Here is a 138,561-nt window from a genome sequence, read left to right as displayed (position 1 = left end):
GAAGGGGGAGAAAGCACAGACTCTCCTGCCTGGACCAGAGAGTGCCCGGGGGCAGGTGAGCAAGCTGACCGTGGCCCTCCAAGTGGGCACAGGGATAGGCTGCCAGCGGGTGAGCCGCAGCCTGAGGGTACACGGACACAGCCCACTGGGCAGGGTGAGAGGGGCGTGGCCAGCTGACCCACAGCCACCTGCCTGGGCTGGAGGGGAGGGAGCAGGCGCTGAGCTCCTGCAGGGTGCCTGCCCACTCTCAGGCGCACCCTGTTGGCTCCCCAGGCTGGCACCCTGTGCTGCCCTGTCCCATTGAGGAGCATAGAGAGCACTGGGCAGGGTCAGCAGGCACCGCCTGAACTGAGCAACCTTGGACCAGGCCTGACCCTCTCTGGGCCTCAGTTTCTCTTATGTAATGGGGGTGACAAGCATGCTCCCCCCGACCTGAGCTGCTTCGTGGGCAGCAAGCACCACCCCTAGCTGCCTGTGCACCCCAAGAGGACCTCACACTCAGCCCAGAGGCCCCACTGTGCTCTCGCTAAGATCTCGGTGCCCACACATCCCCCGTGAGGCCGTCGCCCGCGCAGAGGTCGCCGGCGGCTGCCTGCCCTCTCTCCCTCGGGCCAAGCTGAGGAGGCTGCGTCACTTGCAGAACCAGAGGCTCCCGCTGCCTTTCTGCACTGACTCACTCATCTGTCAGCCTCTCATCCGTGCATTCTTCACTTATTCACGCGCTTGCTCGCTCGCTCACCAGCAAATACTCACGTGCGCTAGGGCCACGAGGCACCGTGGAAGGGCAGTAACAGTGGGTGAGGCCCCCCGCAGGAGCCCCGTTCTAGGGGGAAGCAGAGGACCCGCACCCCCAGGGCGACAGTGGAAGGCCGCGGGAAAGCGGGGTGGGGGGAGGGTTGCTTGAAGTCTCATCAGGAAGGTGAGCAACGTTGGGAAGGGCGGGAGGGATGGGGCCTGCACGCATCTGGGACCAGAGTCTTGGGTGGAGGGAACAGCCAGTCGAAGGCTCTGAAGCCTGAACTAGGCCCCAGAGAGGGGGCACAACCTGCCCAGGGTCCCCCAGAGCAGGCCATGACCTGACTCTGCTCTTCATCTGACCTCTGCTGGCTCTGATTTTGCTCGCACAGATGGGGAAACTGAGGTTCAGACGCACGAAATGACCAACCAGCCTGAGGTCAGCCACTTGACCCAGCACAGGGAGGTTGGACTGAACCCAGGCGGGCCTGTGACCCTGATGTGAACTCCAGGGTGCACCCCCATCCTGCAGGGAGATGGAAGCTGCAATTTCAGGGGGCCCTTGGGGAGTAGCACCTGGCATTTACCTGGACCATGTAGAGCCAGCCCACATCCATGTGGCTGTGGGGCACCACGAAGATGTGGATAGGGCCCTTGGTCCAGACCTGCAGTGGCCACAGCAGCACCAGCTGCACCAGTAGAGGCAGCAAAGAGAGTGATCCCATCTCGGTGGCTGGCAGGCAAGCACTGGACTTGGGAGCAGCTGGCAGGGCAGAGGGAGCACCACCCCTGGCTGGAGGGGGCAGGGAGGGACAGACAGTACAGGCCCAAGGCCAAGCTGCCTCCTGGGCGTGGAATGTGGGGGACGCCTGCTTGCTGCCTTTCACGGCTCCGCCCCATCTCCAGGTTGCTGGCCATGCCTGTCCCTAACAGTCTGTAGGCAGAATTCCAAATGCTGCCTCCCTCAGGAAGTCTGAGTGATTTCCTTGCAGATGGGGTGCCCCTCCTGATCCCCATGCCCATGCCCCTTGCTGTGCCTCTGACAGTGTCCCTCTTGGCATGCCCATCTCACCCCACCTCTGGGAACTGGGCTCCCAGATTCTCAGGCTGCCCTGCAAAACTCAACACTCAGCTTGGGAATGTCACCACCGGGAAGCCTTCCCTGATAACCTGCCACATGGAACCCCCCCACCCCGCCCTTGTCATGGGGTGCTCATCTTCATTTTAAGGAGGGAAACTGACTTTCAGAAAGTCAATTTGATCTGCAAAGACAATTTGTTGTGTGCAGATCACGCAACTGGTGTAGGAACAAGACTGATGGAAATTTCCTGAATTGGTGAGGGTCCCGATGGTGATATTGGTGAAGTTTCCTCTCAGCCTCAGGTGGAGCGTCTGGAAAGTGGGCTGGACTCAGGGTGCTGTGAGCAGAGACTGCAGGGGGTTCGTACCATACTCAGTGCCCTGGAGCATGCTCTGATCACTCTGGCACAGCTTGCTGGGCAGTGCTGCCTGGACCACCTCTGTAACCCCTTGGGCCCTCCTCCTCCACCCCAAAGGGCTGGGCCTCTGAGCTGGCCGTGCTGTCTCCTTCCCTGAGGACCCCGGACATTAGTATTTCTGTGGCTGTGTCTCGTCTCTGTCCATCTCCCTCTGTCTTTACTTTGGGACCCAAGACTGACCCTCATCTGAGGCAGGTGTGGAAAGTGACCTCCGAGGCCTGCGTTCCTGGCTTTCCGGGGCGCAGAGTCAGACCACATTACCCAGCAGCCTTTGCTCACTATGTGTTGGTGTGGCCGAGGGTCAGCCTGTTTGATGTGGGGGTTGCTCAGGCTGGCCCTTGAAAATGGAGCCTCCCTGTCTGGCCACCCACTGCCCAGGTGGAGGGCTCTCTGAGGAGCCCAGGGGCAGAACCACCTGGAGGCCCCAGGGTCTGTGGGGCGGGATGAGTTCGGCCCACGGCCTCGAGGAGAGAAGACTTCCTGGGCCGACTGCCTGGTTTCCCTAGTACAGGGGACATTTCCCTAGTGCAGTGTCACATTGCGTGGACACTCCTCCTGGGGAGACACAGGTCTGTCCCGAGATCACTGGGCGAGCTGGTGTCTGGGTGTAACCCCAAGAACCAGGCCCACCTCCAGTAAAAGTGTGTCCTGGGCCATTGGGGTCACGACTTCTGGGTGCTCAGACCTCACCCCCCAGTCTCTCCAGCTGCGCCCACTTCCTGTCCCCTCCCCCCTTCTCCCCAGCCCCGAAGCCTGGCAGGCTCCTCCCAAGCAGGACCCTGAGGGGGGTCAAGCAGGACACAGACTTCCTCATGGTCCTGGCGGCTGGAAGTGCCCAGGGTGGGGGCGGGAGCTGGCTGCTCCTGTGACAGCCTCCGAGGCTTGCTCCCCGCCCGGGATGGCCTTTCTCCGCCGGGGTCGGTGGGGGGGGGGGGCCTTCCCCAGGGTAGTCCAGGCAGGCAGCACTGGATGCTGTCTCCAGGAGCCAGTTCGGCCCACTTAGGTTCTGGTTCTGATGCTCTGGTTATCGGCAGCAGATGGTCGAGAGAACTGCCAAATGTGCCCCCGGACGCCCCCAGACACCTGCAGCTGCATCAGAGCTGTGAGGCCGCGTAGGTGCCAGGAAAACAGAGCCGGCAGCCTGTCCCCAGGCCTCGTGGGCACCCAGGTGGGGTGTTTTTGCAGGTCACCGCTGCACATGAAAGTGCCTGCTGGCCCTGGGCGACCTGGACAGTCACGCCCGGCCAGCCAGTGGCCACACCACCTCCCACAGGCAGCCCTGACCGCAGCCCTGGCTCATGGGGGTCTGCACAGCCCCAGCTTCCACGTGGTGGCTGTGAGCCCACCCACTGGCACTGAGGCTGCTGCTCAGGGGTTCCCTACATGGTTTCCAGGTGCCAGGACGGGGCCAAACAATCACAGAAACTGCTCCTGCTCGGCTGCAGCAGCACCTCCATAAACTCCAGACCAGGTCCTTGCTCGCCACCCAGAAAGGCCGGCTCTGACCCGCCCTGTACCCCACTCTTCAGGCACTCGGCGGTCTGAACTTGCCCTGTGCAGAGCTGAGAAGACACAAGCAGGGGCCCCAGCAGCATGCACAGCCCCGTGGGGATGGGCTGGGAAGCAGGATCTGGACAGTCCAGGCTGTGGACTGGCCAGTCGTCTCAGCTGCTCGCCCAGCGCCGAGGCCCTGGGCCCACAGGGGGCCTGACTGCCAGGTGCTTCTTCCGTGAAAGTGGCCATGAGGCCGCCGATGGGAAGATGCGAGGATGAAGGGGGACGGGGGACGAACACTGCCCTCCCTGACTCTGCCTGGTGTCCAGTAAAAGCTGCCTGAGCTGGGCTGAAGGGAAGAGCAAATCTCCCAGCCGGGGGTTCATTCAGTAAATGAAATCAGATTTCTGTTAATATCATCGTCTTACAAAATTGAAAAGATGAATTGTACGGTCTTCTCACCCGCTATTTACATGCACCGGGAAAGAATAACTCAATTATACCAGCTTTTGTACTTTCTGGCAAGAAAAAAAAAGTCCAAGGGAGCTAAGTTGTCTTCTCCTTACAGAAAATTAATTCAGGGCTCACTGCACGGCTCTGCCTTTGTGTTCTTCAGCTTGCTAGATCTGAGAGGCCCGATTTACACACCCCATCTGTATCTGAACATTTTTAGAATGCTTCAAAATTAGTGTTGACTTATTTTATTTTTGCCTGAGATTTGCAAAATATTGGCGTAAGTTATTTTGAACTGTAGGTGAGTCACTTGGGCAGACTAGGCGGTGTCTGCAGGCGCGCCGGGTCGCCCTGCGACCCCCTGGCCGGCTGTTCTGTGTGCAGTCGTCCGAGTCTGCATTGCTGACGGAGTAAGGTGGCCTCCTCGCACAGCCTGCATGTCCTGTGAACTGGCCCGGCCTCGCCACCCACAGGCCCCCGCTGTCCCTGTCACACCTTAGTCCTCCGGTGCTCAGGGAGCCCCACACACAGATGGCCGCCGGCCTGGCCTCAGGCCCCCATCCTGCCACATTATCGCCCTGCCTGTCGTCTCCTGGGAAGGCCTTTTGCTTACTCGTCCCCCCACCCTTCACCCAGGGAGGGCCCCTCCACACCCCGCGCCCCTCCTCGTGCCCACCGGCAGCTCCGGGAAGGCAGACGCTCACCTCCAAGCCCGCTCTTTGGACAGACCCATCTTATCCCAAAACCTGGTCATCACAGTGACTTGGAAAACAAAGCTTCAAAGCTGAGATTCTAGGGATTTCCTTTATCTTTGGTGGCAGGGCGCCCCACCATGCGAGCTGAGACACTCAGCTCTGCGCGTGTCTCCTGCCAAGTGGGGACATTCTCCGCCCTTGTTACGTTTTTCCGTCTCCGTCTTTCTCGTCGCCTGTCTGGGCAGCAGTTACACCCAGGCTCGTCCCGGCTCTGAGGGCCGGCGGTCTCTCTCCCTCTGTCCTTCAGATGGAGCAACGCCCATCGCTCGCTCTTCAAGTTCACCAAGCCTTTGCTCCGGCATTTGTGGTGCTTCTTCACATATCTAGTGACTTTTTCCAGAGACCTGATTTCCCCGTTTGGATGTTCTACTTTATCTGTTCTGTAGTTTCTATTCTTGTTCTAGATTATCTAATTCAGCTTATTGTGAGCCTGTTTTCCTTTATATCCTTGAGCATAGTTGTAGCAGCTGCTTTAAAATTATTTTCGCAAATCCTAACACGTGGGGACTGTCGCTGGCTCTATTTTTCTCTTGAATTGTGTTTTGCCTCATAGCAAGTACTTTTGATTTGAATCCTGGCATCTGTGAGCGACATACTGCAGACTCGACAGCGTCACCCCGAGAGCTTTGCCTCTGGTTTATAGACACTTCGCTTCTGAACTCGAGCTGTGACGGCCCAGCCTCCCAGAGGCAGCAGCTCAAGTCTCAGCGCGGTCCTTGCAGCGCTTTCTGTCTGTGAAGTCAGAGGTTTTGTGCCTGCGGCTCACCCAGACTTGGCCTCACCCCGTCTTGTCTGGCTTTCCCTTTCAGCGCCGTTTTCCACAGACGCCTCCAGGAAGGCAGGTGTCTGTCTGCCTTTGTCTGTCCTGAGGGCGCAGAGGGAGCCGGCCTCAGGCTGAACCCGCAGAGGTGAACCGCCCTCACTGTCAGGCCACCCCCAGCTGTCTGCTCCTGACCTCCTAGCCTCCGGGGGCTGCTGCTGGACTCGGCCCTGGTTTGCCGGAGTCACCCGTGGAGGGTGCTCTGGCAGGCTTGAGGAGGCAGAGTGCTCACCGAGGAGGCGCTTGCTGAGCTGTACCCCACTGCACGATGCACGCAGGGGGCCCGCTGCACGGGTGCTCGTGGCCGTGGCTGCTGTGACAGGGCGATGTGCACGCTCATGGGTACGTCTCTGTGTGACCCTGCTTTTTCTTTTCTCTCATTAAATCCCCAGGAGCGGAAGGGCTGATGCGGGCCGGTGCGGGCCTGACCTGACAGGAAGCCCCGTTCTATGTCCCCAGGGCTTCCCATGCACCCAGCACCAGGTGGGTGGGGAACAACCCCCCAAACAATAACAGACCCATTAGCGCGTCAGAGAATATGTGAGAAGGTGGAAATGTGGAAAAAATTAACACAGAAAGGTGGGGGGGGGGCCGCTGGGAGAATGGGTGTCCCGTAAGTGGGATATCAAGACTCAGATGGGGGAGGCGTGAACACGGCCAGGGAAGAGTGTGGCGGGCGGAGGGAACAGCTGCTGCGAGGTCCGGCCCTGACGGCTTCATCTACGTCCACAGCCGGCCAGTCGCGTCTCTTGGCGCGCGCGATCGGAGAAGAACACCCAGGGCACGGGAGGAGGGAGAGCAGGGGTTGCGCTTACATGTGTCAGAAAATAGCATCCCAAATCACTGAATAATTTATAGTGAATTGTTGCAGCTAAAAAAAGGCCTTGGATCTCGATGGCGTCCTCCGCAGCGCTGCAAAGGGAGCGCACGCTCTCACTAGCTACATCGCAGGTCCCTGAGCCTGGACAGCAGGAGCCGCTACTTGGCTTCCTTCCCCCGCCCTGCCCGTAGGTCCCAGGTCCCGCTGCCTCCACTGCTGGGGGCTCCATCAGGCCAACTCTGCCCTGGATTTCGGGGGGGGCGGGTGGGAGGGATGGAGAGGTTGGGGATGGGGATGTTTAGGTGGTTTACTCACCCCAAATATCAGCCACATTAGGGGATAGAGTAGGGACACATTTCCACAGTGGCCCCATTAAAATCCATTAAGAGGCCCCTCCCAGGGCGACAGGAGGGCAGAAGAGTCACCCCAAGAAGGCCTGGGGAGACACCTTTCCCTGCTGGTGGCTGTCGGAGCCTCCTGGTGTCCAAGCAGCACAGGTGGGGGCCGTGCTGGTCAGCTCTTCCCCCTGGGAGCTCTCGAGAAGGGTGTTGCCTCCCACGCTCCCCTGTGCACGCGGCTGTCCCTGTTCAAGGCCCTCGGCACACCCGGTGACTCATTCCCACCTTGATGCTTTTTAAATCCTTGGCAACTTAAGATTCTGTATTTATATTTTTAAATTATGAAATATTTAATACATACAAAAATATATCAAAATGTGTGTGTTGAGCCCAGCAGGAAATAAAGCGTCTGGGCCCCAAGTTCTCCAGCGCCCTCTCCGGGGCAAGCACCTCCCTGGGTGTCTGTTACCACCTGTTCTTCCCGGCTTCGCCCCCCCGTTTCCAGGCTCTCACTCTGGCTTAGGCGACCTTGCACACCCGGGGCTTTGGCTTCTGCAGGGCCCGAGGGGTTGCGTGTCCAGGGTGGGTGCGTGGAAGCTTCTCCACCCCGACAAGCAATTCCCAGCCACCAGCAGGTGCCCACGATGGACTCAATCCTGATGCAATTCACCTGGAAACACGTCAGGCTCTGCAGGTCGAGGGCTCAGTCTCCAGAACCACCTTCTCCTTCAGACAGTAGCAGCAGCCCGGCCAGGCGCTTGCTGCCTCAGGGCCTCCGGCCAGCCCTGCAGACTAGGCTGCCTCATCCCCTTCAAGCCTCAGGGCCTCCGGCCAGCCCTGCAGACTAGGCTGCCTCATCCCCTTCTCAGACTTTAGCGGGCTCAGCAGCCCAGGTTGTCAGCTGTGCTTCTCACAGCCCTGCCTCAGGGCCCATAATGTGCTAAGATGGGAGGCCCGCCTGCTCACTAAATTTTACCACAAAGGGCGCAGCCCAGGAACAGCCAGGAGGGTGCCAGGAGCCCTTACGAGGTGAGGGCACTGAGACCCCTGCCCCAGGGTACCAGCCCCTCCTGAATCATCCTGACGCCAGCTGGGAGGTCTCTTGTAGGGTAAAGAAAATGTCAGGCTTTTCTGCCCTTCCGCCATCAGGATAGATGATGGATCCTTGTCCTGAATGCATGCCTGATGGCGGGCACCTGGAATAGGGTGTGGGCATAGGTAGATGGGATTCAGCTGAGTTAAGACTGCTTTTAAGGGCGGCGTCACGGGGGGACGCCAGCAGCCCCAGCCAGCAGCAGCAGTAGCAGCAGCAGCAGCAGCAGAATCTGAAGGAGAAGCCGAAGCAGAAGCAGAGAATGCCAGAGAGCCCAGATAGAGTGAAGACTTGCTGGGGGCTGGGAGGTCTGCCAGCCTCCCAGCCCCCCAGCCAGCACCCCTGCCTGCCATATGCCTGGTGAACCCCAAATAAAAAACCTGCAAAACTACTGAGGACTCTGACTCCTCCTTTACCCGGTCTGCATGGGATCAGAGAACCTGCACTGTGCCCAGGTCCTGCCCTTACATCTCTGAAGGCCGCTCTTGGGCTTGGTGGAGGCCCCACCGCATAGGCAGGACTGAGGACTCACTGGCCACTGAACTCAAGCCCTCCCCCTCCCAAGGAACCAGGGGTCCCTGTTGGTTTCTCTGGCAACCAGGCCCCTCCCCAGGTGTTTGAAGAAACGGCTTTCATTAACATATCAAAAGGCACCTTGAGGACACCCTGGAGGCTCAGGAAATTTCCTGGGCTTTGGGGGAGCTCTGAGGTAGGAACTATGGATGAGGCCAAGTACGCATGAGTCACATTAATGTTTTGGTCCTCTGGTGACCAGACACCTGCCTTGTAGCTCACAGGAGGGGGTGTGGGTGTGTTGGGAGGAGGTGTAGGGGGCCGTCTCCCACCCCTCAGTTTTCCCTTTCACTCCTGCAAGAAATCCTATCCTTCCCCAAGTCATAAGGATAGTCTCCTTAAAATCTTTAAAACATTTTTTTAAAAAATATTTATTTATTTATTTATACAAGCACTGGATACAGTCAGAAGTGCAGGAGGGTGAGAGAATCCACCAGAGCCAGAGCGGGGAGCAGAGCAGGCAGAAGGACCGAAGGACACTGCTGAGGGGAGCAGCGGGCGTGGCAGGAGAGATCTGCGCGCCATGTGGGACCCTCGCAGGCGGCCGGGAATCGAACTGGTGCTGCAGAGGCTGCGGGCAGCTTTGCAGCCCAGTGCCCAACAGCTGCGCCACCAGGGGAGGCCCAAAATCTTTAAAAGATTTTTAAGCTTCAATCTTTACATTTAAATATATTGCTTAGAACATTTTTTGGGCGGGGTGTGAAGGTGTGAAGTAGGGATTGGATTTTATCTCCAAAGGAGAACGAGTCCTCTGGCTGGGCGCCCGTGTCACCTGAGGCGCCGTCCTGCCTGCACACTCTCCGCTGCCCGTGCTGCCGGCACACTCTCCACTGCCTGTATCCTGCACCAGGATTGTGCGCCTGAGTGGACTTCATGAGGGTCGAGCTACCTGCCGGGCAAGTTGCCCTTCTCCTTCCTTCAAATCCATCTCTCTTCCAAGATAAGCAGCAGCTGCGTGTTTCTGTCCTTGCTTTCACGGCTGTGCTCAGCGCCTGTGCCCTGGTGCATCCCGTTTCTCTGGGTGCTCCTTTCTCGCTCTCCCCCGGGCGTGGACGCAGATCAAGTCCACACCACCGCCTTAGAGCTTTCTTGAGGACACCAGGAGCGAGGCGGCTGGGGTCTTGCTCCATCCTCCTCATCCGTGGCACGGTGTGGGGCTGCGGGCCCTGCACCCACTGTTCCTGGCGTGTTTCACCTCCACGGCCCTGCACCTGCTGTGGAGGCCCAGGCGTGCCCAGGAATTTCTATCAGAGCAAAGTGAAACTCCCCCTCCATGTGCTGCTTCTCCTGGTATTCCTGGCCGCCTTCCTTAGTTGCGCGCTGTAACGGCAGAGGACACAGGGCAGGTTTTCTACGTGTAGGGTAAGCTGAAAGTGTCAGGCTTTTCTACCCTCCCGCCATCAGGATGGATGATGGATCCCTGCGGCCCTGAGTGCATGCCTGATGGCGGCACCTGGAGTAGGGTGTGGGCCTAGGGAGATGGGATTCACCTGGGCTGAGACGGGGCTTTTAAGGGCGGCGTCACGGGGTCGCCAGCAGACGCTGAGAAAGCAGAAGCCAAGAAAGAAGCAGGAGAGCAGAGAAGCAGAGAGAACGCGAGAGATCACCGGAGAGCCCAGAAAGAGTGAAGACTTGCTGGGGGATGGGAGGCCTGCCAGCCTCCTGGCCCCCCAGAACCCCTGTCTGCTGTGTACCTGGTAAATCCCAATAAAGGCCTGCGAAAAACCCACCGAGGGCTCCAGGACACGCTCCTCCTTTACCCCATCCGCGTGGGATCATAGAAAACCTGCTCCATGGCCATTCCTGACCCTACAGTATGATTCCAGCAGATGGGGTAAAGGAAGAGAGAGTCCTGGAGCTCCCAGTGGGTTTTGCAGGCTTTTATTGGGATTTTAGTGGGTACACAGCAGGCAGGGGTGCCGGGAGGCTGGCAGGCCTCCAAGCCCCCAGCAAGTCTTCACTTCTCTGGTGGCCTCATTCTCTGCTCCTCTCGTGGTTCTGCCTCTCCTGTGGTTCTGCTGGTGTCCCCGTGATGCTGTCCTTATAAGCCCAGTCTCTCAGCACAGGTGTCCCCACTTACACATGCCCACACCCCACTCCAGGTGCCCGCCATCAGGCATGCACGCAGGACCGCAGGGATCCATCATCAATCCTAATGGTGGGAGGGCAGAAAAGCCAGATACGTTTTATTTATCCTACACATACTTAGTAGTGGGGGGTTTTCTGAGTGAAAATGAAAGGTCGAATGTGGGTCTGCTAGAAATAAAGAGCTGCTTAGGCCGCCATTTTGGCTCTGCAGTTCAGCCTTATCAGTACAAAGTCCATTAGGTCCAACCAGTCAATTAACCACTGACCCTGCAGAGGTGCCTGTTAAGTTAAACAAGAGAGGGTCTCCCTGGTGGCGCAAGGGGTTAAGCACCACACTATGAAGCAATCTACAGCCTCTGCAGCAGGGAACTACCTACAGGGTAGGTAGACTCTCCTGTTTCCCCGCTGCTCCCCTCAGCAGTGGACTTCAGTGGATCTGCCTGTTCTGCTCCCCGCTCTGTCTCCGGTGAATCCTCTCACCCCCTTCACCTCTGGCCTGCACTCCAGCTCTTGTGTGCATAAATAAATAAATCTTTAAGGGCCTCCCCTGGTGGCGCAGCGGTTGAGCACTGGGCTGCGAAGCTGCCCGCAGCCTCTGCAGTGCCGGTTCGATCCCCAGCTTCTGGTGAGAGTCCCACATGGCGCCAGACCTCTCCTGCGTGTCTGCTGCTCCCCTCAGCAGTGTATTTCGTCGGTCTGTCTGTTCTGTTCCCCACTCCGGCTCTGGTGAATCCTCTCACCCTCCCGCACTTCTGACTGTACCCAGTGCTTGTATAAATAATTCTTTAAAAAAAAAAAATAAAAGTTAGGCCTCCCCGGTGGTTCAGCGGTTGAGCGCTGGGTTGCGAAGCTGCCCGCAGCCTCTGCGGCGCCAGTTCGATCCCCGGCTGCTCCCCGGCCACCAGAGGAGGGTCCCGCATGGCGCGCAGACCTCTCCTGCCGCCCGCTGCTCCCCTCAGCAGTGTCCTTCGGTCCTTCTGCCTGCTCTGCTCCCCGCTCCGGCTCTGGTGGATTCTCTCACCCTCCCGCGCTTCTGACTGTACCCAGTGCTTGTATAAACAAAACAAACAAACAAACAAATAAATAAATAAATAAAAACATGCCTCTATTAAAAAAATAAATAAATAAAAGTTAAGCAAGAGCAAGACGCTTAATCTCCTGTGACAATGAGCCTGCATCACCCGGCATGACCAGGGACGCCGGGGTAGCCGATGACTGAGCTGTAACTTTGCGTCCAGAGAGACGCCAGCAGATGCCTTGTTAGCCAGATGGGACCAGAAGCCAAAGTCAGAAAGTCTGATTTGGGTCTCCAAACTTTGGGCAGTTAACCTAAACGTACATTCCTTCTTCCTAACTTTGTTCTCTTTGTCCTCCTGCCCCGAGCAGTTGACTCTGTATAACCACTCCCTCAATAAAAAGGCGAGGCTGTACCTTCCTGGCAGCATCCTGCTGGAAGGGTTTGCTCCACGACTCCTGTTTCTTTGTCAGTGTGGTGTTGCCTGATGCAACAAGTGCTGTGCACTGATAAGGCCGAACTGCAGAGCCAAAGTGGCAGCTTAAGCAGTTCTTTAATTCTAGCAGACCCACCGTTGAATGCTCTTTGAGCAAGACCTTGCTGGGGCCTCTCAAAGACTAGCTCCCAGAGCCCCAGTCCCAGCTGCTGGGCTGCCTGCACGGCGCGCTGCCCTGGCTCAGACGCCTCATGCAGATCTTTTCTCTGTAAAGCGAGAATTTCCCTTTTTTTTTTTTTAAAAAAAGATTTATTTATTTATGCAAGAGCTGGGGTACAGGCCAGATGTACAGGAGGGTGAGAGGATTCACCAGAGACAGAGTGGGGAGCAGAAGAGGCAGACTGACTGAAATCCACTGCTGAGGGGAGCAGCGGGTGAGACGGGAGAGGTCTGCTGCGCCATTGGGATTCTCGCGGCCGGCCGGGATCGAACCTGTGAAGCCCTGGACAGCTTCACAGGGCTGCGCTCAACCACCTGCGCCACCAGGGAGGCCCGAGAATTTCCTTTCCACATGCAGTAAGTTGAATTTTGCCTCCCAAAACAAAATGTCCAAGTCTTTACCCCCAGAATTGGTGTTCTGTGATCTATCTGGAAGTTGGGTCTTCGTGAAAGTAATGGAAGGGTCTCGAGTTGTCCTCACCCTGGCTTTAGGCCGCGTCCTATATCTGACGGTGGCTGGGGAGGGGGCGAGGTCAGAGGCCTGCAGAGGAGCGGGAGGGTGGGGCGGTTGCTGGGATGGCGTGAGATGGGCTGAGGCACGCGTGCGCAGGAGCCGGGAGAGGGTCCTGGATCAGATCCTGGACAGAGCCAGCCCTGCTCACCCTCAGTGTTAGCCTTCAAGGTTGGCTTTGGGCCTCTGGGGCAGGACTGCAAGAGAACAAGTGACCGTTGTTTTAAGCCACAGCGTTTGTGATAATTTCTTAGGACAGTCACAGGAAACTAAGACACCAGGCAAAGCCCACCCAGCAGGGGGGAGCTGGAATGTGGCCTGTGACCCACCCCACTCCCTCCCCCGACAGCAGTCCTGTGTGACGCCTCCACCCTTGCTTGGTGCTGATGGCTCACCCAGAGCCCCCACCAGTAGAATGCAAGCTCTTTGAGGGAGGACCCCGTTCTCAGTCCTCCTGCTTTTGGAGCTTGGCACAGGACCCGGCACTAAGGAAGTTCTGTTTGTTGAATGACTTCATGATTGAATGATTGAATGAGGACCATCTCCAATGTGAGGGCAACCGGGGGAGGAACTTCACACCCAGAATACCATGTCCATGGGCTATTTGGGGACCAGCGGTAGGAACAAGGTACCTGGTGTATCCAGGCACGGCAGGGCTCACCCAGGCCCGCTGGCTGCAGGGCTGGACTGGCCAGGCCCTGTCTTCATTCCTGGATGCTGGCCAGAGTGTCAGGAAAGCTGAAAAGATGCTGAAAAATGAGGCCATAGGTAGTGTCCACGCCCAGGTCTCTGTGAAGCCAGGTGGTGGAGAGACGGGCACGGTCAAGGCTGGGGGCCGAGGCTCATGTCTGCACTCCCAGAGGCCAAGCGTCTGACAGTCGGTGGTGAGGTCGTGGTAACATTCCAGCATGTTCTGTTGATTTATGGCTGTTGCTAGGTAACGGAGTACACTGAGGTGGGTGTGCTTTTAAAGCGAAGCTCCCGACCACAGCGTCCACAGAAAGAGAAAGCCATTCATGGGGTGGGGGGTGGCTGGGGGCTACTGGCGGCCCAGAGGACCAGGAGCTGTTAGAAGCAATTAGACCTACGTCAAGGGCGTCCGCCCCTCTGCGCTTACGGTCCTTCATGGGGGTGCAGGTGCAGGCGCAGGCCGGAGAGCCGGCTGCCACCGGGCTTCTCCTTCAGAAAGACACCGGCACGAATTCATCTTTTATTTCCCAGTAAATTGATTCAGCGCGCATCGGGCCCTGACAGCACTACCTGCACGCGAGAGGTGCGGACGTGTCATCTGATGGGCAGGGTGGACGGTCTTCATTGTGAGCCACAAATGGCTCCAGCCTCCGAGCAGCCGTTCATCTGCCATGCCAGCCGTGAGCCCTGCTGGATTCAAGAGAGAGCGAGAGGGAAGTCAGGGCTGGGGAGGCAGACACAAAATAACAGTCCTGCCTGACAAGGACTAAGCAAAAAGCAAAGCTGAAGTAAAGTCCAGGAGCAGGGGTGTGTGTGTGTGTGTGTGTGTGTGTGTGTGTGAGGGCTGTTGCAGTCGCAAGAAGGGGTATCATGGTCAGTCCCATCGAAAATGTAACACTTGAGCAAAGTCTCCAATAACAGGAGAGACGGAGCCTGCAGCTCCCAGGGAGGAGTCCAGGTGCAGGGCTGGTCCAGCGGGCAAAGGCCCTGAGGCAGGAGCACGCATGCGCACATGCATGGAGGAAGGGAAGGGCGCGGCTGAGACACCTGCAGGGGAGTCTGGCGAGACCTCCAGCCCTGTAGTGGCCAAGCCTCAGGGGTCTGCTGGCTCCTGACCCATGGGGTCCTTACCTTCTGCCTCCTCGCCCGTTCTTTATCTGCTGGCTCCTTCCTGCTGGCTGGTAACAGGCGGGTGGAACACGTGGGGCAGAGGGTGGGCTCAGGCCCGGGAGGGCAGGCAGCTCCTGTCAGGCCCTGGCACACTTTGGGCTTCACTTGTGATCCTCACTTCCCACCCAGGCTATAGAGCAGAAGACGTAATGGCCACCTCACAGGAACGACCACGGTTATCAGAGGAGCCGCCTGGCCCTGCGCTGGCCTGGGACACGCGCTGACCGGTGAACTCTCCTCCCACTGAGCATGAGCGTCCACTGAACAAGTGTGCTAGGTTTTGCAGCTGTGATGGTTTGGGGGTTGCACACCATGGAGCAAGGCCCGTGCCCATGGCCCTCAGCTGGTGAGCTGTGCTCCCTCTGGGACCTGTGGTTCGTGAACCTGTACCGGCATGGCCAGCACACCTCTGGGGACCTCTCCTCGAGGGGGTAGGGTGGGGCCCATCATGCTCACAGCCAGGGCAGACATTATTAGCCAGTCACTGATGGACTCGGCTTCAGGCTTCTGCTCGGGCCGGCATCCGAGGCCGAGGCCCATGTTCACAGCTGAATGAGGAGATACACCCTCATCTCGAGCATTCCCAGGTGGCTCCCTGGAGTCTGTCTGGCCTCCTGGCTGGGAGCTCCTGCATGCAGGGGTGGGATCTCATGGCTGTCTGGGTCCCCAGCCCCTGGAAGGGTGCTCAGAAAATGTGAGGGGATGCAGTGGAGGGAGGAATCATGGGAGGAGATGCATGTGGCCTAGAGCCTTCTGGAAGAACTGGATGTGAATCAAGCTTGCTTGTGTCATGTTTTAGGAGGATGAAAGGAGCCCTGTGAGGCGGGACCCAGGATCTCTGGGGAGTCACACTGGCACAGCCCTGGCTCCAACACTGCCCAGGCCCAGACATCGCTCAGCTCTTTGAGGCTGCTTCCCACCTGTGGCACAGGGGCGCTCATGCCCGCGGGAGGGAGTGTGACAAGTTAGCACCTGCCGTCCATGAGACCTGGGGTACCTGGCTGGTGGCAGGGCCCCACCAGGGGTTCCTGAGATCCCTTCTTGCATCTGCTCTTCCTCTCCGGAAGTCCCCCTGCCTTTTCCTCCCACGAACTCCTCCTTATTCTTCAAAACCCAGCTCAAATATCCCATTTTCCTGAAGCCTTTGCTGGCCCTGCTTGTTGGGCACGCCCGTGGCCCTGAGGCCCGGCAGCGCTTAGAGCTCCTGTTCCGTCTGGACTGCGGCCGTTCAGGGCCAGACCACTTGGTGGAGCTACCTTGGCTTGGCCACTCGGTGGAGCTCCTGAAAGAGGGAAGGGGAAAGTGATGCCTGCGGTAAGGAGGGTGTGGTGGGAGGGGGAGGTTTGTGAGAGAGAGACAGAATGAGAGGCAGAGAGAGACAGAGACACAAGGACACACACAGAGACAGACAGACAGAGACACCCAGGCAGGCCCTGTGCTCCTCCCAGGCACACTGGAAATGGGCACCATCTTGCCTCCCGAGCCTCAGGGGTGCCCCGGGTGCTCATGACCCCCAGTGCTCCCCCATGCCTGCCCCAGAGACCTGGGCGAGCAGGAAGGGGGCTGGCCCCTCGCCCGCATCCACTCCCGAATTCACCCAACAAAAAGCACAGAGGCACCCGCTGCTTGCTGGGGTCACTGGGGGCAGCTCTGCAGGACACTCCCCTCACGGTGCCCACATTCAAGAGGGAAGCACGAGCCAAGTCTGACGGTGGATACAGGAGACGTGAGAGAAAATAAGGCAGAGCAGGGGGTATGCACAGGGGGGCTGAGGCCGAAATTCTACATGGGGTGGGAGTGGTGCTGGGGGACAGGGAGGGCTGCCGGGCGGGGGCCTGCCAGGCTCATGTGCTCTAGCACAGGCTGCCTAAAAGCTCTTTGAGCCTCAGTTTCCCCACCTGTGAAGTGGAGATGCTGATAGTCCCGGTCCACTTGGCTTTAGAGGTGGAGAGACACAGGGCACACACAGGAGGGGAGGGAGTGACCCCAACCTTAGCCTCTTCCCATGGCTAATGTCCCTCTCGGACTGCGATGCTCTGTGCCCTGATGTGCTGTCTCCCTGGAGTGCTGAGCTGAGGGGTCCTTCTGTTCGGGGACCAGCACCAGAGATGGCTCCTCATCTACTGGTCCCTCAGGACTGTGGTTTCTTTGAGGCCCGAAGGTCAAGGTTTATGTTATTTATTGCTTTCTGCTCCAGTGTCTACTGCAGGCCTGATGTTTAATGGGTGGTCAATGATTTTTCATTAAATTAGCAAATGATAATAGATCGTGAATAGATGCTGTCTGTGCTTCTAGGTATAGGAGTGACTAGAAGGGCTGGAGCAATCAAGGAAGGCTCCATGGAAGAAATGTCCTGAGAGGAGGGCTTGGAGCTGCCCGTGGAGAGAGGAGCATGTCTCCCTGGCGCAGGCTGGCTGGCTTCCCTTCGCTCCAGCCCTCCTTTACAGAGGAAGCGCACCTGTCCCAGGCAGGCCCGGGGCTCTGCTCCCACGTCCTGGGGGCCTGCCTCTGGGAGGCTGGAGTCCTCGACCCCTGAAGTCACCAGGCCCTGGTGGAAGTGGGGACGAGCTTCAGCCTTAGGACCTCTGGGGCTGGACGAGCCCCTTCCAGGCTAGGCAGGCGGTGGGAGAGATGGCGGAGCGAGGTGTCCCCGGCCGGCAGCGCTGTGAATTATTGATCACCAGAGAGTAATGTGCAGGCAAGGTCATTTCCCTCCCAGGCCAAACTGCTCGATCTCGCTTAATTGCCTGTTTTCCAAATTTCCCTAGGGCCAGCCCAGGGGAGGGATTAGTCCTGTGCCCATTTATTTTGCTTGAATCCAGTCTATGGGGTAAAGGGGATGTCATTTCTTTTCAATATTAAGTTTGAAAACCATGGATGGGATTAATTCAGGTGCTAAAGGCGGGGGTCCTTTTTGCCTGGCATTGCAAAGAGGGGCTGCTCTGTGCACCTCCTTGTCCCCCTCCCCAAGTCTTGACTTGCTTGTTTGAGTGGCGGCTGCAAAATCTGAGACAGGAGGGGTCGCTCCCGGAGCACCTGCGGCGGCCAGGCCCCTGGGGAGCACGGCCTTAGTGCTCAGACTCTCGAGAGAAATAAGCGTGACGCATCCGTGGGGAACCAGAGGGAGAAACAGGGTCTCAAAGAAAATTGTCAAAAGCTGGTTCAAGCTATTTCTAGCCCTGACTAGTGGGTCTAAAGGGGCGGGGTGGGGGCCAGAGTTGTCTAGTGATGGCGAGGGCTGTGCTGGGTCCTCTCCCTGCTGAGGCCACGTGAAGTGAGGACTCACACCTCCATCTGTGCCGCTGGGACTCCAGCCAAGAGGGAACGACGGGGCCAGACCGACCTCCCCGCCCGGGACACAACCCATGACACAGGCTTCCCAGAGACGCCCGGGAGGACATGCAGGGCCCCGGGAGGAGGGACGTGGGCGAGTGCGGGCATCACTCCTGCCTCCACCTTCAGTGTTTTCTGGCCACGTGGCAGAGGGGTGGTCCAAGCGGAGGCTGGCGAACCCCCAAGTGGCGGACACTGAGCTGAGAGCCTGGAGCAGCCAAGGCAGCTGGAGCCCCTGGGGCAGAGGAGAGGGCTGCAGAGAGGGGGTGCGGGGACACGGAGAGGTGCAGCTGGAGGACGCCCCTGAGTGCTGACCAGGACGGGGAGGAGGTCGCCAGCCCTGGGGAGAGCCTCCCGGGGCCAGAGCCAGGACCAGTGTGTCTGCAGACTTGTGACTCAGGCACCGGGTAGCCCCTCAGGAAGGGCTCGCAGCTGGAGAATTGCTGCAAACACGCTTAGCAAAGCCAGACTGGAAAGGCTGGAAATGTTTCTGAGGAGCCGATCACACCCCAGAACAAAGCTCACGGTTATCCACAGGGATGCAAACGTTGGACACCAGCAAGGTGAAAGCCACGATGTTGGGCTTCCGGTAAAAATTGATGAGCCTTGCGGGGAAATAGAGAAGCAGGAAAGTGCACCCCACAATGGGGGGGAGTCTGTCTACTGAAACAGGTCCAGAATTGACACAAGATGTTGGGTTAACGGCTAAGGAGGTCAGTGAGCTAGTATAACTGTAGCTGTACCCCATATTCAAAACCTTAGAGGAAGGACTGAACACACAGTGGACACGGGAGACACAGTAGACAAGTCACTGTGATGGACAAAATCCTCAACGTCTAAGATGAAAACACCCTGCATGGAATGCACGGGAGAGTTGTCGTGGCAGGACAGATTGGCTAAAGGGAAGGCGGCAACAGAAGCCACGGCACAATGACCAGAGCAAGCAGACCAAAGACAGCTTAGAAGAGGGACAGGGCCTCCGCAGCTGTGAGATGTCATAAACGTCCTAAAATAAGGGTGACTGGAGTGTCTGGGGGTGAGGAGGAGACTTGAAAACCATCCCAAGAAGTAATGGCTTAAAGCTTCCCAGAGCTGATGAAGCCTGTGCACCCGAAGTTACAAGGAGCGCCAAGAAACCCAGCACAATACAAGTAGGGAGACCCACACGAAGACACGCTATAATTCAATCATTCAAAATCCACAAGAAAGAGTAAATCTTGGACCTCCCTGGTGGCGCAGCGGTTGAGCGCTGGGTTGCGAGTCTGCCCACAGCCTCTGCAGCGCCAGTTCGATCCCCGGCCACTGGCGAGGGTCCCACATGGAGCACAGACCTCTCCTGCCGCCCGCTGCTCCCCTCAGCAGTGGACTTCGGTCCTTCTGCCTGCTCTGCTCCCCGCTCTGGCTCTGGTGAATTCTCTCACCCTCCCGCGCTTCTGACTGTACCCAGTGCTTGTATAAATAAATAAATAAATCTAAAAAAAAAAAGAGTAAATCTTTACAAAGGAGTCAGAGCCGGTGGAGCGGAAGCACGCAAGGAATGTCACATAGAGCAAGAGGGACGCAGACAGGACGGCAGCGATTTCTTGGGGAAGGTAACGCGTGAGAAGGTGACAGAGCAACACCCTTAATAATGGAAAAAAAAAACAAAAAAACCCAAATCAACTGTCAGCCCGGAACACATATCCAGAAAACGCATATCCGGAACACGTATTTTTGTTCAAGAACAAAAATAGAATACGGTTTTCTCAGACATATAAAGCACGAGTACCCGTCTCGAGAGGCAAGAACCCTAAGGAGGTCCTCCCACAGGGCAACGACCCTGGCTGGGGCCCGGGCTAAGGACCCTGGCTACGGACACGGTGACTGCACAGGTGAATGCGGGGCATCCCCACCTGCTATTTTAGTCTCTCTAAACTCTAATTGGCTCTCACAGCAAAAATAGTGACCATGGAGTTTAAGGTTTATGACATTATGAAAGTAACATATATGAAAGTTCCAAAAGAGCTAAGAGGGTGGCGTGGAGGCACCGCAGTGTACGCCAGTCAAAGCGGCTTGGGCTGCGTGGGGAGGGTGTGATATCACTCGAATGGGGACTGTGATAAGTTGGAGGTATGTACAATAAACCTTCAAGCATCTACTAAAATAGTGAAACAGAGTTCCAGCCAATAGGCCACAAAGCAGATAAAATGGAATCATTACAAACTGCTCTATTAATCCCAAGGAAGGCAGGAGAAGAGGGCAAAGAGAAGATGGAACAAAAGGAAGACAAATGTTCAGATGGTCCACAGACACATCTACAGTCACGCTGGGTGGCAAACTCTAAAGTCCCAAGTAAGAGGGAGAGAATTGAATTTAAAAGTAAGACCCAAATAGATGTGACTCACTTTAAATAAAAAGACAAAAATATTTTACGTGTAAAACAATAAAAAACACCAATCAAAAGAAAGCTGCCGTCACTGTATCAGCCTTTATGCAAACTTCACAGTAAAAAAAAAAAAATGTTTCCGGGTTAAAGAAAGTCATTTCCTCATGATAAAGAGGGTGGAGCAGTATGAATGTTTCTGCAAGTCATGACTGATCTTCAGAACATATGGACCAAGGTCTGGTGGAGCTACACAGAGAAATAAATGCTTCTGCAATTATAGTAGGAGATTTCAACAACCTTCTTTTGATAATTGGTTAAAACAAGAAGAAAAATGTGTAAGGAAATAGAAGATACGAGTGAGACTCTAACTGGACCTCACTTACAGAACACTCTACCCAACAAGACCAAAGACACTGTCTTCTCAAGTACCCGCCACAAAACGTTTACCAAAATAGACCAATGTGACCATCTGGGCCTCAACACAAGTCTCAATAAACATAAAGGATTCAAGTCACAAAAAGTATGTTCTCTGCATGGGGGATTAAATTAGAAATCCAGACAAAAAACACTCTGGAAACTGGCATAAGCTGAATGAAAATGAACACATCAGGTTTATCATAGTCTGTGAGACGAAACCAAAACCACACGCAGGGGAAACTTTGTAGCACTGAGCAGCTATATTAGGAGAAAAGAAAGACCTCGAATCAATGATCTGAGGTTTCACTTTAAGAAGTTAGAAAAGGAAGAGCAAATAAAACCCAAAGCAAGCAGAAGGAAGGAGATAATAAGGTTCAGAAGAGAAACTAACAAAATCTAGAACAAAAATAATAAAGAAAAATTTATCAAGCCCAAAGTTGATTTTTTGAGGCTTTTAACCAATAAAATCAATGACCCTCTTGCCAGACCGAACAGGACAAGAGAGGAGACAAATGACCAACACCAGGATGATAGGGAGACATCACTACAGAGTCTACAGCTACTAAGAGAATAGCTGGGGGGTGCGATGGACAACTTTTTGTTAATAAATTCAACAACTTAGAAGGAATATATAAATTCCTTGGAAGGCACAAGCTAGCAAAATTTTCTGAAGAAGAAAAAAACACCCCAGGAATCATGTAACTATTAACAAAATGGAATTTATCATTGGAGACCATTCTACAAAAAAAGCTCCAGACTCTGATGGCTTCACCAATGACGTCTACTAAACATTTGAGGAACAAATAGTGTCAGAATATACCAGCTCTTTCATGAAATTGAATATGAGGGAATAGTACCCAAATTATTCTTTTTTTTAAAGATTTATTTATTTATACAAGAACTGGGGTACAGGCCAGATGTGTGGGAGGGTGAGAGGATTCACCAGAGACAGAGCAGGGAACAGAACAGGCAGACTGAATGAAATACACTGCTGAGGGGAGCAGCGGGTGAGACAGGAGAGGTCTGCCGTGCCATGTGGGACCCTCGCCGGCCGGGATTGAACTGGCACTCAGAGGCTGCGGACAGCTTCACAGTGCGGCACTCAACCGCCTGCGCCACCAGGGGAGGCCCCCCAAATTATTCTTCAAGGCGATATTACCTTGATATCAACACCAGATAAAGACATTATGAGAAAAGAAGACTGCAGTTCAACACCAATATCCTGCATGAACAGCAATGCAAAAATTCTTAACAAATCTCATCCGACAGCATGTAACTATGTCATGACCAAGTGTTTTTACCTAATGACGATAAGGAAGCTAAAGACGGTTTAACATTTGAAAACTGATCAATGTAATTCACCATATTAACAATCTTTTAATAGCACCATATTAACAACAAACACACAAAAGGTATTTGAAAAAACCCAATCTCTATTCCTGATAATCTCTCAACAAACTGGGGATACAAGTAAACCTCCCCAATTTGATAAAGAGTGACCATGAAAGGGCCTCCCCGGTGGCGCAGCGGTTGAGCGCTGGGTTGCGAAGCTGCCCGCGGCCTCTGCGGTGCTGGTTCTATACCCGGCTGCTCCCCGGCCACCAGAGGAGGGTCCCACATGGTGTGCAGACCTCTCCTGCCGCCCGCTGCTCCCCTCAGCAGTGTCCTTCGGTCCTTCTGCCTGCTCTGCTCCCCGCTCTGGCTCTGGCTCATTCTCTCACCCTCCCGCGCTTCTGACTGTACCCAGTGCTTGTATAGATAGATAAATCTTTAAAAAAAAAAAAAGAAAGAAAGAAAGAATAAAATAAAATATTAAAAAAAAAAGAGTGACCATGAAAAACCTCCATGGTAGAAAACGGAATGTTTTCTCCTCAGATTAGCGACATGGCAAGGATGACCACTGTCAACGGTGACAGTGTCCTTCAGCCTTTAGTGGAGGTGGTAGACAGTGCAATAAAGCAAGAAAGAGAAAGATACTGAGCTCAGAGAGGAAGAAGTGAAACTATCTGCAGGCACGATGACATGGTTGTCTATGTAGATATCCCACTGGATCTACAAGACTGTTTCCAGAATTAATAAAACAACTTTAGCTCACAGGCAGGAGCTCAGATCAAACTGAACTGAAAATAGATCAAGTACCTTTCACAACACAGATGCAGAGGGGTAAGCTGGACAGTGGTGTAAACAGTCCACACTGAAAGTTATAAAACAATGATAAGAGACATTTGAGATGGAAATAGGTAGAGAAATATACGGTGTTTGTGGTCGAAACACCCCATGTCTTTAAGATGTCAGTTTTCTCCAACTTGATCTGCAGATTCCACACAATCCTGAAATCTCAACAGGTATATTTTCTGACAAACTGACTCCAGAATTCATATGGAAATTGGAAAAACCAAAGATAGACAAAACAACTTTGTTTTTTTTTTAATTTTTTTTTATAGAGGCATGTTTATTTATTTATTTGTTTGTTTGTTTGTTTTGTTTATACATGCACTGGGCACAGTCAGAAGCGCGGGAGGGCGAGAGAATTCACCAGAGCCAGAGCGGGGAGCAGAGCAGGCAGAAGGACCGAAGCACACTGCTGAGGGGAGCAGCGGGCGGCAGGAGAGGTCCGCGCGCCATGTGGGACCCTCCTCCGGTGGCCGGGGAGCAGCCGGGGATCGAACCGGCGCCGCAGAGGCTGCGGGCAGCCTCGCAACCCAGCGCTCAACTGCTGCGCCACCGGGGAGGCCCGACAAAACAACTTTGAAAGAAAAGAACATGTTTGAAGAACTGACACCTGGTTTCAGGAATGTATTCTAAAACTTCAGTGACGGATACAGGTGGTGTGGGCATCAGGACAGGGGAACAGGGCGCTGGAATGGAGTAGGGTCCAGAGATAGCGCCACACGCATATGTTGATGAGTTTCCCAACATCAATACGAGTGACTTCTGGAAAAGAGCATCATAGAAAAGTTAGGAGAAAAAACTAATGAGAGAATGGAACATGGAGACAGAGGGTAGGTGATAAAGCCACATAAAGTTTCTGGAAATCAGCAAGAAAAAAGTCAAGAAATCCCGTGAAAAGATGGGCAGAGAGAGCAGGTAGGCATTTCACAGAAGAGGATACTCCCGTGGATGACAGAAAGATTCCCAGCCCCACTGCCAGGACATGCAGATCGCACAATCATCACACGTCGCACACCCGTCAACCTGACATGCACCTACGTCAACTCCAAGTGTCACTGAGAATGTGACGTGCGTTGTAGGCGTGTAAATTGTTTCTTGATTTGGCAACATGTAGGAAGTGAAATCAGTACCCGGGTCGTGCCTGCCTCCAGGCGTCCATCCCGGGTCATCCAGACGTCAGGGAGAGGGTGAGAAGGTGTCGCCGCAGTGATGTTTGAAGTCCCGAAGGGTTGGAAGCCACTTAAATATCCTTAAGGTGGGTGGAAGACAGAATAAATTAATTGTAGCATCTCCGGCACGCTAGTCAGTTTTTAACAATCTACTGTCTAGGGGGAAAAAGCCTTCATGTGCGGCAGTTGCCACTTTTCTGGACTATTCGTGCTCCCGCTGAGTCCAGCTCGCAGGTGGCTCCCTGAGCGCCCCGTGGGAAGCCAGCTCTGGAGGGAAGGTGCTCGGGCAGGCCCCAGCACACCATGCATGGTTTTCTTCCAAATTCAAACTGATGAAGAAAGTGGACTGAGCTGAAACATGCTTAGAAAAAAGTAATCTGCGAGGTAGCACAATCCTTTTGATAGCATCTGATACGGCAGGAAAGGATACGGCGCGTGCGTCGGTGCTCGCCTTCGGAAGGAGAAAGGACGAATGAAGGATGCACAGGAGCTCCAACCTCTTCCGGCGTCTTATTTCTTAAATAAAAAGAGGCAAATATGTCAGCACCTTAATCTTGGTTCCTGTACAATCAGCAGTCAAAGGGTGGGTGAGGGTTGTAATAATGCACTTTATAGATTAAAGTCAATATAAGACAGTCAGGATTCCATAAAGACAGGACTCTACCTTGGAAGGCTCTCGAATGCCACATTCCCGAAGGTCTTAGGTGATTATGTTTGGATTCAGGACAACAGCAGTTTCGATTTTTCTTTACCTCCACCTTTCCCATCCTGAGTGTTCCCTTGCAGAGGCGGAAGCCGCTGGACTCGAGCGTGCGCGCTCACACTTCCAGCTCCGTGGCGGGTCTCAGCACCCCCGGGAATGCTTAGGTGCTTTCCTTCCAGAGGAACCTGGATGGGGGTGGGGCTGGGGTTGCCGAGCATCTCCGGAGCAGGAATCCTCCGGGCACTGCTTCGGGCAGCCGCTCCAGGGAAGACAGGTGGCTCGCAGTGGTGGAAAGGACCAGAACCCATCTCCAAGTTGAGCCCAGGGCCTGGGGGCGCAGTGGGGAAGGTGGCAGAGAAGTAGTTATGCTCAAACCGACTAGTAGGGGCTGAACATACAAGCTGTGGAGTCACACAGGCCCGGCAATCTCAGCTCTGCCACGTAGTAGCTGGGCGACTTGGGAAGAGAGACTTGGTGGCTGATTTTCCGTTTACGAAACCAGTACTGGCGCAGGCTGCGTTCTCGTGGGCCGCTCCCTGGGGAGGAGCGCACTCGTGTGCTCCACTGGGGCCGTGTGGCCATTGGCCGATGTGTCACCTCTCTGCCCTGCTGAACGACGAGTGCGTATGTGACTCAAGTGGCTGCAAGGGCGAGCTCGTGGCCCCCATCTCTCTCCCTTGGCTCTGCCATGAGCCCACTTACATCCAGCTGATGGGGGGCTCCATCAGCCTGGTTCCGGGGGGAAAGGTGATGGAGGCCGAGCGCTGCAGTGAACTCACGGAGCACAATCCATCAGTGGGGGGCAGATTCTATAAGCTGCTGCTTTTTGGAGGGCCCCCTACCTCTGCAATATGACCTTGTCCATTTCCGCTGAGAGAACTGAGGCCAGAGCAAGATAACCGAGGGCTGTGCAGAGCCACCAGCCGCCAGGAGGGATGTAGCAGTCAGGATGGGTGAGATTCTGCTGCAGTGACAAACAACCCAGGTCCTGAGACCCATGTTTATTTCTAGCTCGCGGGACACTTCCCTTCCGGTGTAGGTCCCAGGGTCTTTCGGGACTCTGGCTGACAGAGACTTCATCTTGACAGGTGCTTTCCCAAGAACTCCAGTCAGGACAAAAAGACTCTGGCCGACTACACTCAGACTCAAAGTTTCCTTCCCCAAGAGACACCTGTTTTTTCCCTGACATTTTTCTGCCCCAAGACAGTCTTGTGACCACACCTAGTTCTACCAGCGATGGGAAGTCGCTGTCTACCCCATGCAGCAACGCCCTGATGAGAACACACACGGAGGGACTTCACACACGCACGAGACTGGGCTTTGCTCACAAACACCTCCAAGCTGAAAACAAGCCCATCAGCTGGAGGCTAGGCTGCAGGGCCTGCCCTAGACCACTACGCAGCAGTGAAAAATGAGCTACAGCCACGTTGACACAACATGACTCTCAGGAACACAGTGTTGAACAGATGAACCCAGTCACCAGGGATGTGCAGATGAGGCCCAGCAAGAGGGGTGAGAGGTAATTGCACACCTGGGCCATGAGGTGGGCACTGAGAAAAGCTGAGACTGAGGGAATTGGGGGACTTGTTCTGGGTCACTCAGCAAGCAGGGCTGGCACTGGTAGAGCCCCCAGGCCTCCCGGGCTCCGCCCTTTCCGTTCCATCCTGCAGGGTGTGTGTGTTTGGGGTGGGGGGCACTTTCACCTCCTCATTCTGGGCATTTCTAGGCAATGAAAACGCAGCTCTAGCTGCAAACCCCTCCCGGCTCCCCAGCAAGAAGCCTCAGGCAGAAGCCTCTGCCCCAGTGCTTCCCAGGCCCTCATCTGCCCTGCTCCAACCCCCTCTGGCCTCTCCTGGCCCCACTGCAGTTTGGGGAGCTGCCTGGAGTCCCAGAGAAGCCCACTGAGAGGATGGAAAGGCAACACAGCAGCAGCATGATCTCTGCCGCTGGCAGGGCCTGTGCTCCACGGAGGAGCTGGCCGCATGGCACAAGGGGTCAGCGTGGAGGAGGAGGCCACTGGACTAAAGAGAGGACAGATTTTTGGAGGGCTGCTCTGTGCCAGGCGCTGTGTTGATCCCGGGGTATGCTGGCCATTACAGTGGGGTGGAGTGGGGGTTCCTGTGTCAGAAGCCTGGGTTTGGTGGGAGGGAGAGAGCGTGGAAGGACTGCCCTTCCCAATGCTTTTGGAGAGGACCCAGTGAGAAGCTCACCTCCCGGGTCAGAGGTGAGCCCAAGGAGAGGTCCCTGAGCTCTGCCTGGAGGAGGCCGTCCACCCCAGCCGGGTCACCCAGAGTCTGCCTTGCAGCGTGCCGACTCCCGGGCCTCCCTCCAGCTTCTTCCTCTCTCCTCCAGGCGCATCGCCTGCGGCTGTCCCCAGCGCCTCCCTGTCCTGCAGGTCGCTGCCCTCCCCGCGTCTCGTCCCCCCCTCCCGCCCCCCGGGGCCGTCCCCGCCATGCCTGGACACCGGGCGGCCAGCGCCCCCCCGCCCCCCCGCCAGCCCCTCCTTGGCCCCGCGCGCGCCCAGGTGCAGAGGCCGAGCCGGCCGCGTCCGCCCGAGGCGGCTCCAGGGCAGGGCCCGGCGGCCGGCGCGGCGCGGCGGGCGGCGCGGGCCTCGGGGGCGGGGGCGGCGCGAGGGAGGGGCCTGCGCCGGCGGCCGCCCAGCCCGCGCCGCCCCGCTCGGCCCCGGCTCGGTCGCGCAGCGCCGCGCGCGTCCCCTCCCGCCGCCGCCGCCGGGCGCCCCGGCCCAGCCCGCCGCCGCCGCCGGGCGCACGGACGCAGCGCGCACGGCCGGCCGGGATGCGCGCCCCGAGCCCCGCGCGCCCCCACCCGCGGCCGCCGCCCGCCCGCCGCGCGCTCGCCTGACCGCGGCGCCCGCCCGCCGCCCGCCCGCGCCCCCCCGGCCCCGCGCCGCGATGCCCGCCCCCCGCGGCCCCGGCGGCCCGCGCCCCTGCTAGGCTGCGGCGGCATGGCCCGCGCGCCCGGCGCCTCCCCTGCGGATTGCATCGGCGAGCGGCGGCGGGGCATGCCCAGGGCGCCGGGCGCGGCCTTCAATGGGCGAGGACACGGACGCGCGGAACATTAACCACGGCTTCCTGCGGGACCACGGCTATGTGACCGAAGGTAACGTGCGCCCGGGCGAGGCCCCCGCCGGCCGGCCGCGGCGTGGGGATGCCGTCGCACCGAGTGCCCGCTGAAGGTGCGCACCGCGCGCTGTGTCGTGACCCCGTCCCGCGCCCCCCGCGCCCCCGTCCCCGCGCCCCCCGTCCCCGCGCCCCAAGCCCCCGCGCCCCCGCGCCCCGCGCCCCCGCGCCCCGCGCCCCCGCGCCCCGGCCAGGAGGGGGAGCCGGGCACCGGCCCGAGCGGGCAGCGCCCTCCCCCGCGCCCTCCCGCGGGAGCCCGGCCCCGGCCTGGGGCGCCCCATCCCGGCCCGGCCCGCCCTTAGAGAGGCCCCCCAAGGCCCGCCAGGAGCCCCGGGGACGGCCGTGGCTCGGAAGCCGGCGTGTCAGCCCTGCCGAGCCCGCAGAATTTTCTAGGCTGCCGACTCCCCGGAGATGCAGAGGCACCCGGGGAAACGTTCATTCCCGTTCCTGGGGACCCCCAGCCGGCCCCCGGGCGCCGGGGCAGGGCGGGCGGGGCCGGGCCGGGCCGGGCTCTCGTCCGGCGAGGTCGGGCCGGGCTGCGGCCCCCGCGCCACAACGTGCCCCCAAGTGGGACGCGCGCCTGGAAAGGCTCCTGCTGACGCCCCTAAGTTGGCTTGGCCCCCCCACCCCCACCCCACCCCACCCCACCCCACCCCGGGCCGGGGGTCGGCGCCCCCCGCGGCGGCCGCGCTGGGGGCAGGGTGGGTCCGGGCAGCCCCGGGAGGGGGCGCGCGGCGGCGGCCGGGCCGGGCGCGCTGGTGCGGGCGCAGGAGCCGGGGGCGCCCCGCGTTCGGCCCGGCCTGCGCCCCGCGGGGACGGCGCGGCGCGGCTCGGCTGCTCCGCCGGGAAAGGGGCCGCGGGCGGCTGCAGCCCCGGGCCGGGCGCGGCGGGCTGGGGGCGCGGAGCGGGGCGCGGAGCGGGCGGCGGGGCGCGGGGGCGGCGCCCCGCTCCGGGAGGAGAACCGCTGAGTCATGCTTCGCCCCGGCTGCGGGGGGCGCGGGGGGCGCCGGGGTGGGGGGGGGCGCGGGCGGTGGGGGACCGGGCAGGGCCGGCGCGGCCGGGCTGAGCCCCGGGTCCGGCTCTGCCCAGGCGCAGGGAGCGGTCCTGGTCCTGGGGGCGCCTTGGGGAGCTGGAGGGCACCTGCGCGGGCGGGTTCTCCTGCCGGCGGCCGCGCGGCCCAGGGCGGGGCGGGAGGACCGGGCCGGCCGGGCAGGTGCGGGGCCGCTGGCGCGCGGGCTCTCGGCGGCCACTCGGGTCCGGCTCCCCGGAGGAGGCCTCGGCCCCGCTCTCCGCACCAGGACGAGCGGCGCGCACAGCTCGTGTGATGCCGAGTGCCAAGGCCGTGCCCGGGTGTGCGCACTGGGGACAGCGAGGCCTCCTGCATGGTCTCCCCGGCCCCGTTTCTATCAGAGATTCCCCAGCTCTGAGTAGGGGCGGCGGGCGCGAGTGCCTGGTGGGGAGAGGAAGACGCGGCCCTGTGGGCTTTTCTTCCTGCATCAGCAAACACGGACTGAGCACCTGCTAGTGCCGGTCACTGCTGGCCGGGTGCTGCCCAAAGATCCTGCCCTTGGGGAACCTTGTGTTTCAGAAGGGAGCCCTGTGACGTTGAGGGGACTCTCTTCTCATCGAGTCTTAATGTCCCCATCTGTGAAATGGGGGTGAGTCATTCTGCTCTGCCCAGAGTCTTCGAGTTTCTGTACCTGTCAGGTGACAAGGTGGGCGAAGGAGCCCCCTGGAGACTGTAAATCAGTAACTGGTGGCCAGTATCTGCGCCCCCCTCACCCCCATTTTACAGGGGAGGAAACCAAGGTTTGGACTTTGTCCATGTCCCAGACAGAGCCCCAGTGAGTGTCGGGCCTGGGGTGCAGGTGCTGGGGGTGCAGGAGGGACAGGATCAGAGGTTCCGGTCCTCAGGGCAGGCAGGGGCTGGTTGGTGACGGAAACAATAGCAAAATGTGCAATTTCGTTGTTGTTACATTCCATAATAATTACTAGAATTAGAACAATGTGAGAATTCTGGCCTTTGCACAAAAATAGGGGGGGAAAGGCATCTTACCTGGGCTTTTGTGCTGAGGGCACAGGACAGGTCACAGATTTGGGGGGCCTATAGACGTGTGTCCCAGTCTGCCTTCTGGCTCCTCAAGTGCTGTGCAACCTACGGTGGCTTGCGAAGCCGTTCTGAGCGTCGCTGTCTCCCCTTGCAAAGGGAGCAGTAAGGAGGACTTAGCCGGTTGTTAGTGTGATCAGTGATGCTGATCCGGGGAGCGCCGGTGCCGGGCCTGGTCTGCTTGGAGGCGTTCGCCAACCCTTCTGCGTTTAGAGTCTTGTTCCAGGAAGACGCTCATGAGCAAACAGCAGATGCTTAGAGTTTGCAAGAAACCGCATCCATTAAACTCTGTCCCGTGCGCGCCTCTCTTGCCCCTGGGAGGGGTGGACCTGCTTCCTCGCGCCATCTCCTTGCTGGCCTCGCGTGCCCGTGACTTCAGGGTCATCTCTGTGCCCCTGGGAATGAGCCTGGTTTGGTGGTTGAGGAAACGAAGCGGGCCTCCGAGGCGCAAGGTGCCCTGCTCAGGAATCAGGAGGGTCAGGAGGGGCCAGGCTGCCTGAATCAGCCCCGGGCAGCCTCCACGGATGGGACCGGCTCATGTTTTGATCTGGTGTGTCCTGGGCGAGGTCCGGTGTAACCTGCGCTGCGGAGGGAGGGCTGCTGCGGATGGGAGGCCTAGGCTTGGGTTAAATCTGCCCCCTGGGTAGTGTGACCGGTCTCCCCTCCATCAGGTCGACCTCACCCCATGCAGAACGTGACGCTTCCCAGCGATTTATCTCTGGCCACGGCTGGTCAGCGCTGCCCCATGGTCATCCCAGCCCCTGCCATGGCTGTGCCAGGAGGGACACGGGAATCCATTCCGGAGGTTCAGTGGAAAGTAGCACGGGCCCTCTGTGTCTTTTGATGTGACAGACACCCCACTGCTGGCAGCCCCCTCGGGACCACGAAGCAGTGGGGGGGGGGCTGTTGATGGGGAGCGGGTGGCACCCGGCGCTGGGCATTGGCCACGTGTGACCTTCCTTACTCTGGCTTCTGGGTCCTGGGGCTGGTGCCTTCCCTCCTTCCGTGCACGCGCTGCCCTCTCTGCTTCCTGCAGTCAGCCCGCCCCACGCGCTGCGGGTCATCCGGAAACCCGGGCGCCGGCTGCCCTCCGGGCGCGGCAACCAAGGGCGGTTGATTCGAGGCTCCCTGTTTCAGGAATCCTTTTGATCTTTCATTTCACTGAAGTCAACACTACTGGGCCTGGTTCCCCTCCTCGGCCCTACTGAGGAGGCGTTTCCAGCCGGATGGGACACCCCAAGGCTTGTGTCGAGAGACCTGGTTTCCCTGCAGGGCCTGGCTCGGGGTCCCAGCCTTAGGCAGGGTGCGCAGGCTCTCGAGTCTTGGCTTCTGTCCTTGGTTCCCTCTCCGAGTTGTTGCTGAGGTCATCTGAAGGAGGGTCACAGTTGCGGGGTGCTGTCTGGCCTATGAGCTGCCCCTGCTCTGGGATGGGGCGCTCTTGTCGGTGAGGGCGTAGCATGCGGGGGTCAGGGGTGTGGGCGTGGGTATGGGCACTGTCCATCCCTGACTGTGCTCGCTCTCTAGGGGCCACAGTTAGGTCACTTAGGACTGTCATTGGACCAGCTCGCCCAGATCCACCCTCTGGGGAAACTGAGGCATGGTCTAAGCGGCCCAGAGGGTGAGACGCTGTCTCGAGTCTGGAACATCGAGACGCGGGCTGTGTTGATCTTCGTTCCTTCTTCCACTCAGGAAGTCACCTCCATAAGTTTTCCTGGGATTTCACAAGCTCCTGTTCCTATTTGGGGGCGAGGGGAGGGTCAGTGAGTGGCCTTGAGAGGGTGTCCCCTGTTGCACACCAGCTCCGTGCCTCAGTTTCCCTGCACTGCTACTGCCCTGGGTTGCCGAAGGTCACGTGCTCTCCCAAGGCCTACCGTGCGACCCAAGGCCTTGCTGTTGACAGCTCCCCTGATTGTCCCTGGGCGCCCCCACCGCTGCTGTAAGCCAGGCTCTCGTTTATTTTTAATCAATCGGAACTTGGAGGTTGGTGCAGTCACGGAACAGGATTTTTCTCATTTTCTTTCTGCAAGATGGAAATCAAATTCTAATAAAATGTTTCCACATCACTCCCGGTTGTTTTTACTTGCTACAGCTTTTGGGTTTTATCCTGAGAGCTGGCAGAGCTCAGGGGTGTTTTTGTTAGAGGTGTGTTAGGTCTTGCGAATTGAAAGCCAGCCGGGGTGACAGGGGGCAGCTGGGCGGCTCCACGCCCGCAGCGGGAGGGGCGGGGCAGACTCGTCTCCCTCCACGCGGAGACACCGAGCTCGCCCTTTGGGATGCTTCCTTGCAGTCTTCTGTTAAAGTCCACGTCTGTTGTTAGCCAGAGCGGTCCTCCCTCTCTGGGGACGACTGCAAGGTGACTTCCCAGGAAGCCTGGGCCGGTGGCCGCCGGGGCTCTGCGGCGCGCTGGCGGCGGGAGCGCGTGCCGGCCCGTTCCCTGCCACCCCATCCCCTTGCTCCGCTGTTGCCATCTCGAAAGGTCTAACGATGCACCCGTCTCTGAGCCGGGCCGGGGGGGCCCGTGTGCTGGGGGCACGGGATTGCGCGGGCGCGTGCCAGCACGTCGGAGCTGCGTAAGCGCTTCAGACCCTCTTTGCTCCTGAACCAGCCCCTGCCCGGACGGCAGGAAGGAGACGGGGGCAGTCGAGGGCCACGAACAGCCAGGAGCCCTGTGCCGGGCTCTCTCACTCACGGGAGCGCTCGGACGTCCCCGCCACCCGCCAGAGGAGGTGACAAGCCCCCGGGCGCGGGGCCCTCGCCTTCCCGCCTGCGTCTGCCATGGACAGTGCCGCGCCGGGTGCAGGCCCCGCGGGCCTCCGAGAGGGAGAGGGACACTGAACCGGTGTCCCCAGCATTGCCGCTGCCCTGGTGGGGACAAAGGACAGCGGCCGTGGGTGCGCCTGGCCCCGTGCGCCCCTGGGCCGCTGCAGACGCGCTTTAGCTGAAACTGCGCAACGGCGTGACCAGCCATGGAACTCACGCTGGTGGCTTGCCACGCTTCCGTCCCCCTCACCGGCGTTGCACAGCCAGTCACAGCCCTGCTAGGCAGGGAGAGAGCGAGAAAGGCTTGACACTTGGCCCCAGGGCTCTGCATTTCCATCTTCTACAGGGCCCCAGGACTCCACTGCAGGGGGAAGGATGGCCCTGGGGGCGTCCTGGGCTCTGCCCCCCACCCCTTTGGCTTTCATGACTGGTGGAACGTTGAGACCCTGTCACCCATTGGGCAACTTCTCCCTGTCAGGGGGCTTGCAGTGTCATAGCCCCTGCTCCCCCGCCAGCCCCATCGACTGTCCAAGGCCCCAGGGTTTTACTGCCCTCTGGTCTGTGCAGGGTGCGGTAGTAGCTGGGTACCTCTGCCCCAAGCCTCATCATGTCATTGATGCATTCCCCCCACGGCAGAGTGGCAGATGCGTGCTGGGTGGGGATCGCCCTGCTGAGAATTAGCCCTCTTTAGCCCTTGATTACTAACAGGAGTGAAGGAAGGTGTTTGTGTAGCACGATGCCATCCCCCCTCCCCAACTCTGGGGTGATTCTGGCAGAGAGCCCTGTGCACACGCCTCCATGTCAAGACCATGGGGGCATCTGCTGTCCTTGCCATCTAGTGCCCAGCCCTCCTCAGGAGCGACCTCCGTCTTACCACATGCTGGCCAGCACTGGGGATTCTAATTTGTTTGACCTTTGCAGATACCACAGATGAAAAATATTTGCTTTAATTCATGTCTGAATATCAGCAAGTTTGAACGTGTTTTTCCTTTTTGTTCACCAGATATTTCCCATCCCTCTCAGGTGCCAGGGGGTCTGTCTGTCCTGGAGGTGCAACAATGAAGACTAGGCCGCTGCTGCCACCCATCCATCCACCATCCATCACCCATCTACCATCCATCCATCATCCATCCACCCACCCACCCACCCATCATCCATCCATCCATCCATCCATCATCCATCTATCCTCCATCCATCCATCCATCCATCCATCCATCATCCATCCACCCACCCATCATCCATCCACCATCCATCCATCCTCCATCCATCCACCATCCATCCATCATCTATCCATCCATCCATCCTCCATCCATCCATCTATCCATCATCCACCATCCATCATCCACCCACCCACCCATCATCCATCCATCCATCCATCATCTATCTATCCTCCATCCATCCACCATCTGTCTATCCATCATCCATCCACCACCCATCATCCATCCATCCATTTTTCATCCATCTATCCTCCATCCATCCATCCATCCATCCACCCACCATCCATCCATCCAACCATCCATCCATCCACCCACTATCCATCCATCCTCCATCATCCATCCATCCTTCATCCATCATCCATCCATCCTCCATCCATCCATCTATCCATCATCCAGCCATCATCCATCCATCCATCCATCCTCCATCCATCCATCCATCCATCCATCCATCATCCATCCACCCACCCATCATCCATCCATCATCCATCCATCCTTCATCCATCCACCATCCATCCATCATCTATCCATCCATCCATCCTCCATCCTCCATGTATCCTCCATCCATTATCCATCCATCCTCCTTCCATCCATCTATCCATCATCCACCATCCATCATCCATCCACCCACCCATCATCCATCCATCCATCCATCATCTATCTATCCTCCATCCATCCATCCATCCATCTATCATCCATCCATCATCCATCCACCACCCATTATACATCCATCCATTCATCATCCATCTATCCTCCATCCATCCAACCATCCATCCATCCACCCACTATCCATCCATCCATCCACCCACCATCCATCCATCCATCCTCCATCATCCATCCATCCTTCATCCATCATCCATCCATCCATCCATCCATCTATCCATCATCCAGCCATCATCCATCCATCATCCATCCACCCACCCATCCTCCATCCATCATCCATCCATCATCCATCCATCCTCCATCCATCCATCATCTATCCATCCATCCATCCTCCATCCTCCATGCATCCTCCATCCATTATCCATCCATCCTCCTTCCATCCATCTATCCATCCTCCACCATCCATCATCCATCCACCCACCCATCCTCCATCCATCCATCCACCATGTATCCATCCACCATCCACCTATCCTCCATCCATCCACCATCCACCCATCCTCCATCCATCCACCATCCACCCATCTATCCATTCATCCATCCATCCATCCATCCATCCATCCATCCATCCATCCATCATCCATCCATCATCCACCATCCATCCATCCATCATCCATCAGCCATCCATCCATCCAACCATCTACCCATCCTCCATCTATCCATCCACCATGTATCCATCCACCATCCACCCATCCTCCATCCATCCACCATCCACCCATCTATCCATTCATCCATCCACCCATCCTCCATCCATCCACCATCCACCCATCCATCCATCCATCCATCCATCCATCATCTATCCATCCACCCATCCACCCACCCATCATCCATCCATCCATCCATCATCCATCATCCATCCATCCATCACCCATCCATCCATCCACCATCCATCTAGCCACCCACTCATCCATCCATCCATCCATCCATTCATCCAACACCAATTTCTGGTAGGCACAGAATAAACTGGAGCAGGATGGTGGGGTGGGGACAAGAGAACTCGCTGTACCCCAAAGTTCACCAACATCAAAGGGATAGCAAGCAAGACAGGTGTGGCAGGGACAGCATTGGGGTACTCATGAGGGAAGGCTGTGGCATCCCAAATGCAAGAGAACCCTGGGGGATGGGAGAGAGGGAGGGCAGGAAGAAGGGATGGAGCTTGGACTTTGCCTACACCCCGTACCCTAAGGTCCTGTTTGGTGATGGCATCTTTGCACGAACCTTTATCATCTGCGCCCTTGTCTCACTGCCCATGCTCCCCAGTGCCCGCATTGGCTGGCAGACCTGGCAGCTCTCCATTCTCTGCTCTCCAGGGAGGCTCCTTGCCACCTCCCCCACCCCCAGCCCACCAGTCTTACTGCCTCTGGGGCACACACTCCAGGCCCTAGAAGCACACTTCTGGGGCTCCAGATTCCTGCTTGTGAACCTGTGCCAGTCTGTCCGTCTTAAACGGGAGGCGCATCTCTGGACGTGATGCGGCGAGGCTGGGCCGCCTCGCCATGGACTCAAGGGATGCGGAGGAATCTGTGAGTCCCATCCCTCCCTGGAGTGCCCTGCTAGTTAAGCCAGGCCCTACAGAGAGATAGTCACCCCCAGTGTGGAATGGCCCACATGGACTTCAGTATTAAATTGTGATGAGACAGGCCAGACGGCCTTTATGATGGGCCACCGCTGAGACATGAGGCTTTCCCAGCGCTTGCTAGGGGAGAGCGGGGGTTTGGACATGGACCACGGGCCTGTGGGACTTGCGCCCTGGCCTCAGCTCCAGTGGTGGGGGTTGGGGGGGTGCGTTCTTGCGGTGCACCGGCTCAGGGCCTCTGGAGCCTGGGGCTGCTGTGGGGCTCCCGTGCTGGGCCTGGCAGTGCACCGGGCACAAGGGTACTTACAGGTGCTCAAGGGGGGTCAGTCAGCCCCTCCCCTGTCTGGGGGTTGCGGATTCACAGGTCTACAGAGGACAGGTAGTTCACCCCGAAGTGGCTGGACCCCAGGTCGGGGGTGACGGTGTGTGCTGGCGCCGGGACCCTGCGCAGGGGAATGGCATGTGGGAAGTACCACGTGCTGCCCCCAGTGTGTCTGGGCGCCTCTTCTGAGTCCAGAAGGCAGTTGCCAGCCTGGGCATGGGGAGAAGGGGGGCCCACCTGTGTGGCCGGGGTGGACACCATCTCCTTGCACAGCGGGGCCTTGTCACCGAGAGCCCTGGGCTGAATGGCCCATTGAGGCAGAACAAAGGCGGCTCAGAGGCTCCCAGCTGCCCCAGGCAGGGGCAGGGTCTGCAAGGGGCCTTTACTGGGCAGGCCTGGCCACCCTGCCTGTCCTGCACTTGGCAAAGATGGCAGCCCTCACTGTGTGTGCGCTGGGGTGGGGAGGGGCGCTGGCCTCTGTGGCCTGAGCTCCGGTCCTGGCCCAGCTGTGAGCCTCTGGCAGGGTCTGCAGCCTTTGAACCAGTTTCCCCATGCAGAGAGCAGAGTGGCCGGCCACCTCGGTGCTTCATACTAGGCCAGATGTTGTACAGATGGGACATGCATTTCGGCGAGAGGGAGCCACTTGCATTATTGCTGCCAACTTTTGATTTTTCTTACAATTTCAAAAAAATGTTAATGAGAACTTTCCAACATGTGCAGAAGCAGAGGGGCTGCTGCACTGGCTGCGCCTCCTCCCTTCCTGCCTCCGTGGCTGTCACGATTCCTCTGCACTTTCTGCGCTTACTCACCCCTCCTCTTGGCTGAAGAATTTTAAGGCAGCTCAACCCCTGATGGTTCCGCCCCACCCCCCTTAGCAGGTGTCTCTTCACCAAATAGCCCCAGCTGTTTGTCACACTCTTGGACCGTTTTTCTGCCCAACTCTGTCTTCTGTGCTGCAAAACTGCCCCTGCGCCCGGGCAGTGTTCAACCGGTATGGCCAGGGCCAGCACGGGGTGCGGTCCTGCCGAGGAGGGTCGCCTGCCTTCCCATTAGTTCATGAGAAGAAGCAGCCGAATATGGTGGAGGGGACACTTTGCGGCCCTGGGGTCCTTGCTCTTCTGGGTGCTCGGCCACGGAAGTCGGCCGCCATGTTGTGGGGAAGCCAAGCCGGTCCCCGGGGAATCTGGCCAGGCCTTTCGGGGACCCCCGACCCTGAGTCCTGCCTGCACCATCGGCAGGTGCCGTGTCTTGGACCTGTCTGCTTCCTTGCGCCCAGCGCCCCACTGGTGCCTGCCAGCCCTTAACCCTGGACAAGTGTGTGTTGAATGACTGAGTGACTGGGCAGAGGCACATCGTCCAATCAGATCACAGGAGTCCATTGAAAAAAAAAAATCGAATGCCGCACCTGCCCTGGCCAGATCCCCCGGGTACAGCTGTCGTCGCACTCCCCAGGTTAGTTACGCCCGTCCCTGCCACACGGCAGATCTCAGCGGCCACCGGAGAAGTACATGAAGCTGGACCTGCCCCCGGCCGCTCGCCCCCGCTAAGCAGATGTGCCTGGCAACCCCCCGGGTCCCGTCTTCCGCGTGTCTGGGGCCAGTTCACACACAGACCGCAGCGGCGCTGCCTCCTTGTCTCCGGCAACAACCCACACTGCATTTTACAAAAAAGAAAAACCCGAGGGGCTATTAGGCAAAGAAATAGAAAGTGATAAAGCCAGAAGAGAACGTGGATTGAATGCCAGGGGTGTTGGGAAGTCGCCGGTCCTGGGGCCGGGAAGCAGCTGCCACTCCAGACCCTTCTCCGCACAGAGGGTCTGAGGAAGGAGAAAAGACCTGCAGGAGGGAGAGAAACGGCCGCCATGGAGGGCCTGCGACGCCCCAGAGCAGGACGCCAGGAAAACCCTCGCAGCAGAGGCGCCCCCGAAGGTGTTTCACAGGGTTGAAAGCGCACAGGTGACATCCCGAACGCTCGCCAATCTCCCGAGGCTTTCTCCGCGGCCCTGGACCCAAGCCGGCCCGACGCACCCGTCATGTCAACGGAGGCAGCCCGAGCTCTTCCGGCTTCTCTCAGGCATCTTGTACAAATCAAACCCTTGACTCCAAGATTTCTGACGTTCTGGCCACCGTCCACTAGAGAAACGTCAGTGTGTGAGCCCCCGGGCCAGTCTGGCCTGCAGCGAGGACGCCTGCACTTGACAACGCCTCCCAAGCCCCGGAGCCCTGCGCTTTCCATGGTGGTTGTGGACATCGGGGGTGGTTTGGGCCTGCGGGAGCGCTCCCTCCGCCGGCAGCGTCTACACGGCACCTCAGGCCTGGAGATGCTTAGACCCGGCTGCTCTCGGATCCTGCCTCTGGGAGGCGACAGCCTGAGGATAGGGAACAACCGAGACAGAGGACCGGGCCCTGCGGTGTGAGCCTGACCTCCAGCCCCTCGCCCTCCAGCCCCTCGGCTTGGCAGGGCGGGGAGGGGCGGGGACCGGGGTGGTGTGTGAAAGGTGTGAAAGGGGATGACTCGAGGAGAGACGGGGCTCCGCACCGCGGCTGTGCACGGGGCGTCCAGCACGGTCAGGGCCGTCCTGTCCACGCCCCGCGCTGGTGTCCTGCGTGGGAAGGAGCTCCTTGTGGACCCTTGATGTTAGTCCCCTGCGTTATCTCCTGACGGGGACACGTGAGGATGCGGGGGGCAGGATAGAGGGGCGGTGGGGGGGGGGGAACATTCTTCACTTTACTGCTGGAAACAGTGCTTCGGTTTTATTCTATTTCCTTCTAGCCACCCCCGCTGGCGATTGTAACACAAATACGGTTTTGCATCTTAAAGTACCGAGCAGGCTGCACACGTCTCCCGATTCAAAGGCAGCCTGGCTCCTTCAGTGACTGGGGCTGGGGCTGTGCCTCCCCGCGCTGTGGCCGGCACCGGCTCCTGCGGGACCTCTGGATCCGGGAGGCACCAGCAGGTGGTCGGGGCCCAGGGGACGCGGGCCGGTCGCTCGCAGCCGAGGATGGAGGGACACAGGGCTGTGCTGCTGAGAGCGGCCCGGCCAGCGGGGAGCGGGCGGTGGCGCCGGGCAGCTGGTGGCGAGGGGCAGACCTTCGGAGGAGGAGGCAGTGAGGCTCCGGGGTGAACTCCAGGCTGTGGACTTGCGGCTTGGAGCGCCTGGGCAGAGAGGCCTGCTCTGTGGGTGAGGACCTTGGTTACCTGTGTGGCCTGGGGCGGAAGAGGGCCCAGGAGTGGCCTGAGGGCTCTGGGGCTTTGCGGAGTGGATGTGGGGGAGTCAAGTGCTCCCAGGAGAGGCGAAGAAGGGGCAACGGACGTGCCCTTCACGGCGGAGGTCAAGGGAGAGGGGGCCGGTCGGCAAAGATGGCAGCCCTGGCGGGGTGTGCACGTTGGGGTGGGGAGGGGCCCTGGCCTCCGTGGCCTGAGCTCCGGTCCCGGCCCAGCCGTGAGCCTCTGGCAGGGTCTGCAGCCACTGAACCTGTTTCCCCACCCAGAGAGCAGAGTGACCCCGAGAGGTGGTGCGGTCACGGCTCACCGTGGCCGGGCCCGGGTGACGCCGCCTCTCGGCTCGTCGGTGGTAACACCAGTGAGAGGCAAAAGGGACTCCCGGGCGCGGCGTCTGTCGCGGTGGCTCGCTGGCCTGCCTCGGTTACCTGTCAGAGCGAGCGGGTGTGTGTGTGTGAGTGTGTGTGTGCTCGCGTGCGTGCCCTGCTCTGGCAGCTCCAGCAGGGGTGAGGGTGGGGGGTGGAGTCATTTGTGGGCCAGGGACACATGTCCGGTGCTGACCCCACATCCTGTACGCCCGGCTCACCTGGCCCCCAAGGGCTTTCAAACGCAGCAGGAGCAGGGGCAGGTGCCATCAACTGGGGCTCCAGGCAACCCGCCCCCGCCCCAGAGGAGCAGGCGAGGGTGGGGCAAGGAGGGAGGTGCAGGAAGCCATTGTGGGGGGGGAGAGAAGCAGCAGCCATAGGAGAGGCTTCCCCCCTCCTCCCTCCGGTCGCCCCCAAACCTGGCTCATGTGGGGCGGTCAGGGGGGCTCGGGGAGGCGAGAATGCTTTGCGCTCACGCCCCACCTCATTGCGCTCGCGGGCTTTGTAAACAGGCAGCGATAAAACCCTATCAGCACGCAGCACCTTCCCTGGACGCGGCCCATCTGGATTTACCACACAGCTTCTCCCAGGCAGGAGGAGGCCCCGCCCAGCCTGCCGCCCTGCCGCTGAGAGGATCCCCGTGTGGCAGAGAGCCCGGCAGGTGCAGGCGGCACTAGGGAAGGTAGATCCACTTGGATTGAGCTGGGGAGCCTGGGGTGTAAAGAGAAGAGCGAAAACCTCACCCCGAGGGAGCTCAGGCTTAGGGAGGAAAGGGCACTAATCCGTGGAGAGAATCTGCATGGGGCTGGCAGGAACCTTGCGCCGAGGTTCCCCGACAGCCTCTGAGCCCACGGTTGGCGTCAGGTGCTTTGCTGGGAGTCGGGCACATGGCCTGGGCATGCGTGACAAGGTCCTCAGAACCAGGTGGACAGGGTCAGTGCTGGGATGGTGGGGGCGAGGGAGCCTCCGGGCTGGGCTGGTGGGCAGTCAGGGAGGGCTTCCTGGAAGAAGCAGATTCCTTCAGCACATATTTGTGGGGGCCTGCTATGTTCAGGCACTGAGCGTGGTGTTGAGGATTCAGGAGAGACGCGGAGCCCTGAGTGTGCTCTAGGGCCTAAGTCTTCCTAAAGGAGAAGCTGGCGGGGGTAGGGGCGGGAGGCACAGGCCTGTCTCTGCGCCCCTGGAGGGTTGTCTGCTGGCAGGCGCGGCGGTGGAGGCCGGGTGGGCTGGGCTTGAGGGCAGGTCTGTGCATGCCCCGTCCAGGCTTTGTGAGTGTGGCTGAACCGCTGGCACAGATGAAGAACTGGGGGGCTGCTTGCCCGGTCAAGTCAGAGGCAGTTGGGGTGTTCACAGCAGAGGAGGGGGCAGTGTCTGGGGAAGAGATGCGGGGCCTGGGGGTACCTTGGTGCTCTCACAGCCTCCTGCAGTCTGTGCTGGCACGGCCTCCCTCCAGTCTGCTTCCGCGGCTGGGGGCACATGCTGGGAGTAGGGAGGCCTGAGGGTCAGCCCCGCCCCGCCTTTCTGCCTAGCGCCCTCGCCCTGCCTCCCGGAGCTAATTCTGCTGCTGCCCAGCCACCTCCCCGCACAGGACAGGCGCCCTGAACCAGGCGGGTCCGGCAGGAGGTGCCAGCGCCGGGGGCGGCCTCTGCGTGCAGGTGGGGCCTTCTCTGGCCCTGGGAGCTCCAGCCCCATATGCAGGGTTGGGGTTTCCACCCCCCGTGGCTGCAGGTAATGGGGGAGCCCGTTTCCTGGGGCTCTCAGGCGAGGCTGGGGAGTTCACCCCTGCCCCGGGGCCTGGCACCCCCGTCACACAGTTGCTTCCCTGCTGACCCCGCCCTGGCACCCGGCACCCAGCTGCCCCGCGGGGCACAGACGCCAGCACACGGCCCCCCCCGGCGCCAGCTGGGACCAGCTGAGGGGTCTTTGACGCCTGGAGGTTGGAGGGGGCGTCTCACCTCTGTACAGCTGTTTTCTCTCAAACACATACTCAGTGGGATTTTATGAGCAGGTGCTTTTATAGGCGTTTAAAAGGGCAAACTCGTCACTGAGACCTAAGCTGCGGATTCCACGGCCACGTCGCGAGCACAGCGGGGTGTGGCGGGGACAGCAGGCGAGGGGCCCACGGGTGGGCTCGTGCTCACCCCTGGTTTGGCTTCCCTCCTCCTCCCGAGACGCTGCAGGTGGAGCCCACGAGCGGGCTCTGGCGTGTGAAGGGGCCGCCCGTGTTGATGAACATCCTGTTTGCGGTGCTTGTTCGCCCAGTCCCGGCCTGCGTGGCTTCCTGCGTGGCTTCCCGCGTGGCTTCCTGCGTGTGCGGTGCCTTCGCTGGGACAGTCGGGGGGCTGCCCTGCCCCCACCCGAGGGCGCGCTTGCTACGAGGGCTGGGGTCCCGCAGGGTCGCCCTTGGGGGTGTGCTGGTTACTGAGGCCTCGGTGAGTGTCCCCCCTGCTCTGTCCCGGCGTCTAAGGCCGCACGGCTCTGGAGGACCCGCCATCGGTGTGGCTCCTTAGCTCATCAGCGGCAAGGGGGGCAGCAGGCACAGATGAAGGGACTTGGGGGGCAGTTCCCGTCCTCAGCTCTGCTCCAGGACTCCCGGCTGAGGCTTCCACGGCTCCAGCTTGCCACCTCCTGGGGCGGCAGGTGCCTTGGGTGGGCAGCTCCGTCCACCCTGCTGCTTCCGGCTGGGCCTCCCTGAGCCCTGGGAGCTGTGGTGCCAGAAGGGAGGCGGGCCCTGGGCGAGGGGGAGGCGTGGACAAGTGGTCCAGAGACAAGGGACACGGACCTGGAGCAGTGGGCTCGGGTGGGGTGGAACGGAAGCTGGGTTGGAGCCTCTGGCAAGTCGCAGCCGGGGTGGGGTCCCCCGGGCCTGGCGGGAAGGTCCCAGAGCAGCCTGCTAAGGGGGCGGCCTGCAAGTGTTTACAGGGTCCTGGCCAGACACCCCTTCCACCTCTGCGTTCCCGTCAGCCAAGGGGGGATAGCGGCTCCCCCGGCGGAGGCCTGCGGTGAGGACTAAGGCGGTGGGGGGAGGGCTTCAAGGAGACCCGAGAAGGTGCAGGCGAATGTTTGCGGGAGGGAGCCCTTCCCGGGGCAGCTGGAGTTGTCAACAGTCACCAACCACAGAACCTTCCCTTCGTCGCTGAAGGGACTAGGTAGGCAGTCACGGCCGAGACTTAGGGAGGCAGTGATGGCAGCGCGGGGCGCTGGGGGGGTGTCCCCCGCATCCCTGGCTCTCGGCTGAGGCTCCCAGGAGGCGGAGGCTCCACGTGCAGAGGCTTGTCCGGGTGGGCCCCAGACCCGAGCCTTCCTGCTGGCGCCCCTCGGGGAGAGGACAGGGCTGCTGTTCCAGGTGCCAGGACCAATTTCTCCGGGTTCCAGGCCTCAAGATGTGGCCCGCGCCCCCCCAGGCGGGGAGTGGAGGTGCAGGGCTCCGAGCCCCCAGCCTCTCTGCGGGGGGATGGGTGGGTGGGGATCAGTGGGTGGGCCTGGCTGCCGCCTCCACATTTCCACGGCACCCTGGGTGCTGCGAGCGCCCGCCTCCCTCCACCACACGGATCCGGAGGCTTCCTCCGCAGGGAAGAACAACAGCCCTTTCGGGGGTTATTTCAAGGGGATTCCCATGGAAACGGAGAGTGGGCGGCTCCTCTCGGCGCTGGTGCTGGAGCTGCAGGCTGTGTGTCCAGGACTGAAGGGGCCTCTCCTGCCCCCCAGCTCTGAGGCTGGGGGTCGTGGGCCAGATGGAGCCCAACTCTGCTCACACGCCAGCGAGTGTGAGCTGGCCGCCCCCGCCCCACACGGCTCCCCGGGGGCCCCGGCTGGCTCTCCAGGAGCCGCAGCGGCCGCGCCCACAGGCGCCGTCCTCCGGCTGTCCCGGGGCCTCCCCGTTCTCTTAGCCGGGCCTTTGTCTGGGAGCCTGTTCACCAGCTGTCGTCTGAATAAGCCCCTGCACCCCTTCGTTTGCTGTGGGACCCTCATTCATTCACCCACTTACTCCTTTATTGGGCAGATTTCGTCTTTCAACAAGCAAAGCCCTTGCTTAAAGAGAGCGTGCTGCCGTGCACCTGCACCGCACAGCCTCCCTGGGCTGCCCCTTTTCGGACTAATGGGAGTGTGGGTGCCTGGCCTGACTGCCTCAGAGTGGGTGAGGCGTCGTGGTGAGGAGGTGGGCTGAGGTCAGAGGGTGCTGTGCAATGATCATCAAGATTTCCATGGCAACGGGCAAGCGGCCGATGGACAAGCTCCTGGAGGCGGGGGGCTTCCGAACGGCCTTCAAAGTGTCCTCACGAGCTCCTACAAGCTTACCTGCAGGCGAGGGGCGCGCCCAGGTGTGGCTTCAGTCCTGTGAGGAGGGCCTGTTCATTTCTGTCTCACAGATGAGGAAACTGAGGCTCAGGGAGGTGAGGCGATCCTGGGCGAGGCAGCGTTGGGACGCAAGCCTGGGGCCCCAGGGGCCTGGCGCTGGCAGCGGGGTGGGCTGAGCCACGTCGGAGGACAATGCATCTTGGGGGGCGTGAGGGCCGCACAGGTGCTCCTCCAGGTCAGGTTGTGCGTGGTGGTGGTGCAGGGCTGTCCTGACTGCCGGGAGCGTGAAGAAGCCGCAGGACATCAGAGGCTCGGGATGAAGCTGGCACTTCTGAGCTCTTCCTACAGGCCGTTCTGTGCTGCTCGCTGTAATCTTCCACAGACCCTGCAAGGGCGGTGCCTTGCCGCCAGCTCTTTGCAGGTGAGGAAACTGAGGCGCTGCAGTGCAAGCGTGCACAGGGCAGGTTCACTGTGGATTCGGGTGGACAGAGTCCGGGGCCCTCGGTGGGTTTTTCAGGCTTTAATGCTGAACAAGGTGCACAGGCAGGCCAGGCAGGGGGGCTGGCATGCGAGGACGCAGGCACGGGCCGGGCAGGGGGGCTGGAGGGCGGGGGGGCTGGGGGGCTGGGGGGCAGGCAGGCATCCGAGCCCCCCAGCCCCCCACGAATCCTTGTGCTCCTGCCCTGGCCTCTCTCCAGCGTCCTCGCCTGGTTCTGTCATCTCGAGGTCTCGCCTCTGCGCGACCCTCCCCGCGCCGCCACTGCCCTTGCCCCGCGCCTCCTGGCACAGGTGCGAGCACGTGCACAGGCGCACGCCCATGCCCAGGTGTCTGCAGTCACAGGTGCGGCCCGCACGCGCGCAGGTGGCGGCCGTGCAGCTGCTGGGGGAGGCGGGAGACGCCTGGCCGCTCCACTTACCCTGCGGGGCCCAGAGGTAGGCGTGTGGCCAGGAGCTGGTGGCGCCGGACCCAGGGACCCCACTCCCAGGTCAGGGCGTTGCTCTTGGTCAGTGGGCACCTCACATGGGAAGCTCTTCCTTCTGCTGCGTCAGGTTTTACGGGCCGAGGGCGGGTCCTGTCGCTTCCATGGCAACAGCCGTCTTGTGAGAGCGCCGGGAGCAGGAGGAGCCTTGGGGCTTGTACAGCCATTCGTGGGCCGGGCCGCCGAGGTGCGGGCTCCGGCCCTCCGTGCCAGGCGGCCAGCGGCGAAGGCGAGGGCGGGCGCCTGGGTCTGGGCAGGCGAGCTGTGTCTGCGCCCACCGCGGCCTCCGTGTGCCCAGCGCCGAGGCCAAGCAGCAGCGTCCACACCTCAAGGAACCGTGGCCCGGAGGCGGGGTGAGCGCCTGCTTGGCATGGCCGCGGCGTGCCGGACGCGGGCGAGGGACGCGGAGTCCACACGGGACGCACAAGAAGTGCCCTGCCCGCGGGAGGCTGCCTTCCTGCACCTCTACCCCCACCGCCCCATCGCCGGCTCACAAGGCTGCGCTGAGCCGGGAGCCGCGGCCCCGCCCCCCCGCGCGTCTGGTCCACGCGTGAACGACGGAGCCGCCTTCGCTTGTCCTTTGGCAAACTCAGTTCACGGACCCTCTTGAACGGGTTCCGGTTGGGGGAGTGAACCGCACGGGCTGGGGCACCTGTGCAGGTGATTTGGGCCCGTTATGTCCCGTCAGGGCAGCAGGCACAGGAAGTGGAATGTTCTTAGCCCTTGCAGCGAGACGCCAGGCGTCACCCTGGGAAGGCTTGCGGGCAGGCTGTGGTGACACCGGCGTGGCCGTGACGGTGCCGAAACCACCCCTGCGCCCTGCTGGCGGCCGGTCTGTCTGCTGGGCACTGCCCGGGGTCATTCAGGATCCTCCTATCACAGTAGACCCAGAGATGGAGGATCGGATCAAGACATGGGGTCCGTCCACACCAGAGCCGCACAGCTCAGGGAGGGCGACGGGCCCCCGTCACGGACAGTCCCGGGAGCGCCCCGGGGCCAGTCACGACAAAGACACGTTGGAGAGACACATGCGGACACCTCGCCCGCGTGGAACGTTATAAGAGCCGGTGGGCGCTGATGGATGGAGTGAGGCTTCAGAGGTGCAGAGGGGGGCAGGAGGGCGGCTGCAGGGCGTGAGGGAAGGTGGCGCGAGACGAAGTACAAGCAGCGCGGCGGGAACAGTCTCTAAGGCCGCCGAGCGCAGAGCCGTCTGCCCGGCGAGTCGTCGCTCAGAACCATGGCGATGCTGTCTTTTTGCACCACGATCTCCTCCATCTGCAGCCTCCTTGCGTGCCGGGGGCAGCTAACCCCTCTCATGGCCTCGGAAAGGGCGCTTCTCTGTCTTTGAATCGGGGTGGTGGGTGCGGGGAGAGGAGAAGGGAGAAGGGACGGGCCGACTTTGCCCCTGAGCGCGGTGAAGTGCGTCTGGCCTTTCCCGTGGCCCTGGCTCCCTGCTCATTCCCCGGGGGCCTGGGGTCCGGGTCCTCCAAGCCTCGGTCTCCTCCGGCGAGACGGAGGACAGGCTCTATCTAGGCTTCGCGTGCCTGAGCAGGTGAATATGAAAACGGGTGTGAAATGGCTGTCACCTCGCTGCCCCTCCTTTGCTCCCTCTACCTCCACCCCGGCCTCTGCTCTGCACCCCGCACGCCCGCCCCCCAGCTACGGGGCCTGCGTCTCATGCAGCAGTCGGGCTCCCTGCTGGGCGAGCCCCGGGCGTCTGTCCCCACGTGCTTTGCTTGGCTGGGTTCTGGGCTGTAGTTTTTCTGATTCCTCAACTCTTTCCTAACCATGCCTGGGACCGCGTGGAGAGGCTGCAGGCAGCCGGATGTGTGGCCGGGGCTGGGGCCTGGGCTGCTGTTGGGGGGTCAGCCCAACCCCTTGGTGCCGCATGCCCGTAAGCCTGCATGGGCCAGGCGAGGCCGCCAGCGAAGATGCACCCAGAGCCATCTGTCTGCAGCCTGGGCCAGATGGTCTGTAGAGCTCCTGGGGTGGGTGGGGGACACTTGCCGAGGCCCTGCATCTCCTGGAGCCTCCTTCCAGCCCCCGAGCCAGGCACTGGCACCGTGCTCACGCGGACCAGAGCGGCCGAGGCCTCAGTGAAGGGCACACAGCGGAAGTGGCCGGGCTGAGCCCAAACCTTCCCGACTCCTCAGCTCTGTTCTTCCCCCGGCTGCTGAGGTTCTTGGTCATGGTCTCAGCTGAATGCCGAGGGGGTGGCTGTGGGAGATGCCCATAAGTGAGGGGCGACCCAGGCAGGACGAGCTGGCTCCCCTTGGGGGCCTGCTGGACCCTGGTCCCCCTTAGGCTTTTGCACACCATCTGGACTGGCTCCTGGGCAGCACTGGATGGAGACTCGAGGCGCGGAGGGGCGCGTGGGCCTTCTGCCGGGGGGCAGATGGTGGGGTGTGGCAGGCCAGGTGCTGGTGCCAGCGTGGGAGATGGCTGGCTGCACAGCCTGATGGCCAGCTTGCCCGGCATGCACACCCTGCAGTCTGCGCCAGCCAGGACGCTTGGGTCAGCCTCCTGAGCCACGCGAGGGAGTGATGCCTGAGCTCTGCAGCCCGGGGACAGCGTGGTCAGACACCCTCCCACCTGCAGTCAGTGACTGACTCCCACGTACATGCACTGAGTCTGGCCCGGGGGGCTGCTGGCCTCTGCCGTGGCCGGCGCGGTGGGCAAGGAAGGCGCTTCATGTGGCCGAGAGCTGCTGGGCAGCGGGCATTGCATTCTGACAGCAGCGCTAGGAGGAGGGTCCGTGGTCCTCAGATACCGAGAAGGTGCTGAGACACTGAGGCACAGCGTGCCTGGGGGGTGTGGGGTCTCTATCCTCTCGCTTGCCATCACACCACCCCTTAACCCTTATCAGGTTCACTCTGCAGTCCCTTTGCCCCCTGGGAGGTAACATGGTAATGATGCCAGGCCGTGGGCAGTGGGCAGGGACTGGCTGTGCCAGGTGGGCAGGCCTGGCAGGGTGCTCAGGAAGAGGCCACAGGTTGAGCAAAGGCATGAGGGAGTCTGTGTGTCCGGGGCTGCAGGCCAGGCAGTGAGGGTGGCTGTAAAGAGTGGGAAGGAAGTCGGGTAGCAGGCTGTGAAGGCGTGGCAGGGCAGGCTAAGGGGACTGGCCCCCCCTGCAGCTGGTGGGGCAGGCAGGGCCTGGAGAGACCGAGGTTGGGTTGAGCAGGGCCGCTGTGGCACCAGTGTGGAGAGGGGCTTGAAGGTGAGAGGTGGAGGTGGTGCTGTCAGGTCTCTGCCCGTGTCCCCTCACACCCGTGCAACACTGCCAGGTATAAGGGCCCGCCCAGTGCTCTCCCTGCCAGGAACCCGCACCCGGGGAACTGCAAGTTCCTGGGAATTCACCTGTTCTGCCAGCGGCAGCCCTCACCCGTGAGTGGCTGGTGTGTATTACAAACGCTCCAGCTCCCTTGCTGCTAGGTAAGCCCCTGAGGGGTGACCAACACTGGCCCCGAGCTCCCCACAGGATGGAGCCACGGCCACGTCCACAGTCATTTCTCTCCTGCTTTCCCCCTGGTCCCACCTCCCAGCCGGGGACACTTCCTCTTCGCTTCTACTCAAACGCTGCTCTCGGGGCCACTCCTGGAGAGCCAGCCCAATAGTGCAGTGGAGAAGCTGAGTGAAAGAGAAGTCCAGAAGAAATAGGATGCGACGCAGCAGTGGCTGTCAACCAAAACCGGAGGCCCCAAGCCGTGCCAGATTGGGAGGCGGAACCCGGGAGGGGATGGAAGTCAGCACCGTGGACAGCGCCAGGTCCTCCTGGCAGGGCCCCTGGGACACCCTGAGCTTCAAGAGCCAGCATTTTACATTCAGTCTGTTTCCTCCTGCTGGGAGCCAGGTCCCCCTCTGACCCTGGTGTCCAGGGGGCTTGGGCCTCCCTAAGCGGGTAACTGATGCCTCTCCCCCCGCCCTGCATATCCTTGGCCCAGGGAGACAGAAAATCTGGCGGGACTGGGGTGTCTACTTCTGTCCTGCGATGGGGCTCTGGCTTGAGCTTGAGCAGTCACAGGACTGGCTGTTCAGTCTCTAAAGGTAGATACCTTTTTTCTGAGGACTTCCAGAAAGTGAACCCATGCGCTGCATTAGCTCACTGCCCATCTTCCTACCACTCAACATGGTCTGTTTCCAGTTGCTGGCCCAGGCTAGGTGCTGGGGACCTAGGGGTGGAGAGTGTTTAATAGTCCATTGAATGGTGGTGTTTTGCCATGTCCTGCGAAAGCAGGGGCTGGGGCCCGGGACTTCCATAGTGATGGGGGGGGTGGGGCGCACCGGGATGGGTCCCTGGCTGGTGCTACAAAATCAGCAATAGCTTTCCAGGCAGTGAGTGAAAGTGCAGGATGGAGGGGCTGTCCCCTGAAGGATGTGAAATCACAGTGTGCACAGGTGTACAAGTAACAAGGTGTGGTGACGCTCAAGCTGGCCAGGGTGGGCTGGAAGTGGACTTAGGAGTGTCCCTCCAAGACCCTGAGACTGGACTCCAACAGAGGCGTTTAAGCTGGAGTGTGGTGGCAGCAAATGTCCAATTTAAGAAGAGCTCTCGAGCCCCGGAGGGGACGTCGACAAGCCCGGGGAGCCTGGAGGCGGAAGGAGAGTGGGCGGCGCGCTGACTCTGCAGGGAGGGGGAGAGGGCTGCTTCCAGGGCCTGCTGCCGAGAGGTCGCGACCAGACCACACATCGTCCCCATCGCCTCCCCCCAGTTTAGAAGAAAATGGGAGGAAAGACACTTCTCAGCTCTGCTCTTCTGGGATGGAAATGAGCTATTTTGAATCTTGCTAAAGTTAGATTTCTAATTTTCCTTTAATCCGAGTCTCACTTGGAGCATGTGGCACCAAGAAAGCCTCACTGTGTGGATGTCGTGCCATAAATCAGCACCTGTCACAAGCTGCAGAACAAGCCACTTCTACAAGAGTGCACGTCCTTGCATTTATAATAGATCCAACTCTGTATCTTTGTAAGCTTCAGACTAGAGTAATTAGTCATTTCTGCCGGTATTGGCGAACCAGTGCTTGTGCAGCGGTCTCGGGCAGCAGGTGTACTTGAACCTCTGGCTGACGCTGCTGGTGTCACTGGTTGCTCCTCTGCCTGGTCCTGGAGAGAAACATCCCATTGATTTCACTATGGCCCTTTCTAGAAATAGGAGCAACCATAATAGTAACAGGTGACAAATAACAGTGAGTTCTCACCACATCTCTGGCACTGTCCAGGAATTCCATATGGAAGGTCCAATTGTAATCGTCACTCGATATTTTTAAGAATTGACCTTTCCAATAAATGAAAAGCCAGCAGTCAGGCCCCAAATAAAAGCACCTGTAGGGCCTCCCTGGTGGTGCAGGCGGTTGAGCACAGCGCTGTGATGCTGTCTGCAGCCTCTGCAGTGCCGGTTCAATCCCCACCGGCCATGGAGCAACCCACATAGCGCAGCAGATCTCTCCTGGCTCGTCCGCTGCTCCCCTCAGCAGTGTGTTTCAGTCAGTCTGCCTGTTCTGTTCCCCACTCTGTCTCTGGTGACTCCTCTCACTGCCCCACACATCTGGCCCGTACCCCGGTTCTTGTATAAATAAAATAAACTTTTTTTTTTTAAAAAAGCACCGGTAAATATAAGTGCAAGTGTTTCTGGTCAGACAGGGGTCTGCGTATTCCTGAGAAATTTCTTCTGCAGACTTGCGTGCTGACGACATCCAGGCTGACGGGCAGAATCAGACTGGGGCAGCCCGTGGAAACCATGCAGCATTAAACCAGAACTCTAATGGCCAGAGGCACAACCCTCTAAAAATTGAGCACATTAAAAAAAATACATTAAATTCTAATAGATAAATTTCCAGCAACTGTATGATTTTATCTTGCACAAGAAAAGATGAGGGTCATGTGATGGAAGGGGCTGCGAGGACAGGGGCTGAACTCTGGGTGGACACACGTGCTGGGTAGGGAAGGAAGATCATCCCCGAGCACGGCCGTGCTGAGTCAGGAGGGCGCGAGGGAGGAGCTGGCTCCCTGGGCCTGACTCCTTGTGGCCGGCCGTGTTCAGCTCTGTGCTGCATGCAGCTCCTCCTTGGCTGGCACAGAAACACTGACACCAAGAAAACTTGTGTTCAGCCAACTCCACATTCACGTTAGGCTGAGGTCGTTCTTCTGTGTAAGGTCACCTGTGAGCTGATCTGGTTTCCAGCAGTGGGGCTGAGCAGTGGCCAGCTGTGTCACCGGCAGCCTCAGCCCCCCGCTGTGGGCTTGGTGGGGACTGGTGCAAAAAAGGACAGGAAGAGGAAGGTGTTATGAGAACATGGGCGCAGGCCCATGAAATGCAATTGATCTGCCCTCCGGAAAGCCTGGTAAAGCTGCAGCCCAGCCCACGGTAGAGCTGTCTGGACACGGGTCTAGAAGGCTGAGAGGAGGAAAATGAGCTAAAATAGTTCTATCTCCTCCCTTCCAAGGGACAATGGTTCTGTTGTAGGAGACAGGAATTCATCTCCACACAAGCAAAGGCAGTTTACCCACACACAGGGTTGTTTTGGGTGGCTGAGATGCGGTGTATGAAAGGGAAGACGGTGGAGGGGGGATGGCATTGAGGTGGTCGGGAAGGTTTGCCCGCACAACTTGAGCAACACCACCAGTCATTTCTGCAGGGGGTTGAGGGAGGAACACACCATCAGCTGCGGAACCCTTCCTGCCCTGAGTTCCTGGGCAGATTTATGAGTCTTTCCGAGTACGTTCAGTAAACACGCAAGACAGATGGCAGGAGACAGGCCTCCTTCTGCTTTCCCTGGGTCTAGACGGTGGTTGGTTTTCAAGAAGGGGGCCTGGAGGATGTATAAATGACATGACTGCCAGAGGAGACAGCAGAGCGAGCTCTGAAACTCAGGTTTCAGAGCCCCGATTGCAGAGATGTAATTGACGCCAGTGATGCCAGGAGTGTTTCTTCACCGCCAGGTGCACCCTGGCCCATTATTGGTTTTTTTGAGGAGATGGGGTAAGAAGCTTGTCCTTTGGTGCAGGTAACTGGGATGCCCAAAGGAGGTAGGTGGGTTGTGCCAAAGGGCAGAGCACCAAACGTCGAGGGAAGCCACAGTGCGGCGAGATGCTAAGAACGGCAGAGTGACGTTCCTTCCAGGCATCAGGGGCCGGCGGGGACTGTGCGTGCTGGTGAGCATGGCCTGAGGGACTCGGGAGTGAGTCCGTACAGTTTCTAAATATGAATCAGAAATTCAGCTTCGTCTGTCAAGTCTTTCCACTTCTGAATGTTCACTAAGAGGTTTTTAAACATCACTTGAATCAAAACGCGGTTGTAGACTGAGTTGTTCAAGGACCACTTGAGCATTTGCAACCCCGTGCGTGACCTCTGCTTTGGAGTCTGTGCTGGGGCTTGGTGAGCTGTGCCAGGGACGGTCTCTCCGGGCAGCCTTCCTGACCTCAGGGGAGCTGGCGCCCCTGGACGAACATGTTGTGAGATGTGCTGAGAATGAGCCCCTCCCCACCCCCACAACCCCCTGCGCGGACTTGGAGCCCGTGAGACGCCTGCACAGATCCTACTCCCCTGGGAAAACCAGTCTCTCAACCCCGCTGGGGGCCCGGGAGCTGACCCCAGCCTCTGCATCTCCACGGCGTGTTCTTCAGGAGTTCAAACCCAGCGGCCTTCCTCGGCGCCCTGGTATCAGCCTGCCTGAAGGTCAGAATCATTCAGAACCAGACGCCCCCCTCCGCCCTCCCCAGCAGTAATTATGTATTTTTTTGCATTAGTGACTCATTGTTCCCACCTGTGCAAACTCAACTCAAACTTGCCATTGAAGGCGCTCACGGAGCGGAATCTGTCAGGCGGCTCGGGTTCCATCCTCCCTTGGCGGCCGGGATGAACCGTCACTGATCCCCGTCAGCCCCCCGCCCCTCCTGCTGTCGCCCCCGAGCTGCTGGGTCACGGTGATTACAGCTAATTCGACTTATTACGTGCCAGGTGCCGTCCCTGTTCTCTCACTTGGCTTAACTCGGCTAATCCTCAACAGCCGTGTGCGGTAGCGTCTTAGCCCCTTGGGCCGTTGACTAGAAACACCCCAGCTGCGTGGTTAGCCCACCTCCTGCACCCCGCACGGGGCTCCCGCATTTCCTGCCGTGGTCACCCCCGTGGCGTCACGTCGAGATGGGCTTAGTTCTCGGTCCAGCTATCTGAGGCGCTGGCTCGCCCCTCCTGTGCTGTCCCCCTCCGGGGTCTCTGTTGGCCTCATCTTGGGTTTGAGGGTGCTCTTGCTCCAGTGGTTTTCCTCAGTTCACGATTCTGTAGAATCGTGCTTTGTTCTTGACCTATTTTTTTCTAAAGATTTATTTATTTATGCATACAAGAACTGGGGTACAGGCCAGAGGTGCTGGGGGTTGAGAGGATTCACCAGAGACAGAGTGGGGAGCAGAGCAGGCAGAGCTACCAAAATACACTGCTGAGGGGAGCAGCGGGCGAGACAGGAGAGGTCTGCTGCGCCGTGTGGGTAGCTCCCTGGCTGTGGATTGAGCTCGTGCTTCAGTGGCTGCTGATAACTTCACAGGGCTGTGCTTAACCCCTTGTGCCTCCAGGGAGGCCCTGTTTTTGGCATATTTTGGCAACTTTTCCCTCGTCCATGCTCTTTGCTTTCGGGTTTTCTGGAGGAACTTTCAGAGCCTGTGCTGGTTCTTGCTGATGGTCCTCGCTGCCCTCGGCGGGCTCCTCGTCCAGGGACCGGTCGTGTGCAAGACAGTCCGAGCAGTGATGTGGGTTTTGCAATACAGTAGTGAGGCCTCGACTTCCTCCTTGGCCTGGCCTGGTGACCGCAGCTGACCCTCTGGGGACATGACAATGAGGGGGGTCACCCCCTCTTCCTGGACTCGCGGTTCCCTTTGTCATTTCACTGACCCAGGGTGGTAGAGATGAACCAAGAAAGCATGACCGCTGGTGCAGGCTGTGTGACCTCAGGCAACTGGCTATCCCTCTCTGGGCCTCGACCTCCCCCTGGGAAATGTGCATGGTCGTCACGGCCCTCCCAGGCTGGCTGGGGGTGACAGTGTGGGTGGCAGTGCAAGAACACAGCCGTGGATTGTGGTGCTGGGGTGAGTGCAGCTCCTTATGGGAAAGGAAACAGACTCCTGTGTCCACTTCTTAAATGGAATTTACACCCCTGGAATTTACATCTAGGACAGGTCACTCCCTGGGCAGCACCCACGACCATGAAGCAGGAGCAGTAGGTGGGGTCAGGCCCCCTGGGTGTGCTGTGTGACTTCAGGCAGACACATGGTCACTCTGGGCCCGGTGTCCTCACAGCGACCGCTGGCTGTCCTTAGAAAGTCCTTCCTCCTGGTGGATGCCGTGGAGTCCAGCAGCCCTCATTCCACACCCGCCTTCCTGGGCCCTTTTTCTTGTGTGACCAACCGGGCCCTTGTTTGCCCTGCACAGGAAGCTGTTGGTGCTGTCTGTGGTGCCAGCGCACAGTGCAGCATCAAGGATCTGGCCCCCAGCCCGACCGGCCCCTGGGCTGGCTTTCCACCCCATCTGCTCCAGGCAGCAGGCAGGAGCGAGCCGGGACGCGTGGCGGGCTCTGGGTTCAGAGTGGGGCTGCAGTCGCCTGGTGGCTCCTGCTGCGTGGCCGTGGACTCTTGCTTGCAATTTGGATCCTTTTCCTCATTACTCGGCTTACTCGGGGTTTCCTTAGACGTTGTGTTGCTGATTTCTTTAATGGCTCCTCTTCTCTGCTGTTTTGAATGAAAACACAGCTCAGCGAGGCTTTCGATCTTCATTGTTGCTTCTTGACCGGGCTGCGGACCTACCTGAGGTTTACTGATAATGGATTATTGATTATCTGATCTGAGTCATACGTTTCCTTTTTTAAGGGCTGTGAACACTCTGTGTGGAAATGAAAACAAACCTGTGGTGTTACTGTTAGGCAAAGGTGACTTCGAGGTCAGAGATGAAGGCTGCTCTGATGCACACAATGGCAGCTGTGGGCCAAATCTGGCCCACCACTTTTGTCTGTAAATAAAGTTTTATTGGAGCACAGTTGTATCTGTTCATTTCCATATGGTGTAGGGCTGCCCTTGCAGAGCCCAGGGGTTGTGGCAGAGGCCTTAAGGCCCGCAAACCTTGCATAGGACCCGCTGATCCTTTGTAGAGTGAGTTTGCCACTCGGATGGTGCCTTTTATGTATCAGCTTGATTGGTCCACAGTGCCAGGTAGGTGGTGAGATATTATTCTGGGTGTTTCTGTGAGGATGATTTTGCATGAGATTATCACTGGAATCAGTAGGCTGTGAGTAAGCAGATGACCCTCCGTAAAGCGGGTGGGCCTCATCCAATTAGTTAATGGCTTGAGCAGAACACAGACTGACCTCCCTTGTGCCGGGGGATTCCTCAGCAAGCGGCTCTTAGCTCCAATCGCAACACCAGTTCTTCATGGTCTAGGGGTTGTGGCCCACCCTACAGATTTTAGACTTTCCAGCCTCCATAATTGCATGAGCCAGTTCCTTAAAATAAATCTTTGTATAGAGTCTAAGGCCTCACTTCAGTCATTAGTAGATTCTTGGAAATTGCCACTTTAGTGCCTTGATACATAATCAACCAGGCCCTCGGGTGACATCACCTCAGACACTGTTGGCTGGCGTTTCTCTCTTCTCAGTGCTGTTGTGAGACAACATCGAACAAAAGGACGTTCAAGCACCTGCTGTATACACACATCTCACTGGATCTGTTTCTCTGGAGAAACAGAAAAGAGGACAGAGGAAAATATTTGTCTCGCGGTCAGATCATCTGTGAGGAAAGACTGCGCGGGGCCCGGAGTCAGGCAGGCCTGGATTCGAATCCCGGCTCTGCCACTGGCAGGCTGGGCCCGTGTGTCAATCCTGTCCCTCCTCCCAGGGTTGTTTTTGTGTCAGTGAATTGTGGTCAACCACTCCCTGCTTTGTAGAGTTATTGTCTATGACTAAGGCAGTTGACGAAGGGCCTGGCACTTACTGGGCACTCCGTTCGGGTCGCGGTCAGGGTCAGTGTTACGCTAATCATGAGTTGTCTGGTTCATCGGTCTTCTGGGAGTGTGGTCCAGGTGAGTCAGCCCTCCGGGCTGGCTGTACTGTCCTGAGAGGATGTGGTTTCTGAAGCAGATACACGAAGCCCAGGTGGCTCTGGGATCCTGGCCTCTTCCCTGTCTCCCACCCCCTCGCAAACAAGGCCCTGAACTGTACTATCCCCAGCCCAGGGCTGGTGGGGAAAGAGGGGGCCACTTGAAATTGTTCCCACAAACCTGCTTCCCAACGGGCTTCAGGCTGCCCTGTCCTGACTCTGGCTGCGAGTGAGTCGTGTGGACTGTCTGTCCAGGCAGCAGTCACAGGACCCGGCCTGGTTGTCAGGAGCCTCAGGATCCCCTTTTGGCATTTCTCTCTGGAGTGCTGTTATGTTTGGGGGAGACCCAGGCTTTACTGCTCCTCAGGGACAAGACGCGCCAGCATCCTGCCGAGCAGAGCAGAGGATCGGATTCCCCGGCCGGAGCAAACGATGATCTTTTCATGCCCGGTGCTGCCCGCCGGACTCGCGGCCACCCTGTAAGTGGTCCTGCTCTTCATCTCAGCTGGGGCTCCCTCCCCCCCGCCCCGGGCAGCGTCTGCCAGGCCCAGCCCCTTCGCTCGGCCCTACTTGCTGGGAGTCACCTTGTTGGTTGCCGTTCCGGTCCATCTGCCGTGAGCGCTGCCAGCCAGTCTGTGGCGGCCAGCGGGGGCCTGGCACGAAGCAGGTGACGCTGAGGCCCAGGGCTGTTTGTCCCGGTAATCCATGAATACTTAGGGAACACTCAGGTGCCGATGGGGTACACCCAGCTGCCAGGAGTCGGCACGGCCCGCTCCACCTGCGTCTCACACACTCAGCCCCACTGGGGACTCGCACACTTGGCCCTGCTCCGCCTGGGCCTCGCACACTCAGCTGTTGGAGCAAAAGTGCCAGATGGTTTTAGGGGCAGGCTGGAAGGTACAACTGCCTTTCAGTGAGGCCCCCAGCTGCCCGATCCCAGGTGCCCCCGGCAGAGCTGTGGGGCCAAGATGGAATTTACCCAGATTTTCTGGGGGTGGTGCTCCTGCTGGAGACCAGTGGACGCTGATTGGCCCATGTAGGTCATGTGCCCCCAGGAGATGCACAAGTGGCCGAGCCCGGGTCATATGCCCTCATGTGGTCTGGGGGAGTAGAGGATCTGGTCCCTCCATGTCTGGGGTTCACCCCCATAGGAAGGGGTGCACAGGGAGGAGCCCAAAGGACAATAGAAGCCCCCGAGTGTGCTTGGGTGGGTGTGCTTGAGATCAGCTCAGGTGGGAGAGCCGGGCCTTGTGGGGCCTCCCTCTTCCCGTGCCCTGGGGTCCGGCCTCTGGGCCTCTGACCCTGTGATCTCTCCTCTGGAAATATCCTCTACCCTTGCACCCCCTCCTCCATGAAGCCCACCTCAAGCCCACCACGGAGAACCAACTGCCTGTCCTGAGGCGGGTTGGTGGCCGGGTGACAGTGTCCCAGGGTCATTGGCGCTCAGCCCTTTCAGACCCCGGGGGGAGAGAGGTGGGTCTGGGGACGCCGCAGGGGCCCGGCCGGGGCTCCGCAGGCGGGGCCATGGCTGACGGACAGAGCACAGCTGTCCCCGGCCAGAAGCCGCACAGGCGGCTCTGGACCCCAGGCCGGGTCTGGTGAGAAGCGACTGCTGCTGGTGGGAGGGAGGGCGGGCGCCAGCTCACACAGCAATGATCTTGTTCTCGCTGGAGGTTCATTCTCTCAGCGACAGGGCTGCTGGCCATGGGGCTTGGCAAGGATCAGCCATTGTGGTGGCACATGCGGGCTGCTTGCGGCCCCGCCCTCCTTGCGTCGTCTCGCCCACCCGTCACGTGGCGTGGCGGTCTGTGTCCGTGGGGTGTGCACACGAGTGTGCATGTGTGTACGTGTGGCAGAGGCACACGTCCTGGCCGTGACTTTGTCCTAGCCCCTCGGGGGGGGCGCTCTGGCTGGGTCCTCTCAAAGCTGATGGCCGAGGGGAGAACGACTCAGCCCAAGCCGGTGCTGCTGACCCGCGTGGCCCCGCACAGCAGAAGGGCTGGCCGCCAGGGCCTGTTCCGGGGTGGGGGTGTAGAGAGGACAGACGGCCTTGGGAGTGGCAGCGGCAGGAGCTGGGAGCGTGGAGTTGAGTCAGACATGCCTGCTGCTGCGCTCGGCCCCCGGCCTGTCTTCGCCCTCCTGGGCTCCCCCAGCACACAGCGTGTCCTCCAGCCAGGCCTGCCCTGGGGAGGGTCGGGCGTGCATGGCTGTTACTGACAGCTCTGCCTGTCGGTGGCTCCGAATGACGGAGCCCAGGTGTGTGCCCAGGCCTCTCCCTTCTGGGGCAGGTTTGTGCCCTCTGCCCGCTCAGGTCCTCCCCGCCCGGCACCGCCCAAGGGTTGAAGATCTGAGATAAGGAAGCAGGCTCGGAAAGCCCACAAGCAAGGCAGGTGGCAGAACGCGGTCCCCAGCTGGTGCTCCTCCTGCCGCCTCTCCCGCCCACCCCGTCACTGTGTCCCACTGTCCTGGCCGTGGACGGTCAGCCCACACCCGCCGGGGGCCGAGGGGCTGCTCCATCATCTTAGCTCCCTGGGTTGACAGAAATCTGCTGGGGATCCTGCTGGGCCACGCCTGGCGACACCTCCAGGCACATCCCTGGAGGCTGCTCCTCCGGGCCATGCTCCCCAGAGAGCCGGTGTTTACCCAGAAGCTGTAGCGGTGCCCGCAGGGAGCTCGCAGGTGGCCTGGAGACCGGCCTGGCAGAGGTCCCGTGGGTTCCCAGAGCCTGGGCTGGGTGGCTGGCGGGAGGGGCACAGGGGCCCCCTGGGAGGGCCAGGCCGGGCCACTAGAGGGAGGGGAAGCAGCAGCCCCAGAAAGGGGCTGGAAGATTCCAGAACATAAAGCCTGGGGCGGAAGATGATGGAGTGGAGGGAACGGCCACGGCCTTTGATTCATTAATGCAGAGAAGGGTCCACGTGGAATCCAGCGGGTGGGATCTGGGATCTCTTGTCACACAGACACGCATGCACACCACACACACCACACACATGCACACAGCACACAGACACGCTGCAGATACACACCCCACACACCGCCCGCCCCACTTCAGGCCCCGCCCCCAGCTGGCTCTATGCGTCCTGGCCACGTGGGGTGTGCAGGGCCCCAGGCCTGACCCCCTGGAGACAGGAGCAGAGGGGGCAGGTAGAAGCAGACCCCACCCAGCGTCCCTGTGCCAGGACCTGACTGGGGTGTGTTGGCCAAATTCGTGTCCAGGTACCGAACCCTAGAATTGGTCGGGGGTACCTGCTCTTTGCTAGACCCCGCAGGTGCGCAGGCACGGAGTGGAGCAGGGTCCCTGGGGCACTCGGCCCGGGAGAGGTGAGGGGTGGAGCCGGTCCCCAGGCCTCCCTCTAGGAGGGAGAGACCGGGGCCTGCACCTGGGGACACCTGTCCATGGAAGGAGACAGCAGGAGTCTGGAAGGAACGTCCCCCACCCCCGCCTGTCCGATGGTCTCAGCCATCCTCAGGTGACCGTGTGGCCCAGTGGTGGAGGCCCAGTTCTCGAAGGCAGACGATCTCGACCCAGGACCCAGCTCCGCACGGCCAGAGGGCATGTTGCAGTCCAGGCCGGCCAGCGGGGCCCACGGTGGGGAGGGGAGGGGAGGGGGCAGTGAGGCTGGCAAGATTGAAGCCTGTAGGGCCCCCCACATCATCCTTGGGGTAGCAGCTGGTCTGCTGCCTCAGGAAGCCCCTGGTGAACGGGGCCAGGCAGCCAGTCTGGAGGCGGCAGTGGTGAGAGCTACACTGGGCGAGGCCGGCCCAGCCGCACGTGGCAGAGACCAGGGGACCGGGCAGAGCGCCGCGCTCCCCGCTGTGGGGTCGCCTCCGCGTGGGGGTGGGCGCGAGGGAGCTGCTGCGCTGCTTCCAGCTTTAAGGTTAGGCCAGTGGGGGAGGGGGTTCCCGCACGCGTTGTTTAAATTGCTGGTGACAAATCTAAATAATGGGACGTGCGTGCCCGAGCGAATAGTCTGATAACGTGGCTGGAACCGGGAACACGCGTTGAACCTGGGGTCTTTATCACGCGGCCTGCGGTTACCACAGCCGGAAGCTCAGCCCTGGCAGCTGCCCCCCACCCCTGCCGAGAAGGAGACCCGGGGAGGCGGGCGGGGGTGGGGGAGCGTGTCCTGGAGCGGGCTGTGCAGGGAGACGCGGCTCCCGTCACGGAGGGCGGGGAGTCTCGGCCGGGGCTCCGGCGGGCCTGGGGGGAGACGCCGGGGCCGACTGCCCGGACCGACAGGCCCCTGAGTGTCTGCAGCTCCTCAGCGTCCTGGTGGCTGCTCAGCCGCTGCCCGGGGCCCGGGTGTCCAGGCGCTTCCTAGAGCGGACCTGCCACGGCCCGCGCTCCCTGGGGCCCAGGCTGGGCACGCAGTCCAGCTTGGTTTGTGTTTCCCCTTCGAAAAGCCGAAGCAGTGAAGCAGGCACAGACTTGCCTGTAAGACGCTCGGGGTCCACCCAACGCGAGGGGCTTTGAAACGGCTGGAGGCCGAGCTCGCGGCGCGTGGCTGGCCCGGGCCCGGGAGCTGCGGCGGCCCCTGGGAGCAGGGCGCGTGGCCTGCGTGGACACGGGGGGAGGGCGTGCAGGGGAGGTGGGTCCTCGGGCCCTTCTGCGCCTCCCGCCCCGGCGCCCACGGCCACGCCCGCCTCCTCCCGGCTTCACTGCCCACATGCGGTTTTGTATTGCTGCTAAAAGCGCTTGGGTGCGGGAGCATGGGGCACGTGGGGTCACGGGCGAGGGCGTGAGCTGGGGCACGCGCACCTCTGCGGATACCTGGGCCAAGAAGCCTGCAGGCGCGGGCGCAGGCCGGAGATCACGGGGTCAGCGCGGGACTGCGCGGGAGGAGAGGGCCAGGAGAATCAGGGGAGGTGCCTGCCCCCTGCCGCCCTACCCCTGCCCACCCTGGGACTGCCTCCCCGCCAGGGTGGCTGTGGTCGCCAGCAGGAAGGGCTGGAAAGGGGAGCCAGCGGTTTCATGCCAACCAGTATTTAAATAGCGCTTGCGGGCCTCCCCGGGGGCGCAGCGGGTTGAGCGCAGCCTGTGGAGCTGTCCGCAGCCTCTGCAGCGCGAGTTCGATCCCCAGCCAGCCAGGGAAAAACCCACATGGCGCAGCAGACCTCTCCTGTCTCCCCGCTGCTCCCCCAGCAGTGTATTTCGTCAGTCTGCCTGTTCTGTTCCCCGCTCTGTCTGTGGTGAATCTTCCCACCCTCCCGCGCCTCTGGCCTGTACCCTGGCTCTTGTATAAATAAATAAATAGCGCTTGCTATGTGCCAGGCATTGCCCCGTTTTCAACTATTAACTCACTTTGCCCAGACAGTCCCTTGCCGTGTGCTCTCATTTCCCAGGTGCAGGGACGGGGGCACCAGGGGTTGTGGGTACCCAAGCCAGGTGGCCGAGCAGGCAGAGACCCAGGGCAGAGAGCCCCATCGGCAGCGTCGAGGGCCAGGTGGGGTAGGGAGACGAAAGTGTGCGAGCAGGGGTGTGTACGGAGGCCAGGCCGGGGTGGGGGCGCCCCGCGTCAGTGCTGACGCTCACCGCAGCCTGGAGTCCAGCGTGTGACGGTGGGGCGCACTCGCCCTCTCTGGCCCTGTTTCCCTTTGTTGACATGGGGGTGGCACCAGCGCCAGCTCCGCAGGGCCCGCAGGGTCAGGCGACCAGTTTGTGTGAAGGGCTCCGACCCACACCTCGCAGGTCCCTTGGCAAAGGGTGTCCTGCTCAAGGCCCCAGGGCACTGGCAGAGCCCTGGCAGCCTCGCGCGTCGCCACGCTGCACCTGTGCCAGCATGCCCGAGCCCGTCCAGCCAGTGACCCCAGGCGCCCCTCCTGCCCGTGCCGGCCGTGGCCCCGCGCCGCGGCACCTGTCACCTGGCATCGCCCGTGACCCCGTTATGTGTCTGATGCTTGACCTAGATCCACACTCAGTCCCCAGCCCACTGGCTGGCGCACGTCTCCGAGCACAGGGCCCTCCGCACACCCCGTCCCTCGGCCACGGCCGCCGCTCCCGAGGCGAGGGGGAGCCGCCTCCCTCAGCGGTGGGTGACGAGGGCACCCGGAGCGGAGGGTTAATCAAATCTCACGGCGCGGCTTGTACAGCACGGGACGCTTCATTAGGCCCTGTGTGCCCCCGCCCGCCCGGGCTCGGGCTGTGTAATTACAGCTCACGCGCGGCTTCACTGCCCACCTCCCGGCGTCCCCGCGGGCGGAGCTGGCCCCATGGTGGGTGGCGAGGCGATGGGGACCCCACGCGGCTCCTCACTGCAGCTCTGCTTCCTGGAGGAGAGGCCCGAGCCCTCGTACTGGGAAGGCCTTCAGCCGGGGCGACGCCGCTTTCACCAAACGTGCCCCGCGGAAGGAGGGAGGGCGCGCCAGGCAGAGGGAACAGAGGGCGCTACGGCGTGGAGGATGAAAGATGACGCGTTGGTGGGGAGCGCTGGGAGGCCACAGCCCTGGCTCTGTCCACGTCTGGGGCGACTGCTGGCCCTCGCCCACCGGCCGGCGTCTGCGGGTCTGAGGTGTGGGGCAGGAGGCTCCGGCTGTGCTCAGGGGCTCGGGGCCCCTCCTCCATGCCGCCAGCAGGTGACGGTGTCTCTTCAGATCTCCCGAGTCCACCTCCTCCCCTCGGGAGCTCGGCCTCCTGTGGGCTGGCGGCCCTGCCGCATCTGAGAGGATGCTGGAGACGGGGCTCGGGGCACTGGCTCCAAGCTGGTGGGCTGAGTGCCTGCCCCCCCCCGGGCCAGTTCTTCAGAAAACACCGAGGCCACATGGGATGGGGTCCTGGGGAGACATTGTCCTGGGAGCCTCTCGGGGCCCCTGAGACAGGGACACCCCTGGCCAGACCCCGGCCCATCCTAGGCGGGTTAGGAAAGACCAGCGGATGCTCAGCAGGGGCTTCCGGTGCGGCAGGAAGCTCTGGTCCTGGGGTTCAGACCACGAAGGCAGGACTGGAGGGGCCGAATAAGCAAGCAGCGCGCGCCGTGGGGCAGGGAGCACGCCTGCCGGGCCTCAGCGCAACCGCGGCGACCTTGCCAGGTGCTGCGAGCCGGGCCAGGCTCAGCACTTGGCCGGTGCCCAGTCTCCCCGCCGTGACCGTCATGGGCGTGTGTGTATGTCTATGGCCAGGGCCTCTGTCACCAGCGAGGGGGATGTGGCGGCAGGACGGCCCAGGGCAGGTTCCCTGTGATCCGGGCAGCCGGGTCAAGGAGAGTCCTGGAGCCCTCGGTGGCTTTTTCAGGCTTTCACTGAGTGCTTTCTACACCACACGTAGCGCGGCAACAGGTCCACGGCAGGCAGGTGGGCCGGGGGGCGAGGGTCTGGGCGGCCTTCCCAGCCCCCGGCAGTCCTCGCTCTTTCTGGGCTCTCTGCGTTCTCGCGTGGTCTCTGCTTCCCCGCGGCTGCTGTTTCTCTTTGGTTCTGCCTTTCTCGTTCTCTTCCGTTGCTCTACTGGCGTCCCCCTGACGCCACCCTCATAAGCCCAGTCCCTCTGCCCAGGTGTGCCCCCCTCTGCATGCCCGCACCCCACTCCAGTGCCCGCCATCAGGCGTGCACGCAGGACCGCAGGGATCCACCATTGATGCTAATGGCGGGAGGGCGGAGAAGCCTGGCAATTTTCACTTCCCCTGCAGATGATCAACAAAGAACTGAGCTGAACCCCTGAGTGGCCCAAAGCATTTCTCTGTGGCCCCACCCCCGCACGGCCCTCCCAGGGGCCCGTCCCCGGCTCCCTTTATGTGCCCATCCTTCTTTTATACGATCGCCAGGGTGGCACTCATTTGGGTTTGCAAATGAGGTTTCCTTGAGGTGGTCGTGTCTGCATCTGGGCCCAAGCCGGGGCTGCTCCTGGACCACCGGGCCTGGGTGTGGCCAGAGGCAGGCCCGCCCCTCCCCCATCTAATCACCCCTGGGTGCCGGGTGCCGGGGCTTTGCTGATGGGCCTGGGGAGCCATAAACAGTAATGACAGTGTGTGTGTTGCTGCTGGCATGGGGCTGCCCTGGGGGTCCCCTCCCCATAATTAAATTGGGGCTCCTCCTTCTGCTGTTGAGCTTGACTTCCCTCCTCCCTCACCCCCCCATGCGTGTGTTCATTCACTGCTCAGCCGTTGTGGGCTCAGCAGCCTCTGTTGAGCGCCTGTAAGGAGCCAGCCGAGGGCACGGGTGCAGGCGACACCGCGGGTGGCAGGGACGGGCACAGGCCGCAGGGACAGTGAGGGGGGCTTGGGGTGCCCTGGCCCAGCTCTTCTCCCCGGGAGCTCCGTGGCCTTGGAAAGTTCCTTTTGATTTGATGTCTTCATCTGTGAAATGGGGAGGCCAGATGTGTTAGTTGCCTGAAGAGGGGCTGCGGGAGTGAAAGGAGGTGGTGGATGTCAGCCCCCAAACGTAGCTGTTTACCCAGAGGCTTCAGCGGGTGTGATCAGCACATTCTCTGTCGGGGATCAGTCCTCGGGCAGTGCCAGGAGCGGGGAGGCCAGCAGGGTCATGGTGGGTGGGGAGGCCCTTCTGACTGCCTCAGTCAGCTCCGGGTCGGAGCCAGATGTGTCCGCAGACTGGACCCTGCTTAGCCCTCCCCCCAGCATGAGTTGCCAGGGCCCCTCACTTCCTCGCACGCCCTCTGCGACCCTGTGCCCTGCAGGTCCAGGAAGCCCTTCCGCAGGGAACTCTGGGTCACCCCTCTAGTCCCAGCTCCTTGTCTGTGGGTGCAGGCGCACAGCCTGGTGTTTGACAGCGGACATTGCGGGAATTCGGCCCAACGCAGGGCGGAGGCACCTGGGACCTGCGACGGCCGGGCCGCTGCGGCGCTGGGGGGCGGGGTGGAAGCCTCTCCACGTCGCGGCCTTCCTGGTCAGAAGAGAGCGTGAGGCTCCGGGAGGACAGGTGATGGGGGCGTCCTCGGGGTGTGGGCCCCGCTTGGGGCGCTCTGGCCTCGGGCCAGGGGTGTGGTCTGGGCAGCCCCCACAGTCGGGGTCTCACTTTCCTGTTGTGATTGGAGCAAAAGTGCCACTGTCCCCCCCAAATGTTGAGTCACACAAGGAGGGGGATACCTGGCTTCTGGGAGAAAGGTGTGTCCCCCAAGAGCTGCAGTGACCACTGGGGAGGGAGGGATCAGCCCGTCCTGGCTCAGTGGCTCCCGCAACAGGCCTGTCTGTGCAGAGACGCAGATGGACGGACGCCCTCCCCCACCCTCTACCTCCCCTCCTGGCAGAACCCCCCCTTACTCTGTTGAGAGCAGGTTGTGTCCCCGATAGGCGTTGCCAGATTTAGCAGATAAAGACAGATTGTCCATTGAAATTTTAGGAAAGAAAACTTTTAAGGAAAAGCGTGTCCTCCGGGACACTTGGGGTGTCCTGTGCATATCCTGAAAAACCAAACTGGCTGCTTATCTGAAATCCAGATTTAACAGGGTGTCCCTGACCCGGCCACCGCCGCCCACCCTACAGGGGAGACCCAGGTGAACTCCAGAGCCAAGGACCAGCGTCCAGGTGGGGCAGGCTTGGGCGGAGCTGGGGCCGGCCGCCCACCCCGCACAGCGGCGCCTCCCCACACGTGAGCGGTGCCCCGTACTCCAGCCCCCAGGACCAAGTGCTGGCGCCAGAGGTGGTGCCAGGCCAGAGGGCGTCAGTGTCCCCTGGTGATGACAGTTCCCGGGACCGCCCCCCAGCAGACTCCGCACAGTGGGAAACAGTTGTGACCTAAGTGCAGTTTCATTTGAGTTTTGTTGTGGAATCAGGTACAGCTCTGGGAGCGGAGGAACCCCCTGTGATGATTCGGCTCCACACCAGTTCTAGGACCCCAGGCTCTGCCCCTCGGCCCCTCGGAGTGAAGACCCTCCCTTTAAGTGTGTGCAAGACCGAACCCCCTGGGCCCGCCTCTTTTTAATCCGGCCCTGGAGCAGCTCCTGGTGGACTGTCACTGCAGATGCGGCCGCGCCTTCCTGCCGAGAGCGGTAATTGAAGTCCTCAGACACTCCGCTTCTAATTAGCCCAAAGTGGCTCCTTCTGGCCTGGGTGGAATTGACGCTGCTCCGCCTCCTGACCCGCCAGCTGGTCCTGGAGGGTGCGTCAGTCGAGAGACAGCAGAGGACACGGGCGTTTTCTGACCCAGTGGGTCTTTCTCAGCAGGCCGCTGGGGCCTGGCCGAGAGGTGAGGTCCCGGCCCCATCTGCTTCCCTCCATGCCACGCCATCCGCCATGGGGTGGGTGTGCCTGCCTCTCCCCACCATCAGTGCTCCGCTCATACTGGCCTTTCCGGGATACACCTCCAGAGCCCCCCTCCAGGAAGCCACCCTGATTGCAGCTGGGCTCTCCCAGGCCCCTCCCAGGTGGAAGCCCCGGTCACCATGTGGTCTACGTCCCTGACTGCTGGGAAACCAGGGCCTCTGTGCCTGGCCTCGTGTGGGGCGCAGCGCACCTGCTGGAGTGGAGGCCCAGGCCAGGCAGCTCTGCGCCGTGTCACAGTGAGAGCACAGAGGACACCTAGAAGGGGGTGGCTGGGCCAGGCAACCCCGTACCAGCCCATCATCCATTCCATCCTGGGCCTACCTAAGACAGAAGAAGAGCCCTTTTTGATTTGGTGGAGCAGGGTTGATACGTACAGGGCTACAGGGACGGGCCAGGCACGCGGCACCTGAGGTCGGGCAGGGGGAGCGTGCCCAGGTGGACCTGCCGCAGACTTGGCCCCTCTGCCTTCCAACACGGGTTCCTCACCTGGAGAGCACTTATGACCCTCCCCGCCGGGGTGCGGGCGGCCCAGAGGGGTGCTGAGAACAACACAAGCTACACTCAGGCAAAGAAGTCACAATGGGGCTTCTGCCCTGTGAGCTTGAAACTGGCTTGTGACTTTCGGGGTGCCTTGGAGCTGCTCCGTGGTGCTGCCCCCGAGGAAAGTCCCAGGGGACTGGCAGGCACTGCTCAGCAGAGGAGGGTGGCCTCCAGCGTGGTGCAAAGGGGCCCGGACAGGCTGTGTTCGGGGCGGGCCTGGTGCTGTTCCTGGCAGGGCTTCACCCTCAGTCTCTGGAAGGCAGAACAGCTGCCTCTTCCTCCCGGGACGGTCCAGGCAGTGGCCCTGGAATCCGGAACAGCACTCCTAGCTGCCCCGTGCCCCGCTGGCTGGGCAGCATGGCGGAAACTTAAACCATCCGCGCGGAGGCCGCTGCAGACAGCTGCGAAGCTGCGCAGAAGCAGGCACTGGCTGGAGTGTCCACGGGCCCTCGCTCCGGGACCCGCAGCCTCGCCATCGGCGGGTCTGGGCGAGGGAAGAGTCCACACCCACATCAGAGTTTTCTAAAAGGGCGGGTGAGCTGAAAAATGTGAGTACTAAAATTTCTAAGGAGATGAGTGATTCAAAGCTTGACTGCCTTGCAGATTCTTCTCACGATCCGGAAGCTTTCCTGGGTGGTATTTGTTTGCTGACTTTGGGGCCTTTTGGCCGGAGTGTGCATGACTGCACCCCTACTTTGGAGAGCAGGAGGCCCTTTCGGCCCCAGCATTTCATCTCAGCCCCTTGGGCTCAGCCCCCCGCCACCGCCCCCTTGCTGGCGCCCCTGCTGCGCGGGGCCGGCAGCCTGTGGTGAGGGCTGTTCTGGGGTCTGTTCCCGCGGCATGTCCTGCAGGCGCTGCACGTCTGTGACCAGCGGTGTCCGCCGGGAGAGTCCGCGGGGCTGGGAACAACAGGCGCTAAAAAGCGTCACTTGATGGCATCATACGGCACAGAGCAAACCCCCAACTCGCCCACGTGCTTGTCAAGACTCAAGTGAGGGCCTTCACACCACGGGGGACCCCAGAGAGCTGCTGGGCGTGGGGCTCTGTCCGTCCATGTCCACCCTGCTGGATAGTAAAGCTGAGACATTTAGAAGCCTTCGTGGGCGAACTCACCCAAAAATAAAAGCGATAAACTCATTCCATGTTCACATAAGTAACTTTTTTCTGAAAAATCCCTCTTCCAAAACTAAACCATCAGCGAGGAGAGTGGCGTTTGTATGTCCTCTTGACCATGAGCTCCATGGACACAGATGCGTTCTCACGCTTCTCCCCACACGCTGTCCCGCCTGGGTGGGGTCTGGAGAAGGTCCAGCCACTCACTGACCGGGGCTGGAGGAGAGGCCAGGACCGCCAGGGTCCTTGGACACAAAGCCCGGGATGAAGATGGAGCAGGCGTCACACCCGGCTCGCCCGAGATGGACAAGGTCAGCGGCATCTTGGCAAATTGACGGTGTCAGGCTGGACGGGACACTCAGCAGCGGCTGCCTGACTTCTGGCTCCCAGCGAGACCCTGGCCTTCGGCTCAGCTGCCCCCAAAGCCCTATCCGTTGGCAGCTCCTACCATCTAGCTCAGTCGGACGTTTCTGGGGGAAGTTTCTGGGGGAAGTCTTTTTGGCCACAGAGGAGCCGCCCACTGGTGTTCACGCTCCCCAGGCCTGTTGCCCACCGGAACCTTCCTGATCCCCAGGATGGCCTCGAGCCTGCTTTCCTTGCTGCTCCGAGCTCCCAGCTGCGACCATTCTGGAAAGACCCTGTCAGTAAGGGGCAGCCTCCCTTCCTCACCCGGGTCAGCTGCCCGCGCCAACTCCCACTTCCCGTCGCCACGAGGGCTGCATCCCGGGGACAGCGAGGCTGTTACTAATCCACCGTGCAGTTTCGGAGCGTCTGCCGTGTCCCCAGCAGTTCTCACGCCAGGCCAGGCTGGGTCGGCCTCCTTGGACTAACCTCGATGAATTAGCAGCTTGATAAATGTGAATGATCTGGGTTGACGGGTGAGCACGTGCAAAGCGCCGCCTCCCTCACGGATTCCCTCTCGGGGGTTGGTGCCCGGGGAGCCTCTGGGTCTCCCGTCGGCAGCTGCGTGGGGGCTGCGCAGTAGGGAGGTGGCTGCTTTTTCCCCTTTATTGCAGGTGTTTTAAAATGTTATTAAGTTCAATAAATTGCACCTGGTTAGAACATAGAGCCGCGTAGTTTGACACCATAACGAAGGTTCTGAGCGCGTCCACGTCTCCAAGTGCCCCCATTCCAGGCACCGCCCCTCCCCGCCTGCCCCCTGCCGTGACAGCCTCTGGTTTGCTTTCTGGCACTGGATGTTAGTTTGTACTTTCTAGAATTTCATGCAAATGAGTCAATACAGGGCATGTTCTTTTTCCACTTGGCATAGTTGCTTTGAGGTCAGCCTATTGTTTCGTGGGTCACTAGCTGGTCCTCTCTATTGCTGAGCAGTGCTCCGCGGCGTGGCGCCATCACGGTCTGGCCACTCACCGGCTGGTGACACTGCGCTATTGTGGACCCAGCACTAGGGATTCGTGAGCACACCTTGTGGGTCCTGTGCTCCTGTTACTCTGGGAACGGAGAGGACAGGAGGCCAGAGGGAGGCAGCTGCAGTCTCCAGCTCTGCCAGCCATGACCTCAGTGCCCAGCCAGCGCCTGGGCCCTGGAGCAGCCTGGAGCAGCCTGGAGCAGGAGAGGGGGCGTGGTCTGATGGAGGTGCTGATGTAATGAGACCCGAAAGCTGTCCTTGTCATCTGGCCACTTGGCCCTGCTTGCTGCCCCCTGGCTGGGGCCTGGAGCTGGCCACAGCCTGAGCCGAGAGGACGGGCCCTTGGGAGGCAGCCCGGGCCAGCTGGCCAGGCCCAGACGCGCCGTCAGTCTGATTCAGACTCAGGCTCCGGCCTCACCCCAACCTCCTTGGCTGGGGCAACCCCCCTTACAGTGCGCAGAGCCCCCATATGCATGACCCTTAGCCTCCCCACTAGTCAAATGGGGAAACGGAGGCTTGAGGAGTGAAGTGGCAGCAAGGACAGGGTTGGGCTCAAAGCCAGACGCCCCCAGAATATCATTCTTTGGCCCTCCCTCCCTCCCCCTTTCCGTCCACATCCAGAAGTTCTGTGACTGGTTTGCACCCATAAACATACCCCACGAGTTGCCCGCTTTCTTTTCTCCAGTCCCCTTGTTCGGTGTCCACACCTGCTGTCCTCGGCCGCCTGACCCCCTGGGAAGGCCTGCAGGGGTCTGATTGAGGGAGGGCTACTGCAGGCCTGTGCCCAAGTCAGGTTTGGGGCCCTGCCCCCACTGTGGGCTCAATCTCACCTGGCCTGAACAGTGCTGCTGACCACGGGCATCTCCTCAGCTGCCTGGCTTGCCCCTGGGGTACGTCCATGGGGACCAGGCACGCAGGCCTCCTGGGGTCCGGGCTCAGGACTCTCCCTCGCCTCCCCCACATTCCGTTGGCCAAAGCAGGTCTCGGGCTGGGGCAGCAGCCAGTGGGCCCACAGGCCCCTGAATGGGAGGAGTGGCCAGCCCCCTCCTTGGGGGCCATGCGTTGGCCTCCCGCTCCTCGAGTCCCCACTCCCGTGATTCGTTTCTGGAGGGCCCTCTGGAACCCCGCCTGCCCTTCACCTCCCGCAGCTGTGTGCTCACACCTCCAGGGCGCTGGGCCTCCCTCGGCCTGCTGCGGGCCCGGCCGGGGCAGGTGCTGGTCGTTTACTCACCAGGTCATGTCCAGGAGGGGATGCCCAGTGTCCACCCCCCCCGCCCCACACTGTCCCCTTGCCCCCTCCCCCTGGCGGCTGATTAAATGGACAGTCCTGTCAGCGGCCCGTGAGCTCCTCCGAGGCTGATGGGTCATTGATGGTGTTGGCAGCACTTACGGTGACGGGCAGTGATGGACAGGCAGGGCAGGGCTCCCCCACGAGCATGAACCCCCCCTTGAGTCTGCAGCCTCTGCCAGAGTTGCCAGGGAACCTTGCAGCCCACAGAGTCATTTGAATGTGAAGTAAACGCTCGGAGAACTGTAACCTGGCAGCGGAGCCAATTCCTGTTGATTTCAGCGGGACTTAGGGCTCGAGGAGGGCGTGCGATTGGGTGAGGTCACACAGCACTTCCGGGGCCGAGACAGTTCTGCTTCCCTCCTCGTGACAGCCCAGCGGGCATCCTCGCGCGGCAGTGCTGGGCCTGCCCCATTCTCGCGGCAGCGCTCTTCCGTGTGTCCGCACAGCCGAGACGCGCTACCTCTGACCCGTGGCTTCGAGCAGCATCTCCTTTGGAGGCTCTGGAGGCTGAAGCCTAACTCCGGGGTGTCGGCAGTCCGGCTCCCTCCGGAACACGAGCTCCAGGCCTCTCCCGTCTCCTGCCTGTCTCCATCCTCGACACCCTGGCTGGCGGGCGCGGGGCTCGGCTCAGCCTCCCTTGTCCCGGGCTTTACCCCATGTGTGTTTCTCCACAGCCTTCTCGGGGGTCCGCGGACTTAGGGCCCACTATGACCCACTGGGCCTGCGCCCTCTTGCAGTCACTCCAAAGACCCTGCCTCTAAATCTGGTCACCGTCACGGGTGTCTGAGACGAGAGCTCACTACCTCCTGGGGCTCACTACAGCCCTCACCGCTGCCCTGGCCGCCGTCTCTGGAGCCGTGGGGCCGGCCACTCGGCACCGTTCCGGCTTCTCCTTGAGAGAGGGAGTCAGGATTCGTCTGGCATCCTTCTGAGCTGGCTGCAGTGAACTCTGCCAAGGCCAGAAACGGGGGGCTGGAGAGGAAAGCTTTCGAAGCAACTGCCTGGTGAGTGTGGTCACTCACCGCTCCCACATCACGTCCCTCTCCGACCGTCCACTTCGCCACGGCCAGAGGCCCAGAGAGGTGGCGTGACCAGCCATGGCCACACAGCCGGTGGCTCTGGAGCTGGTTACTGTGGAGGCCCCTGCTCAGCTGCCGTGAAATGTGGTCGCGGCTGCCCCCAGGGCCGCATGAGGCTCAGAGGAGGCCGGGGATAGGAGACTGACATATAAATTGTAAATTGCCCGTAGACGCTGGTGTCTGTTACTGTGGTAACCGCCCAACATTTATGGATGGCAGTTGCTCTGGGTACAATGGTTGCGTTGGCATTTAAATTTAATAGCATTGTTATTTTTCCATCGTAAAAATAATATACATTATGCATATATCCAAACTCATTAAGTTGTATACATTAAACGTGTGCATTGTGTATATCAATTACACCGCACGAGCGCTATTAAAAATACATGCACGGCAGAGAATCTAGAAAAGTCGCAGGGAGGAAATAGCTCTTCCTTCCTAGCCCCCGAAAGCTGCCTCTCTAAAGAGGGTGAGGATCCTCCGGGCTTCTCTGCCCAGCTTGTTTGCTGTTTAGCCCGCCTGTGATCACTGGTCTGTATAATTAAAAAACATTTTACATGCGGTTTTATACCCTGGCCTTTTCCCCGGAGGGGTGCTCATAGGAAGTAACAGGACAGGGCCACGGGGGGCCGCACAGCTGGCGCAGCTCCGGCGCGTGGCTCTCCTGGGCCTGGGCAGGTGCCCACGGGCCTCGGTGGCAGGCAGGGTGCCCACCCTGCACCCCACGCTCCGCCACATTCACGTGTTCCCACGGCTTCTTCCCTCTGGTCCTGGAGTTGACGAGCCGTGCTCCTGCCTGGCTCTGAGCCGCCTCTCTCCTTCACACGGAGCCCGTGTTGGCCTGTGGCTCGGGGGCAGTGCGGGGCCAGAGCGCCTTTGATGGGGCTCACAGGGCGCTTACTGATGGGCAGTGGATGCCCCCATGTGGGGAACGGGTCCTGAAACCAAAGGTGACTGGCACTTCTCAGAGAGAGCGAGGAGCTGGGTCTGGAGCGCGGTGGGTGGCGCGGCTGGGGCGAGAGTCACTTGTGTCCATGGGGCTGTGGAGCGTGATGCGCCCTGGCACTCAGCAATAATCACCCTTACCTGGCCCCGCCGGTTCCTGCGCGCTAGGCGGGCTTGGGCGTGCGGGTGGGTGACCTGGGCCCTGCCGGGGCCACCGTGGTGGGGTGGCTCTGCTGTGCTTGCCGCCCGCTCCCTGGCTAGCCTGGTCAGGTCCTGCCGGGCACTCTGGAGGCGCAGGCTGGCAGTGTGTCTGTTGTGTACCCCAGGCCAGTGCGGATCACAGAGCCAAGATCCTGGGGGGAGGGAGGTGGCTCCCCGGTCAGGTGTGGGGCAGAGCCCAGTCTGTGAGCAGGTGCGGGAGAGGGGGAGGATCTGGGCTCCGGGCGGCCTCCCTGGGGCCGCAGATCCCACCTCCCTCAAGCTTCAGACCACCCGGGCTTGGGGGTGGTTCCTCTCCGGGTGCATGTGAGGTCAGCTTGCCCCTGGGCAGGGAGAAAGCCAAACCCATCAGGCGCCTGCAACAGCTGTCCCCATGTGGGGGTGGCTGTGCATTCCTGGGGCAGCACTGGGTGTGGTCGAGGACTGGGCAGGTCAGGGAAACTCCAGGGCTTGGCTCCCCAGCCGGGGACGGGTGGGGCCGCTGCCACCTGGGGCATCTACAGCCTGGGGCTGGGGAGGGATCAGGGTTTGGTGTTGGGGTCCTTGGTGGGTTTTGAGTAAAGACACCCCATGACTTAGGAGGTGATCATGGCCCTGTTGGCTGTAAGGAGAGCAGAATCTGGGGCAGGAGCAGGCAAAGCCGCCTGGGGCCACCGGGAGGAGGGTCAGCTCCGGGTCTGGAGAGAATCACGTGCTGCAGCCTGGGGCAGGGCTGGCGGCCTGCAAGCCCGGGCCAGATGCGTGCGGAATTGGGGCCGTCCCTGCACGCAGAATTGGGGGCTTGGGCAGGGAGGGGTGCAGTTGGTCGCCGTGGCCCCAGAACTGAGTCAGTGTCAGACTGAGGTCTGCGTGAGGAAGCCCCAAACTGCCCCGGAAGGAGCAGCAGGAGCAGGGAGGGGCGGCGGGGAGAGACGGTGTGCCTGGCCCACGAGCAGGCCTCTGTCCAAAGCCAGCAGGCAGGGGCCGGAGGGGACCCCGACCAGCCCCGCCCCTCGGGCTCCTGCTGCCCCGTGGTGACCAGCCCAGTGGGGGCGTGGGGCCCCGGGAGCGAGGGCGGGCTGTGCGCTCAACTCCGTGCCCGCGCCCTGACGCGCGCCTTCCTGTCTCCTTCCTTCCAGCCGATATCATCTCCACCGTCGAGTTCAACCACACCGGAGAGCTGCTGGCCACGGGCGACAAGGGTGGCCGCGTGGTCATCTTCCAGCGGGAACCAGAGGTGCGGCGGGGCCTGCCGGGGTGGTGGGGGGCCCAACCCCACTGTTGAGCAGCACCGTCCTGGGGCTGCGTCTCCTCCTCTCTAAGGAACTGCCAGCCTCCCCGCTGGCCCCCCGCGTGGGGTGGAAGGGTGCTCCGGCACGCGGGGACGGATCCCGGCGGGTCCAGGGAGGGGTCCCCCGGGCCGGCTCCAAAACCACTTTCCGAGTTCCCTCTGCTCAACAATTCTGCTGATGGCTGGCTGTGTCCGGGACCCCAGAGAGACCGACGGGACAGGCAGAGCCTGCTGCGTGAGCCCAGCCTCCGGTTAAGCCAACCTCCGCTGGGCGGGCAGGCGCTGCCCGGGGAGCCGGGGCAGGGAGGACGCGTCCAGAGCCGGGTAGGAGGACCGAGTGTTCTGCAGCTGCTGCGGTGGCCCTTGGCGGGGTTGGCTTACTCTGCCCTGGGTTCGGGCCCAACGGGGCTTGTTCAGCAGACTCCCAGGTGGGCTAGGGCACCTGGAGCAACCTAACCTGCTCCGGGGCACTTTTTTTGATGAAGAGGCCCCTGTTTGTTGAGCACCTACTGTGTGCAGGCACCTCGCTACCTTGTCTGTATACTTTTCTCATTCACTGTGCGTTGCCCCCTTGAAGGATGGGGACCCACACCCCACTTTACAGGTGAGGGCACTGGGAGGAGACCCCAGCTAGTGAGCAAAGAGGAGGGCTTGAAGCCCACCTGTGTGGACCACCTGCCTTGGGGGCAGCCGTGCTGGAGTTAGAGGCTGAGGACAGGATGGGTGGAAGCGAGGAGCGGAGGAGAGAGGATGATGGCAGGAGGGAGGCGAGAGGAGCTGCAGGATCCTCTGGGGTCCTCCTCTGCCCAGCATCTTCCTGGAGGACCCCCTCAAGGTGTCACTCCCCCTGGATGGCCCTAGGATCCTCCCTCCCTTCCGCCCTGTTGGGGCAAGCCGGTGCCGGTGCCACGTGGCTGACAGAGAAGGCGACCGGCTCAGAGGTTGGCATCAGCTCGGCAAGGACACACAGGCCAGCGTGGACGGTGGAAACTGCTGCCACACACGGCGCTGCCTGGAGCCGGTTGATTTCCCTGGAGGGGCTGAGCGACTCCCCTGGGACGGCGAAGCCAAGCCCTCTTTTCGCCACATTGCAGAAAGAAATGAAATGGGCTGTGGCAGCTTCCTCGTTCTACTTTAATTCGTCTCTTAATTCTGGTCGTGCTGACCTTTGTCACAGGAGAGGAAATGAATTGCGGAAAAATGTAGAATTTTCAGGTTTTCCGAGCAGGCCTGGCATTCCGCCTACTCCAGCCCAGCGTGAAATCTGCGTAAAACGTGCCGGGTTCTCCAGCCGGGCCGAGCAGGCACGGGGCTTGAGGGCGGCTCTGAGATTCGGGGAGCGGGAGTCAGGTGACCTCTGTGGGGTGGTGGGAGGTGGGTGCGCACCACAGAGGGGGCCGGAGCCTGACGTACCTGGGCCAGCCTGGCTGCGGTTGTTCCTCTGTCCAGGGAGCTGGGCTTGGCCACCAGCACGCAGCACGTCCCTGGCCACTGAGAGTGCAGTTTCCTCTGACCCCGGCGAGGGGCCCACTGCCCCGCTGGGCGCCGGTCACCACGACTGGTCGGCCCCTCGGCGGGTTGACAGCCCCGGCCCGCCCGCCCTCCCGGAGCTCAGCCCCTTCTCGGATTCCCTTGCAGAGTAAGAATGCGCCGCACAGCCAGGGCGAGTATGACGTCTACAGCACCTTCCAGAGCCACGAGCCCGAGTTCGACTATCTCAAGAGCCTGGAGATAGAGGAGAAAATCAACAAGATCAAATGGCTCCCGCAGCAGAACGCGGCCCACTCCCTCCTGTCCACCAACGGTGAGCGGCCCCGCGGGCACGCGTGCATGTGTGTGTGTGTGCACGTGTGTGTAGACCCACATCCATGTAGCTGTGGTCCCAGAGAGACGGGGTTATTTCAGGGCCTTGACTCGCGCCCTGGACAGGCTGGGCAAGTCCACACGCCGCAGGGCAGACTGGAGGCCAGGGAGGCACAGAGGGTGCAGCTCAAGTCCAAGGAGAGCTCCCTCTTCCTGGGGTCCCCCGCCCCCCCCTTCAGCTGATTGCACGACCCCACCCGCAGCGTGGAGCACCGTCTGCTTGACTCTGGGTCTGAATGTTAATCTCACTTAAGAAACACTCAGGCAGCGCCCACACACGCTGCCCTCGCAGCTGGGCCGTGGCTTAGCCAAGGCGACACAGGAAACGCGCCAGCCTGGCTGCTCGCGAGGACACTCTGGATGTTCTGGACTGGGCCCGGGGAGCGAGGCTGCGGGAGAGCCGGGTGCTGCGCAGGTAGCGGGTCTCTTCTGCCACCGGGGCCTGAAGCAGGAAGCTGCTCGGCCCCCCTGGAGGTCAGCCTAGGGCTGCGGACTCCTTGAGGAGCCCCAGCCTCTGATCAGCTGTGGGGATGGCAGAGGAGGGCCGGCGCCCGTGGGCGGGGCCCCTGGTCAGGCCGCCGCGGAGCTCTGGGGCAGACCAGGCACCAGCGCAGCCCCCGCTCCTGCTGCCGCGCTCAGGCCTGTCCTGTTGGCTTTGCTATTTTCAAAGATAAAACTATCAAATTATGGAAGATCACCGAACGAGACAAGAGGCCCGAGGGCTATAACCTCAAGGATGAGGAAGGGAAACTCAAGGACTTGTCCACGGTGACATCGCTGCAGGTAAGGGCGGGCGCGGGGGCACCTGTGGGCTCGTTACTGAATGACAGGGGCTCTCGGGCTTGAGGAACCTGTGGGAGCTGAGCCGGGGTCAGCCGCGCCCTGGCCACGATGACTGCGGGGTGGTCATGCGCCGGCTGGGGCAGAAAAAGTCCAGGCCCTGTCTGTCAACCCCGTCACCGGGAGGAACATTCTTCTTGTGTGTCTTCAGGTCTGGAGCCGTTTGGCCATTGAGGCTGCTTCACTGTGTGACGTGGGGATGGGCCCTGACTCCCGGGGCCGGGGCGGTTAGTGGGGCTGGGAGGGCTCGCAGAGGTCGGGCCCCTCCCTTCAGCGGGGAGATAGGCCCGGGGCCCCTCGTCCGTCCTGGCTCCTGGACGGTGCTGGGCCTCGCCGGTGCCTGCCCGGCTGCTGACCGCGGTGCAGGCTCAGGCTGTCCAGCCAGCACACACTTCTTGAGCACCTACTGTGTGCGCTGCCTGCTCTAGGCCCTGGGAGGTAGAGCAAACCCTGAGCTTGAGCTGGGATCAGGTCTGAGTTGTTTGGCATCCAGGCTCCTGGGGCGGGCTGGTGCGGGTCACCACGGCGGAGCGGGAGGTGGCCACCGTCTCAGCTTTCCATGTTCTCGCTGGTTTAAAAGGCCACGCCACGTCACGTGGCACCCGGCCTCCCTGTTTGACCTGACGGGAGCAGGTTGGTGCACCTGGCCTGGGGTGGAGTTGGCGCCTCCCTCAGGCCCAAGACTGTCCCCAGACCCGCCTCCCACTCTGCAGCGCGGCCCTCCCGCCATGCCTCAGTTTCCCCCCAGCGCAATGGAGCCCATCGCTGGCTTTTTCTAAAACGACTTAGCAGGCGTGGGGGCAACTGCCAGTGCGCTGACATAAATAAGCAGCAGTGATCAGTGTCATTCCCAAGACAGAAAAATTAATGTTCGGACGTGCTGACCTCCCAGTGGCTGGCAGGTGGCACGGATGAGCTCAGAGTGGGCGCCGGTTAACTTCTGAGAGCGGCAGTACTGGCCCCAGCCCCATGATTGCTTAGGAGGCTGCCTCTGGCGGGAGGGACGCGGCAATATTCTCATGATGTGCCCGGTGCTGGGGGCAGAGCCAGTGGCCCCGGGAAGCCCAGGTTCCAGGGGTGAGCAAGGTAGTACCACCCCCAAAGTGTACCCCGCCCCCAAGAGAAACAGATATGGCGTCACCCCTACTCGTGGTCAGTGCTGTGGCAGACAAACCCACAGGGGCAGCTTTCTCCACCTTGTCTATTTGGAGAACTCCTATAGACCCTTTAAAACCCCATTAGCCTTCACCACTGTGAAGACTCTTCTGCACAAGCCAGATGAAATCCTTCTCCTCCTCTGGGGGTTCTCTGGCCTTTTGTATCCTACACGCTCCTGTCCTAGGGTTTGTGGGTCCCTTTTCCCCTCCCCTTGACCAGACTGGCTTCTGGAAGGGTGGGGGGGCATGTTTTATCATGAAATTCCCAAGGCTCCTGGCAGGATTCTTTGCTCTCCTCTGCTCCTTTATTTAATGGCGTTGAAATGTGGTTTGGTTTGGCAGTGGGCAGGAGGGATGGGAGAGTAGCTGTGTCCAGGCCTGGCGGAATAATTTTTGCCAGAAGGTGGGGGTGGGGGGCCAAGCCCAGTGAGATGTCGAGGCTGCAGGCCTCTCCAGAGCCGGGAGACTCAGCACGTCCAGGGCTCCTTCCATTTTGATGATGAGACTGAGGCTTAACGAGATCACGTCACAGCCCCAGGTGTCCTTGTTCAGTCTCCTGCTGGGCTCAGGACCGATCCCAGGAGGCCAAGCCGAGGAGGTGGGCTTTCCTGCAGTGGTGGTGGGCGCTGGCTCTGGTGGGCACTGGCCACGGTGGATGCTGGCTGTGATGGGCGCGATCCTGGCGCGTCCGGGCCCTGGCTTTGGACACCGACCGGCGCCCTCCCTGCCGCAGCTGTGGGCCAAGGGCCTGCCCTGACGCTCGCCTCCCTGCAGGTGCCCGTGCTGAAGCCCATGGACCTGATGGTGGAGGTGAGCCCACGCAGGGTCTTCGCCAACGGCCACACCTACCACATCAATTCCATCTCGGTCAACAGCGACTGCGAGACCTACATGTCGGCCGACGACCTCCGCATCAACCTGTGGCACCTGGCCATCACCGACAGGAGCTTCAGTATCCTGCCTGGCGGCGCCACGGCTGCCTGGGGCTCGGCCAGTGGGCCTGGGCTCTGCTCCGCGCCCTCTGCAGTAAGAACCTGCCCGTGGAGTGTGAGTGAGGCCTGCGCCAGGGTCGGGCTGAGTTTTGTTGTGAAAACCCCGCGCCTCCTCCAGGTGGTCATCATGGCCGTCATCCTGGGGCCTCACCGGGAGGGGTCACGGGGCCCACCTGGTGGAAAGCCCCAGGTCCCTCTGGGCCCTCTTCCTGGGACCCGAAGGGGATGAATCTACCCTGGGGTCCCCCCAGTGCCCAGAGTGACCACCGGTGTCAGAGCCCAGCTGGCCAGAGTCATTGGTGGGGTGTCCCCTGTGTCTGTGAGCTCAGGGTAGCAGGATGGAGCCAGGCCACACTGACGGGTGAGGAGAGAACTGTTGAAACAGGGGCCTCCCCCCGGGAGGGCCCAGGCCTGGCTGAACAGGGTGGCCAGGGACAGCGCGGGCAGCTTGCTAAGCCCACTCTTCTGCAGAGCAGTTATGTGCCCAGGTGTGTTGTGGGAAGAGGAGTGAGGGGGGCTTGTCCCTCAGCAGAAACCAGGACTGGGAGGGAGTCGGGGAGCAGGAGAGCACAGTCTGGGGGTTTCCAGGGAGAGAAAGAGGCATGCTGATGGCCTGAGGGACTGAGAGTAAGGGAGGCCAGCAGCCACTGTGCGGGGGGCATCCCTGCTGTGGCCCGGGGCAGCTCGGGCCCCCAGGGAGGGCCAAGGGGGAGGCTCGGTCAGGACAGCTGCCGAGAACTTGGGGGAGCAGGAGGGCGTGTGAGGGAGCAGGGCTGAGGGGGGTGGCAGCATCAGCCTGCAGGTGTGGTGTGAACTCTCCTGGGGTCTGGGTCCCCAAGGGAGCGTTATTCACCCCCTGCCCAAGCTGCACCTGCACCCAGGTGTCCTTTCCCAGGCTCTCCTGGTTTTCTTTAAATCAAGAGGCTTTATTTTAATAAATGCATTTGAAAGGGAGTGTAATTTCGCCACCATGTGTGGAGGTAAAGCGTGTCCCATACCCCAAGCCCGAGGGGCCGTGCATCCCGCCAGCCCGGTCAGGGGCCTCCTGTGATAGTGGGAGTGTGGACAGTGTGGCGGCCACTGGCCACGTGTCACTTGGAGCCTGGACTGTGGGTGGTCACTGCAGGTGGAGAGCGTGCCCAGGGGGCTGCAGATGTGCTGATGGTGCAGCAGCGTGAAGGGTGCCCCGCCCTAGAAGCAGGCCGGGCGCGGGCCAGCGGCCAGGGGCCGCCGGGGAGCGGGGCTCGCCTGGGAGCCTGCATCTCTGGCTGTGATCCTGCCGTGTGGCTGTGTTGAGCCTGCGTGTGGCGTCTGATCTTGTGGAAACGCGTTGTCACCTGGCCGAGATAGGGCATGGGCCTCTTGCAGAAAGCTCGGGACTCAAGGTGGCTCTCGCTGGCGGAGCCTGAGGACCAATTAGGCAGATGGAAGGAGCTGGGGCGTGTCCAGGGGCTGTGGGGCTTTGGGGGTCCCCCCGATTAGATCCACTCTCAGGGCGCCACCTTGCACGTGGCCAGCCTTCGGGCAGAGAGACGGTGTCGCTGTGGGTGCAGGTGCGAGGGTGGGCCTGGTATCCGCTGAGTCATTGGAAAGGGCATTTCATCTCCAGCACGGGAGGGCACCAGTGAGGCGGCCGCAACTCCACGCTGAGCTGGGGAATCACGCAGTGGTGAGCCCCTTTGAGCAAGAACCGCTTGGGGGGTCCCAGCTGTCAGATGGGGACAGTTCTGAGCCGCCTGAGGAGACCTGGGGCCGGCAGCCTGCGCGCGCAGCGGGTGGGGCCTGGGTCTGGATGGGGGCTCCCACCCATCGGGCCCCTGCTCCCCGTGCCGCGCCGTGTCCTGATGCTCTTCAAGGCCCCCGACGTTTTCTGCGGCTCCATCACCATCTCCTGTGGCCAAGCGCTGACACTTTCCCCTTAAGCAAAATTGGTTTCTAGCAAAGATTTTAGAAGGAAAACATTTTTAATAAGGGAGGAATCTGGGCGCTGTCCGGCCATTTTGCCACAAGAGCCCCTCCCTGCGCATGGCAGGCTCAGCTGCTCTGAGTGGAGCGTGGGAGCCTCCTGGGACCCGAGCTGTGCCGCCGTGGGGTGCCCCCGTGGCCCAACCCCCAGCCTCCGTCCTCTTCCACACCCATAAGTAGAAAGAGGCACCAGGCCCTTTCCGGTGTCCAGTCATGCCCGCCTGGCCTTCTCCACCAAAGGCTCGGGCCGCACCCGTCCTGCCCACACCGTGCGGATGGCGCCGGCCCGGCCCATGGGAACCCCGGTGTGACCACGTGGGCCCCCTGCTGAGAGCCGCCACTGGCTGCCCCGCAGCTTGTGGGGAAGTCCGAGTCCCCCAGCAGACTCCTGGTGACCGGCCTCGCCCACCTCCCCTGGGACTGCACGTTGGGCTGGCCTGGCCTCAGTCCCCGGGCTTCATGTTTCGGGGCAGTGCCCACCTTCTCTGTTCCTTCCCCCGACAGCCTGGATGACCCCACTGGCCCACAGTCCCTTCCGCGTGGTCATCTCTGCTCTGCCCACTCTGCCCCCTCCCGGGCTGGCTTTCCTTGTCCGTTCATGTGACCGTTTCCCCCATATTCTGGTGAAGCCCTGCGATCAGCAGCAGCCGGAGCCCTTTGCACCCCCAGCACGCGATGCAGGGCCCCCACTGGCGTGCTTACAATGCTTGCACTGGGGCAGGTGGGGGCTTTGGGGCGCTGGTCAGCTTAGTTCGCGGGGTCTCAGATGTGGCCATCCCAGGAAAGCCGGGACCCCAGGCACAGACGCTGACCAGGAGCCCGGCTTAGGGAACTGAGCTCGGCTTTGTGGCTTAACCCCCGGGGCCAATTTCCATGAGTTTTGTAAAGCGGGCAGGAGTCCTCTGTTTGTCAGGAGTAAAGAGATGATTTCCATAGAAGGCCTACAATTGGCCGGGGTTCTCTTCCTCTGAAACCACAGCCCCTCCAGTGTTCGCCATCAAACCCCTGCCTCTCTCCTGATCGCTAAAGCTCCGTTCCCCTGGTGCCGTGTCAACATCTGTTTGAACCACCTCTCACGTGCCTCAGTACCAACATTTTGAGATTGTCAGGCAGCGCTGCGTGATTTTTCTCAAGTTGGATGCGTCTTAAGGGTAACAAATGGCACAGGACACCTCAGCTGATGTACGGCTGCTTTATTTTTAGCACCTGGAGAATTTTAAAGATGGTTCAATTGATTTTTCTCCCCCTTGAGCCATTTCTCATGGTGGAAGCTGGCAGCCCACCAAGCCTTGGTCTGGAACAAATTTCTAATTCCCGTGTGCAGGGCAGGTCCCACGCTGGGCTGGATGCTGGGGCGGCCTGCAGGCAGAAGGCGCCAAGGCTCCCCCTGCATGGGGCTGCCCGTGGGCCTGGCTTATTCTCGGGGCGGGGATGCAGAGAGCACAGGACTGCGCCCTCCACAGGCCAAGCCCTGAGCCGGGCAGACACCCATTCTGTGCCCCCCACCCCCGCTGGCCCCTGTGACTGGTGCTCGGTCTGCAGCTCCAGCAGGATGTCCCTGCAGCGGGTGCCCAACAGCTCACTGGGCCGTGCTGTCGCTGCCCCCACTGGCATGGACTCAGAATGCACCTGCTCTCCCAGCCGGCATCCAGACCCCACCCAGCTCCAAGGACGTGCTTTTCTGGCCCCTGCTTTAGATAGTGAGGGAAGCGAGTGTTTTTCACACCGAACGGATTTCTGCAACATGTGCAACAATACATGATGCTGCCCGCAGCCCCTCCAACGATGGGTGTGCAGCTCCGGGGCTCAGATCCCTCCTGCCGGGCCCCATGGCATTTCCAGAACATACTTCTGATGAAGACGCCCGGATCCCTGCCGGAGCCCTGTCTCCTACCTCCTATTCCTCATGGATGCCGCACCTGTCCCCTGCAGGTCCTCAGCCATACGCCCCCTACACCTACCCTGGCCCTCCTGCTCATCCGAGGCTTCAGTTTTACGCCTCTGCCTGGAGGGCCCTTCCCCACCTGCAGGCCGCTCAGGGGCTCCTTACACACCCCCGCATGCGCCTCTGTGTGCCTCCCCTGGGGCATCAGTCCAGAGACTGGCGTCTGGCCTCCCTCCTGCACTAGGAGCCTGGAGCAGTCAGGACAGGGTCTGGTTTCCCCCTTCTCAGAGCTGCAAGAATGAACCAGTGCTGTGCGTCTGGCTCCGCCCCACCTCGCCTCCCTGCCAGCTCTTAGACCTGCAGGCATACAGCCTGCACAGCCCCGGGGACCTTCCAGGATGACGAACATTGCACCTTTGCAATCTGCTTGACTTCGTGTTTTTTCCAAGCAAGAAAAGACTGATTCTCACTTAACTGGGTGTGACCGTTGCTAAGAGTGCCGGCCCGTGTCTGTGCTCGGTCACGCGTCATCTCTAAATCCTCACGGTGCGGAGCAGGCCGCATCAGCCCACTCTGCAGACGAGGAGCGCGGCACAGAGGGGTTGAGAAGTTCCCCAGAGGTCACACAGGTGTCTCGTGGGTGCACTGTCAAGCCTGGGTCTTTGGGAGGCGGGACTCAGTGCATTCCTCCCTGCCTGAGAATTTAGGGATCGCCCAGGCTGGCTGGTGGGCTGGCTCACAGGGAAGCAGCCAGGGCTCCCGGGGCACTGAGTGGGCACGCAGAGTGCCCCCCCCACACACACACAGCCCTGCGTCTGGATTCTCCTCCACTTGTGGGATCGGGCCAGGCTGGTTGATAAGATCTTGAGCGGAGACGGGAAGGACGCTGTAGGGCTGACCCGAGCTCCCCTCCCCCGGGGCTGTCCGTCACCCCCTCGGAATGTGACTGTATTTGGAGATTGGGCTTTTAAAGAGGTGATGAAGGCGAAGTGGGGCCACTAGGGTGGACCCCGATCCATACTACGGAGAGGAGATCAGGACACAGATGCCCACAGAGGCTCACGGGAGAGGATGGGGTCCAGTGCCCAGGAGGAGGCCCTGGGGAACCAGCCCTGCTACAGCCCCATCTTGGATATCCAGCCCCCAGAAGGTCACCTCCTATGGTTTATGCCAACCACCTGTGGCATTTGCTCTGGCGGCTTCCATAAATCTCTACGGAGGCACACGTTGCCAGGAACCCTCCTGTAAGTTCTGACGTGGTTTGGCCTTGCTTACGGCTCAGGATCATACCCAGGTCACCTCTTGGAGAAAATTTGCTGAAAATAGCACCCTTGCTGGCCACCCCCCCAGACTATACAGGGGGCCTGTGGGCACCTCCACATCTGGCGCCCCTGGGGAGCCTTGAGAGACCCCTCATGGTGTGGCCCTAGGCGTTGCTGCCTCCTCCCTCCCTCCTGTGACTGCCTGGTTACCATGGTAACGACTTTCCGAATCCTGAGAGCGGACTCCTGCCGAGACATCTGGATAAGCCATGCTTTGCGCTGTTAAATCGATGGAGCCCAAATCTGCATCCTTCTTCTCCCTGGACCCCTGCCCATTCTCAGTGACCAGCTTGCCAAGAACACCAGCCAGTCCAGCGAGCACGCAGCTGGCCCTGGGGTGCTGACGCGTGGGGCACTGAGTACTGCGTGCAGGTGCAGTCACTCCCAGAGAGGGCGGATCTGCAACCACGGCCCCCTGGTTCTGAGGACAGCCTGCTGCTGGGGTGGCCATGGAGCTGAGGAGCCGGCCAGCATCGCCCACCTTCTGCTTCTGGGCTGGGGCGGGGGCACGTGAATGGGCAGCCTTTCTGGTTGGAAGGACTGTTCTTGCAGGAAGGTTCAGGACCCTCTCGTCCGTGTTTGTTCATGCAGGCTGTGTGCGAGGAGTGGGGGGCACAGAGGTGATTCAGACAGGGGTCCCTGCCCTAGTGCTGGCCCCTGAGGTGGGGGGACAACAGATGAGCCAGAGGAGGTGATCTCTGAGAGGATGAACAGATTGCCTCAGCATTCAGGGGAGAATACCCTAGAATGTTCCAGAAACTTCAAAGTGTCGGATGTGGCTGGAGGGTGGGGAGGGAGGAGTATGTGAGGGCAGGCGGGGGACCGGCCTCGAGTGGCCACCAAGGCATGACTGTGGACAGTGGGGAAGCCAGCCGCAGAGCAGAGTAGCAGGTGAGACCCAAGCCCTGGCTGAGAGGTTCACTCTGGCTGGAGGTTGGGGGGCTGGAGGCAGGAGCTCCCTCTGGGCCAGTGATGGCCTGGGCAGAGGGGCAGAGCAGAGGAATCCTGGGGTGAAAAGCCCCAGGACTTGGAGGCTGGTTGGCCACAGAAAGAGAAGGAAAGCCCAGAAGTACCCCAGTTCCTGGCGTGGTAGTGGTGGGAGGAGCCACGAGCATAGACCGGGGTAGAGAAGGAAGCCTCTCGGGGGACGCAGGGAGGTGTGTGCAGCGCCATGCCCGCCTCCTGTCCCAGCCCCGGGGGCCTGGGCGTCTCAGTGTCCTGTGGTCACCGTAACAAGTGCCCACAAAGGGGCAAAAGCAGAGACCCTCCCCCTTCCAGGGAGAGGCTCGCAGGCCTGTGCGCCTCTGGAGGCTCGGGGGGCTCTTACTGCGCCCTGCTCTGGCCTCTGGTGGGCGCCCCTCCTGTCCCCCATCTCTGCGTTTCCTCCCTGTCTCCTGAAAGGACAGTAGTCCTGGGCTGGGGTCTGATTCTCCTCCAGAGGCTTCGTTTCATCTGCCAAGACCCTCAGATGGGTCACTTTTGGTCGCTGGGGACTGGGCGACGGACATGTTTGGGGACACTCAGGCGGCGCCCTGGAGAGAATCTGCTGCGCGGGGCAGTCAAGCGGGGAGGCAGCCCCTCCACCCCAACCCAGCCCCTCCAAGCCCCGCCCCAGCCCCTCTAAGCCCCGCCCCCAGCCCCGCCTCCAGCCCATCTAAATCCCGCCAAGCCCCGCCCCAGCCCCGCCAAGCCCCGCCCCAGCCCCTCTAAATCCCGCCCACAACCCCTCTAAATCCCGCCCAGCCCCTCCAAGCCCCGCCCCCACCCCCTCTAACCCCTGCCTCCAGCCCCTCCTAGCCCCGCCCCAGCTGCCTCCAAGCCCCGCCCCCAGCCCCGCCCCCAGCCCCTGCCTGCCCGTGGGGGCCCGGGCTGCGGTCTCCGGGCGCCGGGGGCCTGCGGTGCCGGGCGGGGCTGCAGCCTCGGGGCGCCGCGGTGTGTGGGGTGCTGTGCCCCTGGCCCTCCCGCTGCGGACCCCCGTGCAGCTCCAGTTCGCGGGCAGGAGGCCGCCCCGGGCACGCGGGCGCCTCCGCAGACTCGGGGTGCGAGGGAGGCGCTCCCGGAAACCGTGACTTTCGTGACTCATTTCTGCTATTTCGCACCAAAGCCGCGGTTTCCCGGGAAACCAGCTGTCTGGCGGCGCTGCTGTCCCCCCATGCCTCGGGGACCCCGGGGCCCCCCGCGCCCCGAGCTCGCGCGCCCCGAGCTCGCCCGCAACCCCGGCCTCCCTGACGCCGACGTCCTCTGTTTAGGGCCCGAAATGCCTCTTTTGTGCCGAGTCGGGGAGCAGCCCCGGGGGGGGGCGGGGGGCGCGGGGCGGGCGGGGCGGCCTCCGCGGGGTTTCCAGGCGGCCGAAGCCCGGGAGGGCGGCCGGCGCCCCTGGCTCTGTGCCGTGCGGGCAGCGAACCCCGACTTCGGTCTGTTGGCTCGTTCCACAGATGTGGAAACCGAGGCCTGGGGAGCCGGGGGATTCCCAGGCCGCACAGCCAGGGGGGCGGCAGAGCTGAGGCCGAACCCCTGACCCCCGACTCCAGGACCACCTGCAGGTGAAGGGAGGCGGCAGGGCAGGCGAAGACCCCAGGGCCGGGGGCACCGAGGGTGTTGCTGTCAGAGAGGACAGAGCGAGCAGAGAAGGTGGGCAGAGCGGGGCGGGAGGCGGCCGTGTCCATGCACGTGGCTCTGATGGGCTTCGGAGTGACCGCAGGGCTGAAATCGACCACCAAGAGCCGGCACGGTCCAGCATGCCTGGGCACTCCGTGAACCCTCCCCGCATCTGCTTGGCACCCCGTGGGGGAGGCTCGCAAGCCGCCATCCGCCTCGGGACACTGATGGGAGCGGACGGAGGTCAGGAGGGGCTGGCGAGTCAGCCGGTGGGGACAGTGCGCAGGCCCCAGGGGAGCAGCAGGTCTGCAGCGGGTGGGTGGGGGCAGGTGTTGGAGGGGGGCTCAGACGTGGTGGGAGGGCAGCCGGGAGACCATGGGTCTTGGGGCTCCAGGTGGCAGAGCAGCCAGGTGCCCTCCCACTGTGCCCCTTCCTTGACCGGGCCACCCAGACATCGTGGACATCAAGCCGGCCAACATGGAGGACCTGACGGAGGTGATCACCGCCTCGGAGTTCCACCCGCACCACTGCAACCTCTTCGTCTACAGCAGCAGCAAGGGCTCCCTGCGCCTCTGCGACATGCGGGCGGCCGCCCTGTGCGACAAGCACTCCAAGCGTAAGTGCTCCACGGTGGGGATGCGGGGTCCGGCCACGCCGGGCGCGGTGGGGGTGGGGGCTGGGCTTCACTCGGTAGGGGGCCGCGGGCAGGAGGCCTGGCCTGGGTGCATTCTGGGCTGGCCGGGGCGCCTCCAAGTCTGTCCTGGTATAGACGCGGGGCCTGGGATGGATGGATGGATGGATGAGTGGCCGCCAGTCTGCCCGGGAGGGGCTTTATCAGAGTCTTGCAGGGAAGCCAAGGGCTGACTCTTCCCCAGGGGACCCCTGGGAGCTCAGGCTGAGGCCTCCAGCTCCACCTCCCTCCTGGGCCGGCTCTGCCCCTGCATCTGCTGCTGCTCTTCTCCGGCTTGTCCAGGCTCTGCGGAGACCCGCCAGGCCTCGTTGCACCTGCGACGGGCAGGATGTCCCTGCCTGGGAGCCCTGGGTGTGGGACTCGAGAGCGCCGCTGTCCCCGTCTCTGCACGTGTCTGTGTCGACTGTGGGCGCCCAGCCTGCATCAGAGCGTGTCGCGGGGAGGCGGGCGTGGAGGGGCTGTCGGCCTCGTGGGCCCCACGCGTTTCTAGTGATGTTCTTCGGTGGCTGAGGGAGCCCAGAGCCCACCTTGGCTTTTGCACGGTTGTCATTCACCTGGGGCGCAGTCACTGGGCACCTGGGCGAGGTTCTGGGCAGAGGCTGTCACAGCCCGGGGTGCAGGAGCGCCAGGGGAACCAGCCCCACTCAAAGTGCCAGGTGTGGAACTTGGTTTTCGGCGACAGCACTACATCGGCCTCTCATCCCTCTCCCAAGGGTGCGGGAAACATTAGCTTTTTTCCAGAGCGGGCCAATGCCTGCCCCATCATGTGGAGGGTCTGTTTTGCGGGGCAGAGGCTGGAAGGGGGGCACACCGCTACTTCTGGCCACTGTGCTCGCCCCGGGAGGCCGGGGCAGCGCTGCCACCGGGAAGTGTTTGCGCAAATGCAGAAGCGTTTATGGAGACAGCGGGGAGAAAAGTGCAGTTTTGCAACCATCCCAGACTGGGTGGGTTCACGGTCGTCCTCGCAGGTGAAAGGATAATTTGGAGGCTTCGCTAGATTTCCACAGGTCTCTAGAGCCGAACCAGGGGACGGGCCGGCTCCTTAGCACCTCTCTGGCGCTTCCTCTGGCTCAGGCGCTGCCCATATAGGCCTTGCCTCTCGGCCCAGGAGTGCCCATTTATATACGTGTGCCCCCCCCCCCCGTGCTCTGGGTCCCCCCCCACCCCGTGTCCACAATCACGGTGCACGAGCAAGACCTCAGGTGCCAGCCACGGAGGCCACCAGCGTGAGGGAGGGAAAAAGCCTGATTTTTACCTCATTTACCCCACAGGTGCCAAGAAATTGCTTCGGCATAAAGGTCCACAGGGGAGGTTGGTCTTTAGTTTTCTTTGCCTGCACTCACTTTGCTCCGTTTTATTAAGATTATTCTGTTTTTGTAGAAGAGCTCGGCCCCTTTGCTTTCTTCTAGAACAGTCAGCGGAATCACTCGAGTTTTTGTAGGAAAACTCACGTGTAAATCTTTTTGGATTCTCGGCTCATCTGGTTTTCTGTGGAGTTCATTTTTGTATTGTAAATGCTGTATTTTAAATTTTTTCTAGAACTTTCTTTTCATTCTCAGACTCAATGTCCTACCCAGAAACTTCCTCTTGAGTGTCTGGTTGTAAGAAGAGAGCAGTCGGACTGTTGGCTTCTTCCAGGCGCGCTGTTCTCAGCTCTCGTGAGCGGTTAGGCCAACAGCTGGCCTCAGTTATGGGTTCATTGTTGTTTTCCTCAGAACAGGAGTGGTTGTTTTTTTTTTTTTTTAAAGATTTATTTATTTATTTATACAAGCACTGGGTACAGTCAGAAGCGCGGGAGGGTGAGAGAATTCACCAGAGCCAGAGTGGGGAGCAGAGCAGGCAGAAGGACCGAAGGACACTGCTGAGGGGAGCAGCGGGCGGCAGGAGAGGTCTGCGCGCCATGTGGGACCCTCCTCCGGTGACCGGGGAGCAGCCGGGATCGAACCGGCGCCGCAGAGGTTGCGGGCAGCCCCGCAACCCAGCGCTCAACTGCTGCACCACCAGGGAGGCCCATGAGTGGTTGTTTTTTAAGCTAATTTTTGAAAGACACGTGGAGATCAGAACTCGCTTCTACCCCCTTGTCCACTCACTGCTCAGAGCCCCGGAAGGGGCTGGCCGTGACCCTGGAGGGGCTGGCCAGGCATCGCCCCGCAGGAGGCGAGACGCGGTTTCCTGTTCCCTGAAGGAAGGGGATGCGGGACCAGGGGGTGTTATTTCTGCCGTTGGACAGATGAGGAAGCCAAGGCCCAGACTGCTCAGCGGCTTGGCCGGAGCCGGCGCTGCTGCCCGCCCCTTGCTGTGAAGCAGTAGCAATCCGGGTCTTTTGTCTGGTCGTGATAATGCCAGGGTAACCATGGAAACCACAGTACCTGAGTCCTCAAAATAGACAGTTATTTCTGCTCTTGACAGCACAGAACCTGCCCCCGGGAAGGACTGCTGGGGGCGCGGGGAGTTCCGAGGACAGGCGGTGAAGACCGTCGAGGTCCCGAGGCCCGGCTGTGTGCCGGCGGCTGGGTGACCTCCGTGAGTGCCCGCTGCTCGCCAGGCGAACAGCTCGGAAACCCACAGGCCCCTCTGACTGGGCCCGTTACTCTTCGGCAGATGAGGGCATTTGTCTCCTGCGGCTGCTACTAAAGTCCCCGCCAACTTAGTGCTTAAACTAACTCGGGTGTTTTAATTCACAATCCCGGCGGCCAGGGGCCTCCGGTTGCGGAAAGCAGGGCAGCTGCCGTCTGGAGGCTTCACCTGTGGACGCGCTTCCCTTTGGCAAACATGGGCAGAGGGGGGCTCCCAACGCCCCACCGCCCGGCCCCACCCCGTGTGTGATAGCAGAGACACCTGAGACCCCCAGAGAGGACGATGGGTTTGTCAGGGAACCAGTGAGGACCCGGAGAGTCTTGATTATTGCAGAGAAAGAGGCTTGGGCCTCCGGACTCGGCCTCCGAGCCGCCGGCAAGGCAGAGGGCTGGCCCCGGGCCCCGCAGGAGGCAGGGGCTGGGCTGCATTTCATTAAGTCTCGGCAGCTATAATTACTGTGGAATGTCCCTGGTGATCCCCTCAATTAGAGGCGGGACCCCCTTACCTCTGATTAAGGGGGGGTGCGGCAGTAGGGGCGGTGGGGGAGGGGTGGGCCGGCAGGGACTGGTGCAGCCAGACGGATCAAAAAATTCGTACGCTTGGTTTTAAAAGAAACGCACACGGAGAGGGCCCTTCTCAGGCCGCCCCTCCCGGCCCACGGGCCTTCTGGTCCTTTCCTGCTCCCAGGACTAAAGCCCGAGGACACTGAGGTCACATAGGGCTGGACTTGTGTTCCCCCTATTCATCAGGCCCCTGCTAACCTCTGACCTTCGCGACCTCTGACCTGCAGTGAGGGAAGACACAACCTCACCTGCTGTGCAGCCCCAGTGCCTCTGCAAGCCCCGCCAGGCGTGCTAGGAGCTGCACGGGTCCCTAAGGGAAGTGAGCTGCCCCAGCCCTGAGTCCAGGGGGAGGCTGGCTGCGGAGCCCACCGGGGCAGAGGGGCACAGACCCCTCAAAGTTGGGGTGCAGGGGACAGACCCCGCCTTCTGTTTTTATGACTCCCCTGGCACAGGGAGCTCAGGGGTCCCGAGGTCTGCTGACTGGGAGCAGCGGGCGGGACCTGCTCGGGGAGGTGCTCTCTGCCTGTGATGCCCCAGGTGGGCCCTGACCCACAGGGGCACACTGGGGGAAGCGCCTGCCTGTGGGCAGCAGCTGGCGAAGGCTCTAAGAGGGGCTGGGGTGGCCGTCCGTGGCAGGGAGATTCCACCACCCTTGTGGGCCTTCAAGCAGGACGCGCCCGGCAGGCCTGGGCCCTGAGCACCAGCCACCAAAGAGCCCAGGCCAGTCAGAGCAGGGAGGATCCTGCCGTCCGGGCCATACCCTGCACTCCCAATGCCGGACTGTGCCCCTCCCGGGTCCCCCGCGGGAGGCAGTGACCCCAGCTTGTAGCCTTGGGCGTGGTTCTTAGCCGCTGTGCCTCGGTTTCCCTGGCTGGCAAATGGGAATAGGCACGTGCCAACCTTCCCTTCATGGGGATCTGATGAGGCACTGATGGGCAAGTCGGCAGAGCACCTGGCTCAGAGAAAACTCAGACATCATCCCGAGCTGGGCCCCTGCAGGCTCCACCCGGCTCAGCCCCTGCCAGGCACTTAGTACAGATTTGATGAGCGAACGAGTGATGGTGTGTCGTGAGCCCGGTGGAAGCAGAGGGACCGGCTGTGGGGACCCTGCGCCGACAGGGCTTGTTTCTGTCTCCGCAGTCTTTGAGGAACCCGAGGACCCCAGTAACCGCTCCTTCTTCTCAGAGATCATCTCCTCCGTGTCAGACGTCAAGTTCAGCCACAGCGGCCGGTACATGCTCACCCGGGATTATCTCACGGTCAAGGTCTGGGACCTGAACATGGAGGCACGGCCCATAGAAACCTACCAGGTGGGCTGCTGAAGCCAGAGCCCCTGCAGGCCGGGAGACCCCCCTCCCTGTGCACAGAGCTGCAGTGGAGGGCTGTGGGGTGAGGGGGGTGTCGGGAGGGCGTTCACAGGCCCACTTTGTAGGGGACGACACCCAGCAGGCTCGGAGAATCAAGTAGCTCACCTACCACGTAGTTCAGCCTGCAGTCGGGCCCAGGGCAGCCAAGATGAGGCTCAGCCAGGCCCCATTTGATGGTGCTAGTGACTGAGGGTGCAGGCGATGGCTTCCCCTGCCCCGGGGCCAGTGTCGGCAGCCGGGTCACCAAGACAGGTCAGGTACCGCCCTCCCAGGGGGAGTGTCAGGGGCACACGCAGTGGTGTGTCAGGAGCTTGGTGCACTTCTAAATGCTCGGCACAGGCCTCTCAGGCCAAGTGTGCAGGCCCAGGCCGGGACACCTTTCTGGGAAGGAGTGTTTACTGTTTCTCATACATCCAGGTCTGGGGCTGCAGACAAAGTTCATGGGATGTTAAAGTCGGCTGGGGACTTGGAAGACATGAGGGTCTGCTTTAGCGCTATTCCCGGTTACGTGTCTAGCAGGGAGATCTGGGAGGCTTCTTGGAGGAGGTGACTTTTGTGCTGGCCCTGGTAGGATGCGCAGGATTGGATTGTGAGTGGGACAACAACCCCCACCCCCCCGCCCCGACAAGAGCCCCAGTGAAACCCTCACGGGGCTAGTACTGGGTGCACATCACTTCACACCTGTCACTTCACACCTGGTCTCTGCACACCAGCCCCACGTGGTGAGAGGGAACCTGGGGTGCTAAGGGTTAGGATCTGGGAGCCGCCTCCCGGCTGGGCAGTGACAAATCCAGATCCCGCGTGGCCAGGCGGCGGCACAGCTCCCCTGCAGGGCACGCACTCACGCTCACCGAAGGGCTCAGTGCAAGCCTCTTAACTACTCGTGGGGGTGAAGCAGCACCATATCCCCTGACCGCTCCTCCGTGACCCCTTCCACCACCAGGCTCCCCCACGGCTGCCTTCCCTCCTGTCTCTCAGGGACCCCACAATGAGCCTTTCTTAGCTGGGCGGCCATGAGCCCCGGCTCCCCAGGGCCTGTTCCCCATCAGGAGCAGCTGGGCTATAGCGTGGGCCTGGTGCTGGCACGGCAGCCCCCGTCAGCGTCAGGCCCACGGTTGCCAGCCTCCTGCGACAGCCCCAGAGCAACCCATGAGCCGCGTGCGCCTCTCACGTCTGGGCGAAGCGCCACAGCTCAGAGAGGCTCTCATAGCCGGGAGGGCGGGGCCAGGACTCGGGATGGGTCCCTGTGGCCACTGACCCCTCTGGGCACAGCCATGTGCCCATGGGCAGGGCTAGGTTGGGTGCCATCCAGACACTGGAGGGCACAGCCCCTCAGTGGTCACAGGCCCTCCTGGCAGAGGGGAGCCGGGCTGAGGGGTGCCCCATGCACTCAGGCGTCCCCTCTCCCGCCAGGTGCACGATTACCTGCGGAGCAAGCTCTGCTCCCTCTACGAGAACGACTGCATCTTCGACAAGTTCGAGTGCGCCTGGAACGGGAGCGACAGGTGACCCACCCCCCGCGGGGCTGTCGGGCCTCTGCCGGACACAGGTGGCCACTGGGGGCTGCCTGGGGCCTTTGCTGGACACGCAGCCGCTGGCCAAGGCAGGGGCAAAGCTGCACCAGCCACCCCACTAGAGGGCCAGGCTCTCATCGGGGCTGATGGGAGGCCACCTGCAGCCCCGCCCACAGGGTGGGCAGGAGGGGTGCAGGGGAAGTCTGGAGCCCCCTGGAGCCCCCTGGGCGTGCCAGCCAGGAGCAGGCTGGGCCCCCTCGGGTTCCGAGGGTGGCCAGTGCATCTGTGGTCCTGTGGGCTGCGACCTGTGTGTCTTTGGGGCCCAGGGGCGGCAGGGGTGGGGGCGGCTGCGGTGGAGCTGACAGGGACGGCACCGGGAGGGGCTGAATGGCACCACGCCGCTGCGTGCAGGGACAGCGATCCCTAGGGCTGCTGCTGACATCCTGGGGCTCACCTGGCCCACAGGGTCTGTGGGGGTTGTTCTGCGGGGTTCGCCTGGTGCTCACAAAGGTCCTCTGAAGGAGCTTCAAAACCAGAACAGAGCCCCTGAAATGGCACTGACGTGGCTGCATCAGAGGGGACACCCCTCAATCTCTCCACGCCCCTTTAGGGGCTGACCCCCCACTGAGGACCCCTGACATGTCTGGGGTTCCCTGGTGAACCTGGGCAGTGGGCATCAAGGTGGGGGGCCTGTTAGAATTCCAGGAAGGGACTGGTTGCTGGCAAGAGAAGCTGATCCCAATGTGTGTGTGCACGTGTGTGTGTGTGTGTGTGTGTGTGTGTGGGCGCGTGTGCTTATGGAGTGCTGGGGTCCCCCAGGGTTGGACCACTGCCGGCCCTTGCCCCACCGGGCCACGAGGGGGCGCGCGTGCCTCAGCGATGCTGCTCCTGGCGCCAGCCCTGGGCTGGGGCCCCTCTCACCCTCCACCTCCCCCGCCGTTCCCCTCGGTCCCCCCTGGCTCCCCGCAGCTGTCGCCTCCTGTCCTGACTGAACTGGACACCGCCCTGCAGCCGGCCCTGGGGTCCTGTCTGCCCCTCCCCTTAGCCTTTGGTCTCCCGCGCCTGGGCATTTACCACGCTCTCTCCTTGCCCCCACCCCACCCCCTCTGGCGGGGACCCCGGGTGGGCTGTGACTCCGCGCGTGCAGGGTGCTCCCCGGGGGGCCGTTGTCCCGCCGCGACGCCCCATCCCTGAAGGCACGGGAGAACGAGCCCGCCTTCCCTCCCCCCCACCCCCTGTCTCCGAGCTGGGCGCCCGGGCCCTGCTTCCCGGAGCTGGAAGCTCGTGTAGCCAGCGACTCCCACCTTGCAGCCCAGGGCCGGGGGCCACCAGGGCTGGGCGGGGCACCCGCAGGCGGAGGCTGCCCTCGGGTCTGTGGCCACGCAGAGCCCAGGTGCCTGCACGCGCTCACAGCCCCCAGCGACACTCAGACGGGCACCCGGTGTGGAGGGCAGAGCAGTGGGTTAGGGTCAGACGCCCTCAGTGTCTGGTCAGCGCCCACCACTGTCCAGCAGTGCTCCATCCTGGAGTCGCTCGTCGGGTCTGGCCTCTGGGAAGCGGCTCTAATGAACCGTGACCGGGGCTCGCCCTGAGGACGCCGCGGTGTGCGCTGCACCGGGCCCAGGGAGTCGGTGGGTCTGTGGCCTGGCTCGCCCCTCGCCCCTGCCAGGACCCCGCTGAGCCCGAGGCCCAGCTCTGGGCCCCTCCGGGACGCTCTCCTTGGTCTGCTCTGCCTGGGTGAGGAGCCGTCAAGCAGGCTCTTCACGTCTGCGCTTGTCCTAGAAGTTTCTGCTGGGCAGCCCCAGCTTTCGGGGGTCGCTGCCTCCTGTTGCCATCTCTGTGCCTCTGGCTTCTCCTGGCATGCGTTGCTTCTCCTTCGTGCTCTCCCACTGCAGGCGGCCCCCACCCCTCACTGCTGGGGAGGGTGACCCCACGTCCCCCACGTCGACCCCCTTCCGTTGTCCTCACAGCCCACCTCCCCCTCCCGGGGCTTCTGGGACATTCTCATGGAGGCGTCCGGCTGGCTGTGTTGGGGTCACATGCTTCTGGGTGGGCCACGTAACCCATGGGCGCCGGGACTGTAGGCCACAGCTGGCGTCAGGCCGTGGGCAGCGAGCGGCCTGGCAGGCCCTCCAGACCGCAGGGTGGGTGGGAGCCTTTCCCCATGGAAGGAGGCGTCGGGACAAGAGCTGCCTTGACCCCACTTGCAATGAAGAAAGGGAGGCGCATCAACAACTGTGAGCCAGAGACACTCTTTGTGGGGGGGGGGGAGGGATTGGGGTCAACATTGGGGTTGCAAATGTATGGGGAACATAAAAAGAAAAAAAAGAAAGGGAGGCAGGAGGAGGCGAGGCAGCTGGCCGAGGCCCGGGCCCAGGCAGAGGCTGCCCCTCCCTGCCGAGAGAACCTTCTGGATTGTGAGAGAACACGTAGGGTTGTCGGCAACACCGTCTTCCTGGCCTGGTTTGCACAGCGCTGGAGCTGAGAATCAGGACCCCCTGCATGTGGGGGCCCCCTCCCCCCAGCACACCAGCTGAGTCTGCCCGGTGAGAGCAGCAGATTAGCTCAGCGTGGGCTGCAAATGGATCCAATGACCTCGGTCCTCCCTGATCCACCTGCCGGTCAGGGCAGGGATGAGTGTCAGTGAAATGGCCCACTCGGCGGGGTGCCTGGCCCCTGGAGGGCAGAGGAGGTGTTAGCTCCCCTCACCGTGCCTGGGGGGCGCCTTCCTCCGGCCAGGGTCTCCCCGGTCCCTACTCCTGGGCTCCCGCCACAGGTGAGGTCGCAGGTAAGGCCGGTGGGGCTTCCGCTCAGCTCGCCCCATGCGGTGGGAGGGGTGGGGGAGAGCCTGGTGCTGCCCCGAGGCGCTCGTGTCACCTGGTGCACGACTCCCCCCCCCCCCCCCCCCCCGCAGCAGGGGCCCCTCATCACCCCATTTCCTGTGTGGGGAAACCTTTGCCTTTGAGGCCTCTGTCTGCCCCGTTTTCACAGGGAAGGAAGCAGCCGCTCCGCTCAGCTGTGACTCCTCCCTCCCGTTCCCCGCCGTACGCCTTTGGGGGGATGTTAAACAAAATCTCCGATGTCCCAGCCCCCGTGCACAGCATTCCCTGGGGTTCCCTTAGAATCTTCCAGAACATCTGTGCAGCGTCTCTACGGCATCTTCCTCTCGCCGCCCAGCTGGCGCGTGCTCTCCGCCCCGTGGCCCCACACCCCTGGCCTGCTGCGGAGAGCTCCTTCCGGGGGGGGCTTCCATCCCCAGGTCTCCAAACAGCCGCCCAGCCATCTTGGAACTTGATCTCAGAGATCTGGGCGCCAAGGGGAGGTGACACTGAACCCACTCAGCAGATCAGGGGCTGGGCTCTGGCAGGGTCTGGGCCCCGCTGGTGGGCTGGGGCAAGAAGGGAGCCTTGGTCCCAACTCACCAGCCCCGAAACCAAGAAACAGGGTCTTGGGTCTTGGTGAAGGTTCAGAACTGCAAGGCCAGGCCCTGGTTTCCATGGCGCTCAGGAGACAGGTGCCTCTCTGTCCTCTGCCCTCTGCCCAGCCCAACCCTTGAGCAGTTCCAGGAGCGGGGGGGGCAGAGGGCCTCCCCCCACAGCCCCCCATCACCATCTAGACATGAAGATACACTCCCCAGGCAAGTGTCAAGGCGGCCCTGTCCCAGCTTCTCTGCCCCCACGTGGGTCCCGGAGGCACAAGCCTCCCTGGTCTCCCCCAGCAACGCTACAGGAGCTCCAGGGGCTGGGTTTGCCGGTGGGGGTGTCACGTCCTCCCCAAGAGGGAAACCTGCCCCAGGAGACAGCCCCAGCAGCTGACCCTGCCCCGCCTGTGCCGTCTATTCGAGCGACCTCTGCCCTCACACCCGCTCCATTCTCTACACCTCCTGAGGGTGGGATGTTGAAGACGTGGCATGTGCTCGTGCCCCTTGTGAATTTAGGGTCCACGGGGCTCTATCTCAGCACAAACACTGCCAAGATGCCAGGTTCAGCTTCCAAACAGGAGCAAGGAATTCCAGGGCACACTTAGGGGACGGCGGCCAGTCCCCAGTGCTGCGTCCTGCAGCCCAACCCTCCCCCCAGATCGCAACCCCCTCAATCTACTTTAGTGCTTCTCTCAGACCGGACCCTAAACCCTCTTTCTGGGTCCAGGCGGTGTAACTCTTCCTCCTTCTCTTCCACCTCCTGGCCCGCCTCCTCTCCTGCGGCAGGAAGCCTGGGGCGGCGCAGGCAGAAAGGGACAGACAGGTGTAAGGTTCTCTTCAGGAGCAGGGCGGGCCCGGGACGCGGCACACCTCGGCGTTTGGACGGCGCCGGTCCACTGTCCACGGAGCGGAGCTGCCCGGGGGACGGGGCTGCCTGTGGGCAAAGCCGGGTGGATCCGGGGCCTGCCCAGCCCCGCCTCGAGCTCAGGCCAGCGGCTTCTGTAGGCGCAGCCTCCCCGCGGCTGGCTCGAGTCTGGGGCTCCCTGAAGGCCCAATGCGGGGTGTTTTCATAGCTTGGTGCCAGAGCACGAAGAGGTCTGCGATCTGGGTGGCAGGGGCAGCTGAGAGTGGGGGAGGGAGGGGGGCCTGAGGTGGGTTGGCCACCCCCCACCCCCATTCACTTTCTGGGCTCCATGGCCTGCAGCCCCAGGTGGCCCCCCGCGCCCCCTTGTCCTCTCTCCCTCCCGCTGCCTCCTACTCTCAGGGCCCTCGCGGTGCTGGTCCCCGACCAGGTCGCCCTCCATGTAAATGTCCAGGGTCTGTGTTGCCCCGCCTTGCCCTCCTGCACATCATTCCCTCCAGCCCCTCATTTTGCTGAGAACGGCAGCCCCCACCTTGCCCATGCCGGGCGCCACCCCCGCGGGCGGGCACCCCTTCTCCGTCCACTGTCCACGGGTGCTCAGGCCGCCACCGTGTCCTCCTGCTGAAAACAAAGCTGCGCGTGGGAGAGCAGATCTGCTTGTGCCGCTAGTGTCCTGTCTCTGGGTGGGCGGGCAGGTGAGGCCTCTTGAGGGCCAGGGGCCTCCTCCCGCCCCCCCTGATGCCCTCCCTGTGCCCGCAGCGTCATCATGACCGGCGCCTACAACAACTTCTTCCGCATGTTCGACCGGAACACCAAGCGGGACGTGACGCTGGAGGCGTCCCGGGAGAGCAGCAAGCCCCGCGCCGTGCTCAAGCCGCGGCGCGTGTGTGTGGGCGGCAAGCGCCGGCGCGACGACATCAGCGTGGACAGCCTGGACTTCACCAGGAAGATCCTGCACACGGCCTGGCACCCAGCCGAGAACATCATCGCCATCGCGGCCACCAACAACCTGTACATCTTCCAGGACAAGGTGAACTCCGAGATGCACTAGGCGCGTGGCCCTCGCGCCGCTCCCCGGCCGGGGAGGTGGAGGATGGGGGCCCGAGGGCAGCCCTGGCTGGCTCTTGGGGCATCGGCGACTGACCCGGTCCCCAGCTTTACTGAAGGGTTCACAGCCGCAGATCGTAGAAATGGACGTGACTGTTGACCTTGAATTCAGGGTTCTTGTCATTCCTTGCTAGACCTGTGGCCTCTGCCACACTGTGAGGTGGCCGCCTCGCTGGGTTGATGTTCACGCCCGCGGCGCTTGCCCGGGGAGCTGGGCTGCCTCTCCGCCCGCTGGCCCCAGATCGGGGCTTGGCGGAGTGATGATGAGGCGCAGACCAGCCAGCCAGGGGTTGTTCTGGCTGCAAGGGAGCACTTCCACGGTCTCCTGCCGAGGACGCCCTCACCTTTGTGTTCTGGGATTGTGAGTGAATTCGTGCTCAGAGTGTACGGATGCGAGCCCCTTGCGGGGCGCTTTCCATGTGGCCTAATCTCCCAGGTCCTTCAGGTGTGCTGAGAGGAGCAGCGGTGGAGTCTGTCTGTGTGTGCCTGCTGTTCTTACCACTTCTCCAGCCTTTGCTGAGCATCTGCTGGGTGCCAGGCGGGGGCCCAGACCAGCCCTCCAGGCACATGATTTAACCCCATGCCCGTTCTGCCGGGCTCTCCTTTAAATCAGTGGAACCCCTGGGACCTCAGGCTGGGCCCTGGAGATTGCTTTGTGCCCTCATCGTGACCCTGTGGGGCCGGTGTCCATCTGCTTCCTCCATACACACCAAATGGTCACTGCGTGCCAGGTGCTCTGCCAGGCGCCGGGGTGAACGGGTGAATGCTCCTTCTTCCCCACTGGATACACAAGACGAGCGAGGCCTGAAGGATGAATATTCTGCCCACGGCAAGCCCCCACCGGCTGGTGCAGGCAGGAGCCCCCTCCCCGTCTGCCTATAGGTGCTCTCCCATCCACCACGTTGGTGGTTCTTACTAAAGCGACATTCTAGCTTGGAAGGTTCCAGAAACATCTCTTCATCCTGTGAAACGGGACAGACTGGCCGATGGTGAGGGAGAACCGAGACCCAGATTGGAGCAGCTCCCCCGCTGGCTCCCGGCCTGGTTGGGTGACTTCAGGAAGTACCCCCAGCTTCACCCCACCCTGTGCACCCAGCGCCCTTGCAGATGCACTGAACTGCTGCCACAAGGAAATTGCATGTTCTTCCCATTTTCAGATACATTTTCTTTCATGACTGCAGCATCGCAGAGGACACTTCCCTGAGGACCACAGAGGTCTGTGTCCACATTAGTCCCTCCCCTGCTGTCAGACTGACCACCACGCCCACCGCCAGCCACGCCCACTGCCACGCCCACCCGCCGCCAGCCACGCCCGCTGCCACGCCCACCCGCCGCCAGCCACGCCCAGCCACCACACCCACGTGTCGCCTTCGCCCCTGGAATTCAGCACAACCACGTGGCTTTGCATTTTGATTCAGCAACAGAGTGCAGAGGCCCTGACAGAATCCAGCCTTCTTCACCAGGTGTAACCTACCCAGGAAGTAGACCCACCCACCCAAGGTTTTTCTCAATTGATAGCCCTTAACTTTTGTGTGTGTAAAAGCACAAAACGCATGTGCCCTCACTTCCGGCCATACAATATTCACACAAGGAAATGGGTCCATTGATTTTTTTTTTTTTTAAATACGTGAATGAAGAATGTTTGTTTATACATCGCTGTAAAATCCAGGTGACCTGGACAGTATTATATGTACATATCTATTCTAATTAAATTAATCACAGGATTGGATTCCTTTATTCCCTCTGTGTAAAGAAGCTCAAGAATGTGGTACATTTTATAGAAATCTTGTGGAAGCCAAAATCCACTTCGAGGGCCTTGGGCCATGACAGGGATGTTTGCCCGTCAGTCAGTCCCTTTGATTGCAGCACTGAGGGGCAGGCGTGTGCGCAGCCGGAGGTTACTGTCAAGTTGTAGATTCAGCATTTCCCCGCTACAAAGTACAGCCCTTACACTGCGTTCATAGGGAGGTGTCCTGCGCTTCCCGGCTCCTCCCTTCTGTTTTAGACTTTGGGTACCAAACCAAAAAATAAAAAAGGAAAAGAAAGAAAAAGATCTTCTCAGAAGAAAAGCATCTCTTTAGATCCCTGGAAAGTAGCCTTTCCAAGGCCGGCGGTGAAGAGTGGACGCGTGTGGACGGAGATGTGGGGGGCAGGGTGACGCTGGACGTGGCAGGAGGACCAGTAAAATAGTCACAGACTTGCTTCCTTCCTGGTTAGATGTTCTGCTCTTTCGCGTGGACTGGCGTGTGCGGTCCGCGTCGTCGTGGTGAAGTTGTCGGGTTGTGTTTGTCTCCAGCCTCCGCGGCTCTGGGGACGGAGCTGCCAGCGGTGGAGGGTGAGGTGGTAGAGTAGACGGGATCGTTTGGACTCTGTGACTCATAGGTGCATTCTTACTTCCTTGGTGTCTCACAAATTATCCAACTGTTGAATAAAATTATAAATATGTTAATACCAGCTTTTTCCAATAAAATAAGAAATGTTACATTGAAAATGAACCCCCGAATGCGGTTGGTTTTTAACGAGGCTGTGCCCAGGTGGGCGGGTCCCGTCCGGGGCCACCCTGCAGGTGGGGCACTTGGGCCTGGGGACGCCAGGCCCCGCTCGGCTCGGAGTTCCCGGATCAGCCTTTCACTCCCCTGAGCTCCGATTTCATCCCTGAGGAGGCAGAGCTAACAACATCCACTTGGTAGCGTGGGGTGTTGGGGGAGGGGCGCGAGTACATGGGCCACGCCAGCTCCCGGGAGCCTGGCCCAGGGCTCTCGGCAAGGGCCGCTGGCTTTGCTTTGAGGTGGGTGAGGGCGGCGCACCGTGGCTTCCAGGTGCCCTCTCGTTCGACTCTCCTGCAGATGAGGAAAAGGGGCTCCGCAGGCTGACGACCACACAGCTGGCGCGCGTCGCAGCCCATTGCAAGCCGGGCTGGCTGACTCCGGTACAGGCGCGCCTCAGAGATGTTGTGGGTTTGATTCCAGACTGAAATAAAGAGACTATTCGAAAATTTCCGTCGTGTGAATTTTTGGCTTCCCAGGGCTGTGGCAGCTGTGTCCACGCCGTGCCGGCGCGTGCGTGTGCGCTGGCGCCGGGTCTGCAGCACCAGGGAGCGCCCTCCATTAAATGCGTTGTGAAAAACGCAGTGTCTGCTGGGCGAGAAGAGCAAGACTCGCCATACGGTGCCCCCCCCAGCACCGTCCCCCCATGCCTGGGTGTCCCAGGGAGGGAGCCTGGAGGAGAGACCACTGGGCACCTGGAAGACAGAGAGGCCCATCCTGCCCGCGGTGCCCCCGTGATAATGGACGGGCGGGGAGGTTTCCCTGAACCTCTCTTGGGGGCCCCTTGGCTCTGCACCTTCTTCGGCCACTGCCCCTCCCTGCACGTCCGCCGGTGACCATCCCTCTGACGGTGACCATCCCTCTGACGCCTTCTGGTGGTCACACTCAGTTCAGACAGCCGCAGGGCTCCAGCTTCACGGGCTGGGGAGGGGCCGCCCTGAGCGCCAGGCTGCGCTGGGCCCGGACACTCACACCCCAGGCCCCAGAGCTGGTGCCCAGGCAGCCGCTGGAAGCTGGGCTGTGGGCCGAGGCCACGGCGCCCTCTCCACCTCCCCAGCGTCCGCTGTGTGCCTAGCGCCTTAGCCCGGGCCTGGCCGCCCGCAGCGTGGCCTCCTGGCCAGGGCCCATGGGACAGAGCAGTCACTGAGCGGAGGCTGCTCCTGTAACCCGACCTCAAGCACCGGCCACGTGCTCCGCCTCCCTCTACAGGGAGGAGGGGACGCCCCACCCCTCTGGGCTCCCTCGGGTGGCGGAGCAACCACGGTGATGTCAGCCAGGACAGAGGGCGGGGAGAGCAACGGGACGCCCTGCGCCTGCGTGGACGATTGCTAGAGCCCACAGGCAACACGAGGGGGCGCATCCCGCGGCGGGGAGGGGCCTGGGCCTCGGGGAGCCAGGAGGGCCGCAGGTGGTCCGTGTTAGGCACTTGCCCCGCCGTGTAGGTCGTTCCCCAAAGGGAGAGATTATTTCTGGTAAAAACTCTCATTCTGGGCAGTACCCCAAGTTTACTCTCTCGGTAGGAGGGTGTAGGGAGGATGGAGTTAGAGGATGGAGTTATTCAGGCTTTTTCCCTCCTCCCCCCGCTAGCCTCTGCGGCGGCCACCGCAGCCTGGCGGGCCTTGGCCACAACCCGGCAGAGGCGTGAGCACGGGGGCCGCGTGCCTGCACCGGCTGGGGAGCGTGAGCACGCGGCACACACGCCCGTCATCACAGACACCTGGGCCAAGGTGGGCGCGCAGGGACGCGTACCTATAAGTAGGGGCACCTGGGCCGGCCCAGCAGCACGCGACTGGAGGGAGCAGGGAAGCCGGAGGCCGCGGGGTGGCTGGGAGCTGGGCTGCCTGCCTCCTGCCTCCTGCCTCTGGTCCCAGCTCATGCTGCGTCTACCGAGGGCCCCAGATACGTTTGCCGGAATCAGCGGTGAACCTGCCGGCCCCGTGTGGGCCTGGGGCTGGCTGCACAACAGAGAGGAAGTGCAAAGCTCCTTGTCAGCCTGCAGGGCCGAGACTGACCTCAGCTCAGAACAATCCGCTTGCCAAAGCGCCCGGAGGCCTGGCAGGACCCCCTGGGGAGGCCCGTCCTTTGCACAACCCGGTGCCTTGGGGAACACGGTGAGGTGGTGGGGTGCGCGGGGTCGTCTCAGCAGCTGCTCCCGTGTGGATCCTGATCAAGACCCAGAACCTCCCTGAGCCGCAGCTTCCTCAGTTATCGAGTTGGGGGTAACAGCACCCCTGGGAGGTATTGTAGACACCGGCGCCCACCAAGGGACGATCACAGCATCCGGTACGTGCTGCCCTCTTTAGGGGCGATAACGGCCTTGGGCCTCTTGCCACTTTGCAGAGATGGGGAGGCAGGAGCTGAGCTGACCCCTCGGTGTGAAGCTGCTGGGCGCTCCTGCCACCCTCCCGGACAGCAGCTCTCGGCCTCACCCAGGAGCTTGCCCGAACCTCGCAGCCGGCCGTCAGCACCTGGGCTGCGACTTGTTAACCCCCAGGACTCCACTGTCCAGAGACCGGTTACTCTGAATCAAGTAGGACGGGCCTTTCTGGAGAATCGTTTGCAGGGAGAGCAAATTACCCAGTCGCTGGAGGAAAGCTAAACATCGTGTTTGGTCAGTTGATTCTTGTCTTCTGGAAGGAGAGTCAGGCCACCACAGTCTTTTGCTTCACCCAAACTGCCTCTCAAAGTCCTGTGGCGGAAGCTCAGCCACAGCTGAAAACTTTAACTTGCAGAGGTGGTTTCCTAGCAACTGAGAAGCTTTTAGAGCTCAAAATGGTTGCCTGAGTCCTGAGTGATTCATTTCAAACAACTGCGTCCTTTAAAAAAAACAACAAAGCCCCATTATCTAGCTGGGTCCTGCCAGGTTCCTGGGGCCCACACAGCCGGCTGTCGGGCGCCCCTCGAGAGGGGCTGGGAACCTGCAAAGGCAGCGCGTTAGGAGGACAAGAGTAAGGGAAAGCGGAGAGGAATCCACGTCTAAATGCTGCAAAAGGCTGTGCACGTGCAAAGCAGGCGGGCGCTGAACACAAGGACCGTCCACCTCGGGCAGGCGGGGCCCTCGGGGGGCGCAGCCGCTGGGTCATTGATAAAGTGCCAAATAGTGTTCGATTTCTCTCTCGCTGCAAATCCGCTCTCTCAACAAACGTTTCTGAGCACCTGCTGCGTGCGGCGTTCAGCCTGGCTGCTGTCTGTGGGTCTGGGGGACATTTCCAACCTTGCTACCCGAGCCTTTCCTCTCCAGAGCCTGGCCGGGGATGCTGGTGCTGGCCAGCTGTGACGCCATCACCGACCTCCTGGGCCCTCCCTGGCGCAGCAAGAGCGCAAAGGCCCCTGCCTGGGCTTTGAAGTCAGACCCTGCGGCCCACTCCTGTGCTTCCCAGAAGCACAGGAGCTCTCTCCTGCAGGAACCTGATGCCCGAGGCCGGGGCAAAGAAGACTTGGCAGCGGGCACCCAGCTCTTGTGTCTCCAGGTGCGCTCCGAGGTCACGATCACTTAGGCAATGAAAGGCCTAAAGCAATAGACGCAAACCAGGGGAAGTTCTTCCCCGGCCAGGAGTGACTGCATTCTCCCCCTGCGCCTGCACAAGCCGAGCGCAGCTGTGATGGTAACGGCAACCAGAGTAAAACCTGCCGGATGGCTTCCCGGGTTCGGACCCTCGCGTGGCCGGTGCGGTGAACGCTGCCACTTGGTGCTGTGCGGACTAACCGTAAATCCTCGCGTAAGTACGGGTTCGGGGAGCCCTGCCCCCAGGGGAGCCCGGGATGGTGGTGGTGTCGAGTCTCCCCTAGACACAGACCTGAGTCTGAATCAGATTAAAAAAGCCTTTACCAGCCGCTGGCGACTGTCCCTCTTGTGGGGAGCAGCCCCGGGCAGGGGTGCTAAGGGTTTTTAAAGTCAAAAACTGCACCTGGGAGTTGCAGTTGCCACAGCAAGTGGGAGAGCAGAAGCCAAGCTGTGCTGTTACAAGCAGCGGAGCATTTCTCCACATCCCGTGTTTCAGGCGCAAAGGGGACACGCCGCTTGTTTTTGGCGGGAACCCCGCCTCTATTGTTTTGGCCTGGACTTTTCCCACAGCCCTAACTTGTCCTCCCGAGATAGCTCAAGCTGCGGCCTTGCGTGGACTGCTACGTTGCGCATTGCCCCCATTCCACAGTGTCATCACTCTGCTCTTGACTCCCGCCAAGTCTGGCCAATCACGGGAGCGTGGCCCCAGCGGTCCCTGGGGCAACAGGTCAGACTGTGCCCACCTGGGAAAGCAGAGGCTGTGCTACAGGGCAGCTGTGGCGCCTGCAGGGGCGGGCTGCAGGGGCAGGGCTGGGCAGGCCGGGCTGGGAGCCAGCAGGCTGCCTTCGAAGGTCCGCACCTACCAGGCAGCCCTGGGTCCATGCAGCCCCAGTCCTGGCCACCACCGGCTGGAATCCAGATTCCCCAGTCGGGCAAAGAGCTGGTCACCGCCGCCTGCTGTCCATGGCAGCTGGCAGCCGCTTGCCCCTGACTGGTCACTGGGCTCTGAGCTGGATCAGGGGAAACCTGAGTGTGAGTATCCGGCCTGGGTCCTGCCCCCAGTCTTTGGTCAGCAAGTGGCCTAGCGGGCCGTCCACACTGTCTCCGGCGAGTCCCGTCGTGCCGTGACCATGGGTGTGGGCAGCTCGTGGTGCGGCCTGAGGGCGCTGAGGGATGAGCCCCCCATGACAGCTACACACCCAGGACAGGCCCACCTCTGCAGGCGCTGACAGGATGAGAGCATGCAGACCCCCGGGGGAGCAGAAACGGGAGGAGGGCGGGGGTCCCTGTTGTGCAGGTTTCGGGGAGGCACCTCACAGCCTGGGGACTTCACAGCAGTCAGAGCTGCAGGAACGAGAGCCTCATAGGTACGTCCCACGTGCATCCAGCTCGGGCTCGAGTCTGTGTCCCCCAAACTGATATTCGTGCTGTGCCTGGATGGGTTTCGGTGAGGGGCCGCTGTTCAGTGTTCCGCCTCCCCAGAGACGTCACCCGGCAGGGCCGGGCCTGTTCCTTGGTCGCTGTGTCCTGTGCGGGAAGAGGAGCACCCAGTAGGCGGTCGACAGCCGTTGAACAAGTGAAGACGAACCTTTCCCGGCAGGGACCCTGCCGGCCCCAGTGTCTCCCCAGGCTTCCCGGCGGGGTTGCGTGCGGACGGGGTGGTGTCCGTCAGCCCGCGTGCTGCACTGCGATGCCCAGGGCTCTGCCGGACAGCAGGGCCGACGAGGTCAGGCCGCGAGGGGCTACCTTGAAAGGGGTAACTGCAGAAGTTGGGGTTCAGCCACTCGGGGGAGCAGTTACATGACATGGAGACAGGATTCAGGATGGAATTTGCAAAATGGAAAAGAGCCTTTGGGTAAGCGAAGGTCAAGAAACTGGACATGCCCACGAGGAGGCAGGACCGTCGGGCCATGCTGCTCTCGCCGCCCTGTCGCGGGCAGCGCAGGCTCCCCGGGGGATGTCCCTCTGGGCGTGGGGAAGGATGGGTGGGTCACCAGAGCTGCGAGGGACCCAGCCCTCCCCGGGCCTCAGGATGGCACCACACAAGTGGGTTTTCCGGGGCGGTTCCGACTGCTGCATCCTGGAGGCATGAGCGGCCCCACTCCCACCCCACCCCCGCAGGCCCCCTGTTGTGCCAGGAGGGCACCGAGGCCAGCCCGAGGGACACCCCTGGGCAGTGTCCTGAAGAGGGAATTTAAGATTTAGGAAAATGTGGGTCTCTCTGTGGCCCTGCGGAAAGAACAGGCCTTTGTGCATTCCAGCCCCGCCACCTCCCAGCCCCGCCACTGGGCGGTCCTCCCGGGACCTCCACGAACTCTCAGGTGAATGGTGGGGCTGGGCCCGCAGTGTGAGGCCCCAGTGACCTCTGGCCGACCAGGCTCAGCCCCACCTTGGTGCTCAGAAGCCTAAGTCCTTCCCCCTCGCAGAGGGTGGGGCCAGCCCCCGGAGCAGGAACCTTGCCCCCCATGGCTCGACCTTGCAAATCCCACATGTGCCTAACACTTGGTCCTGGGCGAGGCAGCAGACAGCCTGCTCACCAGGAAAGGGGGTGGCCAGCGAGGACATCGGGGACCGGGGGAGCTCGGGCCAAGGGCCCTGGAATGTTTCTGGCTCATGGAAGCAGCCCAGAGAGGCAACGTCTGGAACGAAAGGGCCCATAGCGCCCAGGTCTGTCTCCTTACAAGCACCTCGCTTCAGAGCTGCAGGGGCTCCCGCTGCCCGCGGGAAGGATGCCCGGGGCCGACCTGGCCTTTGCACCTGAACTGTAGCCTCTGGGACCTCCTGCCATCCAGGGCCAGGCCCCTGGCGTTCCAAAGGGGACCCTGGAGGTCGAGGACTCTTTCTCTGATCTCGCCGAATCCAGTGCCTCCCCGTAGTCTCAAAATTAGGAAACCCCTCCTCCAGGAAGCCTCCCTGGTCAGCTCCTGCTCCAGGCTGGAGGCTCCCATCTAGGGCTCCCACGGGGCTTCCTGTCCCCGCGGGCACTGCGACTGCTGATGGGGCCCCTTGTGTCTGACCTCAGTGATTTTCCTGAGGGTTTGACTCAAACAGTAGAACAGCATCTGCCCAGCATGACAGTGCAGTGTTGGCTCGGGGGCAGCAACAGATGCTCCCGAGGCTCATCAGCTAAGTTACATAAGGGATGTTTCCGGTGCTAAGTCCAGGTATTGGCCAGTCCTCCCTCGGGAGGAGAGTGGGGAAGCAGACCCGAGACGCGGGGGGAACAGGCAGTGTGTGCTGGGGCGCCGGGGTGGGCGGGGGTCGTGGTGCAGACACCGCGTCATCAGGCGCCAGGCTCTGATTTCCGCCACTCCTGTCAGTTCTGACCTAAACTCCGTGCATTTCGGCTTATATTCCACAAAAGCTCGGAGGGACTTTGGGAGTCACCTGGGGAGGGGCTGTCTGCGCTGCAGGGCCTGACCTTACCCGGTCACACAGCCAGGGAGGCCCCGAAGTGGGGCTCAAGCAGGACACTGGACGCCGGTGCTGGCCGCTGTGCGTGCGGCGCTCGAACCCAAGGCTTTCTTCCCTGTGCAGACGGCACTTCTCGGGGCTCCGCCCACGCGATCACACCCCTGCTCCAAGCAGGGCCCACCCGGGTCTGAAGCCGGGCTCGCGCCTGCCCTTTCCCTGCTGCCCGGGGGCCTCTCTCCTCAGCCAGCTGTCAGTGCCTCCCTCAGCCGTGGGGGCTGGGAGAGTCTGTCTGCTTAGAGGGTGCCTGCTGCTCCCCCAGCTCTCCCCCGACCGTCAGTGGGGAGCTGAGAGTGCAGTTCACAGCCTCACAACCTGTGGGGTAGAGGGGGGCGGGCAGGGCCGACCTCTAGCCTCATCTCACGCCTGGGAAAGAGCAGGCACCAGCGAGGGGTGCAGCTGCTCCCTGCCCAGAGGAGCCGGTCTGGGGACCTCACCACACCCCAAAGGGGCAAATTGGTCACCGGCCGTGGACAGAACGTGCGAAGGTCCCTGAGTTGCCAACCTCAGCAAGTGGACCCGCTGGTACCGGTGCTGACTGCTGAGGGCGGGAGGCGGCCAGCCTTGTCCTCCGCTGCAGGGAAGACATTGGAAACAGGCCCCCACCCGAGGGAACCCCACGCTGCTCCGGCACCCTAGGGGACCCTGGACGGGGGCCTGGCAACGCTGTGTGGTCACTACTAGTGAAGTCCCGATCCTATCTGTGGGCCTGTAAGACGGTGCCCTCACTGAGGGGGGCGGCTCCCAGGCCACGGCGCCTGCGGTGCCCCCTCCCCGAGACCGTGAGTTGCGACGCGTCTCACCTCGTGAGCCTGAGGGGACGGCCGGGCGGCGCAGCCACCGCTCAGGGCTCTCGGCCGCCGCGAAGCCAGGCCGTGCAGTGCCGGGGCCGGCTCTGGGGCCGCGCAGGAAGAGGCTCCTTCTCAATCACGGAAGGACAGCGGATTTCATCAAAGTGTTTATTCTGGCCACTGAGGGTCCCGGCTTCCCGCTCAGCGGTGCTGAACACGGCAGTGAGCTCTGCGCGGGCCCCTCCGGTTCTATCTCCCAAGTCCGGGTGCGTCCGAGCGAGGCTCACCCGCCACCCCCAGGGGACCGTGAGGCCTGCTGCAGGGCTGAGCTCCGCGGACACGCCCAAAGCCTGGCAGGGCCTGGCCGCAGGACGCCCCAGCCACGGACAGCTGTCGAGGCGCAGCAGTGACCTAATAAATAAGCCTCTCGTGGAGACGACGCGGCACGCTCCCTTCTGAAGAACAAGCCCGGCGCACAGAAGCGGGGTGGGTGTCTGGGACGGGGTGGGGGCGTCATCTGTAAAGTGCTTGTCGGAGTCGGGGGGAGTCGGGGCCCCAGTCTGGCCCGCGGCTGCTTCTCTGGGGGCGGGCGGTGGGCAGGGCATGGCATGCGGTTTCCAAGGACGTGGGCGTCGCGGTCACGGTGGAGGCCCCTTCGCCAGGAGCGGACCCCACAGGACAGGGCCGCCGTGGCCGCGGCACACGCACGCGCGCACACACACAGCGCAGCGGCGCGCCCACTGGCCGCGTGGACGGCCGGCAGGGACACGCACCGGCGCCGCCTCTGCAGCCAGCGCGCTCACGCGGCCGACAGAAAGGGGAAGAAGAAGAAGTCGAAGGCGAAGCGGAGGGCACCCTGCACGGCGCTGCGCCAGTCGCGCTCGATCTTCACGTGCCGCCGGGCGGGCGAGAGCTGCGCCATGCAGTTGAGGCAGCTGATGGCCTTGAGCTCGAAGACGGGCCACTTGCTGCCCAGGCGGCCCTCAAGGACGGTGCTGAACTCGACCAGGCTGCCCTGGCGCAGGTGCAGCAGCACGTCCCGGAACTCACTGCTGGCCCGCAGCACGATGTCCTTGGTGACGTCGTCGTCCTCGGGGCCGCGGCTGCCGTTGGCGCCGCTGAAGGGCATGCCCACCGTGATCTCGAACTTGTAGCGGTCAAACTTCTTGATGTGGCAGGGGTGCTTGGCCAGCTGCTTGAGGCGGCAGAGCTCCTCCTCGGCCGTGGAGGCCTGGCCGGGGCTGCAGGCCGGGTAGGCCTCGCCGTACAGGCAGCGCATCCAGTCGCCGATGAAGAGCGGCAGCATGTTGATGGCTGACTCGGCGCTGTTGTCGATCTCCGTCACCCGCACGTACTTGAAGCGGCCTGTCCACGTGACACGGTGGCCCTCCAGGTGGCTGCACAGGATCTGTGTGCGCGCCATGTTGGTCTCCTTCCAGGCCCGCGGGCCGCACAGAAAGCTGTACTGCGGCCAGGTCAGCGTGGAGTTGTAGACCTTCATGCCCTCCGACCGGTACACGTAGAACCAGCAGAACAGCACGATGGCCGTGATCCACACCAGGATGAGCTTGACCAGGGAGCTGCGCGACAGGGACTTGACCATCCCCACCAGGGAGAAGTTGGCCTTGGTCCACCAGCGGAACAGCAGGGGCACGCTGCAGACCGCCAGGGTGACGGCGATCTTGGTGAGCTCCAGCGACGCGAACCAGCCGGCGAACTGCACCAGGCCCACCAGCGCCAGGCCGGCCACCAGGACAGGGAGCGCGAAGAGGAAGAGGAAGTAGCCGATGGAGGCACGGACCAGCCCCAGGCCGGTGGACTCGAGCAGGAGGACCACTGACAGCTCGCACCACATGAAGCAGACCAGGTAGGGGACCAGGTAGCAGTAGGAGCCCTTGAAATTTCTCAGCTGGGCCATGCGGAAGAAGAGGTAGAGCAGGTAGACGTAGAGCAGGCAGGGCACGCTGACGTTCAGGACCACGAAGTGGCCGACGGGCATGGTGAAGAAGGTCTGGCCCAGGAACTTCAGGTAGGGCCAGTCGAAGGGCAGGGTGGGCAGCAGGGACAGCAGGCCGGCGGCCACCTCGGTCACCAGCGCCCTCCGCGTGTAGGGCTCGGCGCAGGTGCTCAGGCTCATGTAGCTGGTGATGGTGAAGAAGACGGACACGACGGCCAGCTCCGAGCAGGGCACGCAGTCCTTGCTGGCCACGGGGAAGGAGAAGATGACGAAGAAGACGGACAGCAGGAAGTGGACGTAGGGCTCCAGGTGGTTCCAGCCGAAGTTCACCTCGGCTTGCTCCACGTCCAGGTTGGGCTCGAAGCGCAGCAGCAGCCCGGTGAGGGCGCGGAAGCTCTCCCAGGCCTTGCTGTCCTGGAAGACCTTGAGGGTGCAGATGACCATGGAGGTGAAGGCCAGGTAGAACACGACCAGGGGCACGAAGAAGGCAAAGAAGTCGATGGTCAGGTTGCTGATGATGAAGAAGAAGACCAGGGCATTGATGTGGTGGGTGGGCACGATGGTGGACAGCCAGTGCATGCCCGCGCGGGAGGCCACATCGATCAGGTACTCCTTGATCTCCATGATGGCGTGCAGCGGGTACTTGGCCACCTGGGAGGGTGCAGAGGTGAGACAGCATTGGGGCCAGGCCGGGGACCCGTTGGGCTCCTCTCCAGACTCCTCACCCCCGCGCTCTGGGCAGAGTGGATGGCAACCTGCCGGTGTCCCCAGCTGAGCCCTGCTCTGAGGGGCCCGACCAGCCGCGCTGCCCTGTCCGCACAGGACACCCTGCCCTGCCCTGCCGTCCCCCGAGTCTCTCCTCGGCTCCGCTGGTCATGCCTCTGAGCACAGGGTGGCCCTAGGGAACGCCAGCCTGCGCGGGCATGCCCAGGGCTTCCAGACTGCGAGCGCGCGCTGGGGCTTGAGCCTGCTCCGCGCGGTGAGGTTGCTGCACAGGACCCGTGCGCGGCACAGGTCTGCTAGGCTAGTCCCTGTGCGGGGTCTGGCCGTGGCAGCACAGCCGCAGACACCCAGACACCGGCCTAGATGTCCCTCTGTGTGCAGCCAGCCCGGCGCCCGCGGGGCCAGGAGGAGCCTGCTCTGAAACCTGAGGCCCTGCCGTGATGCTCACAGCCACATGCCCGTTCCCTGCACCCACCCCAGCCCGACCCTGGACGGCAGCCTGGTCTGACCCTCCACACCCCCGGGCCCGTGAGGTGCCCTCCAGCCGCCTCCTGTCCCTCTGCGCCCACCAGCCGACCCGCCCTGCCTCTGCTGAACATGCGCAGCCCACGCATGTCCTGCAGGAGCCGCAACACGGCCTGGGGGTTCCTCGCTGACTGCGGCCCTGGCGGACATCTCAGACCACACTTGCGGCCACACTAGTCTCTGCAGGGGGAGGCAGGATCATGAACCCGACCCTGAGCTGAGCCTCGGGGGGCAGCTCTGAGAGGACAGTGGGGTCACATCCACCTGCACCCCAAGTCTCAGCCACCAGCCAGGTCCACATGGCTGTGCCCCCGTGGGTGCCCAGTGTGTGGGGGCACAGGGCGTGGCCCGCCCACCTTCAGGCGCAGTGGCAGGTCCTCGGGGCTCTTCCCAGCGAGCTCGTCGTCCTCGTCATCCTGCAGGAACAGGTTGGTGGGGACGATGCCCTTGGCGTACTTCTTGGTGAGCTCCACGAAGTCGTCCAGGGCGATGTAGCTCTTGGCTGAGCACAGGAAGAAGGCGAGGGTCAGATGCAGGCTCTGGCTGGGGGTGGTGAGGCAGGATGCGCCCTTGGCGAGCTGGGGGAAGACCCACCCCCTGCCCCACCCATTCCCAGGCAGACCACCCATGGCCGCCTGCCTGCTCCGCCTCCTCGCCTTGGGACGTGTGCTCCCTTCGGCCATGGCTGCACCCCTCCGCCCAGCTCCTCAAGCCTGGGGGCAGCTCAAATGCCCTCCACGGGCCCCACCAGACAGCATCTCTCGGGGAATCCTGGCTTCAGGGATTCCCTGCTGACTGGCTGTCCCCCAAGCCCTGTTCCCTGCTGTTTCACGCACTCCTTCCTGGGGCCCACTGCGCACTGGGCTTTTCTGAGCACTGGGAAATGCCTGGAATGTGGAGCAAAGCCCAGTAGCGCCAGCCCAGGCTTGGAGACCAAAACTTGCAGAATGGGGCTGGACTCCTGCCAAGCTGCCTCCACCAGGGAGCCCCCATGGGGCGGCAGAGGGCCGGGAGGCGCAGTAAGCCAGCTCACACACTGGTCCCAAGCCAAGCAGGACCCCAAGGCCAGGCAGGCCCTACTGTGCTGCCCTTTAGAGGCATTTCGGGAGGCCGCCTGGGGGCGAGGCATGTTCTGGGCTCTGGGACACACTGGCCCGGCCAGGAGGACAGCGCCCAGGGAGCAGTGGTTACGGGAGACAGGCAGCAGGGGCAGGCGCACAGGTGGCCATGCGGTGGGGACCATGATGTTGGCGTGACCATGACAACCGGAGTGGTGGAGCGTGGGTTGGACACCAGGGGCCGTGCGGCATGTTGGTGGCTGAGCTCTGGGGTGGTGGGTGGCGTTTTGGCCACTGAGGCAGTGAGAGCGACGCAGCTGTGCGTGTGGACAGAGGCGCGGCCGAAGCGCAGCATCCTGGGCAGTGGGGAACCACGTGGGGCACCCACAGGGAGGGGCCAGGTGGCAGCAGGACCGGGGAGCATGGCCTGCAGGCAGGGAGGGAGGTGGGGGGCCGTGTGGACAGGTCAGAGGTGGACCTGGCAGATGGGCTGGGGTCACCAGTGAGGAGCAGCTACTCTGGTGGGGTGACAAGGGGGAGTCAAGATGGTAAGAACACACAGCCCTTTCTCGGAGTTTCGAAGCGGGCAGGGGAGCGGGCAGCTGATGGGAACGGAGGGTCAGGAGGGGCCTTTCCTGTGTGGCGCGAGGGAAAGAAGTACGCCCCCGAAACTGCAGGGAATGGTCGTGTGGAAGGGCGCAACGCGGGGCTGTGGCCTTGGGGCAGAGGCAGCAGCCCCGGTGGAGGTGACCGCAGACCTGTCTGCCCGCGGTCACAAGGCCCAGGGAGTTCTGACGTGGTCGGTCCTGAGCCCCTGGTGCAGGGGCAGAGCTGCCCCCTTGCCCGTCATGCCCCCTGCCCCAGCTTTCTCACTGTCATGCACGCTCCATCGTGTCTTCCCTCCACAGCTGACACTCCTGCTGGGCCCCACTGACACCCCAGCCCACAGCCCCAGAGGTACCGGGGTGACCCCTGCGCCCCGGCTGGCCTGGTGCCGAGGGTGGGCGGCACGGCTGAGGGCCCACTACTCACACTCACTGCTGACCAATCGCTCCAGCACCCGCCTCTGCTTCTGCAGGGACTTGGGGACAGGGCCTGGCTGTGCCCCTCCATCTGCGGAAGACAGAGTGGGTCAGGGTCAAGGAGCTGGCAGCTGCCCCTTCATCCAGCAACGCCCAGAGACCACCCATGTGCTCCTGCATGCCCCCACCTCTGGGGGCCACTGGGCCCATCTGGGCAGTGACCTTGAGCCTCCCGTCCCCAGGGTGCCCTGGCGCCCCACCCCCGCCGGCACAGCGCACTGGGCACACGGCACTCTGGTCGGCGCCACCCGTCCCCAAGCACCTTGACTGCATGGGCCCTTGGCATGACTCCCCTGGAACAAGACTGCGCTCCCGGGGCAGGGCCAGGGCTCCCTGGATCTCCAGCCCGCTGCAGTGAGTGAGCAACCTGCAGGGCTGAAATGCTCTGCCCTTCTGCCAACACCCTGCCGCATCGGGCAAGCACTGAGCGGCTCTTCCCAATGCAGTGCCAGGCCTGTGCGGGGCATCAGGCAGGAGCAGGACGAGACACGTGACAGAGGTGGGCCCAGGCCAAAGGAGTGGCCAGCTGGAACTGCCCAGTTGGGGTGGGGGTTGGTGGGGCCTGGGCTGGGCTGTGGCTGCTGAGTATCTCTGGGGCTCCACAGGGGGCCACTCTGACCCCCAGGCTCATGGCCACATCTGCTGCTCCCAGCTGCCCACCCCGACCAGATCAGAGGAATCCCTGGGAGCAAGAGAGACAGCGCTGAATGGGGGCCTGACCCGGGACCCCAGAGGGGGCAGAGGTGTTGGTCAGGGGGTTCCAGCCCTTTGCATCTACCCCAGAGAAAGGAGGGGTGGGGATCCTCTCTGTTCTGAACAACTGGAGGCAGGCAACCAGGGGTCATGGAGAAGCCAGGTGGACCTTGGCCACAAAGCCAAGGACACCTGCTCTGTCCAACGCGTCTTTCCTGCTGGTCGCCTGTGTGCTCTCGGGAAAACTTATCAGAAGTGGGGGCAGGGACAAGGCCCGCCTTGGGGGATTTCAGGGGGCACAGTGGCTGGTGGCCCTGGAGCTTCCAGATGTCGGAGCTGGGCCCCTGGGTGCATGTGTCCCCTGCCCAACTTTGCCCCCTCAGGAGGACGCGCCGAGAATGCCCATGGCTCTGCCTGTGGGCAGCAGGGGACAAGCCCAAAGGTCGAGGGAGAAGTGAACTAGGAAGGAGCAGCTGCTGGGCGCCCAGAGGACAGCAGAGCCAGGGCTCAGGCCTGCCTAGAAGGGACCCCAAACACAGGGGGATTCTGGGACCCCAGGAAGGACCTCACTTGGCCTTACAGGAGACCTGTGAAGCCCCACAAGGCCATTAGGGGCTTCTGTTACTCTCCACGGGGAACCCCATCCCCAATCCCAACATGACAGCCCGTGGGGTGCCCTGGGTGGGGCAGTGCCCGGCGCCCGCCACGTACCATGCTCGTTGACCTGCCCCACGTTCTCCAGCAGCTCTGACACGGCCACCTGCTGCTTCTTCTTGGGGTTGAGCTTCCAGTACATGACCAGCGCCGCCTTGCGCACGGCGCGCTCCAGGTCGGTCTCGGAGGAGAGCTGCTTCACCTCCGGCTCGTTCTCAGAGGTAATGCCTGGGGGACGGGGCGTCAGGGCCTCGGGCCTGGCCTCGAAGTTGCCCTCATGTGTGTGTATGAGAGCGCGTGTGCGTGTATGTGCAGCCTGGGCCTGGCAGGCACCACTGGACAAGAGCAGACAGGGACACGAGGGCCAGCAGTGCCTTCCACAGACACTGAGGACACACGGGACTGAGAACCCTCCCTCCCTCCCCCCCTCCGTCTCCCCTGAGCACATGCTGCTCTCCCCCACCCCTCCCCCGCCCCGTTGGCAGGGGGAGAAACCATGGCCGGAGCTGCCCTGGCTGCCCAGGACGGGGGTCAGAGGCGGAGCAGGCCCAGAGCCATGTTCTCACAGTGAGGCCCCTGCTGGACACAGCGGCAGCCTGCGAGTGCGGTGCTGAGATGGCCGTCGGGACAGGCCCTTCCTGAAGAAGCCGGCTGCTCTGGAGGGGCCGGTGCAGGGCGACAAGCAGCCCAGCAGCCGGGAATCAGCAGGCCCCTCCCGGGGGCGGGAAGACAGCACAGGGGGCTGGACCTGACGTTGAGAAGGCACTGGGCTCCTCCGGGCCCTCCAGGTGTGCAGCTGGTCTCCAAGGCTGTGGGCCGGTGGCCCCGCTCCCTCCAGCGCCGCCTCGGCTTCCCACGGGCAGGCTGACCCTGCGCTGGCGCGGGCTCCTCAGGCACAGCGGGCGGGAGCCCGGAGGTGTTTGCAGATGCCACACACGCTAGGGGTTGGCTGGGCCTGCTAACTGCCCCCGTCATACCCCAGAAAGCGTCTCGAGGACAAAGCCGCCCAGAAACCACCACTTCCCGCTGCGTGACCGCGTCAGGCGCCCTGCGGCCCAGGTCCGGTTGGTGTCCCTCAGCAAGCGGCACCGAGCCCCTCTGGACTCACCTTTTCTGTCTGCCAGGCAGCGGCGAAGAAGCTTGACGGCCTCGCGCCGGCCCTGCTTGGCGGCCAGGACCAGCCAGTCCACCGCGGTGCAGTTGTTGAGTTCCTCGTCCCCGGCGGCCGCCAGCTGCAGGTAGTGCCGCCCCACCTGCAGGCCAGGCCGCTTACCAGCGGGCTCCCTCGCCCAGGTCCCACACACCTGCTCCCCACAGCCAGATAGCCTCGGGCTTCCACAGCCTTCTCCCGTCCGCCCCCCCCCCCATCCCCATCCCCCAGGCCAAGCAGAGGTGGTGAGAATCGGGTCCTGCTGGGCATCTACACTGGGCCAGCCTGCCTGACCGCCAGGGCGCTGCTCCTCACGGGGCAGGGCGGGGGCGGGCACCACGGACAGGCGGGGAGCAGGGAAGGCGTCCCAGGGGAGGGGTGCCCAAGACCAGGCATGGGTGGGAGATGGGAGGTGGACCGTCCCAAGGGTGGCAGAGAGGACAGTGTCACAGAGGGGCCACAGCCATGGGCTCCCTGAGCCCCGCTGTGACAGCACCAACTCCTCCAGGCCCGCATGTGGGCGCCACGGACCTCACCTCTGTCTGCGCCTTGGGGTCCCCGGCCTTGGCCTTCTCCAGCACATCTTCAAAGGGGGTTTCCACGTCTCCTCTCGTGGGCCCTTGGGCAGAGAACACAAGCAACCGGAACATCACGGGGGTCCTTGTCACCTGCCAGAGGAGTGGAGCAGGACCGGGCTCCAGACGCGAGGCAGCTCCCCGCAGTCAACCCAGGTCGGGGACACGGGAGCAGATGTGGAGAATGTGCTGGATGCTGCCTCGTGGGCCACCCTGGAAGAGAGCGAGTCCCACTTCAAGGAGGTTTGCGGCAGCAGCTCCATCCTTCAGGGTGGGAGGCTGGGGGAACCCTGGCTCTCCCCACTGCCCCTACCTCGCTGAGCTGACCAGTCAGGGCAGCTACACTCAGGCCTGCTTCAGCTGGGGCTCTAGAAAGATCTAAGGCTCGGGCTTAAAGAAAGACTGGGACACACACACCACAGAGAGGTGGTGACAGCTTGGAGGGGCCGGGACTTCTCACCGGACCTCACGGCCAGGCACAGGGGCACCGCGCTCCCTGCAGTAGTCACACAGTGCACGCGCCCCCTGGTCCTTGGGGACCTCGTGAGCAGTGGCTCTGGGCCAGGACATCCGTCCCTTCCCCGGCAGCCGGAACGAACCTGGTGCTTCCGGAACAAGCACCCCGTACACCTCTCTCTGGCTGCCGCCACACACCCTCGGGCCCTGGAAGGTGCTCTCTGGACTTGAGCTCAGCCCCCAGGGCCGGGATCTCGAAGCCTGCAGGCTGAGCCAGGGCCCTCCCGTGGGCTGGCTGGGAAGATGCACACGTGGAGAAATCTGAGCCCCAAAGTGCTGTGTGACCCCGCAAGAGGCATTTTCAATCCATCAGGACGGCCCAGGAAGAACGAGGCCCCCTGCGTTAGGGGACGGGGCCAGACTGGGCTTTCCCGAAACCGGAGTTTCCTTTTGTCCCCGATTCCATTTCGGGGGCTGACCCCAGGCCACAGTGGTTACTTCCGGGTGCGCCCCCAAGCCACCTCTCCCGGGTGCACAATGCTTCCCGCGACAAACTGAATTCACAAGTCCGCATTCTGCTTGTTCTGTTTTTAAAACCAGAATATAGAAGATTGCAAACATACGTCTGCTGGCTGAAAAGATGATTCTTGTCCGTGATTAATTTTTCACAGAAGTTATTCATAGTCTGATATTTCAAGACGTCGCCCGACACACGGGTCTCCTAGAACACGTGGAGCTTCTTGATTTCACACACCCCCCCCCCCCCCGTGGCACCAGCACATACAGCTCCGCGGCCACTCGGCAGCTCCGCTCGCGCTGCAGGCCGGTCGGAGGGTCTGGCCTTTTCCCAGCAGGCACCTGCCCCAAGGTCAAGGGCAACACCCGGCAGCTTCACCTCAACACCAGTGAGAAGCCTCCAGAGACCGGCCGAGCCGCAGACAGGGGACCACACGGCAGCCCCGCAGGCGGTCCAGGCAGCCAGACCCTGCGATCCTGCCCCATCGCCACTTCCCCAGCCGGGGGGCGGGGAGTTGGCTGCTGAGCCCGTCTCCCCCGGGACTTCCTCGCCTGAAAACGTGGAGGAGGTGAGCTAGCATGGACACGGACCCTTGTGGTCGCCTTTGGGAGTTTAACGATGCTCATCGCCCCTCTGCTGGACACACAGACGAGGTCACTCCTTAAAAATGACCCCAAAAGCCACGGCTGGGCAGTGCTCATGCAGCTCAGCAGGCCCAGACTTGGGGCTGGCCCCAGGACCCCCTCACGGGCGCCTGCCCCTGGGGGTGGGGCCAGAGCATATCCGCTCAGACTCTTACCCGAGACACTGGACAGCACCCCAGGGCCATTCTGCGTCCCAGCCCTGGCCCCTGCCCGCGGCCTTCAGGCATCCAGGGCTGGGCCACCATCCCGGGGTCAGGGGTCAGGCCCTGGCCTGTACAGTGGCCTCAGAGTCAGAGCAGAACGACAGGTCTCTGAGGGAGATGTGGAAACCAGGACAGGCGTGTTTCCGCGCAAGCAGGGCCTGTGTGCTGCCCAGGCCAGCTGCTCCCTCCGAGCCCGGAGAGCTCCGTAGCGCTGCCGTGAGGTGTGCCGTGGACAGCAGGCTCGGGCACCTGGGTGCCAGGCATGCAGCAGCTGGCCACTGGGGCAGGTCTGCCTCAGTCCTCGTCTGCATGTGGAGCGACAGCAGCACGCCCCGCACAGGCTGCGGGGTCAGACTTGGCCATGGGAGCCCTGAGGGAAGGCCCACGCACAGCAGGTGCTCGTGGGGGCTGGGGTGTTGCCTGGCTGAGCAGTCACCCCAGGCAGCGGCCGAGGGGAGCCAGGGGAGGCCAGCGTGGCAACGGAGGCTGGGGCTTCTTCACTGGGGCAGACCCCGCAGAGCCTGCGAGCAGGCTCATGGAGGAGTGCGGAAAGCACCCGGACACGCTCGCGCATACACCCCATCTGCTCATGCGCACATGTGTGGCGCTAGTCCCCGGGGCGACACACACACCAGGTCCCAGCAGCGGTGGGGCAGGAGGAACCTGGGGCTGGGAGCCCTGTGCAACCTTCGTGCAGGCAGCACAGGGCGCACCGCAGCTGCTACCAGGCCAGGCAGCCCATGGGGACGAGGAGACCTGGACGCCACACATGTCCCGACCCAGCATGTCTCCACACGCCCCGGGGCCTGAGGAACGCCCCCAAAATGCCCAGGCACCATGCTGCCCTAGAGGGCACACAGCTGAGGTCACCAGCCCAGCCGAGAGCCGCACCTTGGTCTCAAAGGCCCTTCCTGGACCTCAGGGCTCCTACGCATGAGAAAGAGCAAGTCCGTGGGCAGTCCTGCTGTGGGAGCCGGGCCGAGCCAGTCCCGGAGAACCAGCTGGGGCCAGCCAACGGGCGGGGTGAGCTGAGGGGCAGGGCCGGCCGAGGGCTCCCGATTGCCTGCCTCAGTCCCAAGGAGGCCACAGTGAGCGCCTGGAGCAGCACCAGCCTTGCAGTGAGCCGGGCAGCAGAGCTCACAGCCAAGCACATGAGATGCATGGACGGCTGGGCCAGCCCTGCGCCCACAGCAGCACGCGCACAGGCACAGGCACACGCTTCCTGCTGTGGGCGGAGGTCAGATGGTGTAAGAGGAACAGCCTCGAGAGGATTAGGATTCTACGAGCTCAGGGCATGTTATGGGCAGAGGAGACCTTGCAGCAAAGGGGTGGTGGGCAAATGTGGGGGCAGACTTGGAAGACACAGAATGGTCTCGTGTGCAGAAGAGGGGCAGGGAACCCGAGAAGGGAAGTGGCAAGGCTTCCCCACCCAGGAAGGTCCGAGCCTGTCCCAACAGGGCAGTGGGGCGGGAGCACCCAGCCTCCCTGGGCCCGGGAGCTCCACCTGTCACTGGGCCAACGGCCCCGACTCTGCCCAGGCTTGGGCCGCGAGGATAAAGCAGATGACACAGAAGCGCGGTCAACCACCAGAAGCCCACGCCAAGCCGTCACTCACAGGGAAGTGAGGACACCAGCTGTTCCACCCAAACTCCCAGCCAGGGCCTGCTCCTCCCTCTCCAGCATCCGGGGAGCTCACCGTGAGCTGGGGCATTTCCAGCTACGACCCGAGAGCAGGAAGGCGCCGGGCAAACAAGGCCAGCTCCTTCCCGCGGTGTCTCGACTGCAGGCGGGACACGGCACGCGCCCCGGCCCCTGGCCCCCAGCCCTCCTGCCCTCACCACCTCGCCCGGGAGGCCGGGCTCCCCCTGGCCCAGCCCTACCCCAGGCCACTACCTCTCCTCCCCTGGGTTAATTCCTGCAGAAAGCAGCTTCCTGTCTCCCAGCCTAGGTCAGAGCCACCTCTGTGCTCCCCAGATCCTGTGCTTCCTTCTGCCCCCTGGAATGCAGACTCCCTGGGGGTGAGGGCCAGGTCTGCCTCCCTTTTGCCTGCTCCCCCGCCCCACTGTGGCCACTCTGGGTCAGTAAGCAGCAGATGGACAGAGGATGGACCAAGCCCCAGTGCCTTCCCCCAACGCCTGCAAAGCAGCCGGCTCAGGACCACTTGTCCCTGCCCATCCGCCTCACACCATCTCACCCTTGCCCCGAGAGGCACATTCTGGGAAGGACTAGGGGAGCAGAAACCCGAGGAAGCCAGCGAGGGAGCTGGGAGGACCCTCAGCAGCGAGGCTGAGGATGGAGCACGGTGGCCCAGAGGATGGCGGGGGCCGGGGCTGGGAGCAGGGACGTCCTCAGGGGGCAGCTGGTCCCTACGGAGAGAGGCCATAGGGGCCCCGAAGAGGCTGGGTAACTGGGGTTCCCAGACCCAACACAGCTGCCTGAACAAACAGCCCCATGAGGCACGGGGTGGCGGGCAGGGGCTTCTGCGATGCTGGGGGGAAGGGGGCGGGGAAGTACGCCCCTCTGCAGAGCGCCCGGTGCAAGCCGCCTGCCAGTCAGGTCTGCGCCGGTCGGAGCTGGAGCCATTTCATCAGAAATAAGGAAACTCGGCAGCCGAGCGGGAACCCGGAGCAAGGCCGGAGCCCAGGGGAGAGCTGAAGGCCCAGGGCGGTGTGTGGGCGCTCGGTGGCAGGGGAAGCCCCGGCAGGGGGCACTTGGGCGTCCCTGGCCTGTGCCAGGACCTGGGTGCTCTCCCTGCACCCAGAACCAGCCCCGGCCTGGGCTGAGGACAGTTGCAGGCCCGCCCCTTACCTGTTCCAGCCACTCTTTCCCGGCTCCTGGCACGCTGGGCCCGAGGCCCAGCTGGGGCAGCTGCACCTCCCATGGGTAGTCCAGGTCCAGCCTGGGAGCCGGGAGCTCGGGGCACCTCGCTCTTCTGCTCCACTGAGGCCGTGGCGTTGAGCCGGGAGCGGGCCTGGGGCTGTGGTGGTGGCGGAGTCTGCGGGCCGGAGGGGCTTGGAGCAGGCGCGCTGGAGTCCATCCTGCCAGCGAGAAGAGCGAGGGTCAGCTCGACAGGTGCTCCACTAGGGCCCTCACATCCGAGGGTCTGAGGCCCTGCCTCAGCAGGGAAGAGCCGCGGGCCCTGGGCTCAGGTGTCCTTGTCTGAGAGGTGTAGATCATGGACTGTCCACGGGACAAAAGAGCTGGCTGTGGGCAGCTGCGTGGTGGCCCCAAATGAAGGGGGGGGCCTGGAAAAGGGGTCTTTTCAGATATAATTTAGGATCTTGAGATGAGACCATCCTGAATTGGGGGACCCTCTGTCCAAGGCTGGAGTCTTACAAGAAAAGGAGGGGACTGAGAGAAAGACAAGTCTGCATGGAGAGGGGGCGGTGCAGCTGCCGGCCAGGGGCCTGAGGGCCAGTGGACAGGCGACGGCGGTCATCGCTCGGAGGGGAGCCCCGGGCCAGCTGCCTACACCCTGACCTTGGCCCTCAGCTCTAGCGGTGCTGCCGCGCCTTTCTGCCGTGAGAGCCAGCACAGCCCTGGTCCCTTCAGGGGCCCCAGACGCCAGCGCAGCGCAGGGAGCGCAAGCGAGGTGTGGGTGAAAAGAGGAGGCAAGGGGATCTGGGAGGCTGCGGGGGCCAGGCAAGGCCAGAGAGCGTGGGCTACCTCTGAGCACCCAGACCAGGCACCAAGCCCGGCCCGACGGGCGTTTCTGGAGACCTGGGCCGGGCCCCAGGGCCGCACGCCACGCCTGCCCACCAGCTCCAAAAGGCTCCAATCGGATCTGCGCCCCGCAGAGCCCTGCAGATTGCATCTGAACATTCCTTCCTCGGGGGAGCTGAGGCCTTACTCGCAAACATCCCTGTGGGCGCAGGCTCGGTCAAGCCACAGACTCGGCCGGGAAATCAGACCCGGCGCTCCTGCTGTTTCCGAGCTCCGGGCTTCCAGGAACCAGACCAAGAGGCGCTTTTGCGCACCCACAGTCAGAGAGCGGTCACGCGGTGGCTGTGGCGGAGGCCGCCGGGCGACTGGGCGCACAGAGCCCAGGGGGCAGGGGCCCCACCGGAGACCACCGAAGCCGGCCAGGGCCACCGTGCAGGAATGGCAGAGGGCACCCCCCAGAGCGGCGCCCTGTCCCTGGAGACGGCGCAACAGGCGTGGGTCTGGGGTGTGTGGTGCTCGGCGCGCACCAGGCTTCCCCCGGGCTCCTCCCGGCCCGTGAGGAGGCCTCTGCTGTTCCACTGCTGGTGCAGATGGAGAAACGGCCCCTCCTCCCGCCCAGCCCCTCGCGCAAACGAGGAAACGGGTCCAGGAAGGGAGGCCACGCAGCTCCTGGTGTCGAAGCTGCATTCAAACCCCGAGCTCTGCGAGCTGGTCTCTGATAAAGGGGGCTTCCAAAGTCAGGGCACTGCCTGCCTCCGCAACCCAAGCCCAGAACACCTGCTCCTCCCAGCCCCCCCGCCTGCACCTGCTGACCTCAGGCCTTTGCTCCAGAGAGCCCCTTCCGGGTGGCCCTGCTCTCCCTCCCCAGTCCGCGCTGGACACAGCTCAGGTCCAGGGCTCCCCGCCCCCTCCCGGCTGCCTCTGCCAAGCCTGCCTCCCTCCCCTGCCCTCAGGGTTTCTCTCTACCAGGGCCCTCTGTGCCAGAGGCGGGCTGGGGGTTCCGCCTTCCCTGCCTCCCCCTCTAACAGGAGACCTGGTCAGGAGGGACAGCCCTGTCCCTGGGCAACAGGCGCAGATGACCACCAGAGGCAGCCTGGGGAGAGCGTCCCATCGCCACCTCTTACCACCGGCTGCTCAGCCCAGCCGTGGCTCAGCAGCCCCGTCTGTGAGACGGGGTAACAGCGGCCAGGTGAAGTTATACAGCACTGAAAAGAAGCACATTCTGAGGAAAAACACCTTCTAACAGAAGATTCAGGAAAACAGAGGTTCCCGCCGGCCCAGGGCGAAGTGCTGCGCGTGCCGTGGAAGAGTAAAAACGCGGCAGTTTAAAGCAAAGCCTCTGGTGAGCAAGCCTGCGCGGAGGAGGGGAGCAGCTCTCAGGTCCCCCAGATCTGGTCAAGGCCTTCCGGGATCAAAGGGCTGGTTATTTTAAAACAAACCAAGTGAGTCACGGGGTGGCTCGGTGGCTCGCCTGGTGGGGACCAGGAGTCCGGCCCCTCCCCCGCTGGTGCAGCTCCGCTCCCTCCGGGACATGGGGCGCCCTGGAGGCAGGGGCCGCGTCCCAGCACTTGGGAATGGCCTGGCGCGGGAGGGCCAACGTCCCCGGTGCCCTTGAGGCCGCCTGGCCTCAGGAGGAAAGCGGGTCACCCCATCCTGCCGTGTGACCCCGAGCCAGTGGCTCTCAAGCCCAAGCCAGGGCAGCAACAGCATAATCCACCCTCCTGCTGCCTGGACGGGCCCAGCCCGCCCCACCTGCCGCCTGGCGGCCGAGTGTGGGGGCTGGGGGGACGTCACGAGTGAGATCCAAAAAGCCGGGCGGCCGCATTCTTTCCACGTGAGAACCAGGCACATTTTTATCCCATCCAGATGCAAACCGCCAGCCCCAGGGAGCTCAGCTGAGGGGCTGCCACCCTGCTGGGCCGGGGGACCGCAGTCTACCAAGACTCAGGCCGAAGGACAGGAGGGGACCCCGCTCCCTGAAGCCTGGCTTGGGCCGCCCCCCCGCTGCTGTCCCGGGGGCTAGCTTTTAGGGGTACCCACCCTCTGACCAGAGCCTTCACCGCCTGGGCCCCAGGCAGGGGGAGAACCGGGGAGCCCATAGGTGCCCAGGACACCCCAGAGCGCCCATCGCAGCCCTAGTTTCCGGCACCACGCAGGGAGGGAGGCCGCCAGGAAGGTTCCAGCCCCACGCGGGCTGCGGGCCACGGCCTTGTACAGGGCGTTAGCGACCAGCGGGGGTCTGCAGAGCACTGCTGCGTGGGACTGAAAGTGGCAAGAGCGGTCATCCTGGGTCTGCTTAGGACGAAAACAAAATCCACCTGCACAGAGAGATGGAGGGATGCCCCCAACTGTTAACACCGCCCGCCTCCGGGAGAAGGGGTGACAGTGGTTTTTCTTTTTCAAAATGTAGTTCCCGATTTTCTGCAATGAACATGCAAGGTTTGGGGAGTTCAACAGAATGTTATTTTAAACCCCAATCTTGACTGAGCCCTGAGGGAGCGGGGCCTGGGGTAGGGGGGAGTCCCAGGGTCTCGGGCCCCTGTTCTGAGCTGGCCCTGCCCGACCAGCCCCCACTCGGAGCTGCTCCTCAAGGCAAGGGCACAAAGCCCTGGAGACTCCCCGCTACCTATTTTTGCCCCAGAGAATGACAGGCCAAAGCAAGAGACATTTCAGCTCTAGCCAGGGTGCCAGGTTCACAGAACAAAGAGGAACTAAGCTGGGAATGCCCCGGGCAGTGACCAGGGTCGGCCACGAGTTGCCTCCCTGACCCAGTCTCCATCTGCTGTGAGCCTGGCTGGGGGGCATCGGACCTGGCCTGTGGGCACACCCTGTGCCAGGCGGGGCCTCCCTGCCCTGGAGATGGTTGGCACAGGCCGGCCTTAGGTCTGGAGGGGAAAGATCCCGAGCAGAGAACCAAGTCGCAGCAGCACCTGGGGCTTCGCGCACAGGAGGGGCCTCACTCAGCCGCAGCCAAGGACAGAGCAGGGGTTCTGGAAGAGGAGGCCTGAGCCAGCCTGCAGGACAGCAGGTGAGGGCAGGCCAGGGAGGGGAAGACCGGCCGGGAGAAAAGGCAGTGGCGTAGGAAAGGCAGGCGGCTGCGCAGCGAGGCTGGGGAAGGGGCACCGAAGAGAGAAGGGGCCGAGTGGGCGGCCGGGAGCTGGACGTGGAGGGCAGAGGGTGGTGGTTAAGGAACCCTTGGGCTGTGGGGGACAGACCAGGGAGAGGAGGGTGGGGCCGGGCAGCTAAGCAGAGACAGCAGGAGCCTGGCCCAGGGCTGGCGTCTGAGCGCTCGGGGCCAGGAGGACAGCACACCAAGTGACCGTGGTGGTGGCTGGGGCCACGGGGTGCCGCTTTCTGGGGGGAGGGGGGCAGGAGATCCCCTGACATTATGATTCTTCTTACCCCCACTGAGGGACTGTCCCTCAGTGCAGATATTTCTGGGGTCCCGGACTGAGCTGGGTCCCCTCTGAAAACAAGCCAAGGCCTGCCCAGCGCCGGCCTGTGTGGAGGGCTGTCCATGCTCCCTGGGGAACCCTCAGATGCGTCCCCCAGGGGGCGGGAGGACGAAGGAGCAGGTGGCCAAGGGGCCAGGAGCCTCCAGCTAAATCCCGGGGCAGAGGCCGGGAGACTCACTGCCCCGAGACAAAGGGGAGCAGGAGGGACAGTGGGACGTTTGGCCCTGGCTGGGGCTGGCTGGGAGGGGGCCCTGGGTCTGGTCCTACCTGGGGGGCTCCTACCTGGGGGGTCCTACCTGGGGGGCCAGAGCCTGAAAGGAGGGCCCTCCGGCAGAGGGAAAGCCCGGCCCGAGGCCGCAGGCCCGGCCACTGCCCGAGGGGGGCGGGGACGAGGCGTCCATCGGGCTCTGCCCCACCAGCTGCATCATCCCGGCAGGTGACCGCCCCGCGGAGCCGGGCCGCGGCGTCCAGCGGCTCCAGAGGCTGCAGAGTTAGTGGCGGCCGAGCCGCCCCCGGGGTTCTAACCATGGGGGGGGGGAGATGGGGGGGACACGGCCCCGTCACACCCCGAGGGCCGGGCCGGGCGGCTCCGCAGAAGCTTCAGCTACAGAAACTGAAGTTACTGCCGGGCAGGGCGGGGCTCCCCGGTGGGCGCCCCGGGGCCGGGGGAGCGAGGTTCCCGGCGGGCGCCCCGGGGCCGGGGGAGCGGGGTTCCCCGCGGGCGCCCCGGGGCCGGGGGAGCGGGGTTCCCGGCGGGCGCCCCGGGGCCGGGGGAGCGGGGTTCCCGGCGGGCGCCCCGGGGCCGGGGGAGCGGGGTTCCCGGCGGGCGCCCCGGGGCCGGGGGAGCGGGGTTCCCGGCGGGCGCCCCGGGGCCGGGGGAGCGGGGTTCCCGGCGGGCGCCCCGGGGCCGGGGGAGCGGGGTTCCCGGCGGGCGCCCCGGGGCCGGGGGAGCGGGGTTCCCGGCGGGCGCCCCGGGGCCGGCGCCGCTGGAGCTCGAGGGGGCCGGGCGCTCGGGCCGCCTCCCGGCCGCAGCGGGTTTCGGGCGAATCTCGCCGGCGGGACGGGGCTGGCCGCGACGGCGCCCCCAGCCTCCCGGCGCCGCGGCCGAAGGGCCGCCCCGAGTCCCGAGCCGGCCCGACGGGCCCCGGGGTGGCGGGGCGGGCGGGCCCCGGGGCCCAGGTCTTGGGGCGCCTGCGGCGACGCCGGGCAGCTCGCGGGGAGCCTGAGGCGAGGCGCGCTCCCGGCCTCCCGCCCGCCCCCGGCCCGGAGTACTCACCCGCCCGAGGGGCCGAGCCCGCCCGGGAGCTGCGCGGGGCGGGCGGCGCCGGGCCGGGGCGGCGGGGAGCGGCTGCGCGGCGGCCGTGGGAGCGCGGGGCGCGGCCAGGGCGCGGGGGCGGGGCGGGGCGGGGCGGGGCGGGGCCGCCGGCCGCGCTCCACTCCCGACGCGGCCCGGGGGACGCGGCGCGGGCTCGAACCTCTGAGCGGCCGGCGGCCCCGTCCATCACGGCGCTCTTCCGCCAATCAAGACGCGCCTCGCCGTGCTACGGCCCACTCGTCCCCTGCGCCGCCCCGCCGGCCCGGAGCGAAAAGTTCCGAACGCACTCGGGCCCGCCCCCTCCCGGCCCCGCCCCTCCCGCCCCGGCCCCCGCCCCGGCCCGGCCCCGCCCCTCCCGCCCCCGGCCCCGCCCCCAGGCCCTGCCCCCAGGCCCTCCGCGGCCCGGGCGCGCCCTCCCGCAGTCCCGCCCCAGGGGCCAGGGCGCGGCCCGCGGGGCGACAGGTGGTGGGATCCCGGCCCGGCCCGCGGCCTCCCGCCCTCCTCCCTGGCCCAGAACCAGCCTCAGGACTTGCGATCGCTGCTTCGCGCTGCGCAGCCCGTGGAGCGCCTGCCAGCCCGGGAGGTCTTCCCCGGCCGGACACCCGCGCAGCCCGCGCTGCGAATGCTCGAGCCACGTGCAGCGGTCGCTGCCCGCAGGTGCTGCGGGCGCAGGCAAGACTCCCTGCTAGCCCTGGCTGCTGCAGGCCCCCGCTGCTGCAGGCCCCCGCTGGTGCATGGTGCAGGCCCCCGCTGGTGCAGGCCCCCGCTGCTGTAGGCCCCCGCTGGTGCATGGGGCAGGCCCCCGCTGCTGCAGGCCCCCGCTGCTGCAGGCCCCCATTGGTGCAGGCCCCCGCTGCTGCAGGCCCGGGCAGCTGGGAGACCCTCCCCTCCCTCCTAGCCCGCCCCGCTCCCGCAGGCTGGCGCGGGTGGGCACGCGGGCCTGTCCTGAGGCAGCTCTGGGAACGGCCGGCTGGAGCCCAGGGACGCCCGCTGTCTCCTCTACTCTGGTCCTCGCAGCCACCGGAGGAAAAACCTGCCCCGGGTTGTCACTGCAGGACTGGCTTCCAGGCGATGTCACCAAACTGTGGCGGAGCTTGCAGATGGCCTTGGAGAGCAGCTCTATCCACTGGTCACACAGTCCCCGGGGCTTTTTCAGAGTTGCGGGGTTCAGATTGGCCACCTTTCCCCCCCCCTCACCCTGCATCTGACAGTGGGAGCTCCCAGAGGGTGAAGGAGGGGCATGGCCGGCCCAGGGTGGGCGGAGGGCGCTTTCACATGGAGGTGTTGCTCCTCACCCAGTGACTGACCCAGTGATGCAGGTGGTATTGGCTTATTTTTTTTAAAAAGATTTATTTATTTATGCATACAAGAGCTGGGGTACAGGCCAGAAGTGGGGGACGTGAGAGGATTCACCAGAGACAGAGTGGGGAGCAGAGCAGGGGGATCTACTGAAATCCACTGCAGAGGGGAGCAGCGGGGAGACAGGAGAGGGCTGCTGCACCATGTGGGTAGCTCCCTGGCCGGGGATCGAACTCCTGCTGCAGTGGCTGTGGACAGCTTCACAGTGCTGTGCTTAACCCTTTGACCGACCAGGGAAGCCCCATAGGCTTATTTTTACTGATGAGAAAACTGAGGCTCAGACACAGGCAGTTATTTGCATAAAGTCACACAGAGCTCCTTCCCGCCAGAGATCAGTGACAGAAGGCGCGGAGAGTTACAACAGTAGAAGGGGGAGAAACCGTTCCAATACTATTACTCTTCACATTTTTGGGTGCATGAAGGTTGATAAAAGCCCCTCCCCCTAAAAAATCACTGAACATGAGTGACTATTTCATCAGAGTGAAGACCTGGAGTTAGAACTCCCCTTTTGTTGCGTGGTTGGCTTACCTTTCCCAAGATGGTGAATGAAAAAGTGATCGCTCAAAATTTGCACTTCCATGGTGACTTGCAAATGTGGGCATTTTGTGTTTCTTAATTTGGAAACATCCTCTCTCTCTCTCTCTCTCTCTCTCTCTCTCTCTCTCTCTCTTTCTTTCTCTCTCTCTTATTTATTTACTGGGCTCTTGGAGGTTCTTTGGAAACCAGTGAAAGGAGTGTCTCTGATTTCCAGCCCACCCTCTCTTCCCCCCTCCCCTCTTCCAGCGTGGAGGTGGGGTCCTCTCTGGACGGCTCCCCCAGCCCAGGGTGGGCACCAGCAGCCCTCGCGAGGCCCAGAGCCCAGAGGCCGCCAGCTCCTCAGCAGCTTTGCCAGTCTGTTCACCACATCCCACAGGACATCAGCGGCTTGTCACCCGCCAAGCCCAGGCGTCCACCATGGCCTGGCCCTTCTGTACCCTGAACACACAACCACAGAGGCCAGGTTGTTCCCCAAGCCCTTTATGGGGACTCAGAAAGCAGAGGAAGAGGCGCGGATTGCACACTGCCTCCTGGGAGACCCGGGGAAAGAGACGATGGCCCTCTGTGAGCTGCTTAGGGCCCTCTGCCAACAGAGAAGGAGCTCACACAGTCATGGACCCAGAAAACCCACAGTCATCGGAAAATTCAGGATGAGAACCACTGAGGTGAGGAAAAACAGCAAATGGGATGTTAGTAGGGAGTAAATGCCTTATAATGGGAAAGAAAGCACATGAAATTCCCAGGAAGAGGACAGGCTGCTGGGCTGCTCCCAGGAGACACAGGGAGCCAGGGCAGGCGCGCCGGGCAGCTGGGGGAGAAACAGGGAAAGAAGCGCTGGCAGGAAGTGCCTGGGCTGAAGTCATGCGGACCCTGCCCAGTTCGAGCCAGAGTCCCCTGCGATGGGGTCCCCGTGCCCCTTCCAGCCCCTGCAACGACAGAATTTACCTGTCACGGGCAAAAGAAAATATCCAACCCGGCAGGCACAGCGTGAGGCCCCGGACAATCCTCTAGCCAGACATCCGGGCCAGTGGAGATTAGGAAACTGGCTGACCGGGAGGACAGGAGGCGGGGGTGGGTGAGCGCCACTCTTGCAAAATACAAGGTTGCTCTGCACATGCCTGGGCTTCTTCGTCCGGCCACTGCTGAGTAAGGATTCATGGAACATGGGCCACATCCCGCAAGGGAGCCCCGTAGTCACCTGGGAGTAAGACATAGAAGCAGATGTGGCAAAGCCAGGATAGAGAGAGAGCAAGGGCCGGAGTGGAGAAGTCGACACCCTGGGCTCAGCGCAGGGGCGGGAGGTCTGTGGGGTCTGCTTCGGGAGGGTGGGGAGGAGACTCCCGAGGGGGGCAGGCGTTACCTTTTATTTTTACTTGTCAGCAGGGAGAAAGTGGTGTAGCTGTGCCTGCCAGGAATTGGAAGTGTGACTAGTGGAAAGGGACCGGGGTGGAATGTGGGTGGAGCTGGGGTGAGCAAAGAGGCAAGAGTGAGGAATGGGGACAAAAAAGGAAAACACTTTCATAAAAGTAAACAAAATGAGATGGAATACATGAGACCAGGTGATCAGCTTTCCAGAGAACGGTGAGTCGTCTGAATTTCCCATCAAAAGCCGTTAAGATTAGAGTTAAAAAAATTCCAGTTAAGTGTCACAAGAAATGCACCAAAAAATACAAAGAGAAGTTCCAAGTGGATAGCATTTAATAATTGAAATAAAAACAACAAGAATGGGAAATTAATACTGCACCAAGAAGGATTCAAGGCAGAGAGTGTTCACAGGAACACAGCGGGATATCACGGCGCGGCGGCAGGTATAACCTGCAAAGATTCAGTCGTCACCAATCTGAGTATGCCAGAAAAGACAGCAGCTGTGACACCTACGTCTGTGCCTCACTTGGCTCGGCGTGGTACTCAGGCTTGCTCACACGCAAAATTGCTGTGATGTGGTTTTTTAGATGAGAGTACGAGTCGGTAGATTCGAGGTAAGCAATTATTATGTCAATGTAGGTGGGCTGTGTCTAATCAGTTGAAGCCTCAAGAGAAAAAGACTGAGCGCCTGTGAACAAGAAGGAATTCTGCCAGCAGGTGGCCTTCAGATTTGAACTGCTGCATCGACCCTTTCCTGGGTCTCTAGCCTGCTGGCCGGCCCCGCACACTTTGGACTTACCAACCAGTTCCACAATCACATGAGTCAATTCATTAAAATTTCTCCCTCTCTCTCCCTCTGTCTCCCCCTCTATTTCCTTTTACATGTGTGAGTAAGAGCGTTGCGTTGACAACACTGCACTGACACACGGGAGCTGTGGAGCAAGCTGTAGGATGCTGCTGAAAGAGCAAGATCCTGGCCTTTTTAGTCTTAGAATAGTCCTCCAGCGTCAGTTGTGTGGGGAGGGAGGCCAAAGAGAGAGGGAGGGGTGAGACTAGAAAATGTGCTCTGTCAGCTATGGTATCGGGGGTCTCGAATCTGTGCCCCAGGCACGTCTCATCTGCTTTATGACTCAGTATCAAGACTGAGATCAAGCTCTAGATCCCAGCCAGGGTTTCCATCTTATCCACAGGCGTCCACTGATCAGCTTCTGGGGTCCCTTGTCATACATCAGCCAACGAACCCCCAGGGTGACCAGACTTTCTGCTTGATGGACTAGAAAGGCACCTTGCAATGTTGGGCTCCTATAACCGATGGGCCGGGTGCTTCTGACCTTGTACAGGAATGCAGACCGCAGGTAACAAAAGTGGTGGCCGGACAGGCTGCTTAGGTTAGCAGGCCCACAGAACAGTATGTGTATATATGTGTGCGTACATGCATGTATGTGTGTGTATATGCATGTACGCACACATATATACACATACTGTTCTTTGGGCCTGCTAACCTAAGCGGCCTGTCTGGCCACACCTTTGTTACTTGTGGTCCGCAGGTAACAAGGCCACTATGTGGCCTTATGTATTGGTAGCCACGGGCGGCTGCCCCAGAGGGAGAATTTGTTACCACTGATGAAGTCAATGTCTCCCGCCATCACCCCCAAACGCTTGGCTTACATGGAGGTCGCTCCAGGCGTTGCTGAGTCCCTGGGCCTTGACGTCTGAGCAGAGCATCTGTCCACGATGAACAGAAATCTAAGTTTTGTTCTGTTGTTTTCTGCTCAAGGGAACAAGTTCCCTCTCCCACCCTCGCTGGGCTTTGTCACAACAGGGCAGGGCCTAGGGTGGCCATCGTTGAAGTGAGAGGGCGAGTTGCCCACCCCCGAAGGCCCGGAGGAAGTCAGAAGCCCACACCCAGGGGTGCTCACGCTCAGTCTCACTTCTACAGTTTCAGTTTCCTGAAGTCAATCTCTGTCCACAAGTGTTACATGCAATCCTGAGAGCTAGAGTGCCCAGGGAGCTGTTACTAGTGTTCTGTTATAGTTGTTATTAGTTATTGCTAAGCGCTTACTATGCCTTCTTTATAAATAAACTTTGTCAGAGGCATGGGTTTGTGGGGAGAACACACTCTATAAGGGTCAGGAAGGCTCCCCAGTTTCCGGCACCCCCGGGAGTCTAAGACGGGCCCCCACGGGCAGTCTCACAGTCCATCTGCCTCTTCATCTTCCCTCCACCCCCCCAGTAGTCAAAATTCCTTTAACTGTGGCCAGAGTTCTGTCTTCTCTAAAACATTCTCTAGCTGGAATGACACAGCATGAAGCCTTTTCAGATGGATTTTTTTGACTTCTGAGCCTGCCGCTAGGCTGTCTCATCTTTGCCTGCCTGGCCAGTGCCTCTCCTTTCATTGCTGAGGACACTCCGCTGGGTGGGTGGACCACAGCCTGTTGACCCACAGCCTGGTGATGTGCCAGAGGTGCTGATTCCACATTAGAGAGCTGCGCAGGCCTGAGCCAATCTCACCCACCGCTCTGAGTATCCACCCAGGACTCCCTGCACCCTGCAGCTGTCTGGAAGTCAGTGAGCAAACCTACAGGGAAGGCGCCAGCTGGGCGCCCGTGCACAGGGGACCAGCCAATCCAGGGCTCTGCCCATCCCCCCAGAAGCCAGCGCCACTCTGTAGTGTGGGTTGCTGCCCCGGGAGCTCATTCGGTGGGCACGGCCACCTGGGAGGGCTGCTACTCCAGGTGGAGACTCAGAGATGGAGAGGCCTGCCCGTGTCAGGCTGATGGCTCCCCGCCCTGCTGCAAAAACATACCACCCACAGCCCCCAGGTCTGAAACCAAGCCTGGGGCGGGAGTGCAGGTGGCTCTCAGGAAGATAAGAGTTGAGTCACTGAGGCCTCTTTTGAACAAACACCCCCGGGCGTGGGCTGCCAGCCTCCTCCACTGCCTTCTTGTGGGTGGGGGGCAGCCTCTCCCCTGAGTCCCTGCTGTCATCGTGACAAAGCCCAGAGTGGGTAGGAGAGGAACGTCTTGTTCCCTTGAGCAGGAAACAATAGAACAAAACTTAGGCTTACAACACTTAGGAAGTGTCACCAGGAGCTGAAAATTACCCAATTCAAAATCCTCCCCAGAACTTTGCAGACACCTGCCTGGCATGCAGCGATCAGAACTGCAGGGCACTCACTGAAGGCAGCGTAGTAGGGGGAGGTGGGGGGAGAAGCACTTTAGATAGTTGTAGGAGCAATTTGGATGGTTTAGCAAAAGAGATATTGTTTTTGACAATGGTTAGAAATATAAATTACCCAGAAAGCTTGCTGCGATCACAGATAATTGTTTTCCTTAAATTGTCGATACAATGGGACCTGTCACACATTTGCAACTTGCTCTGTGACTTGCCAAAGAACTTCTGGTAGGAGACAGGCGAGGAACCAGTGCAGGGTTGTCTGCTCCCTTACTTCGGCGCCATTGCTATGGGGGACACGAAATGCTGTGTGAACTAGTTTAATTTAAAATCTTTCATAAAGGAAATTGAATCTTGATGCTGTCCTCAGCCTGACTGCCTTTGTCTGCCTGACACCAGGGCTGCAGGCTGACCTGAACATTGTGGTTCACTCCCTGAGATGCCAAGACCAGGACTAGAGAAAAGATACTTCAGTGCGAAGAACATCAGTCCAAATCTACCCCCCTGCTTAAGAAAGGCAGCCAGGCCACAGAGGTTTTAAGGACCAGGACTGAGAACAAAGGAGTTAATCTGATTGGCTGAAAGGTGTGTAGGGATAAAGAACTGCACGCCTGGCTGATGTCCCGGGGCTGGTCACAGGCAGCTCATCCATGGAGAGGTAGAGAGGCCTTTTCTCAGCTCACTGGGTGTTGAATTTCTTCAGGTGGCTCCCCACCTTGGGGTAGCCCCTGCCTTCTATTTGTGTCTCTCAGTCGAGCGGCCTGGACCTGGGGCTCGGCTCAAGGCTGGTTGCTTCTTGCCGATGCCAACAGGGCGAGAACGAGGAAGCCCACCTAGGGGCGAGAATGAGGGCCTGCTGTTACCATCAGAACCACAACTGACTCAAGAACCGTTGAACTGAGAAAAACAACTCTGTTCCTCATCAAACCGGTTCCCCCCCAGCAAGCCCGGTTTCCCTCTCCCCACCCTATAAAAACCTGCCTTCCCCTGACAATGGGCACGACTTCACCGACCCCCACCTTGGGTCCGTGACTCTCGTCCGGGGGCGCAATAAAGTTTCCCCGCCTGTGAGAAAGTTGGCCTGGCTCTCCTTTTCTTTACTGTGCCAGCCCTTTCATCTGAGGCTGTTACAGGGCAGCCCAGATGCAAAACGGGTTGCCTGGCTGTGGGTCCTCACCCGCGCGCTTACAAGGGACTTATGAATAGTCCGCTGCGGCACGCACAAAAGGTTCATAAAAGGTTTATTTACAAGGGAAGGGGAAATGAGGAAATGTACAACTCAGGGAGAAAATAGGGAAATAAAGTCTTAAATGCGTCCTACCCGATCCGCCGACCTGGACACCCAAAGGCACTCTCAGAGCTGGCCGCGAGCCAAGAGCAGGGAAGCCAAAGGCACCCCCCACCCCAGACCCACATGTCTGGTTTTATACCAACCTGGCTGCTTAACTCCACCCACAGGTCCCAGCCACCTTCCCTTGGGTGGTGACGGGATTTGTCTTTCCCAGTGTCCTGATGGCTTTGGTCTGGAGTGGGGGTGGCGTCCACGAAGCCTGCGTGGAATTGGCTCAGGACATCCCTTCCCCTAGCAAGGCTGATACAGTTAGAAATGACCAGTCTCCAGGACAGGCATTAACAAACTTGTCTTTCCCCTGTTTCCTGACAGGTTTGTCTTTGATGGGCATTAACAAGAGGAATAGTTTGTCTTTTCCCCCATTTGTTGCAGTCTCCCCCTTGTTTGATAGATTTATCTCTCTGGCCCAGTCTCCCAGATGAGCATTCCTGCGCTTCAGGGAAGGGAAAGTCAAACACCAGCTATTGAAGAAAAACAAGCTGGCACCCGCCCACCCGGCGCAGTGCTGACCCCTCCCCCCTCCCTTTGGAGACCCTCGCCCATCGCCACTTTTTTCCCTTCGTGTAAATGCCCCTGCCCTCTGCCGAAGAGCAGGATGGTTGCCTCTCAGACATGAGTCTGCTGCCTCCTCATTTGTTGACAAATTGAACCACTTTCCTTTTCCTCAAACTCTTGTTTCCTTTTATTGGCGAGGGAAACTGAGGCCGGCGTTGGGTAACAATTTTGGCGAGCCAGCCGGGAGCCGGATGCCACTTCGGCTCTCCCAACCCCAGCTCCGACTTCCAGCGGATGGAGCAGTTGGCCGCGGCAGCGCACCAGGGCTTACCCGTCCATGCTGCCAGAGGGGGGCCTGGGCATCCCGGGTGGCATCCTGACCCGCCTGCTGGGAGGGAGCGCCCTCTCTCCAGGAGGATGAGGGAGAGTCCCAGCAGCTGCCGGAGTTTTTCCTCCGGGGAACTTCCCAAGTCCTCCTCGGGAGAGGCACAGCTCTTCTCTGCCCCCTGAATTCACCTTTGTGGAGATGGAAACTGGATGGAAAACCGCGGTTGGTCCCCTGGCCTTTGGTGTAAGCTCCTCCTGGCGTGCACGCAGAGACCCTGGCCTTCGCGCATTTGGGAGGAATCTGAGTCCCCCTCAGGGAGGGAGTCCAGTTCCCCTCAGTTTGGGAGGGGGCCTATGAGTCTCCCTCAATTTGGGGCGCTTTTGATGTGTTAGGCCCGGTTGAGTGGCAATTGGGAAACACTTGGCAACTGAGTGGTCGACCTGTAGGTACAAACCTATTTGATATCTGGAGTTGACCTTTTGTTTGTTTGTTTGTTTGTTTGTTTGGAAGCCAGGGATTTGGTTAAATCATAAGAGGCGCCGTATTTGTGTCATCTGAAAGCCCCTTGGGGAAAATATTAACTGAGTGGTCGACCTGAGCTACAAACTGTTATAGAGCAGCCCCGATATTGAACGGGTTCCTGGCTGTGGGTCCTCACCCGCGCGCTTACAAGGGTCTTATGAATACTCCACTACAGGCACACACATAAGGTTCATAAAAGGTTTATTTACAAGAGAAAAGGAAATAAGGAAAAATGTACAACTCAGGGAGAAAATAGGGAAATAAAGTCTTTAATGCGTCCTACCCGATCCGCCGACCTGGAAACCCAAAGGCACTCTCAGAGCTGGCCGGACGCTGCGAGCTGGCGGGGAGCCAAAATGGGGATCCCCCAAAGCCCACGTGTCTGCCTTTTATACCGACCTGGCTGCTGAACCCCACCCTCAGGTCCCAGCCACCTTCCCTTGGGTGGTGATGGGATGTGGAGTTCCCAGGGTCTTTGGCTTTGGCCTGGGGTGGGGGTGGAGTCCACAAAGCCTGTATGGGATTAGCTTTAGGACAGCCTTTTCCCCCTAACAAAACCTCTGTCTGAGAAGCAGCTCCTGTCACTGTTTCCCTGCAGGAGCCCGGGAACAACTGACGGTGGGGAACAGACTGACGTTTTTTTTTTCCTAACACAAAAGCCAGGCAGCACGCTCTCCTTGTCCACGCCGGCTGGCTCCTGCTCGAGTTCCTGTTATCGCGTCTCTTCTAAAACCTTAGCCTGAAATCCAGTCCAGGTGCTTTGGCTCTTGGCACCCCAGGCTGACCCTGCCTGGTCTAGGACACTGGCAGACGGCGGGAGGGGCTGGAACGGTTCCAATGAGCGCACTGGGCCTGGACCAGGGCTTCTACTTCGTGTCGTGTTTGGAGTTAATGGGTTTGGAGTGCGGGGTCCTTGGGTTCAGTCTGGGAAAGGTTTCACCAGAGCTTCCCTTTCAGCAGCAGGGCACGAGTTTCTCCACAAGACAGAGATGGTCGTTATATGTAAAGGGCAGGTTTATTAGGAAAAGGGACAGAAGAGTACAGGACACTTGCATAGACACCGGGCAGGAGGAAGACTGGCAGCCTTAGGTTTTATTGTCTTCTTTTGG

The 138,561-nt window shown here is 61.8% G+C and overlaps 3 protein-coding genes across 3 annotated transcripts in view; 1 reads left to right on the top strand and 2 right to left on the bottom strand.

Moving 5' to 3' along the window:
- MAN2B2 (mannosidase alpha class 2B member 2) overlaps positions 1 to 1,460 on the bottom strand; it is a gene marked incomplete at both ends in the record, with an annotated part of 20,184 nt that extends 18,724 nt beyond the window's left edge. Inside the window, 1 exon segment of the mRNA XM_084233032.1 lies at positions 1,323 to 1,460. Within this exon segment, the coding sequence (XP_084089158.1) occupies positions 1,323 to 1,460 (138 nt within the window).
- Positions 1,461 to 27,918: 26,458 nt separating this feature from the next.
- On the top strand, positions 27,919 to 99,282 carry PPP2R2C (protein phosphatase 2 regulatory subunit Bgamma; the record flags this gene model as incomplete). Its single annotated transcript, XM_084233600.1, has 9 exons — positions 27,919 to 27,988; positions 74,463 to 74,560; positions 76,253 to 76,418; positions 77,148 to 77,260; positions 79,249 to 79,426; positions 87,688 to 87,852; positions 92,208 to 92,377; positions 93,848 to 93,939; positions 98,991 to 99,282. 9 exons carry the CDS (start codon positions 27,919 to 27,921, stop codon positions 99,280 to 99,282), a joined length of 1,344 nt encoding a protein of 447 aa, XP_084089726.1.
- An 11,168-nt stretch (positions 99,283 to 110,450) lies between these two features.
- WFS1 (wolframin ER transmembrane glycoprotein) lies at positions 110,451 to 122,925 on the bottom strand (the record flags this gene model as incomplete). The annotated part of the gene is made up of 7 exons (XM_084234053.1): positions 110,451 to 112,259; positions 113,213 to 113,358; positions 114,947 to 115,027; positions 116,401 to 116,571; positions 117,452 to 117,596; positions 118,030 to 118,112; positions 122,697 to 122,925. 7 exons carry the CDS (start codon positions 122,923 to 122,925, stop codon positions 110,451 to 110,453), a joined length of 2,664 nt encoding a protein of 887 aa, XP_084090179.1.
- Positions 122,926 to 138,561: the final 15,636 nt, after the last annotated feature.

This window comes from Talpa europaea, assembly GCF_964194135.1.
Source record: "Talpa europaea genome assembly, chromosome: 5".
Lineage (NCBI taxonomy): Eukaryota > Metazoa > Chordata > Mammalia > Eulipotyphla > Talpidae > Talpa > Talpa europaea.
Note: the sequence above shows the minus strand (reverse complement) of the source record. Positions and strands in the feature narration are given on the sequence as shown.